Source organism: Triturus cristatus, chromosome 1_1, assembly GCF_964204655.1.
Source record: "Triturus cristatus chromosome 1_1, aTriCri1.1, whole genome shotgun sequence".
In the NCBI taxonomy this organism is placed as follows: domain Eukaryota; kingdom Metazoa; phylum Chordata; class Amphibia; order Caudata; family Salamandridae; genus Triturus; species Triturus cristatus.
Window position 1 is genome coordinate 333569448 of NC_140579.1, and position 134560 is coordinate 333704007.

Here is a 134560-nt window from a genome sequence, read left to right on the forward strand (position 1 = left end):
CCTGGTTCTCTCTCTCTAAAGCAGCTCTACTGACCTGGTTTCTCTGGCTTTACAGCAGCTCTACTGACCTGGTTCTCTCCCTCTAAAGCAGCTCTACTGACCTGGTTCTCTCCCTCTAAAGCAGCTCTGCTGACCTGTTTTCTCTGGCTCTACGGCAGCTCTGCTGACCTGGTTCTCTGGCTCTAGAGCAGCTCTGCTGACCTAGTTCTTAGGCTCTAGAGCAGCTCTGCTGACCTGGTTCTCTGGCTCTACAACAGCTCTGCTGATCTGGTTCTCTTGCTCTAAAGCAGCTCTGCTGGCCTGGTTCTATGGCTCTAAAGCAGTTCTGTTGACCTAGTTCGCTGGCTCTAGAGCAGCTCTGATGATCTGGTCCCTTGGCTCTAAAGCAGACCTGCTGACCTGGTTCTCTCCCTCTAGAGCAGCTCTGCTGACCTGGTTTCTCTGCTCTACAGCAGCTCTGCTGACCTGGTTCTCTCCCTCTAAATCAGATCTGCTGACCTGGTTCTCTGGCTCTTGAGCAGCTCTGCTGACCTGGTTCTCTGCCTCTAGAGCAGCTCTGCTGAACTGGTTCTCAGGCTCAAGAGCAGCTCTGCTGACCTGGTTCTCTGGCTCCAAAGCAGCTCTGCTGACCTGGTTCTATGGCTCTAAAGCAGCTCTGCTGACCTGGTTCTCTTGCTCTAATGCAGCTCTGCTGACCTGGTTCTCTCCCTCTAAATCAGCTCTGCTGACCTGGTTCTCCGGCTCTAGAGCAGCTCTGCTGACTGGGTTCTCTGCCTCTAGAGCAGCTCTGCTGACCTGGTTATCTGGCTCTAGAGCAGCTCTGCTGACCTGGTTCTCTGGCTCTAGAGCAGCTCTGCTGACCTGGTTCTCTGGCTCTAAAGCATCTCTGATGACCTGGTTCTTAGGCTCTAGAGCAGCTCTGCTGACATTTTTCTCTGGCTCCAAAGCAGCTCTGCTGACCTGGTTCTCTTGCTCTAAAGCAGCTCTGCTGACCTGGTTCTCTCCCTCTAAATCAGCTCTGCTGACCTGGTTCTCTGGCTCTAGAGCAGCTCTGCTGACTGGGTTCTCTGCCTCTAGAGCAGCTCTGCTGACCTGGTTCTCTGGCTCTAGAACAGCTCTGCTGACCTGGTTCTCTGGCTCTAGAGCAGCTCTGCTGACCTGGTTCTCTGGCTCTAAAGCAGCTCTGCTGACCTGGTTCTATGGCTCTAAAGCAGTTCTGCTTCCTGGTTCTCTGGCTCTAGAGCAGCTCTGCTGACCTGGTTCTCTGGCTCTAAAGCACCTCTGCTGACCTGGTTCTCTCCCTCTAAAGAGCTCTGCTGACCTGGTTCTTAGGCTCTAGAGCAGCTCTGCTGACATGGTTCTCTGGCTCCAAAGCAGCTCTGCTGACCTTGTTCTCTGGCTCTAAAGCAGCTCTGCTGACCTGGTTCTTAGGCTCTAGAGCAGCTCTGCTGACATGGTTCTCTGGCTCCAAAGCAGCTCTGCTGACCTGGTTCTATGGCTCTAAAGCAGCTCTGCTGACCTGGTTCTCTTGCTCTAAAGCAGCTATGCTGACCTGGTTCTCTGCCTCTAAATCAGCTCTGCTGACCTGGTTCTCTGGCTCTAGAGCAGCTCTGCTGACTGGGTTCTCTGCCTCTAGAGCAGCTCTGCTGACCTGGTTCTCTGGCTCTAGAGCAGCTCTGCTGACCTGGTTCTTAGGCTCTAGAGCAGCTCTGCTGACCTGGTTCTCTGGCTCTACAACAGCTGTGCTGATCTGGTTCTCTGGCTCTAAAGCAGCTCTGCTGACCTGGTTCTATGGCTCGAAAGCAGTTCTGTTGACCTAGTTCGCTGGCTCTAGAGCAGCTCTGATTATCTGGTCCCTTGGCTCTAAAGCAGACCTGCTGACCTGGTTCTCTCCCTCTAAAGCAGCTCTGCTTACCTGGTTCTCTCTCTCTAAAGCAGCTCTACTGACCTGGTTTCTCTGGCTTTACAGCAGCTCTACTGACCTGGTTCTCTCCCTCTAAAGCAGCTCTACTGACCTGGTTCTCTCCCTCTAAAGCAGCTCTGCTGACCTGTTTTCTCTGGCTCTACAGCAGCTCTGCTGACCTGGTTCTCTGGCTCTAGAGCAGCTCTGCTGACCTAGTTCTTAGGCTCTAGAGCAGCTCTGCTGACCTGGTTCTCTGGCTCTACAACAGCTCTGCTGATCTGGTTCTCTTGCTCTAAAGCAGCTCTGCTGGCCTGGTTCTATGGCTCTAAAGCAGTTCTGTTGACCTAGTTCGCTGGCTCTAGAGCAGCTCTGATGATCTGGTCCCTTGGCTCTAAAGCAGACCTGCTGACCTGGTTCTCTCCCTCTAGAGCAGCTCTGCTGACCTGGTTTCTCTGCTCTACAGCAGCTCTGCTGACCTGGTTCTCTCCTTCTAAATCAGATCTGCTGACCTGGTTCTCTGGCTCTTGAGCAGCTCTGCTGACCTGGTTCTCTGCCTCTAGAGCAGCTCTGCTGAACTGGTTCTCAGGCTCAAGAGCAGCTCTGCTGACCTGGTTCTCTGGCTCCAAAGCAGCTCTGCTGACCTGGTTCTATGGCTCTAAAGCAGCTCTGCTGACCTGGTTCTCTTGCTCTAATGCAGCTCTGCTGACCTGGTTCTCTCCCTCTAAATCAGCTCTGCTGACCTGGTTCTCCGGCTCTAGAGCAGCTCTGCTGACTGGGTTCTCTGCCTCTAGAGCAGCTCTGCTGACCTGGTTATCTGGCTCTAGAGCAGCTCTGCTGACCTGGTTCTCTGGCTCTAGAGCAGCTCTGCTGACCTGGTTCTCTGGCTCTAAAGCATCTCTGATGACCTGGTTCTTAGGCTCTAGAGCAGCTCTGCTGACATTTTTCTCTGGCTCCAAAGCAGCTCTGCTGACCTGGTTCTCTTGCTCTAAAGCAGCTCTGCTGACCTGGTTCTCTCCCTCTAAATCAGCTCTGCTGACCTGGTTGTCTGGCTCTAGAGCAGCTCTGCTGACTGGGTTCTCTGCCTCTAGAGCAGCTCTGCTGACCTGGTTCTCTGGCTCTAGAACAGCTCTGCTGACCTGGTTCTCTGGCTCTAGAGCAGCTCTGCTGACCTGGTTCTCTGGCTCTAAAGCAGCTCTGCTGACCTGGTTCTATGGCTCTAAAGCAGTTCTGCTTCCTGGTTCTCTGGCTCTAGAGCAGCTCTGCTGACCTGGTTCTCTGGCTCTAAAGCACCTCTGCTGACCTGGTTCTCTCCCTCTAAAGAGCTCTGCTGACCTGGTTCTCTGGCTCTAAAGCAGCTCTGCTGCCTAGTTCTCTTGCTCTAAAGCAGCTCTACTGACCTGGTTGTCTCCCTCTAAAGCAGCTCTGCTGACCTGGTTCTATGGCTCTAAAGCAGCTCTGCTTCCTGGTTCTCTGGCTCAAAAGCAGCTCTGCTAACTTGGTTCTCTGGCTCTAGAGCAGCTCTGTTGACCTGGTTCTCTGGCTCTAAAGCAGCTCTGCTGACCTGGTTCTCTGGCTCTAAAGCAGCTCTGCTGCCTAATTCTCTGGCTGTAGAGCAGCTCTACTGACCTGGTTCTCTCCCTCTAAAGCAGCTCTGCTGACCTGTTTTCTCTGGCTCTACAGCAGCTCTGCTGACCTGGTTCTCTGGCTCTAGAGCAGCTCTGCTGACCTAGTTCTTAGGCTCTAGAGCAGCTCTGCTGACCTGGTTCTCTGGCTCTACAACAGCTCTGCTGATCTGGTTCTCTGGCTCTAAAGCAGCTCTGCTGACCTGGTTCTATGGCTCTAAAGCATTTCTGTTGACCTAGTTTGCTGGCTCTAGAGCAGCTCTGATGATCTGGTCCCTTGGCTCTAAAGCAGACCTGCTGACCTGGTTCTCTCCCTCTAAAGCAGCTCTGCTTACCTGGTTCTCTCGCTCTAAAGCAGCTCCACTGACCTGGTTTCTCTGGCTCTACAGCAGCTCTACTGACCTGGTTCTCTCCCTCTAAAGCAGCTCTGCTGACCTGTTTTCTCTGGCTCTACAGCAGCTCTGCTGACCTGGTTCTCTGGCTCTAGAGCAGCTCTGCTGACCTAGTTCTTAGGCTCTAGAGCAGCTCTGCTGACCTGGTTTTCTGGCTCTACAACAGCTCTGCTGATCTGGTTCTCTCGCTCTAAAGCAGCTCTGCTGGCCTGGTTCTATGGCTCTAAAGCAGTTCTGTTGACCTAGTTCGCTGGCTCTAGAGCAGCTCTGATGATCTGGTCCCTTGGCTCTAAAGCAGACCTGCTGACCTGGTTCTCTCCCTCTAGAGCAGCTCTGCTGACCTGGTTTCTCTGCTCTACAGCAGCTCTGCTGACCTGGTTCTCTCCCTCTAGAGCAGCTCTGCTGACCTGGTTGTCTTTCTCTAAATCAGCTCTGCTGACCTTGTTCTCTCCCTCTAAAGCAGCTCTACTGTCCTGGTTTCTCTGGCTCTACAGCGGCTCTGCTGACCTGGTTCTCTGGCTCTAGAGCAGCTCTGCTGACCTTGTTCTCTGGCTCTAAAGCAGCTCTGCTGACCTGGTTCTCTCCCTCTAGAGCAGCTCTGCTGACCTGGTTCTTAGGCTCTAGAGCAGCTCTGCTGACCTGGTTCTCTGGCTCCAAAGCAGCTCTGCTGACCTGGTTCTCTCCCTCTAAATCAGATCTGCTGACCTGGTTCTCTGGCTCTTGAGCAGCTCTGCTGACCTGGTTCTCTGCCTCTAGAGCAGCTCTGCTGACCTGGTTCTCAGGCTCTAGAGCAGCTCTGCTGACCTGGTTCTCTGGCTCCTAAGCAGCTCTGCTGACCTGGTTCTATGGCTCTAAAGCAGCTCTGCTGACCTGGTTCTCTTGCTCTAATGCAGCTCTGCTGACCTGGTTCTCTCCCTCTAAATCAGCTCTGCTGACCTGGTTCTCCGGCTCTAGAGCAGCTCTGCCGACTGGGTTCTCTGCCTCTAGAGCAGCTCTGCTGACCTGGTTCTCTGGCTCTAGAGCAGCTCTGCTGACCTGGTTCTCTGGCTATAGAGCAGCTCTGCTGACCTGGTTCTCTGGCTCTAAAGCAGCTCTGCTGACCTGGTTCTTAGGCTCTAGAGCACCTCTGCTGACATGGTTCTCTGGCTCCAAAGCAGCTCTGCTGACCTGGTTCTATGGCTCTAAAGCAGCTCTGCTGACCTGGTTCTCTTGCTCTAAAGCAGCTATGCTGACCTGGTTCTCTCCGTCTAAATCAGCTCTGCTGACCTGGTTCTCTGGCTCTAGAGCAGCTCTGCTGACCTGGTTCTCTGGCTCTAAAGCGGCTCTGCTGACCTGGTTCTCTGGCTCTAAAGCAGCTCTGCTGACCTGGTTCTATGGCTCTAAAGCAGTTCTGCTTCCTGGTTCTCTGGCTCTAGAGCAGCTCTGCTGACCTGGTTCTCTGGCTCTAAAGCACCTCTGCTGACCTGGTTCTCTCCCTCTAATGAGCTCTGCTGACCTGGTTCTCTTGCTCTAAAGCAGCTCTGCTGCCTAGTTTTCTGGCTCTAAAGCAGCTCTACTGACCTGGTTGTCTCCCTCTAAAGCAGCTCTGCTGACCTGGTTCTATGGCTCTAAAGCAGCTCTGCTTCCTGGTTCTCTGGCTCAAAAGCAGCTCTGCTGACTTGGTTCTCTGGCTCTAGAGCAGCTCTGCTGACTTGGTTCTCTGGCTCTAAAGCAGCTCTGCTGACCTGGTTCTCTGGCTCTAAAGCAGCTCTGCTGCCTAGTTCTCTGGCTCTAAAGCAGCTCTACTGACCTGTTTCTCTACCTCTAAAGCAGCTCTGCTGACCTGATTTCTCTGGCTCTACAGCAGCTCTGCTGACCCGGTTCTATGGCTCTAAAGCAGTTCTTCTGACCTAGTTCTCTGGCTCTAGATCAGCTCTGCTGACCCGGTCCCTTGGCTCTACAGCAGATCTGCTGACCTGGTTCTCAGCCTCTAGAGCAGCTCTGCTTACCTGAGTCTCTGATTCTAAAGCAGCTCTGCTGACCTGGTTCTCTGGCTCTAGAGCAGCTCTGCTGACCTGGTTCTCTGGCTCTAAAGCAGCTCTGCTGACCTGGTTCTCTCCCTCTAAATCAGCTCTGCTGACCTGGTTCTCTGGCTCTTGAGCAGCTCTGCTGACCTGGTTCTCTGCCTCTAGAGCAGCTCTGCTGACCTGGTACTCTGGCTCTAAAGCAGCTCTGCTGACCTGGTTCTATGGCTCTAAAGCAGCTCTGCTTCCTGGTTCTCTGGCTCTAGAGCAGCTCTGCTGACCTGGTTCTTAGGCTCTAGAGCAGCTCTGCTGACCTGGTTCTCTGGCTCTACAACAGCTGTGCTGATCTGGCTCTCTGGCTCTAAAGCAGCTCTGCTGACCTGGTTCTATGGCTCTAAAGCAGTTCTGTTGACCTAGTTCGCTGGCTCTAGAGCAGCTCTGATTATCTGGTCCCTTGGCTCTAAAGCAGACCTGCTGACCTGGTTCTCTCCCTCTAAAGCAGCTCTGCTTACCTGGTTCTCTCTCTCTAAAGCAGCTCTACTGACCTGGTTTCTCTGGCTCTACAGCAGCTCTACTGACCTGGTTCTCTCCCTCTAAAGCAGCTCTACTGACCTGGTTCTCTCCCTCTAAAGCAGCTCTGCTGACCTGTTTTCTCTGGCTCTACAGCAGCTCTGCTGACCTGGTTCTCTGGCTCTAGAGCAGCTCTGCTGACCTAGTTTTTAGGCTCTAGAGCAGCTCTGCTGACCTGGTTCTCTGGCTCTACAACAGCTCTGCTGATCTGGTTCCCTTGCTCTAAAGCAGCTCTGCTGGCCTGGTTCTATGGTTCTAAAGCAGTTCTGTTGACCTAGTTCGCTGGCTCTAGAGCAGCTCTGATGATCTGGGCCCTTGGCTCTAAAGCAGACCTGCTGACCTGGTTCTCTCCCTCTAGAGCAGCTCTGCTGACCTGGTTTCTCTGCTCTACAGCAGCTCTGCTGACCTGGTTCTCTCCCTCTAAATCAGATCTGCTGACCTGGTTCTCTGGCTCTTGAGCAGCTCTGCTGACCTGGTTCTCTGCCTCTAGAGCAGCTCTGCTGAACTGGTTCTCAGGCTCTAGAGCAGCTCTGCTGACCTGGTTCTCTGGCTCCAAAGCAGCTCTGCTGACCTGGTTCTATGGCTCTAAAGCAGCTCTGCTGACCTGGTTCTCTTGCTCTAATGCAGCTCTGCTGACCTGGTTCTCTCCCTCTAAATCAGCTCTGCTGACCTGGTTCTCCGGCTCTAGAGCAGCTCTGCTGACTGGGTTCTCTGCCTCTAGAGCAGCTCTGCTGACCTGGTTATCTGGCTCTAGAGCAGCTCTGCTGACCTGGTTCTCTGGCTCTAGAGCAGCTCTGCTGACCTGGTTCTCTGGCTCTAAAGCAGCTCTGCTGACCTGGTTCTTAGGCTCTAGAGCAGCTCTGCTGACATTTTTCTCTGGCTCCAAAGCAGCTCTGCTGACCTGAGCAGCTCTGCTGACCTGGTTCTCTGGCTCTAAAGCACCTCTGCTGACCTGGTTCTCTCCCTCTAAAGAGCTCTGCTGACCTGGTTCTCTGGCTCTAAAGCAGCTCTGCTGCCTAGTTCTCTTGCTCTAAAGCAGCTCTACTGACCTGGTTGTCTCCCTCTAAAGCAGCTCTGCTGACCTGGTTTTATGGCTCTAAAGCAGCTCTGCTTCCTGGTTCTCTGGCTCAAAAGCAGCTCTGCTGACTTGGTTCTCTGGCTCTAGAGCAGCTCTGTTGACCTGGTTCTCTGGCTCTAAAGCAGCTCTGCTGACCTGTTTCTCTGGCTCTAAAGCAGCTCTGCTGCCTAGTTCTCTGGCTGTAGAGCAGCTCTACTGACCTGGTTCTCTCCCTCTAAAGCAGCTCTGCTGACCTGTTTTCTCTGGCTCTACAGCAGCTCTGCTGACCTGGTTCTCTGGCTCTAGAGCAGCTCTGCTGATCTAGTTCTTAGGCTCTAGAGCAGCTCTGCTGACCTGGTTCTCTGGCTCTACAACAGCTCTGCTGATCTGGTTCTCTGGCTCTAAAGCAGCTCTGCTGACCTGGTTCTATGGCTCTAAAGCATTTCTGTTGACCTAGTTCGCTGGCTCTAGAGCAGCTCTGATGATCTGGTCCCTTGGCTCTAAAGCAGACCTGCTGACCTGGTTCTCTCCCTCTAAAGCAGCTCTGCTTACCTGGTTCTCTCGCTCTAAAGCAGCTCCACTGACCTGGTTTCTCTGGCTCTACAGCAGCTCTACTGACCTGGTTCTCTCCCTCTAAAGCAGCTCTGCTGACCTGTTTTCTCTGGCTCTACAGCAGCTCTGCTGACCTGGTTCTCTGGCTCTAGAGCAGCTCTGCTGACCTAGTTCTTAGGCTCTAGAGCAGCTCTGCTGACCTGGTTTTCTGGCTCTACAACAGCTCTGCTGATCTGGTTCTCTCGCTCTAAAGCAGCTCTGCTGGCCTGGTTCTATGGCTCTAAAGCAGTTCTGTTGACCTAGTTCGCTGGCTCTAGAGCAGCTCTGATGATCTGGTCCCTTGGCTCTAAAGCAGACCTGCTGACCTGGTTCTCTCCCTCTAGAGCAGCTCTGCTGACCTGGTTTCTCTGCTCTACAGCAGCTCTGCTGACCTGGTTCTCTCCCTCTAGAGCAGCTCTGCTGACCTGGTTGTCTTTCTCTAAATCAGCTCTGCTGACCTTGTTCTCTCCCTCTGGAGCAGCTCTGCTGACCTGGTTCTCTCCCTCTAAAGCAGCTCTACTGTCCTGGTTGCTCTGGCTCTACAGCGGCTCTGCTGACCTGGTTCTCTGGCTCTAGAGCAGCTCTGCTGACCTGGTTCTCTGGCTCTAAAGCAGCTCTGCTGACCTGGTTCTCTCCCTCTAGAGCAGCTCTGCTGACCTGGTTCTTAGGCTCTAGAGCAGCTCTGCTGACCTGGTTCTCTGGCTTCAAAGCAGCTCTGCTGACCTGGTTCTCTCCCTCTAAATCAGATCTGCTGACCTGGTTCTCTGGCTCTTGAGCAGCTCTGCTGACCTGGTTCTCTGCCTCTAGAGCAGCTCTGCTGACCTGGTTCTCAGGCTCTAGAGCAGCTCTGCTGACCTGGTTCTCTGGCTCCTAAGCAGCTCTGCTGACCTGGTTCTATGGCTCTAAAGCAGCTCTGCTGACCTGGTTCTCTTGCTCTAATGCAGCTCTGCTGACCTGGTTCTCTCCCTCTAAATCAGCTCTGCTGACCTGGTTCTCCGGCTCTAGAGCAGCTCTGCCGACTGGGTTCTCTGCCTCTAGAGCAGCTCTGCTGACCTGGTTCTCTGGCTCTAGAGCAGCTCTGCTGACCTGGTTCTCTGGCTCTAGAGCAGCTCTGCTGACCTGGTTCTCTGGCTCTAAAGCAGCTCTGCCGACCTGGTTCTTAGGCTCTAGAGCACCTCTGCTGACATGGTTCTCTGGCTCCAAAGCAGCTCTGCTGACCTGGTTCTATGGCTCTAAAGCAGCTCTGCTGACCTGGTTCTCTTGCTCTAAAGCAGCTATGCTGACCTGGTTCTCTCCCTCTAAATCAGCTCTGCTGACCTGGTTCTCTGGCTCTAGAGCAGCTCTGCTGACTGGGTTCTCTGCCTCTAGAGCAGCTCTGCTGACCTGGTTCTCTGGCTCTAGAGCAGCTCTGCTGACCTGGTTCTCTGGCTCTAGAGCGGCTCTGCTGACCTGGTTCTCTGGCTCTAAAGCAGCTCTGCTGACCTGGTTCTATGGCTCTAAAGCAGTTCTGCTTCCTGGTTCTCTGGCTCTAGAGCAGCTCTGCTGACCTGGTTCTCTGGCTCTAAAGCACCTCTGCTGACCTGGTTCTCTCCCTCTAAAGAGCTCTGCTGACCTGGTTCTCTTGCTCTAAAGCAGCTCTGCTGCCTAGTTTTCTGGCTCTAAAGCAGCTCTACTGACCTGGTTGTCTCCCTCTAAAGCAGCTCTGCTGACCTGGTTCTATGGCTATAAAGCAGCTCTGCTTCCTGGTTCTCTGGCTCAAAAGCAGCTCTGCTGACTTGGTTCTCTGGCTCTACAGCAGCTCTGCTTCCTGGTTCTCTGGCTCAAAAGCAGCTCTGCTGACTTGGTTCTCTGGCTCTAGAGCAGCTCTGCTGACTTGGTTCTCTGGCTCTAAAGCAGCTCTGCTGACCTGGTTCTCTGGCTCTAAAGCAGCTCTGCTGCCTAGTTCTCTGGCTCTAAAGCAGCTCTACTGACCTGTTTCTCTACCTCTAAAGCAGCTCTGCTGACCTGATTTCTCTGGCTCTACAGCAGCTCTGCTGACCCGGTTCTATGGCTCTACAGCAGTTCTTCTGACCTAGTTCTCTGGCTCTAGAGCAGCTCTGCTGACCCGGTCCCTTGGCTCTACAGCAGATCTGCTGACCTGGTTCTCAGCCTCTAGAGCAGCTCTGCTTACCTGAGTCTCTGATTCTAAAGCAGCTCTGCTGACCTGGTTCTCTGGCTCTAGAGCAGCTCTGCTGACCTGGTTCTCTGGCTCTAAAGCAGCTCTGCTGACCTGGTTCTCTCCCTCTAAATCAGCTCTGCTGACCTGGTTCTCTGGCTCTTGAGCAGCTCTGCTGACCTGGTTCTCTGCCTCTAGAGCAGCTCTGCTGACCTGGTACTCTGGCTCTAAAGCAGCTCTGCTGACCTGGTTCTATGGCTCTAAAGCAGCTCTGCTTCCTGGTTCTCTGGCTCTAGAGCAGCTCTGCTGACCTGGTTCTTAGGCTCTAGAGCAGCTCTGCTGACCTGGTTCTCTGGCTCTACAACAGCTGTGCTGATCTGGTTCTCTGGCTCTAAAGCAGCTCTGCTGACCTGGTTCTATGGCTCTAAAGCAGTTCTGTTGACCTAGTTCGCTGGCTCTAGAGCAGCTCTGATTATCTGGTCCCTTGGCTCTAAAGCAGACCTGCTGACCTGGTTCTCTCCCTCTAAAGCAGCTCTGCTTACCTGGTTCTCTCTCTCTAAAGCAGCTCTACTGACCTGGTTTCTCTGGCTCTACAGCAGCTCTACTGACCTGGTTCTCTCCCTCTAAAGCAGCTCTACTGACCTGGTTCTCTCCCTCTAAAGCAGCTCTGCTGACCTGTTTTCTCTGGCTCTACAGCACCTCTGCTGACCTGGTTCTCTGACTCTAGAGCAGCTCTGCTGACCTAGTTCTTAGGCTCTAGAGCAGCTCTGCTGACCTGGTTCTCTGGCTCTACAACAGCTCTGCTGATCTGGTTCTCTTGCTCTAAAGCAGCTCTGCTGGCCTGGTTCTATGGTTCTAAAGCAGTTCTGTTGACCTAGTTCGCTGGCTCTAGAGCAGCTCTGATGATCTGGTCCCTTGGCTCTAAAGCAGACCTGCTGACCTGGTTCGCTCCCTCTAGAGCAGCTCTGCTGACCTGGTTTCTCTGCTCTACAGCAGCTCTGCTGACCTGGTTCTCTCCCTCTAAATCAGATCTGCTGACCTGGTTCTCTGGCTCTTGAGCAGCTCTGCTGACCTGGTTCTCTGCCTCTAGAGCAGCTCTGCTGAACTGGTTCTCAGGCTCTAGAGCAGCTCTGCTGACCTGGTTCTCTGGCTCCAAAGCAGCTCTGCTGACCTGGTTCTATGGCTCTAAAGCAGCTCTGCTGACCTGGTTCTCTTGCTCTAATGCAGCTCTGCTGACCTGGTTCTCTCCCTCTAAATCAGCTCTGCTGACCTGGTTCTCCGGCTCTAGAGCAGCTCTGCTGACTGGGTTCCCTGCCTCTAGAGCAGCTCTGCTGACCTGGTTATCTGGCTCTAGAGCAGCTCTGCTGACCTGGTTCTCCGGCTCTAGAGCAGCTCTGCCGACTGGGTTCTCTGCCTCTAGAGCAGCTCTGCTGACCTGGTTCTCTGGCTCTAGAGCAGCTCTGCTGACCTGGTTCTCTGGCTCTAGAGCAGCTCTGCTGACCTGGTTCTCTGGCTCTAAAGCAGCTCTGCCGACCTGGTTCTTAGGCTCTAGAGCACCTCTGCTGACATGGTTCTCTGGCTCCAAAGCAGCTCTGCTGACCTGGTTCTATGGCTCTAAAGCAGCTCTGCTGACCTGGTTCTCTTGCTCTAAAGCAGCTATGCTGACCTGGTTCTCTCCCTCTAAATCAGTTCTGCTGACCTGGTTCTCTGGCTCTAGAGCAGCTCTGCTGACTGGGTTCTCTGCCTCTAGAGCAGCTCTGCTGACCTGGTTCTCTGGCTCTAGAGCAGCTCTGCTGACCTGGTTCTCTGGCTCTAGAGCGGCTCTGCTGACCTGGTTCTCTGGCTCTAAAGCAGCTCTGCTGACCTGGTTCTATGGCTCTAAAGCAGTTCTGCTTCCTGGTTCTCTGGCTCTAGAGCAGCTCTGCTGACCTGGTTCTCTGGCTCTAAAGCACCTCTGCTGACCTGGTTCTCTCCCTCTAAAGAGCTCTGCTGACCTGGTTCTCTTGCTCTAAAGCAGCTCTGCTGCCTAGTTTTCTGGCTCTAAAGATGCTCTACTGACCTGGTTGTCTCCCTCTAAAGCAGCTCTGCTGACCTGGTTCTATGGCTCTAAAGCAGCTCTGCTTCCTGGTTCTCTGGCTCAAAAGCAGCTCTGCTGACTTGGTTCTCTGGCTCTAGAGCAGCTCTGCTGACTTGGTTCTCTGGCTCTAAAGCAGCTCTGCTGACCTGGTTCTCTGGCTCTAAAGCAGCTCTGCTGCCTAGTTCTCTGGCTCTAAAGCAGCTCTACTGACCTGTTTCTCTACCTCTAAAGCAGCTCTGCTGACCTGATTTCTCTGGCTCTACAGCAGCTCTGCTGACCCGGTTCTATGGCTCTAAAGCAGTTCTTCTGACCTAGTTCTCTGGCTCTAGAGCAGCTCTGCTGACCCGGTCCCTTGGCTCTACAGCAGATCTGCTGACCTGGTTCTCAGCCTCTAGAGCAGCTCTGCTTAGCTGAGTCTCTGATTCTAAAGCAGCTCTGCTGACCTGGTTCTCTGGCTCTAGAGCAGCTCTGCTGACCTGGTTCTCTGGCTCTAAAGCAGCTCTGCTGACCTGGTTCTCTCCCTCTAAATCAGCTCTGCTGACCTGGTTCTCTGGCTCTTGAGCAGCTCTGCTGACCTGGTTCTCTGCCTCTAGAGCAGCTCTGCTGACCTGGTACTCTGGCTCTAAAGCAGCTCTGCTGACCTGGTTCTATGGCTCTAAAGCAGCTCTGCTTCCTGGTTCTCTGGCTCTAGAGCAGCTCTGCTGACCTGGTTCTTAGGCTCTAGAGCAGCTCTGCTGACCTGGTTCTCTGGCTCTACAACAGCTGTGCTGATCTGGTTCTCTGGCTCTAAAACAGCTCTGCTGACCTGGTTCTATGGCTCTAAAGCAGTTCTGTTGACCTAGTTCGCTGGCTCTAGAGCAGCTCTGATTATCTGGTCCCTTGGCTCTAAAGCAGACCTGCTGACCTGGTTCTCTCCCTCTAAAGCAGCTCTGCTTACCTGGTTCTCTCTCTCTAAAGCAGCTCTACTGACCTGGTTTCTCTGGCTCTACAGCAGCTCTACTGACCTGGTTCTCTCCCTCTAAAGCAGCTCTACTGACCTGGTTCTCTCCCTCTAAAGCAGCTCTGCTGACCTGTTTTCTCTGGCTCTACAGCAGCTCTGCTGACCTGGTTCTCTGACTCTAGAGCAGCTCTGCTGACCTAGTTCTTAGGCTCTAGAGCAGCTCTGCTGACCTGGTTCTCTGGCTCTACAACAGCTCTGCTGACCTGGTTCTCTGCCTCTAGAGCAGCTCTGCTGACCTGGTACTCTGGCTCTAAAGCAGCTCTGCTGACCTGGTTCTATGGCTCTAAAGCAGCTCTGCTTCCTGGTTCTCTGGCTCTAGAGCAGCTCTGCTGACCTGGTTCTTAGGCTCTAGAGCAGCTCTGCTGACCTGGTTCTCTGGCTCTACAACAGCTGTGCTGATCTGGTTCTCTGGCTCTAAAGCAGCTCTGCTGACCTGGTTCTATAGCTCTAAAGCAGTTCTGTTGACCTAGTTCGCTGGCTCTAGAGCAGCTCTGATTATCTGGTCCCTTGGCTCTAAAGCAGACCTGCTGACCTGGTTCTCTCCCTCTAAAGCAGCTCTGCTTACCTGGTTCTCTCTCTCTAAAGCAGCTCTACTGACCTGGTTTCTCTGGCTCTACAGCAGCTCTACTGACCTGGTTCTCTCCCTCTAAAGCAGCTCTACTGACCTGGTTCTCTCCCTCTAAAGCAGCTCTGCTGACCTGTTTTCTCTGGCTCTACAGCAGCTCTGCTGACCTGGTTCTCTGACTCTAGAGCAGCTCTGCTGACCTAGTTCTTAGGCTCTAGAGCAGCTCTGCTGACCTGGTTCTCTGGCTCTACAACAGCTCTGCTGATCTGGTTCTCTTGCTCTAAAGCAGCTCTGCTGGCCTGGTTCTATGGTTCTAAAGCAGTTCTGTTGACCTAGTTCGCTGGCTCTAGAGCAGCTCTGATGATCTGGTCCCTTGGCTCTAAAGCAGACCTGCTGACCTGGTTCGCTCCCTCTAGAGCAGCTCTGCTGACCTGGTTTCTCTGCTCTACAGCAGCTCTGCTGACCTGGTTCTCTCCCTCTAAATCAGATCTGCTGACCTGGTTCTCTGGCTCTTGAGCAGCTCTGCTGACCTGGTTCTCTGCCTCTAGAGCAGCTCTGCTGAACTGGTTCTCAGGCTCTAGAGCAGCTCTGCTGACCTGGTTCTCTAGCTCCAAAGCAGCTCTGCTGACCTGGTTCTATGGCTCTAAAGCAGCTCTGCTGACCTGGTTCTCTTGCTCTAATGCAGCTCTGCTGACCTGGTTCTCTCCCTCTAAATCAGCTCTGCTGACCTGGTTCTCCGGCTCTAGAGCAGCTCTGCTGACTGGGTTCTCTGCCTCTAGAGCAGCTCTGCTGACCTGGTTATCTGGCTCTAGAGCAGCTCTGCTGACCTGGTTCTCTGGCTCTAGAGCAGCTCTGCTGACCTGGTTCTCTGGCTCTAAAGCAGCTCTGCTGACCTGGTTCTTAGGCTCTAGAGCAGCTCTGCTGACATTTTTCTCTGGCTCCAAAGCAGCTCTGCTGACCTGAGCAGCTCTGCTGACCTGGTTCTCTGGCTCTAAAGCACCTCTGCTGACCTGGTTCTCTCCCTCTAAAGAGCTCTGCTGACCTGGTTCTCTGGCTCTAAAGCAGCTCTGCTGCCTAGTTCTCTTGCTCTAAAGCAGCTCTACTGACCTGGTTGTCTCCCTCTAAAGCAGCTCTGCTGACCTGGTTTTATGGCTCTAAAGCAGCTCTGCTTCCTGGTTCTCTGGCTCAAAAGCAGCTCTGCTGACTTGGTTCTCTGGCTCTAGAGCAGCTCTGTTGACCTGGTTCTCTGGCTCTAAAGCAGCTCTGCTGACCTGGTTCTCTGGCTCTAAAGCAGCTCTGCTGCCTAGTTCTCTGGCTGTAGAGCAGCTCTACTGACCTGGTTCTCTCCCTCTAAAGCAGCTGTGCTGACCTGTTTTCTCTGGCTCTACAGCAGCTCTGCTGACCTGGTTCTCTGGCTCTAGAGCAGCTCTGCTGACCTAGTTCTTAGGCTCTAGAGCAGCTCTGCTGACCTGGTTCTCTGGCTCTACAACAGCTCTGCTGATCTGGTTCTCTGGCTCTAAAGCAGCTCTGCTGACCTGGTTCTATGGCTCTAAAGCATTTCTGTTGACCTAGTTCGCTGGCTCTAGAGCAGCTCTGATGATCTGGTCCCTTAACTCTAAAGCAGACCTGCTGACCTGGTTCTCTCCCTCTAAAGCAGCTCTGCTTACCTGGTTCTCTCGCTCTAAAGCAGCTCCACTGACCTGGTTTCTCTGGCTCTACAGCAGCTCTACTGACCTGGTTCTCTCCCTCTAAAGCAGCTCTGCTGACCTGTCTTCTCTGGCTCTACAGCAGCTCTGCTGACCTGGTTCTCTGGCTCTAGAGCAGCTCTGCTGACCTAGTTCTTAGGCTCTAGAGCAGCTCTGCTGACCTGGTTTTCTGGCTCTACAACAGCTCTGCTGATCTGGTTCTCTCGCTCTAAAGCAGCTCTGCTGGCCTGGTTCTATGGCTCTAAAGCAGTTCTGTTGACCTAGTTCGCTGGCTCTAGAGCAGCTCTGATGATCTGGTCCCTTGGCTCTAAAGCAGACCTGCTGACCTGGTTCTCTCCCTCTAGAGCAGCTCTGCTGACCTGGTTTCTCTGCTCTACAGCAGCTCTGCTGACCTGGTTCTCTCCCTCTAGAGCAGCTCTGCTGACCTGGTTGTCTTTCTCTAAATCAGCTCTGCTGACCTTGTTCTCTCCCTCTGGAGCAGCTCTGCTGACCTGGTTCTCTCACTCTAAAGCAGCTCTACTGTCCTGGTTGCTCTGGCTCTACAGCGGCTCTGCTGACCTGGTTCTCTGGCTCTAGAGCAGCTCTGCTGACCTGGTTCTCTGGCTCTAAAGCAGCTCTGCTGACCTGGTTCTCTCCCTCTGGAGCAGCTCTGCTGACCTGGTTCTTAGGCTCTAGAGCAGCTCTGCTGACCTGGTTCTCTGGCTCCAAAGCAGCTCTGCTGACCTGGTTCTCTCCCTCTAAATCAGATCTGCTGACCTGGTTCTCTGGCTCTTGAGCAGCTCTGCTGACCTGGTTCTCTGCCTCTAGAGCAGCTCTGCTGACCTGGTTCTCAGGCTCTAGAGCAGCTCTGCTGACCTGGTTCTCTGGCTCCTAAGCAGCTCTGCTGACCTGGTTCTATGGCTCTAAAGCAGCTCTGCTGACCTGGTTCTCTTGCTCTAATGCAGCTCTGCTGACCTGGTTCTCTCCCTCTAAATCAGCTCTGCTGACCTGGTTCTCCGGCTCTAGAGCAGCTCTGCCGACTGGGTTCTCTGCCTCTAGAGCAGCTCTGCTGACCTGGTTCTCTGGCTCTAGAGCAGCTCTGCTGACCTGGTTCTCTGGCTCTAGAGCAGCTCTGCTGACCTGGTTCTCTGGCTCTAAAGCAGCTCTGCCGACCTGGTTCTTAGGCTCTAGAGCACCTCTGCTGACATGGTTCTCTGGCTCCAAAGCAGCTCTGCTGACCTGGTTCTATGGCTCTAAAGCAGCTCTGCTGACCTGGTTCTCTTGCTCTAAAGCAGCTATGCTGACCTGGTTCTCTCCCTCTAAATCAGCTCTGCTGACCTGGTTCTCTGGCTCTAGAGCAGCTCTGCTGACTGGGTTCTCTGCCTCTAGAGCAGCTCTGCTGACCTGGTTCTCTGGCTCTAGAGCAGCTCTGCTGACCTGGTTCTCTGGCTCTAGAGCGGCTCTGCTGACCTGGTTCTCTGGCTCTAAAGCAGCTCTGCTGACCTGGTTCTATGGCTCTAAAGCAGTTCTGCTTCCTGGTTCTCTGGCTCTAGAGCAGCTCTGCTGACCTGGTTCTCTGGCTCTAAAGCACCTCTGCTGACCTGGTTCTCTCCCTCTAAAGAGCTCTGCTGACCTGGTTCTCTTGCTCTAAAGCAGCTCTGCTGCCTAGTTTTCTGGCTCTAAAGCAGCTCTACTGACCTGGTTGTCTCCCTCTAAAGCAGCTCTGCTGACCTGGTTCTATGGCTATAAAGCAGCTCTGCTTCCTGGTTCTCTGGCTCAAAAGCAGCTCTGCTGACTTGGTTCTCTGGCTCTACAGCAGCTCTGCTTCCTGGTTCTCTGGCTCAAAAGCAGCTCTGCTGACTTGGTTCTCTGGCTCTAGAGCAGCTCTGCTGACTTGGTTCTCTGGCTCTAAAGCAGCTCTGCTGACCTGGTTCTCTGGCTCTAAAGCAGCTCTGCTGCCTAGTTCTCTGGCTCTAAAGCAGCTCTACTGACCTGTTTCTCTACCTCTAAAGCAGCTCTGCTGACCTGATTTCTCTGGCTCTACAGCAGCTCTGCTGACCCGGTTCTATGGCTCTAAAGCAGTTCTTCTGACCTAGTTCTCTGGCTCTAGAGCAGCTCTGCTGACCCGGTCCCTTGGCTCTACAGCAGATCTGCTGACCTGGTTCTCAGCCTCTAGAGCAGCTCTGCTTACCTGAGTCTCTGATTCTAAAGCAGCTCTGCTGACCTGGTTCTCTGGCTCTAGAGCAGCTCTGCTGACCTGGTTCTCTGGCTCTAAAGCAGCTCTGCTGACCTGGTTCTCTCCCTCTAAATCAGCTCTGCTGACCTGGTTCTCTGGCTCTTGAGCAGCTCTGCTGACCTGGTTCTCTGCCTCTAGAGCAGCTCTGCTGACCTGGTACTCTGGCTCTAAAGCAGCTCTGCTGACCTGGTTCTATGGCTCTAAAGCAGCTCTGCTTCCTGGTTCTCTGGCTCTAGAGCAGCTCTGCTGACCTGGTTCTTAGGCTCTAGAGCAGCTCTGCTGACCTGGTTCTCTGGCTCTACAACAGCTGTGCTGATCTGGTTCTCTGGCTCTAAAGCAGCTCTGCTGACCTGGTTCTATGGCTCTAAAGCAGTTCTGTTGACCTAGTTCGCTGGCTCTAGAGCAGCTCTGATTATCTGGTCCCTTGGCTCTAAAGCAGACCTGCTGACCTGGTTCTCTCCCTCTAAAGCAGCTCTGCTTACCTGGTTCTCTCTCTCTAAAGCAGCTCTACTGACCTGGTTTCTCTGGCTCTACAGCAGCTCTACTGACCTGGTTCTCTCCCTCTAAAGCAGCTCTACTGACCTGGTTCTCTCCCTCTAAAGCAGCTCTGCTGACCTGTTTTCTCTGGCTCTACAGCACCTCTGCTGACCTGGTTCTCTGACTCTAGAGCAGCTCTGCTGACCTAGTTCTTAGGCTCTAGAGCAGCTCTGCTGACCTGGTTCTCTGGCTCTACAACAGCTCTGCTGATCTGGTTCTCTTTCTCTAAAGCAGCTCTGCTGGCCTGGTTCTATGGTTCTAAAGCAGTTCTGTTGACCTAGTTCGCTGGCTCTAGAGCAGCTCTGATGATCTGGTCCCTTGGCTCTAAAGCAGACCTGCTGACCTGGTTCGCTCCCTCTAGAGCAGCTCTGCTGACCTGGTTTCTCTGCTCTACAGCAGCTCTGCTGACCTGGTTCTCTCCCTCTAAATCAGATATGCTGACCTGGTTCTCTGGCTCTTGAGCAGCTCTGCTGACCTGGTTCTCTGCCTCTAGAGCAGCTCTGCTGAACTGGTTCTCAGGCTCTAGAGCAGCTCTGCTGACCTGGTTCTCTGGCTCCAAAGCAGCTCTGCTGACCTGGTTCTATGGCTCTAAAGCAGCTCTGCTGACCTGGTTCTCTTGCTCTAATGCAGCTCTGCTGACCTGGTTCTCTCCCTCTAAATCAGCTCTGCTGACCTGGTTCTCCGGCTCTAGAGCAGCTCTGCTGACTGGGTTCCCTGCCTCTAGAGCAGCTCTGCTGACCTGGTTATCTGGCTCTAGAGCAGCTCTGCTGACCTGGTTCTCCGGCTCTAGAGCAGCTCTGCCGACTGGGTTCTCTGCCTCTAGAGCAGCTCTGCTGACCTGGTTCTCTGGCTCTAGAGCAGCTCTGCTGACCTGGTTCTCTGGCTCTAGAGCAGCTCTGCTGACCTGGTTCTCTGGCTCTAAAGCAGCTCTGCCGACCTGGTTCTTAGGCTCTAGAGCACCTCTGCTGACATGGTTCTCTGGCTCCAAAGCAGCTCTGCTGACCTGGTTCTATGGCTCTAAAGCAGCTCTGCTGACCTGGTTCTCTTGCTCTAAAGCAGCTATGCTGACCTGGTTCTCTCCCTCTAAATCAGTTCTGCCGACCTGGTTCTTAGGCTCTAGAGCACCTCTGCTGACATGGTTCTCTGGCTCCAAAGCAGCTCTGCTGACCTGGTTCTCTTGCTCTAATGCAGCTCTGCTGACCTGGTTCTCTCCCTCTAAATCAGCTCTGCTGACCTGGTTCTCCGGCTCTAGAGCAGCTCTGCTGACTGGGTTCCCTGCCTCTAGAGCAGCTCTGCTGACCTGGTTATCTGGCTCTAGAGCAGCTCTGCTGACCTGGTTCTCCGGCTCTAGAGCAGCTCTGCCGACTGGGTTCTCTGCCTCTAGAGCAGCTCTGCTGACCTGGTTCTCTGGCTCTAGAGCAGCTCTGCTGACCTGGTTCTCTGGCTCTAGAGCAGCTCTGCTGACCTGGTTCTCTGGCTCTAAAGCAGCTCTGCCGACCTGGTTCTTAGGCTCTAGAGCACCTCTGCTGACATGGTTCTCTGGCTCCAAAGCAGCTCTGCTGACCTGGTTCTATGGCTCTAAAGCAGCTCTGCTGACCTGGTTCTCTTGCTCTAAAGCAGCTATGCTGACCTGGTTCTCTCCCTCTAAATCAGTTCTGCCGACCTGGTTCTTAGGCTCTAGAGCACCTCTGCTGACATGGTTCTCTGGCTCCAAAGCAGCTCTGCTGACCTGGTTCTATGGCTCTAAAGCAGCTCTGCTGACCTGGTTCTCTTGCTCTAAAGCAGCTATGCTGACCTGGTTCTCTCCCTCTAAATCAGTTCTGCTGACCTGGTTCTCTGGCTCTAGAGCAGCTCTGCTGACTGGGTTCTCTGCCTCTAGAGCAGCTCTGCTGACCTGGTTCTCTGGCTCTAGAGCAGCTCTGCTGACCTGGTTCTCTGGCTCTAGAGCGGCTCTGCTGACCTTTTTCTCTGGCTCTAAAGCAGCTCTGCTGACCTGGTTCTATGGCTCTAAAGCAGTTCTGCTTCCTGGTTCTCTGGCTCTAGAGCAGCTCTGCTGACCTGGTTCTCTGGCTCTAAAGCACCTCTGCTGACCTGGTTCTCTCCCTCTAAAGAGCTCTGCTGACCTGGTTCTCTTGCTCTAAAGCAGCTCTGCTGCCTAGTTTTCTGGCTCTAAAGATGCTCTACTGACCTGGTTGTCTCCCTCTAAAGCAGCTCTGCTGACCTGGTTCTATGGCTCTAAAGCAGCTCTGCTTCCTGGTTCTCTGGCTCAAAAGCAGCTCTGCTGACTTGGTTCTCTGGCTCTAGAGCAGCTCTGCTGACTTGGTTCTCTGGCTCTAAAGCAGCTCTGCTGACCTGGTTCTCTGGCTCTAAAGCAGCTCTGCTGCCTAGTTCTCTGGCTCTAAAGCAGCTCTACTGACCTGTTTCTCTACCTCTAAAGCAGCTCTGCTGACCTGATTTCTCTGGCTCTACAGCAGCTCTGCTGACCCGGTTCTATGGCTCTAAAGCAGTTCTTCTGACCTAGTTCTCTGGCTCTAGAGCAGCTCTGCTGACCCGGTCCCTTGGCTCTACAGCAGATCTGCTGACCTGGTTCTCAGCCTCTAGAGCAGCTCTGCTTAGCTGAGTCTCTGATTCTAAAGCAGCTCTGCTGACCTGGTTCTCTGGCTCTAGAGCAGCTCTGCTGACCTGGTTCTCTGGCTCTAAAGCAGCTCTGCTGACCTGGTTCTCTCCCTCTAAATCAGCTCTGCTGACCTGGTTCTCTGGCTCTTGAGCAGCTCTGCTGACCTGGTTCTCTGCCTCTAGAGCAGCTCTGCTGACCTGGTACTCTGGCTCTAAAGCAGCTCTGCTGACCTGGTTCTATGGCTCTAAAGCAGCTCTGCTTCCTGGTTCTCTGGCTCTAGAGCAGCTCTGCTGACCTGGTTCTTAGGCTCTAGAGCAGCTCTGCTGACCTGGTTGTCTGGCTCTACAACAGCTGTGCTGATCTGGTTCTCTGGCTCTAAAGCAGCTCTGCTGACCTGGTTCTATGGCTCTAAAGCAGTTCTGTTGACCTAGTTCGCTGGCTCTAGAGCAGCTCTGATTATCTGGTCCCTTGGCTCTAAAGCAGACCTGCTGACCTGGTTCTCTCCCTCTAAAGCAGCTCTGCTTACCTGGTTCTCTCTCTCTAAAGCAGCTCTACTGACCTGGTTTCTCTGGCTCTACAGCAGCTCTACTGACCTGGTTCTCTCCCTCTAAAGCAGCTCTACTGACCTGGTTCTCTCCCTCTAAAGCAGCTCTGCTGACCTGTTTTCTCTGGCTCTACAGCAGCTCTGCTGACCTGGTTCTCTGACTCTAGAGCAGCTCTGCTGACCTAGTTCTTAGGCTCTAGAGCAGCTCTGCTGACCTGGTTCTCTGGCTCTACAACAGCTCTGCTGACCTGGTTCTCTGCCTCTAGAGCAGCTCTGCTGACCTGGTACTCTGGCTCTAAAGCAGCTCTGCTGACCTGGTTCTATGGCTCTAAAGCAGCTCTGCTTCCTGGTTCTCTGGCTCTAGAGCAGCTCTGCTGACCTGGTTCTTAGGCTCTAGAGCAGCTCTGCTGACCTGGTTCTCTGGCTCTACAACAGCTGTGCTGATCTGGTTCTCTGGCTCTAAAGCAGCTCTGCTGACCTGGTTCTATGGCTCTAAAGCAGTTCTGTTGACCTAGTTCGCTGGCTCTAGAGCAGCTCTGATTATCTGGTCCCTTGGCTCTAAAGCAGACCTGCTGACCTGGTTCTCTCCCTCTAAAGCAGCTCTGCTTACCTGGTTCTCTCTCTCTAAAGCAGCTCTACTGACCTGGTTTCTCTGGCTCTACAGCAGCTCTACTGACCTGGTTCTCTCCCTCTAAAGCAGCTCTACTGACCTGGTTCTCTCCCTCTAAAGCAGCTCTGCTGACCTGTTTTCTCTGGCTCTACAGCAGCTCTGCTGACCTGGTTCTCTGACTCTAGAGCAGCTCTGCTGACCTAGTTCTTAGGCTCTAGAGCAGCTCTGCTGACCTGGTTCTCTGGCTCTACAACAGCTCTGCTGATCTGGTTCTCTTGCTCTAAAGCAGCTCTGCTGGCCTGGTTCTATGGTTCTAAAGCAGTTCTGTTGACCTAGTTCGCTGGCTCTAGAGCAGCTCTGATGATCTGGTCCCTTGGCTCTAAAGCAGACCTGCTGACCTGGTTCGCTCCCTCTAGAGCAGCTCTGCTGACCTGGTTTCTCTGCTCTACAGCAGCTCTGCTGACCTGGTTCTCTCCCTCTAAATCAGATCTGCTGACCTGGTTCTCTGGCTCTTGAGCAGCTCTGCTGACCTGGTTCTCTGCCTCTAGAGCAGCTCTGCTGAACTGGTTCTCAGGCTCTAGAGCAGCTCTGCTGACCTGGTTCTCTGGCTCCAAAGCAGCTCTGCTGACCTGGTTCTATGGCTCTAAAGCAGCTCTGCTGACCTGGTTCTCTTGCTCTAATGCAGCTCTGCTGACCTGGTTCTCTCCCTCTAAATCAGCTCTGCTGACCTGGTTCTCCGGCTCTAGAGCAGCTCTGCTGACTGGGTTCTCTGCCTCTAGAGCAGCTCTGCTGACCTGGTTATCTGGCTCTAGAGCAGCTCTGCTGACCTGGTTCTCTGGCTCTAGAGCAGCTCTGCTGACCTGGTTCTCTGGCTCTAAAGCAGCTCTGCTGACCTGGTTCTTAGGCTCTAGAGCAGCTCTGCTGACATTTTTCTCTGGCTCCAAAGCAGCTCTGCTGACCTGAGCAGCTCTGCTGACCTGGTTCTCTGGCTCTAAAGCACCTCTGCTGACCTGGTTCTCTCCCTCTAAAGAGCTCTGCTGACCTGGTTCTCTGGCTCTAAAGCAGCTCTGCTGCCTAGTTCTCTTGCTCTAAAGCAGCTCTACTGACCTGGTTGTCTCCCTCTAAAGCAGCTCTGCTGACCTGGTTTTATGGCTCTAAAGCAGCTCTGCTTCCTGGTTCTCTGGCTCAAAAGCAGCTCTGCTGACTTGGTTCTCTGGCTCTAGAGCAGCTCTGTTGACCTGGTTCTCTGGCTCTAAAGCAGCTCTGCTGACCTGGTTCTCTGGCTCTAAAGCAGCTCTGCTGCCTAGTTCTCTGGCTGTAGAGCAGCTCTACTGACCTGGTTCTCTCCCTCTAAAGCAGCTGTGCTGACCTGTTTTCTCTGGCTCTACAGCAGCTCTGCTGACCTGGTTCTCTGGCTCTAGAGCAGCTCTGCTGACCTAGTTCTTAGGCTCTAGAGCAGCTCTGCTGACCTGGTTCTCTGGCTCTACAACAGCTCTGCTGATCTGGTTCTCTGGCTCTAAAGCAGCTCTGCTGACCCGGTTCTATGGCTCTAAAGCATTTCTGTTGACCTAGTTCGCTGGCTCTAGAGCAGCTCTGATGATCTGGTCCCTTAACTCTAAAGCAGACCTGCTGACCTGGTTCTCTCCCTCTAAAGCAGCTCTGCTTACCTGGTTCTCTCGCTCTAAAGCAGCTCTACTGACCTGGTTTCTCTGGCTCTACAGCAGCTCTACTGACCTGGTTCTCTCCCTCTAAAGCAGCTCTGCTGACCTGTTTTCTCTGGCTCTACAGCAGCTCTGCTGACCTGGTTCTCTGGCTCTAGAGCAGCTCTGCTGACCTAGTTCTTAGGCTCTAGAGCAGCTCTGCTGACCTGGTTTTCTGGCTCTACAACAGCTCTGCTGATCTGGTTCTCTCGCTCTAAAGCAGCTCTGCTGGCCTGGTTCTATGGCTCTAAAGCAGTTCTGTTGACCTAGTTCGCTGGCTCTAGAGCAGCTCTGATGATCTGTTCCCTTGGCTCTAAAGCAGACCTGCTGACCTGGTTCTCTCCCTCTAGAGCAGCTCTGCTGACCTGGTTTCTCTGCTCTACAGCAGCTCTGCTGACCTGGTTCTCTCCCTCTAGAGCAGCTCTGCTGACCTGGTTGTCTTTCTCTAAATCAGCTCTGCTGACCTTGTTCTCTCCCTCTGGAGCAGCTCTGCTGACCTGGTTCTCTCCCTCTAAAGCAGCTCTACTGTCCTGGTTGCTCTGGCTCTACAGCGGCTCTGCTGACCTGGTTCTCTGGCTCTAGAGCAGCTCTGCTGACCTGGTTCTCTGGCTCTAAAGCAGCTCTGCTGACCTGGTTCTCTCCCTCTAGAGCAGCTCTGCTGACCTGGTTCTTAGGCTCTAGAGCAGCTCTGCTGACCTGGTTCTCTGGCTCCAAAGCAGCTCTGCTGACCTGGGTCTCTCCCTCTAAATCAGATCTGCTGACCTGGTTCTCTGGCTCTTGAGCAGCTCTGCTGACCTGGTTCTCTGCCTCTAGAGCAGCTCTGCTGACCTGGTTCTCAGGCTCTAGAGCAGCTCTGCTGACCTGGTTCTCTGGCTCCTAAGCAGCTCTGCTGACCTGGTTCTATGGCTCTAAAGCAGCTCTGCTGACCTGGTTCTCTTGCTCTAATGCAGCTCTGCTGACCTGGTTCTCTCCCTCTAAATCAGCTCTGCTGACCTGGTTCTCCGGCTCTAGAGCAGCTCTGCCGACTGGGTTCTCTGCCTCTAGAGCAGCTCTGCTGACCTGGTTCTCTGGCTCTAGAGCAGCTCTGCTGACCTGGTTCTCTGTCTCTAGAGCAGCTCTGCTGACCTGGTTCTCTGGCTCTAAAGCAGCTCTGCTGACCTGGTTCTTAGGCTCTAGAGCACCTCTGCTGACATGGTTCTCTGGCTCCAAAGCAGCTCTGCTGACCTGGTTCTATGGCTCTAAAGCAGCTCTGTTGACCTGGTTCTCTTGCTCTAAAGTAGCTATGCTGACCTGGTTCTCTCCCTCTAAATCAGCTCTGCTGACCTGGTTCTCTGGCTCTAGAGCAGCTCTGCTGACTGGGTTCTCTGCCTCTAGAGCAGCTCTGCTGACCTGGTTCTCTGGCTCTAGAGCAGCTCTGCTGACCTGGTTCTCTGGCTCTAGAGCTGCTCTGCTGACCTGGTTCTCTGGCTCTAAAGCAGCTCTGCTGACCTGGTTCTATGGCTCTAAAGCAGTTCTGCTTCCTGGTTCTCTGGCTCTAGAGCAGCTCTGCTGACCTGGTTCTCTGGCTCTAAAGCACCTCTGCTGACCTGGTTCTCTCCCTCTAAAGAGCTCTGCTGACCTGGTTCTCTTGCTCTAAAGCAGCTCTGCTGCCTAGTTTTCTGGCTCTAAAGCAGCTCTACTGACCTGGTTGTCTCCCTCTAAAGCAGCTCTGCTGACCTGGTTCTATGGCTCTAAAGCAGCTCTGCTTCCTGGTTCTCTGGCTCAAAAGCAGCTCTGCTGACTTGGTTCTCTGGCTCTAGAGCAGCTCTGCTGACTTGGTTCTCTGGCTCTAAAGCAGCTCTGCTGACCTGGTTCTCTGGCTCTAAAGCAGCTCTGCTGCCTAGTTCTCTGGCTCTAAAGCAGCTCTACTGACCTGTTTCTCTCCCTCTAAAGCAGCTCTGCTGACCCGGTCCCTTGGCTCTACAGCAGATCTGCTGACCTGGTTCTCAGCCTCTAGAGCAGCTCTGCTTACCTGAGTCTCTGATTCTAAAGCAGCTCTGCTGACCTGGTTCTCTGGCTCTAGAGCAGCTCTGCTGACCTGGTTCTCTGGCTCTAAAGCAGCTCTGCTGACCTGGTTCTCTCCCTCTAAATCAGCTCTGCTGACCTGGTTCTCTGGCTCTTGAGCAGCTCTGCTGACCTGGTTCTCTGCCTCTAGAGCAGCTCTGCTGACCTGGTACTCTGGCTCTAAAGCAGCTCTGCTGACCTGGTTCTATGGCTCTAAAGCAGCTCTGCTTCCTGGTTCTCTGGCTCTAGAGCAGCTCTGCTGACCTGGTTCTCAGGCTCTAAAGAAGCTCTGCTGACCTGGTTCTCTCCCTCTAAAGAGCTCTGCTTGCCTGGTTCTCTGGCTCTAAAGCAGTTCTGCTGACCTGGTTATCTGCCTCTAGAGCAGCTCTGCTGACCTGGTTCTATGGCTCTAAAGCAGCTCTACTGACTTGGTTCTCTGGCTCTAGAGCTGCTCTGCTGACCTGGTTCTCTGGCTCTAGAGCAGCTCTGCTGTGCTGGTTCTCTGGCTCTAAAGCAGCTCTGCTGACCTGGCTCTATGGCTCTAAAGCAGCTCTGCTTCCTGGTTCTCTGGCTCTAGAGCAGCTCTGCTGACCTGGTTCTCTGGCTCTAAAGTAGCTCTGCTGACCTAGTTCTCTCCCTCTAAAGAGCTCTGCTGACCTGGTTTTCTGGCTCAAAAGCAGCTCTGCTGACCTTGTTCTCTCCCTCTGGATCAGCTCTGCTGACCTGGTTCTCTCCCTCTAAAGCAGCTCTACTGTCCTGGTTGCTCTGGCTCTACAGCGGCTCTGCTGACCTGGTTCTCTGGCTCTAGAGCAGCTCTGCTGACCTGGTTCTCTGGCTCTAAAGCAGCTCTGCTGACCTGGTTCTCTCCCTCTAGAGCAGCTCTGCTGACCTGGTTCTTAGGCTCTAGAGCAGCTCTGCTGACCTGGTTCTCTGGCTCCAAAGCAGCTCTGCTGACCTGGTTCTCTCCCTCTAAATCAGATCTGCTGACCTGGTTCTCTGGCTCTTGAGCAGCTCTGCTGACCTGGTTCTCTGCCTCTAGAGCAGCTCTGCTGACCTGGTTCTCAGGCTCTAGAGCAGCTCTGCTGACCTGGTTCTCTGGCTCCTAAGCAGCTCTGCTGACCTGGTTCTATGGCTCTAAAGCAGCTCTGCTGACCTGGTTCTCTTGCTCTAATGCAGCTCTGCTGACCTGGTTCTCTCCCTCTAAATCAGCTCTGCTGACCTGGTTCTCCGGCTCTAGAGCAGCTCTGCCGACTGGGTTCTCTGCCTCTAGAGCAGCTCTGCTGACCTGGTTCTCTGGCTCTAGAGCAGCTCTGCTGACCTGGTTCTCTGTCTCTAGAGCAGCTCTGCTGACCTGGTTCTCTGGCTCTAAAGCAGCTCTGCTGACCTGGTTCTTAGGCTCTAGAGCACCTCTGCTGACATGGTTCTCTGGCTCCAAAGCAGCTCTGCTGACCTGGTTCTATGGCTCTAAAGCAGCTCTGCTGACCTGGTTCTCTTGCTCTAAAGCAGCTATGCTGACCTGGTTCTCTCCCTCTAAATCAGCTCTGCTGACCTGGTTCTCTGGCTCTAGAGCAGCTCTGCTGACTGGGTTCTCTGCCTCTAGAGCAGCTCTGCTGACCTGGTTCTCTGGCTCTAGAGCAGCTCTGCTGACCTGGTTCTCTGGCTCTAGAGCGGCTCTGCTGACCTGGTTCTCTGGCTCTAAAGCAGCTCTGCTGACCTGGTTCTATGGCTCTAAAGCAGTTCTGCTTCCTGGTTCTCTGGCTCTAGAGCAGCTCTGCTGACCTGGTTCTCTGGCTCTAAAGCACCTCTGCTGACCTGGTTCTCTCCCTCTAAAGAGCTCTGCTGACCTGGTTCTCTTGCTCTAAAGCAGCTCTGCTGCCTAGTTTTCTGGCTCTAAAGCAGCTCTACTGACCTGGTTGTCTCCCTCTAAAGCAGCTCTGCTGACCTGGTTCTATGGCTATAAAGCAGCTCTGCTTCCTGGTTCTCTGGCTCAAAAGCAGCTCTGCTGACTTGGTTCTCTGGCTCTACAGCAGCTCTGCTGACTTGGTTCTCTGGCTCTAAAGCAGCTCTGCTGACCTGGTTCTCTGGCTCTAAAGCAGCTCTGCTGCCTAGTTCTCTGGCTCTAAAGCAGCTCTGCTGACCTGTTTCTCTCCCTCTAAAGCAGCTCTGCTGACCCGGTCCCTTGGCTCTACAGCAGATCTGCTGACCTGGTTCTCAGCCTCTAGAGAAGCTCTGCTTACCTGAGTCTCTGATTCTAAAGCAGCTCTGCTGACCTGGTTCTCTGGCTCTAGAGCAGCTCTGCTGACCTGGTTCTCTGGCTCTAAAGCAGCTCTGCTGACCTGGTTCTCTCCCTCTAAATCAGCTCTGCTGACCTGGTTCTCTGCCTCTAGAGCAGCTCTGCTGACCTGGTACTCTGGCTCTAAAGCAGCTCTGCTGACCTGGTTCTATGGCTCTAAAGCAGCTCTGCTTCCTGGTTCTCTGGCTCTAGAGCAGCTCTGCTGACCTGGTTCTCTGGCTCTAAAGAAGCTCTGCTGACCTGGTTCTCTCCCTCTTAAGAGCTCTGCTTGCCTGGTTCTCTGGCTCTAAAGCAGTTCTGCTGACCTGGTTATCTGCCTCTAGAGCAGCTCTGCGGACCTGGTTCTATGGCTCTAAAGCAGCTCTACTGACTTGGTTCTCTGGCTCTAGAGCTGCTCTGCTGACCTGGTTCTCTGGCTCTAGAGCAGCTCTGCTGTGCTGGTTCTCTGGCTCTAAAGCAGCTCTGCTGACCTGGCTCTATGGCTCTAAAGCAGCTCTGCTTCCTGGTTCTCTGGCTCTAGAGCAGCTCTGCTGACCTGGTTCTCTGGCTCTAAAGTAGCTCTGCTGACCTAGTTCTCTCCCTCTAAAGAGCTCTGCTGACCTGGTTTTCTGGCTCAAAAGCAGCTCTGCTTACTTGGTTCTCTGCCTCTAGAGCAGCTCTGCTCACCTGGTACTCTGGCTCTAAAGCAGCTCTGCTGACCTGGTTCTATGGCTCTAAAGCAGCTCTGCTTCCTGGTTCTCTGGCTCTAGAGCAGCTCTGCTGACCTGGTTCTCTGGCTCTAAAGCAGCTCTGCTGACCTGGTTCTCTCCCTCTAAAGAGATCTGCTGACCTGGTATTCTGGCTCAAAAGCAGCTCTGCTGACTTGGTTCTCTGGCTCTAGAGCAGCTCTGCTGACCTGGTTCTCTGGCTCCAAAGCAGCTCTGCTGGCCTGGTACTCTGGCTCTAAAGCAGCTCTGCTGCCTAGTTCTCTGGCTCTAAAGCAGCTCTACTGACCTGGTTCTCTCCCTCTAAAGCAGCTCTGCTGACCTGGTTTTCTGGCTCAAAAGCAACTCTGCTGACTTGGTTCTCTGGCTCTAGAGCAGCTCTGCTGACCTGGTTCTTAGGCTCTAGAGCAGCTCTGCTGAACTGGTTCTCTGGCTCCAAAGCAGCTCTGCTGACCTGGTTCTATGGCTCTAAAGCAGCTCTGCTGACCTGGTTCTCTCCCTCTAAATCAGCCCTGCTGACCTGGTTCTCTGGCTCTAGAGCAGCTCTGCTGACTGAGTTCTCTGACTCTAGAGCAGCTCTGCTGACCTGGTTCTCTGGCTCTAGAGCAGCTCTGCTGACCTGGTTCTCTGGCTCTAGAGCAGCTCTGCTGAAGGGGTTCTCTGCCTCTAGAGCAGCTCTGCTGACCTGGTTCTCTGGCTCTAGAGCAGCTCTGCTGACCTGGTTCTCTGGCTCTAGAGCAGCTCTGCTGACCTGGTTCTCTGGCTCTAAAGCAGCTCTGCTGACCTGGTTCTTAGGCTCTAGAGCAGCTCTGCTGACATGGTTCTCTGGCTCCAAAGCAGCTCTGCTGACCTGGTTCTATGGCTCTAAAGCAGCTCTGCTGACCTGGTTCTCTTGCTCTAAAGCAGCTATGCTGACCTGGTTCTCTGGCTCTAGAGCAGCTCTGCTGACCTGGTTCTCTGGCTCTAGAGCAGCTCTGCTGACCTGGTTCTCTGGCTCTAAAGCAGCTCTGCTGACCTGGTTCTTAGGCTCTAGAGCAGCTCTGCTGATATGGTTCTCTGGCTCCAAAGCAGCTCTGCTGACCTGGTTCTATGGCTCTAAAGCAGCTCTGCTGACCTGGTTCTCTTGCTCTAAAGTAGCTATGCTGACCTGGTTCTCTCCCTCTAAATCAGCTCTGCTGACCTGGTTCTCTGGCTTTAGAGCAGCTCTGCTGACTGGGTTCTCTGCCTCTAGAGCAGCTCTGCTGACCTGGTTCTCTGGCTCTAGAGCAGCTCTGCTGACCTGGTTCTTAGGCTCTAGAGCAGCTCTGCTGACCTGGTTCTCTGGCTCTACAACAGCTGTGCTGATCTGGTTCTCTGGCTCTAAAGCAGCTCTGCTGACCTGGTTCTATGGCTCTAAAGCAGTTCTGTTGACCTAGTTCGCTGTCTCTAGAGCAGCTCTGATTATCTGGTCCCCTGGCTCTAAAGCAGACCTGCTGACCTGGTTCTCTCCCTCTAAAGCAGCTCTGCTTACCTGGTTCTCTCGCTCTAAAGCAGCTCTACTGACCTGGTTTCTCTGGCTCTACAGCAGCTCTACTGACCTGGTTCTCTCCCTCTAAAGCAGCTCTACTGACCTGGTTCTCTCCCTCTAAAGCAGCTCTGCTGACCTGGTTCTTAGGCTCTAGAGCAGCTCTGCTGACTTGGTTCTCTGGCTCTAGATCAGCTCTGCTGACCTGGTTCTCTGGCTCTAAAGCAGCTTTGCTGCCTAGTTCTCTGGCTGTAGAGCAGCTCTACTGACCGGGTTCTCTCCCTGTAAATCGGATCTGCTGACCTGGTTCTCTGCCTCTAGAGCAGCTCTGCTGACCTGGTTCTCTGGCTCCAAAGCAGCTCTGCTGACCTGGTTCTATGGCTCTAAAGCAGCTCTGCTGACCTGGTTCTCTGGCTCTAGAGCTACTCTGCTGACCTGGTTCTCTGGCTCTAGAGCAGCTCTGCTGTCCTGGTTCTCTGGCTCTAAAGCAGCTCTGCTGACCTGGTTCTATGGCTCTAAAGCAGCTCTGCTTCCTGGTTCTCTGGCTCTAGAGCAGCTCTGCTGACCTGGTTCTCTGGCTCTAAAGCAGCTCTGCTGACCTAGATCTCTCCCTCTAAAGAGCTCTGCTGACCTGGTTTTCTGGCTCAAAAGCAGCTCTGCTGACTTGGTTCTCTGCCTCTAGAGCAGCTCTGCTGACCTGGTACTCTGGCTCTAAAACAGCTCTGCTGACCTGGTTCTTTGGCTCTAAAGCAGCTCTGCTTCCTGGTTCTCTGGCTCTAGAGCAGCTCTGCTGACCTGGTTCTCTGGCTCTAAAGCAGCTCTGCTGACATGGTTCTCTCCCTCTAAAGAGCTCTGCTGACCTGGTTTTCTGGCTCCAAAGCAGCTCTGCTGACTTGGTTCTCTGGCTCTAGAGCAGCTCTGCTGACCTGGTTCTCTGGCTCTAAAGCAGCTCTGCTGACCTGGTACTCTGGCTCTAAAGCAGCTCTGCTGCCTTGTTCTCTGGCTCTAAAGCAGCTCTACTGACCTGGTTCTCTCCCTCTAAAGCAGCTCTGCTGACCTGGTTTTCTGGCTCAAAAGCAGCTCTGCTGACTTGGTTCTCTGGCTCTAGAGCAGCTCTGCTGACCTGGTTCTAAGGCTCTAGAGCAGCTCTGCTGACCTGGTTCTCTGGCTCCAAAGCAGCTCTGCTGACCTGGTTCTATGGCTCTAAAGCAGCTCTGCTGACTTGGTTCTCTGGATCTAGATCAGCTCTGCTGACCTGGTTCTCTGGCTCTAAAGCAGCTTTGCTGCCTAGTTCTCTGGCTGTAGAGCAGCTCTACTGACCTGGTTCTCTCCCTGTAAATCGGATCTGCTGACCTGGTTCTCTGGCTCTTGAGCAGCTCTGCTGACCTGGTTCTCTGCCTCTAGAGCAGCTCTGCTGACCTGGTTCTCAGGCTCTAGAGCAGCTTTGATGATCTGGTCCCTTGGCTCTAAAGCAGACCTGCTGACCTGGTTCTCTCCCTCTAAAGCAGCTCTGCTTACCTGGTTCTCTCGCTCTACAGCAGCTCTACTGACCTGGTTCTCTCCCTCTAAAGCAGCTCTGCTGACCTGTTTTCTCTGGCTCTACAGCAGCTCTGCTGACCTGGATCTCTGGCTCTAGAGCAGCTCTGCTGACCTAGTTCTTAGGCTCTAGAGCAGCTCTGCTGACCTGGTTCTCTGGCTCTACAACAGCTCTGCTGATCTGGTTCTCTTGCTCTAAAGCAGCTCTGCTGGCCTGGTTCTATGGCTCTAAAGCAGTTCTGTTGACCTAGTTCGCTGGCTCTAGAGCAGCTCTGATGATCTGGTCCCTTGGCTCTAAAGCAGACCTGCTGACCTGGTTCTCTCCCTCTAGAGCAGCTCTGCTGACCTGGTTTCTCTGCTCTACAGCAGCTCTGCTGACCTGGTTCTCTCCCTCTAAATCAGATCTGCTGACCTGGTTCTCTGGCTCTTGAGCAGCTCTGCTGACCTGGTTCTCTGCCTCTAGAGCAGCTCTGCTGAACTGGTTCTCAGGCTCTAGAGCAGCTCTGCTGACCTGGTTCTCTGGCTCCAAAGCAGCTCTGCTGACCTGGTTCTATGGCTTTAAAGCAGCTCTGCTGACCTGGTTCTCTTGCTCTAATGCATCTCTGCTGACCTGGTTCTCTCCCTCTAAATCAGCTCTGCTGACCTGGTTCTCCGGCTCTAGAGCAGCTCTGCTGACTGGGTCCTCTGCCTCTAGAGCAGCTCTGCTGACCTGGTTATCTGGCTCTAGAGCAGCTCTGCTGACCTGGTTCTCTGGCTCTAGAGCAGCTCTGCTGACCTGGTTCTCTGGCTCTTAAGCAGCTCTGCTGACCTGGTTCTATGGCTCTAAAGCAGTTCTGCTTCCTGGTTCTCTAGCTCTAGAGCAGCTCTGCTGACCTGGTTCTCTGGCTCTAAAGCACCTCTGCTGACCTGGTTCTCTCCCTCTAAAGAGCTCTGCTGACCTGGTTCTCTGGCTCTAAAGCAGTTCTGCTGCCTAGTTCTCTGGCTCTAAAGCAGCTCTACTGACCTGGTTGTCTCCCTCTAAAGCAGCTCTGCTGACCTGGTTCTATGGCTCTAAAGCAGCTCTGCTTCCTGGTTCTCTGGCTCAAAAGCAGCTCTGCTGACTTGGTTCTCTGGCTCTAGAGCAGCTCTGCTGACCTGGTTCTCTGGCCCTAAAGCAGATCTGCTGACCTGGTTCTCTGGCTCTAAAGCAGCTCTGCTGCCTAGTTCTCTGGCTGTAGAGCAGCTCTACTGACCTGGTTCTCTCCCTCTAAAGCAGATCTGCTGACCTGTTTTCTCTGGCTCTACAGCAGCTCTGCTGACCTGGTTCTCTGGCACTAGAGCAGCTCTGCTGACCTAGTTCTTAGGCTCTAGAGCAGCTCTGCTGACCTGGTTCTCTGGCTCTACAACAGCTCTGCTGATCTGGTTCTCTGGCTCTAAAGCAGCTCTGCTGACCTGGTTCTCTTGCTCTAAAGCACCTCTGCTGACCTGGTTCTCTCCCTCTAAATCAGCTCTGCTGACCTGGTTCTCGAGCAGCTCTGCTGACTGGGTTCTCTGCCTCTAGAGCAGCTCTGCTGACCTGGTTCTCTGGCTCTAGAACCGCTCTGCTGACCTGGTTCTCTGGCGCTAGAGCAGCTCTGCTGACCTGGTTCTCTGGCTCTAAAGCAGCTCTGCTGACCTGGTTCTATGGCTCTAAAGCAGTTCTGCTTCCTGGTTCTCTAGCTCTAGAGCAGCTCTGCTGACCTGGTTCTCTGGCTCTAAAGCACCTCTGCTGACCTGGTTCTCTCCCTCTAAAGAGCTCTGCTGACCTGGTTCTCTGGCTCTAAAGCAGTTCTGCTGCCTAGTTCTCTGGCTCTAAAGCAGCTCTACTGACCTGGTTGTCTCCCTATAAAGCAGCTCTGCTGACCTGGTTCTATGGCTCTAAAGCAGCTCTGCTTCCTGGTTCTCTGGCTCAAAAGCAGCTCTGCTGACTTGGTTCTCTGGCTCTAGAGCAGCTCTGCTGACCTGGTTCTCTGGCTCTAAAGCAGCTCTGCTGCCTAGTTCTCTGGCTGTAGAGCAGCTCTACTGACCTGGTTCTCTCCCTCTAAAGCAGATCTGCTGACCTGTTTTCTCTGGCTCTACAGCAGCTCTGCTGACCTGGTTCTCTGGCACTAGAGCAGCTCTGCTGACCTAGTTCTTAGGCTCTAGAGCAGCTCTGCTGACCTGGTTCTCTGGCTCTACAACAGCTCTGCTGATCTGGTTCTCTGGCTCTAAAGCAGCTCTGCTGACCTGGTTCTATGGCTCTAAAGCAGTTCTGTTGACCTAGTTCGCTGGCTCTAGAGCAGCTCTGATGATCTGGTCCCTTGGCTCTAAAGCAGACCTGCTGACCTGGTTCTCTCCCTCTAAAGCAGCTCTGCTTACCTGGTTCTCTCGCTCTAAAGCAGCTCTACTGACCTGGTTTCTCTGGCTCTACAGCAGCTCTACTGACCTGGTTCTCTCCCTCTAGAGCAGCTCTGCTGACCTGGTTTCTCTGCCCTAGAGCAGCTCTGCTGACCTGGTTCTCTCCCTCTAGAGCAGCTCTGCTAACCTGGTTGTCTTTCTCTAAATCAGCTCTGCTGACCTTGTTCTCTCCCTCTGGAGCAGCTCTGCTGACCTGGTTCTCTCCCTCTAAAGCAGCTCTACTGTCCTGGTTTCTCTGGCTCTACAGCGGCTCTGCTGACCTGGTTCTCTGGCTCTAGAGCAGCTCTGCTGACCTGGTTCTCTTGCTCTAAAGCAGGTCTGCTGACCTGGTTCTCTCCCTCTAGAGCAGCTCTGCTGACCTGGTTCTCTGGCTCCAAAGCAGCTCTGCTGACCTGGTTCTGTCCCTCTAAATCAGATCTGCTGACCTGGTTCTCTGGCTCTTGAGCAGCTCTGCTGACCTGGTTCTCTGCCTCTAGAGCAGCTCTGCTGACCTGATTCTCAGGCTCTAGAGCAGCTCTGCTGACCTGGTTCTATGGCTCCAAAGCAGCTCTGCTGACCTGGTTCTATGGCTCTAAAGCAGCTCTGCTGACCTGGTTCTCTTGCTCTAAATCAGCTCTGCTGACCTGGTTTTCCGGCTTAGAGCAGCTCTGCTGACTGGGTTCTCTGACTCTAGAGCAGCTCTGCTGACCTGGTTCTCTGGTTCTAGAGCAGCTCTGCTGACCTGGTTCTCTGGCTCTAGAGCAGCTCTGCTGACCTGGTTCTCTGGCTCTAAAGCAGCTCTGCTGACCTGGTTCTTAGGCTCTAGAGCAGCTCTGCTGACATGGTTCTCTGGCTCCAAAGCAGCTCTGCTGACCTGGTTCTATGGCTCTAAAGCAGCTCTGCTGACCTGGTTCTCTTGCTCTAAAGCAGCTATGCTGACCTGGTTCTCTCCCTCTAAATCAGCTCTGCTGACCTGGTTCTCTGGCTCTAGAGCAGCTCTGCTGACTGGGTTCTCTGCCTCTAGAGCAGCTCTGCTGACCTGGTTCTCTGGCTCTAGAGCAGCTCTGCTGACCTGGTTCTTAGGCTCTAGAGCAGCTCTGCTGACCTGGTTCTCTGGCTCTACAACAGCTGTGCTGATCTGGTTCTCTGGCTCTAAAGCAGCTCTGCTGACCTGGTTATATGGCTCTAAAGCAGTTCTGTTGACCTAGTTCGCTGGCTCTAGAGCAGCTCTGAATATCTGGTCCCTTGGCTCTAAAGCAGACCTGCTGACCTGGTTCTCTCCCTCTAAAGCAGCTCTGCTTACCTGGTTCTCTCGCTCTAAGGCAGCTCTACTGACCTGGTTTCTCTGGCTCTACAGCAGCTCTACTGACCTGGTTCTCTCCCTCTAAAGCAGCTCTACTGACCTGGTTCTCTCCCTCTAAAGCAGCTCTGCTGACCTGTTTTCTCTGGCTCTACAGCAGCTCTGCTGACCTGGTTCTCTGGCTCTAGAGCAGCTCTGCTGACCTAGTTCTTAGGCTCTAGAGCAGCTCTGCTGACCTGGTTCTCTGGCTCTACAACAGCTCTGCTGATCTGGTTCTATTGCTCTAAAGCAGCTCTGCTGGCCTGGTTCTATGGCTCTAAAGCAGTTCTGTTGACCTAGTTCGCTGGTTCTAGAGCAGCTCTGATGATCTGGTCCCTTGGCTCTAAAGCAGACCTGCTGACCTGGTTCTCCCCCTCTAGAGCAGCTCTGCTGACCTGGTTTCTCTGCTCTACAGCAGCTCTGCTGACCTGGTTCTCTCCCTCTAAATCAGATCTGCTGACCTGGTTCTCTGGCTCTTGAGCAGCTCTGCTGACCTGGTTCTCTGCCTCTAGAGCAGCTCTGCTGAACTGGTTCTCAGGCTCTAGAGCAGCTCTGCTTACCTGTTTCTCTGGCTCCAAAGCAGCTCTGCTGACCTGGTTCTATGGCTCTAAAGCAGCTCTTCTGACCTGGTTCTCTTGCTCTAATGCAGCTCTGCTGACCTGGTTCTCTCCCTCTAAATCAGCTCTGCTGACCTGGTTCTCCGGCTCTAGAGCAGCTCTGCTGACTGGGTTCTCTGCCTCTAGAGCAGCTCTGCTGACCTGGTTATCTGGCTCTAGAGCAGCTCTGCTGACCTGGTTCTCTGGCTCTAGAGCAGCTCTGCTGACCTGGTTCTCTGGCTCTAAAGCAGCTCTGCTGACCTGGTTCTTAGGCTCTAGAGCAGCTCTGCTGACATGTTTCTCTGGCTCCAAAGCAGCTCTGCTGACCTGGTTCTATGGCTCTAAAGCAGCTCTGCTGACCTGGTTCTCTTGCTCTAAAGCATCTCTGCTGACCTGGTTCTCTCCCTCTAAATCAGCTCTGCTGACCTGGTTCTCTGGCTCTAGAGCAGCTCTGCTGACTGGGTTCTCTGCCTCTAGAGCAGCTCTGCTGACCTGGTTCTCTGGCTCTAGAACAGCTCTGCTGACCTGGTTCTCTGGCTCTAGAGCAGCTCTGCTGACCTGGTTCTCTGGCTCTAAAGCAGCTCTGCTGACCTGGTTCTATGGCTCTAAAGCAGTTCTGCTTCCTGGTTCTCTGGCTCTAGAGCAGCTCTGCTGACCTGGTTCTCTGGCTCTAAAGCACCTCTGCTGACCTGGTTCTCTCCCTCTAAAGAGCTCTGCTGACCTGGTTCTCTGGCTCTAAAGCAGCTCTGCTGCCTAGTTCTCTGGCTCTAAAGCAGCTCTACTGACCTGGTTGTCTCCCTCTAAAGCAGCTCTGCTGACCTGGTTCTATGGCTCTAAAGCAGCTCTGCTGACCTAGTTCTTAGGCTCTAGAGCAGCTCTGCTGACCTGGTTCTCTGGCTCTACAACAGCTCTGCTGATCTGGTTCTCTGGCTCTAAAGCAGCTCTGCTGACCTGGTTCTATGGCTCTAAAGCATTTCTGTTGACCTAGTTCGCTGGCTCTAGAGCAGCTCTGATGTTCTGGTCCGTTGGCTCTAAAGCAGACCTGCTGACCTGGTTCTCTCCCTCTAAAGCAGCTCTGCTTACCTGGTTCTCTCGCTCTAAAGCAGCTCCACTGACCTGGTTTCTCTGGCTCTACAGCAGCTCTACTGACCTGGTTCTCTCCCTCTAAAGCAGCTCTGCTGACCTGTTTTCTCTGGCTCTACAGCAGCTCTGCTGACCTGTTTCTCTGGCTCTAGAGCAGCTCTGCTGACCTAGTTCTTAGGCTCTAGAGCAGCTCTGCTGACCTGGTTTTCTGGCTCTACAACAGCTCTGCTGATCTGGTTCTCTTGCTCTAAAGCAGCTCTGCTGGCCTGGTTCTATGGCTCTAAAGCAGTTCTGTTGACCTAGTTCGCTGGCTCTAGAGCAGCTCTGATGATCTGGTCCCTTGGCTCTAAAGCAGACCTGCTGACCTGGTTCTCTCCCTCTAGAGCAGCTCTGCTGACCTGGTTTCTCTGCTCTACAGCAGCTCTGCTGACCTGGTTCTCTCCCTCTAGAGCAGCTCTGCTGACCTGGTTGTCTTTCTCTAAATCAGCTCTGCTGACCTTGTTCTCTCCCTCTGGAGCAGCTCTGCTGACCTGGTTCTCTCCCTCTAAAGCAGCTCTACTGTCCTGGTTTCTCTGGCTCTACAGCGGCTCTGCTGACCTGGTTCTCTGGCTCTAGAGCAGCTCTGCTGACCTGGTTCTCTGGCTCTAAAGCAGCTCTGCTGACCTGGTTCTCTCCCTCTAGAGCAGCTCTGCTGACCTGGTTCTTAGGCTCTAGAGCAGCTCTGCTGACCTGGTTCTTTGGCTCCAAAGCAGATCTGCTGACCTGGTTCTCTCCCTCTAAATCAGATCTGCTGACCTGGTTCTCTGGCTCTTGAGCAGCTCTGCTGACCTGGTTCTCTGCCTCTAGAGCAGCTCTGCTGACCTGGTTCTCAGGCTCTAGAGCAGCTCTGCTGACCTGGTTCTCTGGCTCCAAAGCAGCTCTGCTGACCTGGTTCTCTGGCTCTAGAGCAGCTCTGCTGACCTGGTTCTCTGGCTCTAGAGCAGCTCTGCTGACCTGGTTCTCTGGCTCTAAAGCAGCTCTGCTGACCTGGTTCTTAGGCTCTAGAGCAGCTCTGCTGACATGGTTCTCTGGCTCCAAAGCAGCTCTGCTGACCTGGTTCTATGGCTCTAAAGCAGCTCTGCTGACCTGGTTCTCTTGCTCTAAAGCAGCTATGCTGACCTGGTTCTCTCCCTCTAAATCAGCTCTGCTGACCTGGTTCTCTGGCTCTAGAGCAGCTCTGCTGACTGGGTTCTCTGCCTCTAGAGCAGCTCTGCTGACCTGGTTCTCTGGCTCTAGAGCAGCTCTGCTGACCTGGTTCTCTGGCTCTAGAGCGGCTCTGCTGACCTGGTTCTCTGGCTCTAAAGCAGCTCTGCTGACCTGGTTCTATGGCTCTAAAGCAGTTCTACTATCTGGTTCTCTGGCTCTAGAGTAGCTCTGTTGACCTGGCTCTCTGGCTCTAAAGCACCTCTGCTGACCTGGTTCTCTCCCTCCAAAGAGCTCTGCTGACCTGGTTCTCTGGCTCTAAAGCAGCTCTGCTGCCTAGTTCTCTGGCTCTAAAGCAGCTCTACTGACCTGGTTGTCTCCCTCTAAAGCAGCTCTGCTGACCTGGTTCTATGGCTCTAAAGCAGCTCTGCTTCCTGGTTCTCTGGCTCAAAAGCAGCTCTGCTGACTTGGTTCTCTGGCTCTAGAGCAGCTCTGCTGACCTGGTTCTCTGGCTCTAAAGCAGCTCTGCTGACCTGGTTCTCTGGCTCTCAAGCAGCTCTGCTGCCTAGTTCTCTGGCTCTAAAGCAGCTCTACTGACCTGTTTCTCTCCCTCTAAAGCAGCTCGGCTGACCTGATTTCTCTGGCTCTACAGCAGCTCTGCTGACCTGGTTCTCTGGCTCTAAAGCAGCTCTGCTGCCTAGTTTTCTGGCTCTAAAGCAGCTCTACTGACCTGGTTGTCTCCCTCTAAAGCAGCTCTGCTGACCTGGTTCTATGGCTCTAAAGCAGCTCTGCTTCCTGGTTCTCTGGCTCAAAAGCAGCTCTGCTGACTTGGTTCTCTGGCTCTAGAGCAGCTCTGCTGACCTGGTTCTCTGGCTCTAAAGCAGCTCTGCTGACCTGGTTCTCTGGCTCTAAAGCAGCTTTGCTGCCTAGTTCTCTGGCTCTAAAGCAGCTCTACTGACCTGTTTCTCTCCCTCTAACGCAGCTCTGCTGACCTGATTTCTCTGGCTCTACAGCAGCTCTGCTGACCCGGTTCTATGGCTCTAAAGCAGTTCTTCTGACCTAGTTCTCTGGCTCTAGAGCAGCTCTGCTGACCCGGTCCCTTGGCTCTACAGCAGATCTGCTGACCTGGTTCTCAGCCTCTAGAGCAGCTCTGCTTACCTGAGTCTCTGGTTCTAAAGCAGCTCTGCTGACCTGGTTCTCTGGCTCTAGAGCAGCTCTGCTGACCTGGTTCTCTGGCTCTAAAGCAGCTCTGCTGACCTGGTTCTCTCCCTCTAAATCAGCACTGCTGACCTGGTTCTCTGGCTCTTGAGCAGCTCTGCTGACCTGGTTCTCTGCCTCTAGAGCAGCTCTGCTGACCTGGTACTCTGGCTCTAAAGCAGCTCTGCTGACCTGGTTCTATGGCTCTAAAGCAGCTCTGCTTCCTGGTTCTCTGGCTCTAGAGCAGCTCTGCTGACCTGGTTCTCTGTCTCTAAAGAAGCTCTGCTGACCTGGTTCTCTCCCTCTAAAGAGCTCTGCTTGCCTGGTTCTCTGGCTCTAAAGCAGTTCTGCTGACCTGGTTATCTGCCTCTAGAGCAGCTCTGCTGACCTGGTTCTATGGCTCTAAAGCAGCTCTACTGACCTGGTTCTCTCCCTCTAAAGAGCTCTGCTTGCCTGGTTCTCTGGCTCTAAAGCAGTTCTGCTGACCTGGTTATCTGCCTCTAGAGCAGCTCTGCTGACCTGGTTCTATGGCTCTTATGCAGCTCTACTGACTTGGTTCTCTGGCTCTAGAGCTGCTCTGCTGACCTGGTTCTCTGGCTCTAGAGCAGCTCTGCTGTCCTGGTTCTCTGGCTCTAAAGCAGCTCTGCTGACCTGGCTCTATGGCTCTAAAGCAGCTCTGATTTCTGGTTCTCTGGCTCTAGAGCAGCTCTGCTGACCTGGTTTTCTGGCTCAAAAGCAGCTCTGCTGACTTGGTTCTCTGCCTCTAGAGCAGCTCTGCTCACCTGTTACTCTGGCTCTAAAGCAGCTCTGCTGACCTGGTTCTATGGCTCTAAAGCAGCTCTGCTTCCTGGTTCTCTGGCTCTAGAGCAGCTCTGCTGACTTGGTTCTCTGGCTCTAAAGCAGCTCTGCTGACCTGGTTCTCTCCCTCTAAAGAGCTCTGCTGACCTGGTTTTCTGGCTCAAAAGCACCTCTGCTGATTTGGTTCTCTGGCTCTAGAGCAGCTCTGCTGACCTGGTTCTCTGGCTCTAAAGCAGCTCTGCTGGCCTGGTACTCTGGCTCTAAAGCAGCTTTGCTGCCTAGTTCTCTGGCTCTAACGCAGCTCTACTGACCTGGTTCTCTCCCTCTAAAGCAGCTCTGCTGACCTGGTTTTCTGGCTCAAAAGCAACTCTGCTGACTTGGTTCTCTGGCTCTAGAGCAGCTCTGCTGACCTGGTTCTTAGGCTCTAGAGCAGCTCTGCTGAACTGGTTCTCTGGCTCCAAAGCAGCTCTGCTGACCTGGTTCTATGGCTCTAAAGCAGCTCTGCTGACCTGGTTCTCTCCCTCTAAATCAGCTCTGCTGACCTGGTTCTCTGGCTCTAGAGCAGCTCTGCTGACTGGGTTCTCTGACTCTAGAGCAGCTCTGCTGACCTGGTTCTCTGGCTCTAGAGCAGCTCTGCTGACCTGGTTCTCTGGCTCTAGAGCAGCTCTGCTGACGGGGTTCTCTGCCTCTAGTGCAGCTCTGCTGACCTGGTTCTCTGGCTCTAGAGCAGCTCTGCTGACCTGGTTCTCTGGCTCTAGAGCAGCTCTGCTGACCTGGTTCTCTGGCTCTAAAGCAGCTCTGCTGACCTGGTTCTTAGGCTCTAGAGCAGCTCTGCTGACATGGTTCTCTGGCTCCAAAGCAGCTCTGCTGACCTGGTTCTATGGCTCTAAAGCAGCTCTGCTGACCTAGTTCGCTGGCTCTAGAGCAGCTCTGATGTTCTGGTCCGTTGGCTCTAAAGCAGACCTGCTGACCTGGTTCTCTCCCTCTAAAGCAGCTCTGCTTACCTGGTTCTCTCGCTCTAAAGCAGCTCCACTGACCTGGTTTCTCTGGCTCTACAGCAGCTCTACTGACCTGGTTCTCTCCCTCTAAAGCAGCTCTGCTGACCTGTTTTCTCTGGCTCTACAGCAGCTCTGCTGACCTGTTTCTCTGGCTCTAGAGCAGCTCTGCTGACCTAGTTCTTAGGCTCTAGAGCAGCTCTGCTGACCTGGTTTTCTGGCTCTACAACAGCTCTGCTGATCTGGTTCTCTTGCTCTAAAGCAGCTCTGCTGGCCTGGTTCTATGGCTCTAAAGCAGTTCTGTTGACCTAGTTCGCTGGCTCTAGAGCAGCTCTGATGATCTGGTCCCTTGGCTCTAAAGCAGACCTGCTGACCTGGTTCTCTCCCTCTAGAGCAGCTCTGCTGACCTGGTTTCTCTGCTCTACAGCAGCTCTGCTGACCTGGTTCTCTCCCTCTAGAGCAGCTCTGCTGACCTGGTTGTCTTTCTCTAAATCAGCTCTGCTGACCTTGTTCTCTCCCTCTGGAGCAGCTCTGCTGACCTGGTTCTCTCCCTCTAAAGCAGCTCTACTGTCCTGGTTTCTCTGGCTCTACAGCGGCTCTGCTGACCTGGTTCTCTGGCTCTAGAGCAGCTCTGCTGACCTGGTTCTCTGGCTCTAAAGCAGCTCTGCTGACCTGGTTCTCTCCCTCTAGAGCAGCTCTGCTGACCTGGTTCTTAGGCTCTAGAGCAGCTCTGCTGACCTGGTTCTTTGGCTCCAAAGCAGATCTGCTGACCTGGTTCTCTCCCTCTAAATCAGATCTGCTGACCTGGTTCTCTGGCTCTTGAGCAGCTCTGCTGACCTGGTTCTCTGCCTCTAGAGCAGCTCTGCTGACCTGGTTCTCAGGCTCTAGAGCAGCTCTGCTGACCTGGTTCTCTGGCTCCAAAGCAGCTCTGCTGACCTGGTTCTCTGGCTCTAGAGCAGCTCTGCTGACCTGGTTCTCTGGCTCTAGAGCAGCTCTGCTGACCTGGTTCTCTGGCTCTAAAGCAGCTCTGCTGACCTGGTTCTTAGGCTCTAGAGCAGCTCTGCTGACATGGTTCTCTGGCTCCAAAGCAGCTCTGCTGACCTGGTTCTATGGCTCTAAAGCAGCTCTGCTGACCTGGTTCTCTTGCTCTAAAGCAGCTATGCTGACCTGGTTCTCTCCCTCTAAATCAGCTCTGCTGACCTGGTTCTCTGGCTCTAGAGCAGCTCTGCTGACTGGGTTCTCTGCCTCTAGAGCAGCTCTGCTGACCTGGTTCTCTGGCTCTAGAGCAGCTCTGCTGACCTGGTTCTCTGGCTCTAGAGCGGCTCTGCTGACCTGGTTCTCTGGCTCTAAAGCAGCTCTGCTGACCTGGTTCTATGGCTCTAAAGCAGTTCTGCTATCTGGTTCTCTGGCTCTAGAGTAGCTCTGTTGACCTGGCTCTCTGGCTCTAAAGCACCTCTGCTGACCTGGTTCTCTCCCTCTAAAGAGCTCTGCTGACCTGGTTCTCTGGCTCTAAAGCAGCTCTGCTGCCTAGTTCTCTGGCTCTAAAGCAGCTCTACTGACCTGGTTGTCTCCCTCTAAAGCAGCTCTGCTGACCTGGTTCTATGGCTCTAAAGCAGCTCTGCTTCCTGGTTCTCTGGCTCAAAAGCAGCTCTGCTGACTTGGTTCTCTGGCTCTAGAGCAGCTCTGCTGACCTGGTTCTCTGGCTCTAAAGCAGCTCTGCTGACCTGGTTCTCTGGCTCTCAAGCAGCTCTGCTGCCTAGTTCTCTGGCTCTAAAGCAGCTCTACTGACCTGTTTCTCTCCCTCTAAAGCAGCTCGGCTGACCTGATTTCTCTGGCTCTACAGCAGCTCTGCTGACCTGGTTCTCTGGCTCTAAAGCAGCTCTGCTGCCTAGTTTTCTGGCTCTAAAGCAGCTCTACTGACCTGGTTGTCTCCCTCTAAAGCAGCTCTGCTGACCTGGTTCTATGGCTCTAAAGCAGCTCTGCTTCCTGGTTCTCTGGCTCAAAAGCAGCTCTGCTGACTTGGTTCTCTGGCTCTAGAGCAGCTCTGCTGACCTGGTTCTCTGGCTCTAAAGCAGCTCTGCTGACCTGGTTCTCTGGCTCTAAAGCAGCTTTGCTGCCTAGTTCTCTGGCTCTAAAGCAGCTCTACTGACCTGTTTCTCTCCCTCTAACGCAGCTCTGCTGACCTGATTTCTCTGGCTCTACAGCAGCTCTGCTGACCCGGTTCTATGGCTCTAAAGCAGTTCTTCTGACCTAGTTCTCTGGCTCTAGAGCAGCTCTGCTGACCCGGTCCCTTGGCTCTACAGCAGATCTGCTGACCTGGTTCTCAGCCTCTAGAGCAGCTCTGCTTACCTGAGTCTCTGGTTCTAAAGCAGCTCTGCTGACCTGGTTCTCTGGCTCTAGAGCAGCTCTGCTGACCTGGTTCTCTGGCTCTAAAGCAGCTCTGCTGACCTGGTTCTCTCCCTCTAAATCAGCACTGCTGACCTGGTTCTCTGGCTCTTGAGCAGCTCTGCTGACCTGGTTCTCTGCCTCTAGAGCAGCTCTGCTGACCTGGTACTCTGGCTCTAAAGCAGCTCTGCTGACCTGGTTCTATGGCTCTAAAGCAGCTCTGCTTCCTGGTTCTCTGGCTCTAGAGCAGCTCTGCTGACCTGGTTCTCTGTCTCTAAAGAAGCTCTGCTGACCTGGTTCTCTCCCTCTAAAGAGCTCTGCTTGCCTGGTTCTCTTTCTCTAAAGCAGTTCTGCTGACCTGGTTATCTGCCTCTAGAGCAGCTCTGCTGACCTGGTTCTATGGCTCTAAAGCAGCTCTACTGACCTGGTTCTCTCCCTCTAAAGAGCTCTGCTTGCCTGGTTCTCTGGCTCTAAAGCAGTTCTGCTGACCTGGTTATCTGCCTCTAGAGCAGCTCTGCTGACCTGGTTCTATGGCTCTTATGCAGCTCTACTGACTTGGTTCTCTGGCTCTAGAGCTGCTCTGCTGACCTGGTTCTCTGGCTCTAGAGCAGCTCTGCTGTCCTGGTTCTCTGGCTCTAAAGCAGCTCTGCTGACCTGGCTCTATGGCTCTAAAGCAGCTCTGATTTCTGGTTCTCTGGCTCTAGAGCAGCTCTGCTGACCTGGTTTTCTGGCTCAAAAGCAGCTCTGCTGACTTGGTTCTCTGCCTCTAGAGCAGCTCTGCTCACCTGTTACTCTGGCTCTAAAGCAGCTCTGCTGACCTGGTTCTATGGCTCTAAAGCAGCTCTGCTTCCTGGTTCTCTGGCTCTAGAGCAGCTCTGCTGACTTGGTTCTCTGGCTCTAAAGCAGCTCTGCTGACCTGGTTCTCTCCCTCTAAAGAGCTCTGCTGACCTGGTTTTCTGGCTCAAAAGCACCTCTGCTGATTTGGTTCTCTGGCTCTAGAGCAGCTCTGCTGACCTGGTTCTCTGGCTCTAAAGCAGCTCTGCTGGCCTGGTACTCTGGCTCTAAAGCAGCTTTGCTGCCTAGTTCTCTGGCTCTAAAGCAGCTCTACTGACCTGGTTCTCTCCCTCTAAAGCAGCTCTGCTGACCTGGTTTTCTGGCTCAAAAGCAACTCTGCTGACTTGGTTCTCTGGCTCTAGAGCAGCTCTGCTGACCTGGTTCTTAGGCTCTAGAGCAGCTCTGCTGAACTGGTTCTCTGGCTCCAAAGCAGCTCTGCTGACCTGGTTCTATGGCTCTAAAGCAGCTCTGCTGACCTGGTTCTCTCCCTCTAAATCAGCTCTGCTGACCTGGTTCTCTGGCTCTAGAGCAGCTCTGCTGACTGGGTTCTCTGACTCTAGAGCAGCTCTGCTGACCTGGTTCTCTGGCTCTAGAGCAGCTCTGCTGACCTGGTTCTCTGGCTCTAGAGCAGCTCTGCTGACGGGGTTCTCTGCCTCTAGAGCAGCTCTGCTGACCTGGTTCTCTGGCTCTAGAGCAGCTCTGCTGACCTGGTTCTCTGGCTCTAGAGCAGCTCTGCTGACCTGGTTCTCTGGCTCTAAAGCAGCTCTGCTGACCTGGTTCTTAGGCTCTAGAGCAGCTCTGCTGACATGGTTCTCTGGCTCCAAAGCAGCTCTGCTGACCTGGTTCTATGGCTCTAAAGCAGCTCTGCTGACCTGGTTCTCTTGCTCTAAAGCAGCTATGCTGACCTGGTTCTCTGGCTCTAGAGCAGCTCTGCTGACCTGGTTCTCTGGCTCTAGAGCAGCTCTGCTGACCTGGTTCTCTGGCTCTAAAGCAGCTCTGCTGACCTGGTTCTTAGGCTCTAGAGCAGCTCTGCTGACATGGTTCTCTGGCTCCAAAGCAGCTCTGCTGACCTGGTTCTATGGCTCTAAAGCAGCTCTGCTGACCTGGTTCTCTTGCTCTAAAGCAGCTATGCTGAACTGGTTCTCTCCCTCTAAATCAGCTCTGCTGACCTGGTTCTCTGGCTCTAGAGCAGCTCTGCTGACTGGGTTCTCTGCCTCTAGAGCAGCTCTGCTGACCTGGTTCTATGGCTCTAAAGCAGTTCTGCTATCTGGTTCTCTGGCTCTAGAGTAGCTCTGTTGACCTGGCTCTCTGGCTCTAAAGCACCTCTGCTGACCTGGTTCTCTCCCTCTAAAGAGCTCTGCTGACCTGGTTCTCTGGCTCTAAAGCAGCTCTGCTGCCTAGTTCTCTGGCTCTAAAGCAGCTCTACTGACCTGGTTGTCTCCCTCTAAAGCAGCTCTGCTGACCTGGTTCTATGGCTCTAAAGCAGCTCTGCTTCCTGGTTCTCTGGCTCAAAAGCAGCTCTGCTGACTTGGTTCTCTGGCTCTAGAGCAGCTCTGCTGACCTGGTTCTCTGGCTCTAAAGCAGCTCTGCTGACCTGGTTCTCTGGCTCTCAAGCAGCTCTGCTGCCTAGTTCTCTGGCTCTAAAGCAGCTCTACTGACCTGTTTCTCTCCCTCTAAAGCAGCTCGGCTGACCTGATTTCTCTGGCTCTACAGCAGCTCTGCTGACCTTGTTCTCTGGCTCTAAAGCAGCTCTGCTGCCTAGTTTTCTGGCTCTAAAGCAGCTCTACTGACCTGGTTGTCTCCCTCTAAAGCAGCTCTGCTGACCTGGTTCTATGGCTCTAAAGCAGCTCTGCTTCCTGGTTCTCTGGCTCAAAAGCAGCTCTGCTGACTTGGTTCTCTGGCTCTAGAGCAGCTCTGCTGACCTGGTTCTCTGGCTCTAAAGCAGCTCTGCTGACCTGGTTCTCTGGCTCTAAAGCAGCTTTGCTGCCTAGTTCTCTGGCTCTAAAGCAGCTCTACTGACCTGTTTCTCTCCCTCTAAAGCAGCTCTGCTGACCTGATTTCTCTGGCTCTACAGCAGCTCTGCTGACCCGGTTCTATGGCTCTAAAGCAGTTCTTCTGACCTAGTTCTCTGGCTCTAGAGCAGCTCTGCTGACCCGGTCCCTTGGCTCTACAGCAGATCTGCTGACCTGGTTCTCAGCCTCTAGAGCAGCTCTGCTTACCTGAGTCTCTGGTTCTAAAGCAGCTCTGCTGACCTGGTTCTCTGGCTCTAGAGCAGCTCTGCTGACCTGGTTCTCTGGCTCTAAAGCAGCTCTGCTGACCTGGTTCTCTCCCTCTAAATCAGCACTGCTGACCTGGTTCTCTGGCTCTTGAGCAGCTCTGCTGACCTGGTTCTCTGCCTCTAGAGCAGCTCTGCTGACCTGGTACTCTGGCTCTAAAGCAGCTCTGCTGACCTGGTTCTATGGCTCTAAAGCAGCTCTGCTTCCTGGTTCTCTGGCTCTAGAGCAGCTCTGCTGACCTGGTTCTCTGTCTCTAAAGAAGCTCTGCTGACCTGGTTCTCTCCCTCTAAAGAGCTCTGCTTGCCTGGTTCTCTGGCTCTAAAGCAGTTCTGCTGACCTGGTTATCTGCCTCTAGAGCAGCTCTGCTGACCTGGTTCTATGGCTCTAAAGCAGCTCTACTGACCTGGTTCTCTCCCTCTAAAGAGCTCTGCTTGCCTGGTTCTCTGGCTCTAAAGCAGTTCTGCTGACCTGGTTATCTGCCTCTAGAGCAGCTCTGCTGACCTGGTTCTATGGCTCTTATGCAGCTCTACTGACTTGGTTCTCTGGCTCTAGAGCTGCTCTGCTGACCTGGTTCTCTGGCTCTAGAGCAGCTCTGCTGTCCTGGTTCTCTGGCTCTAAAGCAGCTCTGCTGACCTGGCTCTATGGCTCTAAAGCAGCTCTGATTTCTGGTTCTCTGGCTCTAGAGCAGCTCTGCTGACCTGGTTTTCTGGCTCAAAAGCAGCTCTGCTGACTTGGTTCTCTGCCTCTAGAGCAGCTCTGCTCACCTGTTACTCTGGCTCTAAAGCAGCTCTGCTGACCTGGTTCTATGGCTCTAAAGCAGCTCTGCTTCCTGGTTCTCTGGCTCTAGAGCAGCTCTGCTGACCTGGTTCTCTGGCTCTAAAGCAGCTCTGCTGACCTGGTTCTCTCCCTCTAAAGAGCTCTGCTGACCTGGTTTTCTGGCTCATAAGCACCTCTGCTGATTTGGTTCTCTGGCTCTAGAGCAGCTCTGCTGACCTGGTTCTCTGGCTCTAAAGCAGCTCTGCTGGCCTGGTACTATGGCTCTAAAGCAGCTTTGCTGCCTAGTTCTCTGGCTCTAAAGCAGCTCTACTGACCTGGTTCTCTCCCTCTAAAGCAGCTCTGCTGACCTGGTTTTCTGGCTCAAAAGCAACTCTGCTGACTTGGTTCTCTGGCTCTAGAGCAGCTCTGCTGACCTGGTTCTTAGGCTCTAGAGCAGCTCTGCTGAACTGGTTCTCTGGCTCCAAAGCAGCTCTGCTGACCTGGTTCTATGGCTCTAAAGCAGCTCTGCTGACCTGGTTCTCTCCCTCTAAATCAGCTCTGCTGACCTGGTTCTCTGGCTCTAGAGCAGCTCTGCTGACTGGGTTCTCTGACTCTAGAGCAGCTCTGCTGACCTGGTTCTCTGGCTCTAGAGCAGCTCTGCTGACCTGGTTCTCTGGCTCTAGAGCAGCTCTGCTGACGGGGTTCTCTGCCTCTAGAGCAGCTCTGCTGACCTGGTTCTCTGGCTCTAGAGCAGCTCTGCTGACCTGGTTCTCTGGCTCTAGAGCAGCTCTGCTGACCTGGTTCTCTGGCTCTAAAGCAGCTCTGCTGACCTGGTTCTTAGGCTCTAGAGCAGCTCTGCTGACATGGTTCTCTGGCTCCAAAGCAGCTCTGCTGACCTGGTTCTATGGCTCTAAAGCAGCTCTGCTGACCTGGTTCTCTTGCTCTAAAGCAGCTATGCTGACCTGGTTCTCTGGCTCTAGAGCAGCTCTGCTGACCTGGTTCTCTGGCTCTAGAGCAGCTCTGCTGACCTGGTTCTCTGGCTCTAAAGCAGCTCTGCTGACCTGGTTCTTAGGCTCTAGAGCAGCTCTGCTGACATGGTTCTCTGGCTCCAAAGCAGCTCTGCTGACCTGGTTCTATGGCTCTAAAGCAGCTCTGCTGACCTGGTTCTCTTGCTCTAAAGCAGCTATGCTGAACTGGTTCTCTCCCTCTAAATCAGCTCTGCTGACCTGGTTCTCTGGCTCTAGAGCAGCTCTGCTGACTGGGTTCTCTGCCTCTAGAGCAGCTCTGCTGACCTGGTTCTCTGGCTCTAGAGCAGCTCTGCTGACCTGGTTCTCTGGCTCTAGAGCAGCTCTGCTTCCTGGTTCTCTGGCTCTAGAGCAGCTCTGCTGACCTGGTTCTCTGGCTCTAAAGCACCTCTGCTGATCTGGTTCTCTCCCTCTAAAGAGCTCTGCTGACCTGGTTCTCTGGCTCTAAAGCAGCTCTGCTGTCTAGTTATCTGGCTCTAAAGCAGCTCTACTGACCTGGTTGTCTCCCTCTAAAGCAGCTCTGCAGACCTGGTTCTATGGCTCTAAAGCAGCTCTGCTTCCTGGTTCTCTGGCTCAAAAGCAGCTCTGCTGACTTGGTTCTCTGGCTCTAGAGCAGCTCTGCTGACCTGGTTCTCTGGCTCTAAAGCAGCTCTGCTGCCTAGTTCTCTGGCTCTAAGGCAGCTCTACTGGCCTGTTTCTCTCCCTCTAAAGCGGCTCTGCTGGCCTGGTTTCTCTGGCTCTACAGCAGCTCTGCTGACCCGGTTCTATGGCTCTAAAGCAGTTCTTCTGACCTAGTTCTCTGGCTCTAGAGCAGCTCTGCTGACCCGGTCCCTTGGCTCTACAGCAGATCTGCTGACCTGGTTCTCTGCCTCTAGAGCAGTTCTGCTGACCTGGTACTCTGGCTCTAAAGCAGCTCTGCTGACCTGGTTCTATGGCTCTAAAGCAGCTCTGCTTCCTGGTTCTCTGGCTCTAGAGCAGCTCTGCTGACCTGGTTCTCTGGCTCTAAAGAAGCTCTGCTGACCTGGTTCTCTCCCTCTAAAGAGCTCTGCTTGCCTGGTTCTCTGGCTCTAAAGCAGTTCTGCTGACCTGGTTATCTGCCTCTAGAGCAGCTCTGCTGACCTGGTTCTATGGCTCTAAAGCAGCTCTGCTGACTTGGTTCTCTGGCTCTAGAGCTGCTCTGCTGACATGGTTCTCTGGCTCTAGAGCAGCTCTGCTGTCCTGGTTCTCTGGCTCTAACGCAGCTCTGTTGACCTGGTTCTATGGCTCTAAAGCAGCTCTGCTTCCTGGTTCTCTGGCTCTAGAGCAGCTCTGCTGACCTGGTTCTCTGGCTCTAAAGCAGCTCTGCTGACCTAGTTCTCTCCCTCTAAAGAGCTCTGCTGACCTGGTTTTCTGGCTCAAAAGCAGCTCTGCTGACTTGGTTCTCTGCCTCTAGAGCAGCTCTGCTCACCTGGTACTCTGGCTCTAAAGCAGCTCTGCTGACCTGGTTCTATGGCTCTAAAGCAGCTCTGCTTCCTGGTTCTCTGGCTCCAGAGCAGCTCTGCTGATCTGATTCTCTGGCTCTAAAGCAGCTCTGCTGACCTGGTTCTCTCCCTCTAAAGAGCTCTGCTGACCTGGTTTTCTGGCTCAAAAGCAGCTCTGCTGACTTGGTTCTCTGGCTCTAGAGCAGCTCTGCTTACCTGGTTCTTCGGCTCTAAAGCAGCTCTGCTGACCTGGTACTCTGGCTCTAAAGCAGCTCTGCTGCCTAGTTCTCTGGCTCTAAAGCAGCTCTGCTGACCTGGTTCTTAGGCTCTAGAGCAGCTCTGCTGACCTGGTTCTCTGGCTCCAAAGCAGCACTGCTGACCTGGTTCTATGGCTCTAAAGCAGCTCTGCTGACTTGGTTCTCTGGCTCTATATCAGCTCTGCTGACCTGGTTCTCTGGCTCTAAAGCAGCTTTGCTGCCTAGTTCTCTGGCTGTAGAGCAGCTCTACTGACCTGGTTCTCTCCCTGTAAATCGGATCTGCTGACCTGGTTCTCTGGCTCTTGAGCAGCTCTGCTGACCTGGTTCTATGGCTCTAGAGCAGCTCTGCTGACCTGGTTCTTAGGCTCTAGAGCAGCTCTGCTGACCTGGTTCTCTGGATCCAAAGCAGCTCTGCTGACCTAGTTCTATGGCTCTAAAGCAGCTCTGCTGACTTGGTTCTCTGGCTCTAGAGCAGCTCTGCTGACCTGGTTCTCTGGCTCTAAAGCAGCTCTGCTGCCTAGTTCTCTGGCTGTAGAGCAGCTCTACTGACCTGGTTCTCTCCCTCTAAAGCAACTCTGCTGACCTGTTTTCTCTGGCTCTACAGCAGCTCTGCTGACCTGGTTCTCTGGCTCTAGAGCAGCTCTGCTGACCTATTTCTTAGGCTCTAGAGCAGCTCTGCCGACCTGGTTCTCTGGCTCTACAACAGATCTGCTGATCTGGTTCTCTGGCTCTAAAGCAGCTCTGCTGACCTGGTTCTATGGCTCTAAAGCAGCTATACTGACCTGGTTTCTCTGGCTCTACAGCTGCTCTACTGACCTGGTTGTCTGGCTCTAGAGCAGCTCTGCTGACCTGGTTTCTCTGGCTCTACAGCAGCTCTGCTGACCTGGTTTTCTCCCTCTAGAGCAGCTCTGTTGACCTGGTTGTCTTTCTCTAAATCAGCTATGCTGACCTTGTTCTCTCCCTCTGGAGCAGCTCTGCTGACCTGGTTCTCTCCCTCTAAAGCAGCTCTACTGTCCTGGTTTCTCTGGCTCTACAGCGGCTCTGCTGACCTGGTTCTCTGGCTCTAGAACAGCTCTGCTGACCTGGTTCTCTGGCTCTAAAGCAGCTCTGCTGACCTGGTTCTCTCCCTCTAAATCAGCTCTGCTGACCTGGTTATCTGGCTCTAGAGCAGCTCTGCTGACTGGGTTCTCTGCCTCTAGAGCAGCTCTGCTGACCTGGTTCTCTGGCTCTAGAGCAGCTCTACTGACCTAGTTCTCTGGCTCTAGAGCAGCTCTGCTGACCTGGTTCTCTGGCTCTAAAGCTGCTCTTTGACCTGGTTCATAGGCTCTAGAGCAGCTCTGCTGACCTGGTTCTCTGGCTCCAAAGCAGCTCTGCTGACCTGGTTCTATGGCTCTAAAGCAGCTCTGCTGACCTGGTTCTCTTGCTCTAAAGCAGCACTGCTGACCTGGTTCTCTCCCTCTAAATCAGCTCTGCTGACCTGGTTCTCTGGCTCTAGAGCAGCTCTGCTGACTGGGTTCTCTGCCTATAGAGCAGCTCTGCTGACCTGGTTCTCTGGCTCTAAAGCAGCTCTGCTGACCTGGTTCTATGGCTCTAAAGCAGTTCTGCTTCCTGGTTCTCTGGCTTTGCTGACCTGGTTTCTCTGGCTCTACAGCAGCTCTGCTGACCCGGTTCTATGGCTCTAAAGCAGTTCTTCTGACCTAGTTCTCTGGCTCTAGAGCAGCTCTGCTGACCCGGTCCCTTGGCTCTACAGCAGATCTGCTGACCTGGTTCTCAGCCACTAGAGCAGCTCTGCTGACCTGAGTCTCTGGTTCTAAAGCAGCTCTGCTGACCTGGTTCTCTGGCTCTAGAGCATCTCTGCTGACCTGGTTCTCTGGCTCTAAAGCAGCTCTGCTGACCTGGTTCTCTCCCTCTAAATCAGCTCTGCTGACCTGGTTCTCTGGCTCTTGAGCAGCTCTGCTGACCTGGTTCTCAACCTCTAGAGCAGCTCTGCTGACCTGAGTCTCTGGTTCTAAAGCAGCTCTGCTGACCTGGTTCTCTGACTCTAGAGCAGCTCTGCTGACCTGGTTCTCTGGCTCTAAAGCAGCTCTGCTGACATTGTTCTCTCCCTCTAAATCAGCTCTGCTGACCTGGTTCTCTGGCTCTTGAGCAGCTCTGCTGACCTGGTTCTCTGCCTCTAGAGCAGCTCTGCTGACCTGGTACTCTGGCTCTAAAGCAGCTCTGCTGACCTGGTTCTATGGCTCTAAAGCAGCTCTGCTTCCTGGTTCTCTGGCTCTAGAGCAGCTCTGCTGACCTGGTTCTCTGGCTCTAAAGAAGCTCTGCTGACCTGGTTCTCTCCCTCTAAAGAGCTCTGCTTGCCTGGTTCTCTGGCTCTAAAGCAGTTCTGCTGACCTGGTTATCTGCCTCTAGAGCAGCTCTGCTGACCTGGTTCTATGGCTCTAAAGCAGCTCTGCTGACTTGGTTCTCTGGCTCTAGAGCTGCTCTGCTGACCTGGTTCTCTGGCTCTAGAGCAGCTCTGCTGACCTGGTTCTCTGGCTCTAAAGCAGCTTTGCTGCCTAGTTCTCTGGCTGTAGAGCAGCTCTACTGACCTGGTTCTCTCCCTGTAAATCGGATCTGCTGACCTCGTTCTCTGGCTCTTGAGCAGCTCTGCTGACCTGGTTCTCTGGCTCTAGAGCAGCTCTGCTGACCTGGTTCTTAGGCTCTAGAGCAGCTCTGCTGACCTGGTTCTCTGGCTCCAAAGCAGCTCTGCTGACCTGGTTCTATGGCTCTAAAGCAGCTCTGCTGACTTGGTTCTCTGGCTCTAGAGCAGCTCTGCTGACCTGGTTCTCTGGCTCTAAAGCAGCTCTGCTGCCTAGTTCTCTGGCTGTAGAGCAGCTCTACTGACCTGGTTCTCTCCCTCTAAAGCAACTCTGCTGACCTGTTTTCTCTGGCTCTACAGCAGCTCTGCTGACCTGGTTCTCTGGCTCTAGAGCAGCTCTGCTGACCTAGTTCTTAGGCTCTAGAGCAGCTCTGCTGACCTGGTTCTCTGGCTCTACAACAGCTCTGCTGACCTGGTTCTCTGGCTCTAAAGCAGCTCTGCTGACCTGGTTCTATTGCTCTAAAGCAGCTATACTGACCTGGTTTCTCTGGCTCTACAGCTGCTCTACTGACCTGGTTGTATGGCTCTAGAGCAGCTCTGCTGACCTGGTTTCTCTGGCTCTACAGCAGCTCTGCTGACCTGGTTCTCTCCCTCTAGAGCAGCTCTGCTGACCTGGTTGTCTTTCTCTAAATCAGCTCTGCTGACCTTGTTCTCTCCCTCTGGAGCAGCTCTGCTGACCTGGTTCTCTCCCTCTAAAGCAGCTCTACTGTCCTGGTTTCTCTGGCTCTACAGCGGCTCTGCTGACCTGGTTCTCTGGCTCTAGAGCAGCTCTGCTGACCTGGTACTCTGGCTCTAAAGCAGCTCTGCTGACCTGGTTCTATGGCTCTAAAGCAGCTCTGCTTCCTGGTTCTCTGGCTCTAGAGCAGCTCTGCTGACCTGGTTCTCTGGCTCTAAAACAGCTCTGCTGACCTGGTTCTCTCCCTCTAAAGAGCTCTGCTGACCTGGTTTTCTGGCTCAAAAGCAGCTCTGCTGACTTGGTTCTCTGGCTCTAGAGCAGCTCTGCTGACCTGGTTCTCTGGCTCTAAAGCAGCTCTGCTGACCTGGTACTCTGGCTCTAAAGCAGCTCTGCTGCCTAGTTCTCTGGCTCTAAAGCAGCTCTACTGACCTGGTTCTCTACCTCTAAAGCAGCTCTGCTGACCTGGTTTTCTGGCTCAAAAGCAACTCTGCTGACTTGGTTCTCTGGCTCTAGAGCAGCTCTGCTGACCTGGTTCTTAGGCTCTAGAGCAGCTCTGCTGACCTGGTTCTATGGCTCTAAAGCAGCTCTGCTGACCTGGTTCTCTCCCTCTAAATCAGCTCTGCTGACCTGGTTCTCTAGCTCTAGAGCAGCTCTGCTGACTGGGTTCTCTGACTCTAGAGCAGCTCTGCTGACCTGGTTCTCTGGCTCTAGAGCAGCTCTGCTGACCTGGTTCTCTGGCTCTAGAGCAGCTCTGCTGACTGGGTTCTCTGCCTCTAGAGCAGCTCTGCTGACCTGGTTCTCTGACTCTAGAGCAGCTCTGCTGACCTGGTTCTCTGGCTCTAGAGCAGTTCTGCTGACCTGGTTCTCTGGCTCTAAAGCAGCTCTGCTGACCTGGTTCTTAGGCTGTAGAGCAGCTCTGCTGACATGGTTCTCTGGCTCCAAAGCAGCTCTGCTGACCTGGTTCTATGGCTCTAAAGCAGCTCTGCTGACCTGGTTCTCTTGCTCTAAAGCAGCTATGCTGACCTGGTTCTCTGGCTCTAGAGCAGCTCTGCTGACCTGGTTCTCTGGCTCTAGAGCAGCTCTGCTGACCTGGTTCTCTGGCTCTAAAGCAGCTCTGATGACCTGGTTCTTAGGCTCTAGAGCAGCTCTGCTGACATGGTTCTCTGGCTCCAAAGCAGCTCTGCTGACCTGGTTCTATGGCTCTAAAGCAGCTCTGCTGACCTGGTTCTCTTGCTCTAAAGCAGCTATGCTGACCTGGTTCTCTCCCTCTAAATCAGCTCTGCTGACCTGGTTCTCTGGCTCTAGAGCAGCTCTGCTGACTGGGTTTTCTGCCTCTAGAGCAGCTCTGCTGACCTGGTTCTCTGGCTCTAGAGCAGCTCTGCTGACCTGGTTCTCTGACTCTAGAGCAGCTCTGCTGACCTGGTTCTCTGGCTCTAAAGCAGCTCTGCTGACCTGGTTCTATGGCTCTAAAGCAGTTCTGCTTCCTGGTTCTCTGGCTATAGAGCAGCTCTGCTGACCTGGTTCTCTGGCTCTAAAGCACCTCTGCTGATCTGGTTCTCTCCCTCTAAAGAGCTCTGCTGACCTGGTTCTCTGGCTCTAAAGCAGCTCTGCTGCCTAGTTTTCTGGCTCTAAAGCAGCTCTGCTGCCTAGTTCTCTGGCTCTAAAGCAGCTCTACTGACCTGTTTCTCTCCCTCTAAAGCAGCTCCGCTGACCTGGTTTCTCTGGCTCTACAGCAGCTCTGCTGACCCGGTTCTATGTCTCTAAAGCAGTTCTTCTGACCTAGTTCTCTGGCTCTAGAGCAACTCTGCTGACCCGGTCCCTTGGCTCTACAGCAGATCTGCTGACCTGGTTCTCAGCCTCTAGAGCAGCTCTGCTGACCTGGTTCTCTGGCTCTAAAGCAGCTCTGCTGACGTGGTTCTCTGCCTCTAAATCAGCTCTGCTGACCTGGTTCTCTGGCTCTTGAGCAGCTCTGCTGACCTGGTTCTCTGCCTCTAGAGCAGCTCTGCTGACATGGTACTCTGGCTCTAAACCAGCTCTGCTGACCTGGTTCTATGGCTCTAAAGCAGCTCTGCTTCCTGGTTCTCTGGCTCTAGAGCAGCTCTACTGACCTGGTTCTCTGGCTCTAAAGAAGCTCTGCTGACCTGGTTCTCTCCCTCTAAAGAGCTCTGCTTGCCTGGTTCTCTGGCTCTAAAGCAGTTCTGCTGACCTGGTTATCTGCCTCTAGAGCAGCTCTGCTGACCTGGTTCTATGGCTCTAAAGCAGCTCTGCTGACTTGGTTCCCTGGCTCTAGAGCTGCTCTGCTGACCTGGTTCTCTGGCTCTAGAGCAGCTCTGCTGTCCTGGTTCTCTGGCTCTAAAGCAGCTCTGCTGACCTGGTTCTATGGCTCTAAAGCAGCTCTGCTTCCTGGCTCTCTGGCTCTAGAGCAGCTCTGCTGACCTGGTTCTCTGGCTCTAAAGCAGCTTTGCTGACCTAGTTCTCTCCCTCTAAAGAGCTCTGCTGACCTGGTTTTCTGGCTCAAAAGCAGCTCTGCTGACTTGGTTCTCTGCCTCTAGAGCAGCTCTGCTCACCTGGTACTCTGGCTCTTAAGCAGCTCTGCTGACCTGCTTCTATGGCTCTAAAGCAGCTCTGCTTCCTGGTTCTCTGGCTCTAGAGCAGCTCTGCTGACCTGGTTCTCTGGCTCTAAAGCAGCTCTGCTGACCTGGTTCTATGGCTCTAAAGCAGCTCTGCTGACCTGGTTCTCTTGCTCTAAAGCAGCTATGCTGACCTGGTTCTCTGGCTCTAGAGCAGCTCTGCTGACCTGGTTCTCTCCCTCTAAAGCAGCTCTGTTGACCTGGTTCTCTGGCTCTAGATCAGCTCTGCTGACCTGGTTCTCTGGCTCTAAAGCAGCTTTGCTGCCTAGTTCTCTGGCTGTAGAGCAGCTCTACTGACCTGGTTGTCTCCCTCTAAAGCAGCTCTGCTGACCTGGTTCTATGGCTCTAAAGCAGCTCTGCTTCCTGGTTCTCTGGCTCAAAAGCAGCTCTGCTGACTTGGTTCTCTGGCTCTAGAGCAGCTCTGCTGTCCTGGTTCTCTGGCTCTAAAGCAGCTCTGCTGACCTGGTTCTCTGGCTCTAAAGCAGCTCTGCTGCCTAGTTCTCTGGCTCTAAAGCAGCTCTACTGACCTGTTTCTCTCCCTCTACAGCAGCTCTGCTGACCTGAGTCTCTGGTTCAAAAACAGCTCTGCTGACCTGGTTCTCTGGCTCTAGAGCAGCTCTGCTGACCTGGTTCTCTGGCTCTAAAGCAGCTCTGCTGACCTGGTTCTCTCCCTCTAAATCAGCTCTGCTGACCTGGTTCTCTGGCTCTTGAGCAGCTCTGCTGACCTGGTTCTCTGCCTCTAGAGCAGTTCTGCTGACCTGGTACTCTGGCTCTAAAGCAGCTCTGCTGACCTGGTTCTATGGCTCTAAAGCAGCTCTGCTTCCTGGTTCTCTGGCTCTAGAGCAGCTCTGCTGACCTGGTTCTATGGCTCTAAAGCAGCTCTGCTTCCTGGTTCTCTGGCTCTAGAGCAGCTCTGCTGGCCTGGTTCTCTGGCTCTAAAGAGCTCTGCTTGCCTGGTTCTCTGGCTCTAAAGCAGTTCTGCTGACCTGGTTATCTGCCTCTAGAGCAGCTCTGCTGACCTGGTTCTATGTCTCTAAAGCAGCTCTGCTGACTTGGTTCTCTGGCTCTAGAGCTGCTCTGCTGACCTGGTTCTCTGGCTCTAGAGCAGCTCTGCTGTCCTGGTTCTCTGGCTCTATAGCAGCTCTGCTGACCTGGTTCTATGGCTCTAAAGCAGCTCTGCTTCCTGGTTCTCTGGCTCTAGAGCAGCTCTGCTGACCTGGTTCTCTGGCTCTAAAGCAGCTCTGCTGACCTAGTTCTGTCCCTCTAAAGAGCTCTGCTGACCTGGTTTTCTGGCTCTAAAGCAGCTCTGCTGACTTGGTTCTCTGCCTCTAGAGCAGCTCTGCTCACCTGGTACTCTGGCTCTAAAGCAGCTCTGCTGACCTGGTTCTATGGCTCTAAAGCAGCTCTGCTTCCTGGTTCTCTGGCTCCAGAGCAGCTCTGCGGATCTGGTTCTCTGGCTCTAAAGCAGCTCTGCTGACCTGGTTCTCTCCCTCTAAAGAGCTCTGCTGACCTGGTTTTCTGGCTCAAAAGCAGCTCTGCTGACTTGGTTCTCTGGCTCTAGAGCAGCTCTGCTTACCTGGTTCTTCGGCTCTAAAGCAGCTCTGCTGACCTGGTACTCTGGCTCTAAAGCAGCTCTGCTGACTGGGTTCTCTGCCTATAGAGCAGCTCTGCTGACCTGGTTCTCTGGCTCTAAAGCAGCTCTGCTGACCTGGTTCTATGGCTCTAAAGCAGTTCTGCTTCCTGGTTCTCTGGCTTTGCTGACCTGGTTTCTCTGGCTCTACAGCAGCTCTGCTGACCCGGTTCTATGGCTCTAAAGCAGTTCTTCTGACCTAGTTCTCTGGCTCTAGAGCAGCTCTGCTGACCCGGTCCCTTGGCTCTACAGCAGATCTGCTGACCTGGTTCTCAGCCACTAGAGCAGCTCTGCTGACCTGAGTCTCTGGTTCTAAAGCAGCTCTGCTGACCTGGTGCTCTGGCTCTAGAGCATCTCTGCTGACCTGGTTCTCTGGCTCTAAAGCAGCTCTGCTGACCTGGTTCTCTCCCTCTAAATCAGCTCTGCTGACCTGGTTCTCTGGCTCTTGAGCAGCTCTGCTGACCTGGTTCTCAACCTCTAGAGCAGCTCTGCTGACCTGAGTCTCTGGTTCTAAAGCAGCTCTGCTGACCTGGTTCTCTGACTCTAGAGCAGCTCTGCTGACCTGGTTCTCTGGCTCTAAAGCAGCTCTGCTGACATTGTTCTCCCCCTCTAAATCAGCTCTGCTGACCTGGTTCTCTGGCTCTTGAGCAGCTCTGCTGACCTGGTTCTCTGCCTCTAGAGCAGCTCTGCTGACCTGGTACTCTGGCTCTAAAGCAGCTCTGCTGACCTGGTTCTATGGCTCTAAAGCAGCTCTGCTTCCTGGTTCTCTGGCTCTAGAGCAGCTCTGCTGACCTGGTTCTCTGGCTCTAAAGAAGCTCTGCTGACCTGGTTCTCTCCCTCTAAAGAGCTCTGCTTGCCTGGTTCTCTGGCTCTAAAGCAGTTCTGCTGACCTGGTTATCTGCCTCTAGAGCAGCTCTGCTGACCTGGTTCTATGGCTCTAAAGCAGCTCTGCTGACTTGGTTCTCTGGCTCTAGAGCTGCTCTGCTGACCTGGTTCTCTGGCTCTAGAGCAGCTCTGCTGACCTGGTTCTCTGGCTCTAAAGCAGCTTTGCTGCCTAGTTCTCTGGCTGTAGAGCAGCTCTACTGACCTGGTTCTCTCCCTGTAAATCGGATCTGCTGACCTGGTTCTCTGGCTCTTGAGCAGCTCTGCTGACCTGGTTCTCTGGCTCTAGAGCAGCTCTGCTGACCTGGTTCTTAGGCTCTAGAGCAGCTCTGCTGACCTGGTTCTCTGGCTCCAAAGCAGCTCTGCTGACCTGGTTCTATGGCTCTAAAGCAGCTCTGCTGACTTGGTTCTCTGGCTCTAGAGCAGCTCTGCTGACCTGGTTCTCTGGCTCTAAAGCAGCTCTGCTGCCTAGTTCTCTGGCTGTAGAGCAGCTCTACTGACCTGGTTCTCTCCCTCTAAAGCAACTCTGCTGACCTGTTTTCTCTGGCTCTACAGCAGCTCTGCTGACCTGGTTCTCTGGCTCTAGAGCAGCTCTGCTGACCTAGTTCTTAGGCTCTAGAGCAGCTCTGCTGACCTGGTTCTCTGGCTCTAAAGCAGCTCTGCTGACCTGGTTCTATTGCTCTAAAGCAGCTATACTGACCTGGTTTCTCTGGCTCTACAGCTGCTCTACTGACCTGGTTGTATGGCTCTAGAGCAGCTCTGCTGACCTGGTTTCTCTGGCTCTACAGCAGCTCTGCTGACCTGGTTCTCTCCCTCTAGAGCAGCTCTGCTGACCTGGTTGTCTTTCTCTAAATCAGCTCTGCTGACCTTGTTCTCTCCCTCTGGAGCAGCTCTGCTGACCTGGTTCTCTCCCTCTAAAGCAGCTCTACTGTCCTGGTTTCTCTGGCTCTACAGCGGCTCTGCTGACCTGGTTCTCTGGCTCTAGAGCAGCTCTGCTGACCTGGTACTCTGGCTCTAAAGCAGCTCTGCTGACCTGGTTCTATGGCTCTAAAGCAGCTCTGCTTCCTGGTTCTCTGGCTCTAGAGCAGCTCTGCTGACCTGGTTCTCTGGCTCTAAAACAGCTCTGCTGACCTGGTTCTCTCCCTCTAAAGAGCTCTGCTGACCTGGTTTTCTGGCTCAAAAGCAGCTCTGCTGACTTGGTTCTCTGGCTCTAGAGCAGCTCTGCTGACCTGGTTCTCTGGCTCTAAAGCAGCTCTGCTGACCTGGTACTCTGGCTCTAAAGCAGCTCTGCTGCCTAGTTCTCTGGCTCTAAAGCAGCTCTACTGACCTGGTTCTCTACCTCTAAAGCAGCTCTGCTGACCTGGTTTTCTGGCTCAAAAGCAACTCTGCTGACTTGGTTCTCTGGCTCTAGAGCAGCTCTGCTGACCTGGTTCTTAGGCTCTAGAGCAGCTCTGCTGACCTGGTTCTATGGCTCTAAAGCAGCTCTGCTGACCTGGTTCTCTCCCTCTAAATCAGCTCTGCTGACCTGGTTCTCTAGCTCTAGAGCAGCTCTGCTGACTGGGTTCTCTGACTCTAGAGCAGCTCTGCTGACCTGGTTCTCTGGCTCTAGAGCAGCTCTGCTGACCTGGTTCTCTGGCTCTAGAGCAGCTCTGCTGACTGGGTTCTCTGCCTCTAGAGCAGCTCTGCTGACCTGGTTCTCTGACTCTAGAGCAGCTTTGCTGACCTGGTTCTCTGGCTCTAGAGCAGCTCTGCTGACCTGGTTCTCTGGCTCTAAAGCAGCTCTGCTGACCTGGTTCTTAGGCTGTAGAGCAGCTCTGCTGACATGGTTCTCTGGCTCCAAAGCAGCTCTGCTGACCTGGTTCTATGGCTCTAAAGCAGCTCTGCTGACCTGGTTCTCTTGCTCTAAAGCAGCTATGCTGACCTGGTTCTCTGGCTCTAGAGCAGCTCTGCTGACCTGGTACTCTGGCTCTAAAGCAGCTCTGCTGACCTGGTTCTATGGCTCTAAAGCAGCTCTGCTTCCTGGTTCTCTGGCTCCAGAGCAGCTCTGCGGATCTGGTTCTCTGGCTCTAAAGCAGCTCTGCTGACCTGGTTCTCTCCCTCTAAAGAGCTCTGCTGACCTGGTTTTCTGGCTCAAAAGCAGCTCTGCTGACTTGGTTCTCTGGCTCTAGAGCAGCTCTGCTTACCTGGTTCTTCGGCTCTAAAGCAGCTCTGCTGACCTGGTACTCTGGCTCTAAAGCAGCTCTGCTGACTGGGTTCTCTGCCTATAGAGCAGCTCTGCTGACCTGGTTCTCTGGCTCTAAAGCAGCTCTGCTGACCTGGTTCTATGGCTCTAAAGCAGTTCTGCTTCCTGGTTCTCTGGCTTTGCTGACCTGGTTTCTCTGGCTCTACAGCAGCTCTGCTGACCCGGTTCTATGGCTCTAAAGCAGTTCTTCTGACCTAGTTCTCTGGCTCTAGAGCAGCTCTGCTGACCCGGTCCCTTGGCTCTACAGCAGATCTGCTGACCTGGTTCTCAGCCACTAGAGCAGCTCTGCTGACCTGAGTCTCTGGTTCTAAAGCAGCTCTGCTGACCTGGTGCTCTGGCTCTAGAGCATCTCTGCTGACCTGGTTCTCTGGCTCTAAAGCAGCTCTGCTGACCTGGTTCTCTCCCTCTAAATCAGCTCTGCTGACCTGGTTCTCTGGCTCTTGAGCAGCTCTGCTGACCTGGTTCTCAACCTCTAGAGCAGCTCTGCTGACCTGAGTCTCTGGTTCTAAAGCAGCTCTGCTGACCTGGTTCTCTGACTCTAGAGCAGCTCTGCTGACCTGGTTCTCTGGCTCTAAAGCAGCTCTGCTGACATTGTTCTCCCCCTCTAAATCAGCTCTGCTGACCTGGTTCTCTGGCTCTTGAGCAGCTCTGCTGACCTGGTTCTCTGCCTCTAGAGCAGCTCTGCTGACCTGGTACTCTGGCTCTAAAGCAGCTCTGCTGACCTGGTTCTATGGCTCTAAAGCAGCTCTGCTTCCTGGTTCTCTGGCTCTAGAGCAGCTCTGCTGACCTGGTTCTCTGGCTCTAAAGAAGCTCTGCTGACCTGGTTCTCTCCCTCTAAAGAGCTCTGCTTGCCTGGTTCTCTGGCTCTAAAGCAGTTCTGCTGACCTGGTTATCTGCCTCTAGAGCAGCTCTGCTGACCTGGTTCTATGGCTCTAAAGCAGCTCTGCTGACTTGGTTCTCTGGCTCTAGAGCTGCTCTGCTGACCTGGTTCTCTGGCTCTAGAGCAGCTCTGCTGACCTGGTTCTCTGGCTCTAAAGCAGCTTTGCTGCCTAGTTCTCTGGCTGTAGAGCAGCTCTACTGACCTGGTTCTCTCCCTGTAAATCGGATCTGCTGACCTGGTTCTCTGGCTCTTGAGCAGCTCTGCTGACCTGGTTCTCTGGCTCTAGAGCAGCTCTGCTGACCTGGTTCTTAGGCTCTAGAGCAGCTCTGCTGACCTGGTTCTCTGGCTCCAAAGCAGCTCTGCTGACCTGGTTCTATGGCTCTAAAGCAGCTCTGCTGACTTGGTTCTCTGGCTCTAGAGCAGCTCTGCTGACCTGGTTCTCTGGCTCTAAAGCAGCTCTGCTGCCTAGTTCTCTGGCTGTAGAGCAGCTCTACTGACCTGGTTCTCTCCCTCTAAAGCAACTCTGCTGACCTGTTTTCTCTGGCTCTACAGCAGCTCTGCTGACCTGGTTCTCTGGCTCTAGAGCAGCTCTGCTGACCTAGTTCTTAGGCTCTAGAGCAGCTCTGCTGACCTGGTTCTCTGGCTCTAAAGCAGCTCTGCTGACCTGGTTCTATTGCTCTAAAGCAGCTATACTGACCTGGTTTCTCTGGCTCTACAGCTGCTCTACTGACCTGGTTGTATGGCTCTAGAGCAGCTCTGCTGACCTGGTTTCTCTGGCTCTACAGCAGCTCTGCTGACCTGGTTCTCTCCCTCTAGAGCAGCTCTGCTGACCTGGTTGTCTTTCTCTAAATCAGCTCTGCTGACCTTGTTCTCTCCCTCTGGAGCAGCTCTGCTGACCTGGTTCTCTCCCTCTAAAGCAGCTCTACTGTCCTGGTTTCTCTGGCTCTACAGCGGCTCTGCTGACCTGGTTCTCTGGCTCTAGAGCAGCTCTGCTGACCTGGTACTCTGGCTCTAAAGCAGCTCTGCTGACCTGGTTCTATGGCTCTAAAGCAGCTCTGCTTCCTGGTTCTCTGGCTCTAGAGCAGCTCTGCTGACCTGGTTCTCTGGCTCTAAAACAGCTCTGCTGACCTGGTTCTCTCCCTCTAAAGAGCTCTGCTGACCTGGTTTTCTGGCTCAAAAGCAGCTCTGCTGACTTGGTTCTCTGGCTCTAGAGCAGCTCTGCTGACCTGGTTCTCTGGCTCTAAAGCAGCTCTGCTGACCTGGTACTCTGGCTCTAAAGCAGCTCTGCTGCCTAGTTCTCTGGCTCTAAAGCAGCTCTACTGACCTGGTTCTCTACCTCTAAAGCAGCTCTGCTGACCTGGTTTTCTGGCTCAAAAGCAACTCTGCTGACTTGGTTCTCTGGCTCTAGAGCAGCTCTGCTGACCTGGTTCTTAGGCTCTAGAGCAGCTCTGCTGACCTGGTTCTATGGCTCTAAAGCAGCTCTGCTGACCTGGTTCTCTCCCTCTAAATCAGCTCTGCTGACCTGGTTCTCTAGCTCTAGAGCAGCTCTGCTGACTGGGTTCTCTGACTCTAGAGCAGCTCTGCTGACCTGGTTCTCTGGCTCTAGAGCAGCTCTGCTGACCTGGTTCTCTGGCTCTAGAGCAGCTCTGCTGACTGGGTTCTCGGCCTCTAGAGCAGCTCTGCTGACCTGGTTCTCTGACTCTAGAGCAGCTTTGCTGACCTGGTTCTCTGGCTCTAGAGCAGCTCTGCTGACCTGGTTCTCTGGCTCTAAAGCAGCTCTGCTGACCTGGTTCTTAGGCTGTAGAGCAGCTCTGCTGACATGGTTCTCTGGCTCCAAAGCAGCTCTGCTGACCTGGTTCTATGGCTCTAAAGCAGCTCTGCTGACCTGGTTCTCTTGCTCTAAAGCAGCTATGCTGACCTGGTTCTCTGGCTCTAGAGCAGCTCTGCTGACCTGGTTCTCTGGCTCTAGAGCAGCTCTGCTGACCTGGTTCTCTGGCTCTAAAGCAGCTCTGCTGACCTGGTTCTTAGGCTCTAGAGCAGCTCTGCTGACATGGTTCTCTGGCTCCAAAGCAGCTCTGCTGACCTGGTTCTATGGCTCTAAAGCAGCTCTGCTGACCTGGTTCTCTTGCTCTAAAGCAGCTATGCTGACCTGGTTCTCTCCCTCTAAATCAGCTCTGCTGACCTGGTTCTCTGGCTCTAGAGCAGCTCTGCTGACTGGGTTCTCTGCCTCTAGAGCAGCTCTGCTGACCTGGTTCTCTGGCTCTAGAGCAGCTCTGCTGACCTGGTTCTCTGGCTCTAGAGCAGCTCTGCTGACCTGGTTCTCTGCCTCTAAAGCAGCTCTGCTGACCTGGTTCTATGGCTCTAAAGCAGTTCTGCTTCCTGGTTCTCTGGCTCTAGAGCAGCTCTGCTGACCTGGTTCTCTGGCTCTAAAGCACCTCTGCTGATCTGGTTCTCTCCCTCTAAAGAGCTCTGCTGACCTGGTTCTCTGGCTCTAAAGCAGCTCTGCTGCCTAGTTTTCTGGCTCTAAAGCAGCTCTACTGACCTGGTTGTCTCCCTCTAAAGCAGCTCTGCTGACCTGGTTCTATGGCTCTAAAGCAGCTCTGCTTCCTGGTTCTCTGGCTCAAAAGCAGCTCTGCTGACTTGGTTCTCTGGCTCTAAAGCAGCTCTGCTGACCTGGTTCTCTGGCTCTAAAGCAGCTCTGCTGCCTAGTTCTCTGGCTCTAAAGCAGCTCTACTGACCTGTTTCTCTCCCTCTAAAGCAGCTCCGCTGACCTGGTTTCTCTGGCTCTACAGCAGCTCTGCTGACCCGGTTCTATGTCTCTAAAGCAGTTCTTCTGACCTAGTTCTCTGGCTCTAGAGCAACTCTGCTGACCCGGTCCCTTGGCTCTACAGCAGATCTGCTGACCTGGTTCTCAGCCTCTAGAGCAGCTCTGCTGACCTGGTTCTCTGGCTCTAAAGCAGCTCTGCTGACGTGGTTCTCTCCCTCTAAATCAGCTCTGCTGACCTGGTTCTCTGGCTCTTGAGCAGCTCTGCTGACCTGGTTCTCTGCCTCTAGAGCAGCTCTGCTGACATGGTACTCTGGCTCTAAAGCAGCTCTGCTGACCTGGTTCTATGGCTCTAAAGCAGCTCTGCTTCCTGGTTCTCTGGCTCTAGAGCAGCTCTACTGACCTGGTTCTCTGGCTCTAAAGAAGCTCTGCTGACCTGGTTCTCTCCCTCTAAAGAGCTCTGCTTGCCTGGTTCTCTGGCTCTAAAGCAGTTCTGCTGACCTGGTTATCTGCCTCTAGAGCAGCTCTGCTGACCTGGTTCTATGGCTCTAAAACAGCTCTGCTGACCTGGTTCTCTTGCTCTAAAGCAGCTATGCTGACCTGGTTCTCTGGCTCTAGAGCAGCTCTGCTGACCTGGTTCTCTCCCTCTAAAGAGCTCTGCTGACCTGGTTTTCTGGCTCAAAAGCAGCTCTGCTGACCTGGTTCTATGGCTCTAAAGCAGCTCTGCTGACTTGGTTCCCTGGCTCTAGAGCTGCTCTGCTGACCTGGTTCTCTGGCTCTAGAGCAGCTCTGCTGTCCTGGTTCTCTGGCTCTAAAGCAGCTCTGCTGACCTGGTTCTATGGCTCTAAAGCAGCTCTGCTTCCTGGCTCTCTGGCTCTAGAGCAGCTCTGCTGACCTGGTTCTCTGGCTCTAAAGCAGCTTTGCTGACCTAGTTCTCTCCCTCTAAAGAGCTCTGCTGACCTGGTTTTCTGGCTCAAAAGCAGCTCTGCTGACTTGGTTCTCTGCCTCTAGAGCAGCTCTGCTCACCTGGTACTCTGGCTCTTAAGCAGCTCTGCTGACCTGCTTCTATGGCTCTAAAGCAGCTCTGCTTCCTGGTTCTCTGGCTCTAGAGCAGCTCTGCTGACCTGGTTCTCTGGCTCTAAAGCAGCTCTGCTGACCTGGTTCTATGGCTCTAAAACAGCTCTGCTGACCTGGTTCTCTTGCTCTAAAGCAGCTATGCTGACCTGGTTCTCTGGCTCTAGAGCAGCTCTGCTGACCTGGTTCTCTCCCTCTAAAGAGCTCTGCTGACCTGGTTTTCTGGCTCAAAAGCAGCTCTGCTGAGTTGGTTCTCTGGCTCTAGAGCAGCTCTGCTGACCTGGTTCTCTGGCTCTAGAGCAGCTCTGCTGACCTGGTTCTCTGGCTCTAAAGCAGCTCTGCTGACCTGGTTCTCTGGCTCTAAAGCAGCTCTGCTGACCTGGTTCTCTCCCTCTAAATAGCTCTGCTGACCTGGTATTCTGGCTCTAAAGCAGCTCTGCTGCCTACTTCTCTGGCTCTAAAGCAGCTCTACTGACCTGGTTCTCTCCCTCTAAAGCAGCTCTGCTGACCTGGTTTTCTGGCTCAAAAGCAGCTCTGCTGACTTGGTTCTCTGGCTCTAGAGCAGCTCTGCTGACCTAGTTCTTAGGATCTAGAGCAGCTCTGCTGAACTGCTTCTCTGGCTCCAAAGCAGCTCTGCTGAACTGGTTCTATGGCTCTAAAGCAGCTCTGCTGACTTGGTTATCTGGCTCTAGATCAGCTCTGCTGACCTGGTTCTCTGGCTCTAAAGCAGCTTTGCTGCCTAGTTCTCTGGCTGTAGAGCAGCTCTACTGACCTGGTTGTCTCCCTCTAAAGCAGCTCTGCTGACCTGGTTCTATGGCTCTAAAGCAGCTCTGCTTCCTGGTTCTCTGGCTCAAAAGCAGCTCTGCTGACTTGGTTCTCTGGCTCTAGAGCAGCTCTGCTGTCCTGGTTCTCTGGCTCTAAAGCAGCTCTGCTGACCTGGTTCTCTGGCTCTAAAGCAGCTCTGCTGCCTAGTTCTCTGGCTCTAAAGCAGCTCTACTGACCTGTTTCTCTCCCTCTACAGCAGCTCTGCTGACCTGAGTCTCTGGTTCAAAAACAGCTCTGCTGACCTGGTTCTCTGGCTCTAGAGCAGCTCTGCTGACCTGGTTCTCTGGCTCTAAAGCAGCTCTGCTGACCTGGTTCTCTCCCTCTAAATCAGCTCTGCTGACCTGGTTCTCTGGCTCTTGAGCAGCTCTGCTGACCTGGTTCTCTGCCTCTAGAGCAGTTCTGCTGACCTGGTACTCTGGCTCTAAAGCAGCTCTGCTGACCTGGTTCTATGGCTCTAAAGCAGCTCTGCTTCCTGGTTCTCTGGCTCTAGAGCAGCTCTGCTGACCTGGTTCTATGGCTCTAAAGCAGCTCTGCTTCCTGGTTCTCTGGCTCTAGAGCAGCTCTGCTGGCCTGGTTCTCTGGCTCTAAAGAGCTCTGCTTGCCTGGTTCTCTGGCTCTAAAGCAGTTCTGCTGACCTGGTTATCTGCCTCTAGAGCAGCTCTGCTGACCTGGTTCTATGTCTCTAAAGCAGCTCTGCTGACTTGGTTCTCTGGCTCTAGAGCTGCTCTGCTGACCTGGTTCTCTGGCTCTAGAGCAGCTCTGCTGTCCTGGTTCTCTGGCTCTATAGCAGCTCTGCTGACCTGGTTCTATGGCTCTAAAGCAGCTCTGCTTCCTGGTTCTCTGGCTCTAGAGCAGCTCTGCTGACCTGGTTCTCTGGCTCTAAAGCAGCTCTGCTGACCTAGTTCTCTCCCTCTAAAGAGCTCTGCTGACCTGGTTTTCTGGCTCAAAAGCAGCTCTGCTGACTTGGTTCTCTGCCTCTAGAGCAGCTCTGCTCACCTGGTACTCTGGCTCTAAAGCAGCTCTGCTGACCTGGTTCTATGGCTCTAAAGCAGCTCTGCTTCCTGGTTCTCTGGCTCCAGAGCAGCTCTGCTGACCTGGTTCTCTCCCTCTAAAGAGCTCTGCTGACCTGGTTTTCTGGCTCAAAAGCAGCTCTGCTGACCTGGTTCTCTCCCTCTAAAGAGCTCTGCTGACCTGGTTTTCTGGCTCAAAAGCAGCTCTGCTGACTTGGTTCTCTGGCTCTAGAGCAGCTCTGCTTACCTGGTTCTTCGGCTCTAAAGCAGCTCTGCTGACCTGGTACTCTGGCTCTAAAGCAGCTCTGCTGCCTAGTTCTCTGGCTCTAAAGCAGCTCTACTGACCTGGTTCTCTCCCTCTAAAGCAGCTCTGCTGACCTGGTTTTCTGGCTCAAAAGCAGCTCTGCTGACCTGGTTCTTAGGCTCTAGAGCAGCTCTGCTGACCTGGTTCTCTGGCTCCAAAGCAGCTCTGCTGACCTGGTTCTATGGCTCTAAAGCAGCTCTGCTGACTTGGTTCTCTGGCTCTAGATCAGCTCTGCTGACCTGGTTCTCTGGCTCTAAAGCAGCTTTGCTGCCTAGTTCTCTGGCTGTAGAGCAGCTCTACTGACCTGGTTCTCTCCCTGTAAATCGGATCTGCTGACCTGGTTCTCTGGCTCTTGAGCAGCTCTGCTGACCTGGTTCTCTGGCTCTAGAGCAGATCTGCTGACCTGGTTCTTAGGCTCTAGAGCAGCTCTGCTGACCTGGTTCTCTGGCTCCAAAGCAGCTCTGCTGACCTGGTTCTATGGCTCTAAAGCAGCTCTGCTGACTTGGTTCTCTGGCTCTAGAGCAGCTCTGCTGACCTGGTTCTCTGGCTCTAAAGCAGCTCTGCTGCCTAGTTCTCTGGCTGTAGAGCAGCTCTACTGACCTGGTTCTCTCCCTCTAAAGCAACTCTGCTGACCTGTTTTCTCTGGCTCTACAGCAGCTCTGCTGACCTGGTTCTCTGGCTCTAGAGCAGCTCTGCTGACCTAGTTCTTAGGCTCTAGAGCAGCTCTGCTGACCTGGTTCTCTGGCTCTACAACAGCTCTGCTGACCTGGTTCTCTCCCTCTAAATAGCTCTGCTGACCTGGTATTCTGGCTCTAAAGCAGCTCTGCTGCCTAGTTCTCTGGCTCTAAAGCAGCTCTACTGACCTGGTTCTCTCCCTCTAAAGCAGCTCTGCTGACCTGGTTTTCTGGCTCAAAAGCAGCTCTGCTGACTTGGTTCTCTGGCTCTAGAGCAGCTCTGCTGACCTAGTTCTTAGGATCTAGAGCAGCTCTGCTGAACTGCTTCTCTGGCTCCAAAGCAGCTCTGCTGAACTGGTTCTATGGCTCTAAAGCAGCTCTGCTGATTTGGTTCTCTGGCTCTAGATCAGCTCTGCTGACCTGGTTCTCTGGCTCTAAAGCAGCTTTGCTGCCTAGTTCTCTGGCTGTAGAGCAGCTCTACTGACCTGGTTGTCTCTCTCTAAAGCAGCTCTGCTGACCTGGTTCTATGGCTCTAAAGCAGCTCTGCTTCCTGGTTCTCTGGCTCAAAAGCAGCTCTGCTGACTTGGTTCTCTGGCTCTAGAGCAGCTCTGCTGTCCTGGTTCTCTGGCTCTAAAGCAGCTCTGCTGACCTGGTTCTCTGGCTCTAAAGCAGCTCTGCTGCCTAGTTCTCTGGCTCTAAAGCAGCTCTACTGACCTGTTTCTCTCCCTCTACAGCAGCTCTGCTGACCTGAGTCTCTGGTTCAAAAACAGCTCTGCTGACCTGGTTCTCTGGCTCTAGAGCAGCTCTGCTGACCTGGTTCTCTGGCTCTAAAGCAGCTCTGCTGACCTGGTTCTCTCCCTCTAAATCAGCTCTGCTGACCTGGTTCTCTGGCTCTTGAGCAGCTCTGCTGACCTGGTTCTCTGCCTCTAGAGCAGTTCTGCTGACCTGGTTCTATGGCTCTAAAGCAGCTCTGCTTCCTGGTTCTCTGGCTCTAGAGCAGCTCTGCTGACCTGGTTCTATGGCTCTAAAGCAGCTCTGCTTCCTGGTTCTCTGGCTCTAGAGCAGCTCTGCTGGCCTGGTTCTCTGGCTCTAAAGAGCTCTGCTTGCCTGGTTCTCTGGCTCTAAAGCAGTTCTGCTGACCTGGTTATCTGCCTCTAGAGCAGCTCTGCTGACCTGGTTCTATGTCTCTAAAGCAGCTCTGCTGACTTGGTTCTCTGGCTCTAGAGCTGCTCTGCTGACCTGGTTCTCTGGCTCTAGAGCAGCTCTGCTGTCCTGGTTCTCTGGCTCTATAGCAGCTCTGCTGACCTGGTTCTATGGCTCTAAAGCAGCTCTGCTTCCTGGTTCTCTGGCTCTAGAGCAGCTCTGCTGACCTGGTTCTCTGGCTCTAAAGCAGCTCTGCTGACCTAGTTCTCTCCCTCTAAAGAGCTCTGCTGACCTGGTTTTCTGGCTCAAAAGCAGCTCTGCTGACTTGGTTCTCTGCCTCTAGAGCAGCTCTGCTCACCTGGTACTCTGGCTCTAAAGCAGCTCTGCTGACCTGGTTCTATGGCTCTAAAGCAGCTCTGCTTCCTGGTTCTCTGGCTCCAGAGCAGCTCTGCGGATCTGGTTCTCTGGCTCTAAAGCAGCTCTGCTGACCTGGTTCTCTCCCTCTAAAGAGCTCTGCTGACCTGGTTTTCTGGCTCAAAAGCAGCTCTGCTGACTTGGTTCTCTGGCTCTAGAGCAGCTCTGCTTACCTGGTTCTTCGGCTCTAAAGCAGCTCTGCTGACCTGGTACTCTGGCTCTAAAGCAGCTCTGCTGCCTAGTTCTCTGGCTCTAAAGCAGCTCTACTGACCTGGTTCCCTCCCTCTAAAGCAGCTCTGCTGACCTGGTTTTCTGGCTCAAAAGCAGCTCTGCTGACCTGGTTCTTAGGCTCTAGAGCAGCTCTGCTGACCTGGTTCTCTGGCTCCAAAGCAGCTCTGCTGACCTGGTTCTATGGCTCTAAAGCAGCTCTGCTGACTTGGTTCTCTGGCTCTAGATCAGCTCTGCTGACCTGGTTCTCTGGCTCTAAAGCAGCTTTGCTGCCTAGTTCTCTGGCTGTAGAGCAGCTCTACTGACCTGGTTCTCTCCCTGTAAATCGGATCTGCTGACCTGGTTCTCTGGCTCTTGAGCAGCTCTGCTGACCTGGTTCTCTGGCTCTAGAGCAGATCTGCTGACCTGGTTCTTAGGCTCTAGAGCAGCTCTGCTGACCTGGTTCTCTGGCTCCAAAGCAGCTCTGCTGACCTGGTTCTATGGCTCTAAAGCAGCTCTGCTGACTTGGTTCTCTGGCTCTAGAGCAGCTCTGCTGACCTGGTTCTCTGGCTCTAAAGCAGCTCTGCTGCCTAGTTCTCTGGCTGTAGAGCAGCTCTACTGACCTGGTTCTCTCCCTCTAAAGCAACTCTGCTGACCTGTTTTCTCTGGCTCTACAGCAGCTCTGCTGACCTGGTTCTCTGGCTCTAGAGCAGCTCTGCTGACCTAGTTCTTAGGCTCTAGAGCAGCTCTGCTGACCTGGTTCTCTGGCTCTACAACAGCTCTGCTGACCTGGTTCTCTCCCTCTAAATAGCTCTGCTGACCTGGTATTCTGGCTCTAAAGCAGCTCTGCTGCCTAGTTCTCTGGCTCTAAAGCAGCTCTACTGACCTGGTTCTCTCCCTCTAAAGCAGCTCTGCTGACCTGGTTTTCTGGCTCAAAAGCAGCTCTGCTGACTTGGTTCTCTGGCTCTAGAGCAGCTCTGCTGACCTAGTTCTTAGGACCTAGAGCAGCTCTGCTGAACTGCTTCTCTGGCTCCAAAGCAGGTCTGCTGAACTGGTTCTATGGCTCTAAAGCAGCTCTGCTGATTTGGTTCTCTGGCTCTAGATCAGCTCTGCTGACCTGGTTCTCTGGCTCTAAAGCAGCTTTGCTGCCTAGTTCTCTGGCTGTAGAGCAGCTCTACTGACCTGGTTGTCTCTCTCTAAAGCAGCTCTGCTGACCTGGTTCTATGGCTCTAAAGCAGCTCTGCTTCCTGGTTCTCTGGCTCAAAAGCAGCTCTGCTGACTTGGTTCTCTGGCTCTAGAGCAGCTCTGCTGTCCTGGTTCTCTGGCTCTAAAGCAGCTCTGCTGACCTGGTTCTCTGGCTCTAAAGCAGCTCTGCTGCCTAGTTCTCTGGCTCTAAAGCAGCTCTACTGACCTGTTTCTCTCCCTCTACAGCAGCTCTGCTGACCTGAGTCTCTGGTTCAAAAACAGCTCTGCTGACCTGGTTCTCTGGCTCTAGAGCAGCTCTGCTGACCTGGTTCTCTGGCTCTAAAGCAGCTCTGCTGACCTGGTTCTCTCCCTCTAAATCAGCTCTGCTGACCTGGTTCTCTGGCTCTTGAGCAGCTCTGCTGACCTGGTTCTCTGCCTCTAGAGCAGTTCTGCTGACCTGGTACTCTGGCTCTAAAGCAGCTCTGCTGACCTGGTTCTATGGCTCTAAAGCAGCTCTGCTTCCTGGTTCTCTGGCTCTAGAGCAGCTCTGCTGACCTGGTTCTATGGCTCTAAAGCAGCTCTGCTTCCTGGTTCTCTGGCTCTAGAGCAGCTCTGCTGGCCTGGTTCTCTGGCTCTAAAGAGCTCTGCTTGCCTGGTTCTCTGGCTCTAAAGCAGTTCTGCTGACCTGGTTATCTGCCTCTAGAGCAGCTCTGCTGACCTGGTTCTATGTCTCTAAAGCAGCTCTGCTGACTTGGTTCTCTGGCTCTAGAGCTGCTCTGCTGACCTGGTTCTCTGGCTCTAGAGCAGCTCTGCTGTCCTGGTTCTCTGGCTCTATAGCAGCTCTGCTGACCTGGTTCTATGGCTCTAAAGCAGCTCTGCTTCCTGGTTCTCTGGCTCTAGAGCAGCTCTGCTGACCTGGTTCTCTGGCTCTAAAGCAGCTCTGCTGACCTAGTTCTCTCCCTCTAAAGAGCTCTGCTGACCTGGTTTTCTGGCTCAAAAGCAGCTCTGCTGACTTGGTTCTCTGCCTCTAGAGCAGCTCTGCTCACCTGGTACTCTGGCTCTAAAGCAGCTCTGCTGACCTGGTTCTATGGCTCTAAAGCAGCTCTGCTTCCTGGTTCTCTGGCTCCAGAGCAGCTCTGCGGATCTGGTTCTCTGGCTCTAAAGCAGCTCTGCTGACCTGGTTCTCTCCCTCTAAAGAGCTCTGCTGACCTGGTTTTCTGGCTCAAAAGCAGCTCTGCTGACTTGGTTCTCTGGCTCTAGAGCAGCTCTGCTTACCTGGTTCTTCGGCTCTAAAGCAGCTCTGCTGACCTGGTACTCTGGCTCTAAAGCAGCTCTGCTGCCTAGTTCTCTGGCTCTAAAGCAGCTCTACTGACCTGGTTCTCTCCCTCTAAAGCAGCTCTGCTGACCTGGTTTTCTGGCTCAAAAGCAGCTCTGCTGACCTGGTTCTTAGGCTCTAGAGCAGCTCTGCTGACCTGGTTCTCTGGCTCCAAAGCAGCTCTGCTGACCTGGTTCTATGGCTCTAAAGCAGCTCTGCTGACTTGGTTCTCTGGCTCTAGATCAGCTCTGCTGACCTGGTTCTCTGGCTCTAAAGCAGCTTTGCTGCCTAGTTCTCTGGCTGTAGAGCAGCTCTACTGACCTGGTTCTCTCCCTGTAAATCGGATCTGCTGACCTGGTTCTCTGGCTCTTGAGCAGCTCTGCTGACCTGGTTCTCTGGCTCTAGAGCAGATCTGCTGACCTGGTTCTTAGGCTCTAGAGCAGCTCTGCTGACCTGGTTCTCTGGCTCCAAAGCAGCTCTGCTGACCTGGTTCTATGGCTCTAAAGCAGCTCTGCTGACTTGGTTCTCTGGCTCTAGAGCAGCTCTGCTGACCTGGTTCTCTGGCTCTAAAGCAGCTCTGCTGCCTAGTTCTCTGGCTGTAGAGCAGCTCTACTGACCTGGTTCTCTCCCTCTAAAGCAACTCTGCTGACCTGTTTTCTCTGGCTCTACAGCAGCTCTGCTGACCTGGTTCTCTGGCTCTAGAGCAGCTCTGCTGACCTAGTTCTTAGGCTCTAGAGCAGCTCTGCTGACCTGGTTCTCTGGCTCTACAACAGCTCTGCTGATCTGCTTCTCTGGCTCTAAAGCAGCTCTGCTGACCTGGTTCTATGGCTCTAAAGCAGCTATACTGACCTGGTTTCTCTGGCTCTACAGCTGCTCTACTGACCTGGTTGTCTGGCTCTAGAGCAGCTCTGCTGACCTGGTTTCTCTGGCTCTACAGCAGCTCTGCTGACCTGGTTCTCTCCCTCTAGAGCAGCTCTGCTGACCTGGTTGTCTTTCTCTAAATCAGCTCTGCTGACCTTGTTCTCTCCCTCTGGAGCAGCTCTGCTGACCTGGTTCTCTCCCTTTAAAGCAGCTCTACTGTCCTGGTTTCTCTGGCTCTACAGCGGCTCTGCTGACCTGGTTCTCTGGCTCTAGAGCAGCTCTGCTGACCTGGTTCTCTGGCTCTAAAGCAGCTCTGCTAACCTGGTTCTCTCCCTCTAAATCAGCTCTGCTGACCTGGTTATCTGGCTCTAGAGCAGCTCTGCTGACTGGGTTCTCTGCCTCTAGAGCAGCTCTGCTGACCTGGTTCTCTGGCTCTAGAGCAGCTCTACTGACCTAGATCTCTGGCTCTAGAGCAGCTCTGCTGACCTGGTTCTCTGGCTCTAAAGCTGCTCTTTGACCTGGTTCATAGGCTCTAGAGCAGCTCTGCTGACCTGGTTCTCTGGCTCCAAAGCAGCTCTGCTGACCTGGTTCTATGGCTCTAAAGCAGCTCTGCTGACCTGGTTCTCTTGCTCTAAAGCAGCTCTGCTGACCTGGTTCTCTCCCTCTAAATCAGCTCTGCTGACCTGGTTCTCTGGCTCTAGAGCAGCTCTGCTGACTGGGTTCTCTGCCTATAGAGCAGCTCTGCTGACCTGGTTCTCTGGCTCTAGAGCAGCTCAGCTGACCTGGTTCTCTGGCTCTAGAGCAGCTCTGCTGACCTGGTTCTCTGGCTCTAAAGCAGCTCTGCTGACCTGGTTCTATGGCTCTAAAGCAGTTCTGCTTCCTGGTTCTCTGGCTCTGCTGACCTGGTTTCTCTGGCTCTACAGCAGCTCTGCTGACCCGGTTATATGGCTCTAAAGCAGTTCTTCTGACCTAGTTCTCTGGCTCTAGAGCAGCTCTGCTGACCCGGTCCCTTGGCTCTACAGCAGATCTGCTGACCTGGTTCTCAGCCTCTAGAGCAGCTCTGCTGACCTAAGTCTCTGGTTCTAAAGCAGCTCTGCTGACCTGGTTCTCTGGCTCTAGAGCATCTCTGCTGACCTGGTTCTCTGGCTCTAAAGCAGCTCTGCTGACCTGGTTCTATCCCTCTAAATCAGCTCTGCTAAACTGGTTCTCTGGCTCTTGAGCAGCTCTGCTGACCTGGTTCTCAGCCTCTAGAGCAGCTCTGCTGACCTGAGTCTCTGGTTCTAAAGCAGCTCTGCTGACCTGGTTCTCTGGCTCTAGAGCAGCTCTGCTGACCTGGTTCTCTGGCTCTAAAGCAGCTCTGCTGACATTGTTCTCTCCCTCTAAATCAGCTCTGCTGACCTGGTTCTCTGGCTCTTGAGCAGCTCTGCTGACCTGGTTCTCTGCCTCTAGAGCAGCTCTGCTGGCCTGGTACTCTGGCTCAAAAGCAGCTCTGCTGACCTGGTTATCTGCCTCTAGAGCAGCTCTGCTGACCTGGTTCTATGGCTCTAAAGCAGCTCTGCTGACTTGGTTCCCTGGCTCTAGAGCTGCGCTGCTGACCTGATTCTCTGGCTCTAGAGCAGCTCTGCTGTCCTGGTTCTCTGGCTCTAAAGCAGCTCTGCTGACCTGGTTCTATGGCTCTAAAGCAGCTCTGCTTCCTGGTTCTCTGGCTCTAGAGCAGCTCTGCTGACCTGGTTCTCTGGCTCTAAAGCAGCTCTGCTGACCTAGTTCTCTCCCTCTAAAGAGCTCTGCTGACCTGGTTTTCTGGCTCAAAAGCAGCTCTGCTGACTTGGTTCTCTGCCTCTAGAGCAGCTCTGCTCACCTGGTACTCTGGCTCTTAAGCAGCTCTGCTGACCTGGTTCTATGGCTCTAAAGCAGCTCTGCTTCCTGGTTCTCTGGCTCTAGAGCAGCTCTGCTGGCCTGGTTCTCTGGCTCTAAAGCAGCTCTGCTGACCTGGTTCTCTCCCTCTAAAGAGCTCTGCTGGCCTGGTTTTCTGGCTCAAAAGCAGCTCTGCTGACTTGGTTCTCTGGCTCTAGATCAGCTCTGCTCACCTGGTTCTCTGGCTCTAAAGCAGCTCTGCTGACCTGGTACTCTGGCTCCAAAGCAGCTCTGCTGCCTAGTTCTCTGGCTCTAAAGCAGCTCTACTGACCTGGTTCTCTCCCTCTAAAGCAGCTCTGCTGACCTGGTTTTCTGGCTCAAAAGCAGTTCTGCTGACTTGGTTCTCTGGCTCTAGAGCAGCTCTGCTGACCTGGTTCTTAGGATCTAGAGCAGCTCTGCTGAACTGGTTCTATGGCTCTAAAGCAGCTCTGCTGACTTGGTTCTCTGGCTCTAGATCAGCTCTGCTGACCTGGTTCTCTGGCTCTAAAGCAGCTTTGCTGCCTAGTTCTCTGGCTGTAGAGCAGCTCTACTGACCTGGTTGTCTCCCTCTAAAGCAGCTCTGCTGACCTGGTTCTATGGCTCTAAAGCAGCTCTGCTTCCTGGTTCTCTGGCTCAAAAGCAGCTCTGCTGACTTGGTTCTCTGGCTCTAGAGCAGCTCTGCTGACCTGGTTCTCTGGCTCTAAAGCAGCTCTGCTGACCTGGTTCTCTGGCTCTAAAGCAGCTCTGCTGCCTAGTTCTCTGGCTCTAAAGCAGCTCTACTGACCTGTTTCTCTCCCTCTACAGCAGCTCTGCTGACCCGGTTCTATGGCTCTAAAGCAGTTCTTCTGACCTAGTTCTCTGGCTCTAGAGCAGCTCTGCTGACCTGGTCCCTTAGGTCTACAGCAGATCTGCGGACCTGGTTCTCAGCCTCTAGAGCAGCTCTGCTGACCTGAGTCTCTGGTTCTAAAACAGCTCTGCTGACCTGGTTCTCTGGCTCTAGAGCAGCTCTGCTGACCTGGTTCACTGGCTCTAAAGCAGCTCTGCTGACCTGGTTCTCTCCCTCTAAATCAGCTCTGCTGACCTGGTTCTCTGGCTCTTGAGCAGATCTGCTGACCTGGTTCTCTGCCTCTAGAGCAGTTCTGCTGACCTGGTACTCTGGCTCTAAAGCAGCTCTGCTGACCTGGTTCTATGGCTCTAAAGCAGCTCTGCTTCCTGGTTCTCTGGCTCTAGAGCAGCTCTGCTGACCTGGTTCTCTGGCTCTAAAGAAGCTCTGCTGACCTGGTTCTCTCCCTCTAAAGAGCTCTGCTTGCCTGGTTCTCTGGCTCTAAAGCAGTTCTGCTGACCTGGTTATCTGCCTCTAGAGCAGCTCTACTGACCTGGTTCTATGGCTCTAAAGCAGCTCTGCTGACCTGGTTCTCTCCCTCTAAAGAGCTCTGCTGACCTGGTTTTCTGGCTCAAAAGCAGCTCTGCTGACCTGGTACTCTGGCTCTAAAGCAGCTCTGCTGCCTAGTTCTCTGGCTCTAAAGCAGCTCTACTGACCTCGTTCTCTCCCTCTAAAGCAGCTCTGCTGACCTGGTTTTCTGGCTCAAAAGCAGCTCTGCTGACCTGGTTCTTAGGCTCTAGAGCAGCTCTGCTGACCTGGTTCTCTGGCTCCAAAGCAGCTCTGCTGACCTGGTTCTATGGCTCTAAAGCAGCTCTGCTGACTTGGTTCTCTGGCTCTAGATCAGCTCTGCTGACCTGGTTCTCTGGCTCTAAAGCAGCTTTGCTGCCTAGTTCTCTGGCTGTAGAGCAGCTCTACTGACCTGGTTCTCTCCCTGTAAATCGGATCTGCTGACCTGGTTCTCTGGCTCTTGAGCAGCTCTGCTGACCTGGTTCTCTGGCTCTAGAGCAGCTCTGCTGACCTGGTTCTATGGCTCTAAAGCAGCTCTGCTGACTTGGTTCTCTGGCTCTAGAGCAGCTCTTCTGACCTGGTTCTCTGGCTCTAAAGCAGCTCTGCTGCTTAGTTCTCTGGCTGTAGAGCAGCTCTACTGACCTGGTTCTCTCCCTCTAAAGCAACTCTGCTGACCTGTTTTCTCTGGCTCTACAGCAGCTCTGCTGACTTGGTTCTCTGGCTCTAGAGCAGCTCTGCTGACCTAGTTCTTAGGCTCTAGAGCAGCTCTGCTGACCTGGTTCTCTGGCTCTACAACAGCTCTGCTGATCTGGTTCTCTGGCTCTAAAGCAGCTCTGCTGACCTGGTTCTATGGCTCTAAAGCAGCTATACTGGTTTCACTGGCTCTACAGCTGCTCTACTGACCTGGTTGTCTGACTCTAGAGCAGCTCTGCTGACCTGGTTTCTCTGGCTCTACAGCAGCTCTGCTGACCTGGTTCTCTCCCTCTAGAGCAGCTCTGCTGACCTGGTTGTCTTTCTCTAAATCAGCTCTGCTGACTTTGTTCTCTCCCTCTGGAGCAGCTCTGCTGACCTGGTTCTCTCCCTCTAAAGCAGCTCTACTGTCCTGGTTTCTCTGGCTCTACAGCGGCTCTGCTGACCTGGTTCTCTGGCTCTAGAGCAGCTCTGCTGACCTAGTTCTCTGGCTCTAAAGCAGCTCTGCTGACCTGGTTCTCTCCCTCTAAATCAGCTCTGCTGACCTGGTTATCTGGCTCTAGAGCAGCTCTGCTGACTGGGTTCTCTGCCTCTAGAGCAGCTCTGCTGACCTGGTTCTCTGGCTCTAGAGCAGCTCTACTGACCTAGTTCTCTGGCTCTAGAGCAGCTCTGCTGACCTGGTTCTCTGGCTCTAAAGCTTCTCTTTGACCTGGTTCATAGGCTCTAGAGCAGCTCTGCTGACCTGGTTCTCTGGCTCCAAAGCAGCTCTGCTGACCTGGTTCTATGGCTCTAAAGCAGCTCTGCTGACCTGGTTCTCTTGCTCTAAAGCAGCTCTGCTGACCTGGTTCTCTCCCTCTAAATCAGCTCTGCTGACCTGGTTCTCTGGCTCTAGAGCAGCTCTGCTGACTGGGTTCTCTTCCTATAGAGCAGCTCTGCTGACCTGGTTCTCTGGCTCTAGAGCAGCTCTGCTGACCTGGTTCTCTGGCTCTAGAGCAGCTCTGCTGACCTGGTTCTCTGGCTCTAAAGCAGCTCTGCTGACCTGGTTCTATGGCTCTAGAGCAGTTCTGCTTCCTGGTTCTCTGGCTCTGCTGACCTGGTTTCTCTGGCTCTACAGCAGCTCTGCTGACCCGGTTCTATGGCTCTAAAGCAGTTCTTCTGACCTAGTTCTCTGGCTCTAGAGCAGCTCTGCTGACCCGGTCCCTTGGCTCTACAGCAGATCTGCTGACCTGGTTCTCAGCCTCTAGAGCAGCTCTGCTGACCTGAGTCTCTGGTTCTAAAGCAGCTCTGCTGACCTGGTTCTCTGGCTCTAGAGCATCTCTGCTGACCTGGTTCTCTGGCTCTAAAGCAGCTCTGCTGACCTGGTTCTCTCCCTCTAAATCAGCTCTGCTGACCTGGTTCTCTGGCTCTTGAGCAGCTCTGCTGACCTGGTTCTCAGCCTCTAGAGCAGCTCTGCTGACCTGAGTCTCTGGTTCTAAAGCAGCTCTGCTGACCTGGTTCTCTGGCTCTAGAGCAGCTCTGCTGACCTGGTTCTCTGGCTCTAAAGCAGCTCTGCTGACATTGTTCTCTCCCTCTAAATCAGCTCTGCTGACCTGGTTCTCTGGCTCTTGAGCAGCTCTGCTGACCTGGTTCTCTGCCTCAAGAGCAGCTCTGCTGACCTGGTACTCTGGCTCTAAAGCAGCTCTGCTGACCTGGTTCTATGGCTCTAAAGCAGCTCTGCTTCCTGGTTCTCTGGCTCTAGAGCAGCTCTGCTGACCTGGTTCTCTGGCTCTAAAGAAGCTCTGCTGACCTGGTTCTCTCCCTCTAAAGAGCTCTGCTTGCCTGGTTCTCTGGCTCTAAAGCAGCTCTGCTGACCTGGTTCTCTCCCTCTAAAGAGCTCTGCTGACCTGGTTTTCTGGCTCAAAAGCAGCTCTGCTGACTTGGTTCTCTGGCTCTAGAGCAGCTCTGCTTACCTGGTTCTTCGGCTCTAAAGCAGCTCTGCTGACCTGGTACTCTGGCTCTAAAGCAGCTCTGCTGCCTAGTTCTCTGGCTCTAAAGCAGCTCTACTGACCTGGTTCTCTCCCTCTAAAGCAGCTCTGCTGACCTGGTTTTCTGGCTCAAAAGCAGCTCTGCTGACCTGGTTCTTAGGCTCTAGAGCAGCTCTGCTGACCTGGTTCTCTGGCTCCAAAGCAGCTCTGCTGACCTGGTTCTATGGCTCTAAAGCAGCTCTGCTGACTTGGTTCTCTGGCTCTAGATCAGCTCTGCTGACCTGGTTCTCTGGCTCTAAAGCAGCTCTGCTGCCTAGTTCTCTGGCTGTAGAGCAGCTCTACTGACCTGGTTCTCTCCCTCTAAAGCAACTCTGCTGACCTGTTTTCTCTGGCTCTACAGCAGCTCTGCTGACCTGGTTTTCTGGCTCTAGAGCAGCTCTGCTGACCTAGTTCTTAGGCTCTAGAGCAGCTCTGCTGACCTGGTTCTCTGGCTCTACAACAGCTCTGCTGATCTGGTTCTCTGGCTCTAAAGCAGCTCTGCTGACCTGGTTCTATGGCTCTAAAGCAGCTATACTGACCTTTTTTCTCTGGCTCTACAGCTGCTCTACTGACCTGGTTGTCTGGCTCTAGAGCAGCTCTGCTGACCTGGTTTCTCTGGCTCTACTGCAGCTCTGCTGACCTGGTTCTCTCCCTCTAGAGCAGCTCTGCTGACCTGGTTGTCTTTCTCTAAATCAGCTCTGCTGACCTTGTTCTCTCCCTCTGGAGCAGCTCTGCTGACCTGGTTCTCTCCCTCTAAAGCAGCTCTACTGTCCTGGTTTCTCTGGCTCTACAGCGGCTCTGCTGACCTGGTTCTCTGGCTCTAGAGCAGCTCTGCTGACCTGGTTCTCTGGCTCTAAAGCAGCTCTGCTGACCTGGTTCTCTCCCTCTAAATCAGCTCTGCTGACCTGGTTATCTAGCTCTAGAGCAGCTCTGCTGACTGGGTTCTCTGCCTCTAGAGCAGCTCTGCTGACCTGGTTCTCTGGCTCTAGAGCAGCTCTACTGACCTAGTTCTCTGGCTCTAGAGCAGCTCTGCTGATCTGGTTCTCTGGCTCTAAAGCTGCTCTTTGACCTGGTTCATAGGCTCTAGAGCAGCTCTGCTGACCTGGTTCTCTGGCTCCAAAGCAGCTCTGCTGACCTGGTTCTATGGCTCTAAAGCAGCTCTGCTGACCTGGTTCTCTTGCTCTAAAGCAGCTCTGCTGACCTGGTTCTCTCCCTCTAAATCAGCTCTGCTGACCTGGTTCTCTGGCTCTAGAGCAGCTCTGCTGACTGGGTTCTCTGCCTATAGAGCAGCTCTGCTGACCTGGTTCTCTGGCTCTAGAGCAGCTCTGCTGACCTGGTTCTCTGGCTCTAGAGCAGCTCTGCTGACCTGGTTCTCTGGCTCTAAAGCAGCTCTGCTGACCTGGTTCTATGGCTCTAGAGCAGTTCTGCTTCCTGGTTCTCTGGCTCTGCTGACCTGGTTTCTCTGGCTCTACAGCAGCTCTGCTGACCCGGTTCTATGGCTCTAAAGCAGTTCTTCTGACCTAGTTCTCTGGCTCTAGAGCAGCTCTGCTGACCCGGTCCCTTGGCTCTACTGCAGATCTGCTGACCTGGTTCTCAGCCTCTAGAGCAGCTCTGCTGACCTGAGTCTCTGGTTCTAAAGCAGCTCTGCTGACCTGGTTCTCTGGCTCTAGAGCATCTCTGCTGACCTGGTTCTCTGGCTCTAAAGCAGCTCTGCTGACCTGGTTCTCTCCCTCTAAATCAGCTCTGCTGACCTGGTTCTCTGGCTCTTGAGCAGCTCTGCTGACCTGGTTCTCAGCCTCTAGAGCAGCTCTGCTGACCTGAGTCTCTGGTTCTAAAGCAGCTCTGCTGACCTGGTTCTCTGGCTATAGAGCTGCTCTGCTGACCTGGTACTCTGGCTCTAAAGCAGCTCTGCTGACATTGTTCTCTCCCTCTAAATCAGCTCTGCTGACCTGGTTCTCTGGCTCTTGAGCAGCTCTGCTGACCTGGTTCTCTGCCTCTAGAGCAGCTCTGATGACCTGGTACTCTGGCTCTAAAGCAGCTCTGCTGACCTGGTTCTATGGCTCTAAAGCAGCTCTGCTTCCTGGTTCTCTGGCTCTAGAGCAGCTCTGCTGACCTGGTTCTCTGGCTCTAAAGAAGCTCTGCTGACCTGGTTCTCTCCCTCTAAAGAGCTCTGCTTGCCTGGTTCTCTGGCTCTAAAGCAGTTCTGCTGACCTGGTTATCTGCCTCTAGAGCAGCTCTGCTGACCTGGTTCTATGGCTCTAAAGCAGCTCTGCTGACTTGGTTCTCTGGCTCTAGAGCTCCTCTGCTGACGTGGTTCTCTGGCTCTAGAGCAGCTCTGCTGACCTGGTTCTCTGGCTCTAAAGCAGCTTTGCTGCCTAGTTCTCTGGCTGTAGGGCAGCTCTACTGACCTGGTTCTCTCCCTGTAAATTGGATCTGCTGACCTGGTTCTCTGGCTCTTGAGCAGCTCTGCTGACCTGGTTCTCTGCCTCTAGAGCAGCTCTGATGACCTGGTACTCTGGCTCTAAAGCAGCTCTGCTGACCTGGTTCTATGGCTCTAAAGCAGCTCTGCTTCCTGGTTCTCTGGCTCTAGAGCAGCTCTGCTTCCTGGTTCTCTGGCTCTAAAGAAGCTCTGCGGACCTGGATCTCTCCCTCTAAAGAGCTCTGCTTGCCTGGTTCTCTGGCTCTAAAGCAGTTCTGCTGACCTACTTATCTGCCTCTAGAGCGTCTCTGCTGACCTGGTTCTCTGGCTCTAAAGCAGCTCTGCTGACCTGGTTCTATGGCTCTAAAGCAGCTCTGCTTCTTGGTTCTCTGGCTCTAGAGCAGCTCTGCTGACCTGAGTCTCTGGTTCTAAACCAGCTCTGCTGACCTGGTTCTCTGGCTCTAGAGCAGCTCTGCTGACCTAGTTCTTAGGCTCTAGAGCAGCTCTGCTGACCTGGTTCTCTGGCTCTACAACAGCTCTGCTGATCTGGTTCTCTGGCTCTAAAGCAGCTCTGCTGACCTGGTTCTCTGGCTCTAAAGCAGCTCTGCTGACCTGGTTCTCTCCCTCTAAATCAGCTCTGCTGACCTGGTTCTCTGGCTCTTGAGCAGATCTGCTGACCTGGTTCTCTGCCTCTAGAGCAGTTCTGCTGACCTGGTACTCTGGCTCTAAAGCAGCTCTGCTGACCTGGTTCTATGGCTCTAAAGCAGCTCTGCTTCCTGGTTCTCTGGCTCTGGAGCAGCTCTGCTGACCTGGTTCTCTGGCTCTAAAGAAGCTCTGCTGACCTGTTTCTCTCCCTCTAAAGAGCTCTGCTTGCCTGGTTCTCTGGCTCTAAAGCAGTTCTGCTGACCTGGTTATCTGCCTCTAGAGCAGCTCTGCTGACCTGGTTCTATGGCTCTAAAGCAGCTCTGCTGACCTGGTTCTCTCCCTCTAAAGAGCTCTGCTGACCTGGTTTTCTGGCTCAAAAGCAGCTCTGCTGACTTGGTTCTCTGGCTCTAGAGCAGCTCTGCTTACCTGGTTCTTCGGCTCTAAAGCAGCTCTGCTGACCTGGTACTCTGGCTCTAAAGCAGCTCTGCTGCCTAGTTCTCTGGCTCTAAAGCAGCTCTACTGACCTCGTTCTCTCCCTCTAAAGCAGCTCTGCTGACCTGGTTTTCTGGCTCAAAAGCAGCTCTGCTGACCTAGGCTCTAGAGCAGCTCTGCTGACCTGGTTCTCTGGCTCCAAAGCAGCTCTGCTGACCTGGTTCTATGGCTCTAAAGCAGCTCTGCTGACTTGGTTCTCTGGCTCTAGATCAGCTCTGCTGACCTGGTTCTCTGGCTCTAAAGCAGCTTTGCTGCCTAGTTCTCTGGCTGTAGAGCAGCTCTACTGACCTGGTTCTCTCCCTGTAAATCGGATCTGCTGACCTGGTTCTCTGGCCCTTGAGCAGCTCTGCTGACCTGGTTCTCTGGCTCTAGAGCAGCTCTGCTGACCTGGTTCTTAGGCTCTAGAGCAGCTCTGCTGACCTGGTTCTCTGGCTCCAAAGCAGCTCTGCTGACCTGGTTCTATGGCTCTAAAGCAGCTCTGCTGACTTGGTTCTCTGGCTCTAGAGCAGCTCTGCTGACCTGGTTCTCTGGCTCTAAAGCAGCTCTGCTGCCTATTTCTCTGGCTGTAGAGCAGCTCTACTGACCTGGTTCTCTCCCTCTAAAGCAACTCTGCTGACCTGTTTTCTCTGGCTCTACAGCAGCTCTGCTGACCTGGTTCTCTGGCTCTAGAGCAGCTCTGCTGACCTAGTTCTTAGGCTCTAGAGCAGCTCTGCTGACCTGGTTCTCTGGCTCTACAACAGCTCTGCTGATCTGGTTCTCTGGCTCTAAAGCAGCTCTGCTGACCTGGTTCTATGGCTCTAAAGCAGCTATACTGACCTGGTTTCTCTGGCTCTACAGCTGCTCTACTGACCTGGTTGTCTGGCTCTAGAGCAGCTCTGCTGACCTGGTTTCTCTGGCTCTACAGCAGCTCTGCTGACCTGGTTCTCTCCCTCTAGAGCAGCTCTGCTGACCTGGTTGTCTTTCTCTAAATCAGCTCTGCTGACCTTGTTCTCTCCCTCTGGAGCAGCTCTGCTGACCTGGTTCTCTCCCTCTAAAGCAGCTCTACTGTCCTGGTTTCTCTGGCTCTACAGCTGCTCTGCTGACCTGGTTCTCTGGCTCTAGAGCAGCTCTGCTGACCTGGTTCTCTGGCTCTAAAGCATCTCTGCTGACCTGGTTCTCTCCCTCTAAATCAGCTCTGCTGACCTGGTTATCTGGCTCTAGAGCAGCTCTGCTGACTGGGTTCTCTGCCTCTAGAGCAGCTCTGCTGACCTGGTTCTCTGGCTCTAGAGCAGCTCTACTGACCTAGTTCTCTGGCTCTAGAGCAGCTCTGCTGACCTGGTTCTCTGGCTCTAAAGCTGATCTTTGACCTGGTTCATAGGCTCTAGAGCAGCTCTGCTGACCTGGTTCTCTGGCTCCAAAGCAGCTCTGCTGACCTGGTTCTATGGTTTTAAAGCAGCTCTGCTGACCTGGTTCTCTTGCTCTAAAGCAGCTCTGCTGACCTGGTTCTCTCCCTCTAAATCAGCTCTGCTGACCTGGTTCTCTGGCTCTAGAGCAGCTCTGCTGACTGGGTTCTCTGCCTATAGAGCAGCTCTGCTGACCTGGTTCTCTGGCTCTAGAGCAGCTCTGCTGACCTGGTTCTCTGGCTCTACAGCAGCTCTGCTGACCTGGTTCTCTGGCTCTGAAGCAGCTCTGCTGACCTGGTTCTATGGCTCTAGAGCAGTTCTGCTTCCTGGTTCTCTGGCTCTGCTGACCTGGTTTCTCTGGCTCTACAGCAGCTCTGCTGACCCGGTTCTATGGCTCTAAAGCAGTTCTTCTGACCTAGTTCTCTGGCTCTAGAGCAGCTCTGCTGACCCGGTCCCTTGGCTCTACAGCAGAACTGCTGACCTGGTTCTCAGCCTCTAGAGCAGCTCTGCTGACCTGGTACTCTGGCTCTAAAGCAGCTCTGCTGACCTGGTTCTATGGCTCTAAAGCAGCTCTGCTTCCTGGTTCTCTGGCTCTAGAGCAGCTCTGCTGACCCGGTTCTATGGCTCTAAAGCAGTTCTTCTGACCTAGTTCTCTGGCTCTAGAGCAGCTCTGCTGACCCGGTCCCTTGGCTCTACAGCAGATCTGCTGACCTGGTTCTCAGCCTCTAGAGCAGCTCTGCTGACCTGAGTCTCTGGTTCTAAAGCAGCTCTGCTGACCTGGTTCTCTGGCTCTAGAGCATCTCTGCTGACCTGGTTCTCTGGCTCTAAAGCAGCTCTGCTGACCTGGTTCTCTCCCTCTAAATCAGCTCTGCTGACCTGGTTCTCTGGCTCTTGAGCAGCTCTGCTGACCTGGTTCTCAGCCTCTAGAGCAGCTCTGCTGACCTGAGTCTCTGGTTCTAAAGCAGCTCTGCTGACCTGGTTCTCTGGCTCTAGAGCAGCTCTGCTGACCTGGTTCTCTGGCTCTAAAGCAGCTCTGCTGACATTGTTCTCTCCCTCTAAATCAGCTCTGCTGACCTGGTTCTCTGGCTCTTGAGCAGCTCTGCTGACCTGGTTCTCTGCCTCTAGAGCAGCTCTGCTGACCTGGTACTCTGGCTCTAAAGCAGCTCTGCTGACCTGGTTCTATGGCTCTAAAGCAGCTCTGCTTCCTGGTTCTCTGGCTCTAGAGCAGCTCTGTTGACCTGGTTCTCTGGCTCTAAAGAAGCTCTGCTGACCTGGTTCTCTCCCTCTAAAGAGCTCTGCTTGCCTGGTTCTCTGGCTCTAAAGCAGCTCTGCTGACTTGGTTCTCTGCCTCTAGAGCAGCTCTGCTCACCTGGTACTCTGGCTCTAAAGCAGCTCTGCTGACCTGGTTCTATGGCTCTAAAGCATCTCTGCTTCCTGGTTCTCTGGCTCCAGAGCAGCTCTGCTGATCTGGTTCTCTGGCTCTAAAGCAGCTCTGCTGACCTGGTTCTATGGCTCTAAAGCAGCTATACTGACCTGGTTTCTCTGGCTCTACAGCTGCTCTACTGACCTGGTTGTCTGGCTCTAGAGCAGCTCTGCTGACCTGGTTTCTCTGGCTCTACAGCAGCTCTGCTGACCTGGTTCTCTCCCTCTAGAGCAGCTCTGCTGACCTGGTTGTCTTTCTCTAAATCAGCTCTGCTGACCTTGTTCTCTCCCTCTGGAGCAGCTCTGCTGACCTGGTTCTCTCCCTCTAAAGCAGCTCTACTGTCCTGGTTTCTCTGGCTCTACAGCTGCTCTGCTGACCTGGTTCTCTGGCTCTAGAGCAGCTCTGCTGACCTGGTTCTCTGGCTCTAAAGCAGCTCTGCTGACCTGGTTCTCTCCCTCTAAATCAGCTCTGCTGACCTGGTTATCTGGCTCTAGAGCAGCTCTGCTGACTGGGTTCTCTGCCTCTAGAGCAGCTCTGCTGACCTGGTTCTCTGGCTCTAGAGCAGCTCTACTGACCTAGTTCTCTGGCTCTGGAGCAGCTCTGCTGACCTGGTTCTCTGGCTCTAAAGCTGCTCTTTGACCTGGTTCATAGGCTCTAGAGCAGCTCTGCTGACCTGGTTCTCTGGCTCCAAAGCAGCTCTGCTGACCTGGTTCTATGGCTCTAAAGCAGCTCTGCTGACCTGGTTCTCTTGCTCTAAAGCAGCTCTGCTGACCTGGTTCTCTCCCTCTAAATCAGCTCTGCTGACCTGGTTCTCTGGCTCTAGAGCAGCTCTGCTGACTGGGTTCTCTGCCTATAGAGCAGCTCTGCTGACCTGGTTCTCTGGCTCTAGAGCAGCTCTGCTGACCTGGTTCTCTGGCTCTAGAGCAGCTCTGCTGACCTGGTTCTCTGGCTCTAAAGCAGCTCTGCTGACCTGGTTCTCTGGCTCTAGAGCAGCTCTGCTGACCCGGTCCCTTGGCTCTACAGCAGATCTGCTGACCTGGTTCTCAGCCTCTAGAGCAGCTCTGCTGACCTGAGTCTCTGGTTCCAAAGCAGCTCTGCTGACCTGGTTCTCTGGCTCTAGAGCATCTCTGCTGACCTGGTTCTCTGGCTCTAAAGCAGCTCTGCTGACCTGGTTCTCTGGCTCTTGAGCAGCTCTGCTGACCTGGTTCTCAGCCTCTAGAGCAGCTCTGCTGACCTGAGTCTCTGGTTCTAAAGTAGCTCTGCTGACCTGGTTCTCTGGCTCTAGAGCAGCTCTGCTGACCTGGTTCTCTGGCTCTAAAGCAGCTCTGCTGACATTGTTCTCTCCCTCTAAATCAGCTCTGCTGACCTGGTTCTCTGGCTCTTGAGCAGCTCTGCTGACCTGGTTCTCTGCCTCTAGAGCAGCTCTGCTGACCTGGTACTCTGGCTCTAAAGCAGCTCTGCTGACCTGGTTCTATGGCTCTAAAGCAGCTCTGCTTCCTGGTTCTCTGGCTCTAGAGCAGCTCTGCTGACCTGGTTCTCTGGCTCTAAAGAAGCTCTGCTGACCTGGTTCTCTCCCTCTAAAGAGCTCTGCTGACCTGGTTCTCTCCCTCTAAATCAGCTCTGCTGACCTGGTTCTCTGGCTCTTGAGCAGCTCTGCTGACCTGGTTCTCAGCCTCTAAAGCAGCTCTGCTGACCTGGTTCTATGGCTCTAAAGCATCTCTGCTTCCTGGTTCTCTGGCTCCAGAGCAGCTCTGCTGATCTGGTTCTCTGGCTCTAAAGCAGCTCTGCTGACCTGGTTCTATGGCTCTAAAGCAGCTATACTGACCTGGTTTCTCTGGCTCTACAGCTGCTCTACTGACCTGGTTGTCTGGCTCTAGAGCAGCTCTGCTGACCTGGTTTCTCTGGCTCTACAGCAGCTCTGCTGACCTGGTTCTCTCCCTCTAGAGCAGCTCTGCTGACCTGGTTGTCTTTCTCTAAATCAGCTCTGCTGACCTTGTTCTCTCCCTCTGGAGCAGCTCTGCTGACCTGGTTCTCTCCCTCTAAAGCAGCTCTACTGTCCTGGTTTCTCTGGCTCTACAGCTGCTCTGCTGACCTGGTTCTCTGGCTCTAGAGCAGCTCTGCTGACCTGGTTCTCTGGCTCTAAAGCAGCTCTGCTGACCTGGTTCTCTCCCTCTAAATCAGCTCTGCTGACCTGGTTATCTGGCTCTAGAGCAGCTCTGCTGACTGGGTTCTCTGCCTCTAGAGCAGCTCTGCTGACCTGGTTCTCTGGCTCTAGAGCAGCTCTACTGACCTAGTTCTCTGGCTCTAGAGCAGCTCTGCTGACCTGGTTCTCTGGCTCTAAAGCTGCTCTTTGACCTGGTTCATAGGCTCTAGAGCAGCTCTGCTGACCTGGTTCTCTGGCTCCAAAGCAGCTCTGCTGACCTGGTTCTATGGCTCTAAAGCAGCTCTGCTGACCTGGTTCTCTTGCTCTAAAGCAGCTCTGCTGACCTGGTTCTCTCCCTCTAAATCAGCTCTGCTGACCTGGTTCTCTGGCTCTAGAGCAGCTCTGCTGACTGGGTTCTCTGCCTATAGAGCAGCTCTGCTGACCTGGTTCTCTGGCTCTAGAGCAGCTCTGCTGACCTGGTTCTCTGGCTCTAGAGCAGCTCTGCTGACCTGGTTCTCTGGCTCTAAAGCAGCTCTGCTGACCTGGTTCTATGGCTCTAGAGCAGTTCTGCTTCCTGGTTCTCTGGCTCTGCTGACCTGGTTTCTCTGGCTCTACAGCAGCTCTGCTGACCCGGTTCTATGGCTCTAAAGCAGTTCTTCTGACCTAGTTCTCTGGCTCTAGAGCAGCTCTGCTGACCCGGTCCCTTGGCTCTACAGCAGATCTGCTGACCTGGTTCTCAGCCTCTAGAGCAGCTCTGCTGACCTGAGTCTCTGGTTCTAAAGCAGCTCTGCTGACCTGGTTCTCTGGCTCTAGAGCATCTCTGCTGACCTGGTTCTCTGGCTCTAAAGCAGCTCTGCTGACCTGGTTCTCTCCCTCTAAATCAGCTCTGCTGACCTGGTTCTCTGGCTCTTGAGCAGCTCTGCTGACCTGGTTCTCAGCCTCTAAAGCAGCTCTGCTGACCTGGTTCTCTGGCTCTAAAGCAGCTCTGCTGCCTAGTTCTCTGGCTGTAGAGCAGCTCTACTGACCTGGTTCTCTCCCTCTAAAGCAACTCTGCTGACCTGTTTTCTCTGGCTCTACAGCAGCTCTGCTGACCTGGTTTTCTGGCTCTAGAGCAGCTCTGCTGACCTAGTTCTTAGGCTCTAGAGCAGCTCTGCTGACCTGGTTCTCTGGCTCTACAACAGCTCTGCTGATCTGGTTCTCTGGCTCTAAAGCAGCTCTGCTGACCTGGTTCTATGGCTCTAAAGCAGCTATACTGACCTTTTTTCTCTGGCTCTACAGCTGCTCTACTGACCTGGTTGTCTGGCTCTAGAGCAGCTCTGCTGACCTGGTTTCTCTGGCTCTACTGCAGCTCTGCTGACCTGGTTCTCTCCCTCTAGAGCAGCTCTGCTGACCTGGTTGTCTTTCTCTAAATCAGCTCTGCTGACCTTGTTCTCTCCCTCTGGAGCAGCTCTGCTGACCTGGTTCTCTCCCTCTAAAGCAGCTCTACTGTCCTGGTTTCTCTGGCTCTACAGCGGCTCTGCTGACCTGGTTCTCTGGCTCTAGAGCAGCTCTGCTGACCTGGTTCTCTGGCTCTAAAGCAGCTCTGCTGACCTGGTTCTCTCCCTCTAAATCAGCTCTGCTGACCTGGTTATCTAGCTCTAGAGCAGCTCTGCTGACTGGGTTCTCTGCCTCTAGAGCAGCTCTGCTGACCTGGTTCTCTGGCTCTAGAGCAGCTCTACTGACCTAGTTCTCTGGCTCTAGAGCAGCTCTGCTGATCTGGTTCTCTGGCTCTAAAGCTGCTCTTTGACCTGGTTCATAGGCTCTAGAGCAGCTCTGCTGACCTGGTTCTCTGGCTCCAAAGCAGCTCTGCTGACCTGGTTCTATGGCTCTAAAGCAGCTCTGCTGACCTGGTTCTCTTGCTCTAAAGCAGCTCTGCTGACCTGGTTCTCTCCCTCTAAATCAGCTCTGCTGACCTGGTTCTCTGGCTCTAGAGCAGCTCTGCTGACTGGGTTCTCTGCCTATAGAGCAGCTCTGCTGACCTGGTTCTCTGGCTCTAGAGCAGCTCTGCTGACCTGGTTCTCTGGCTCTAGAGCAGCTCTGCTGACCTGGTTCTCTGGCTCTAAAGCAGCTCTGCTGACCTGGTTCTATGGCTCTAGAGCAGTTCTGCTTCCTGGTTCTCTGGCTCTGCTGACCTGGTTTCTCTGGCTCTACAGCAGCTCTGCTGACCCAGTTCTATGGCTCTAAAGCAGTTCTTCTGACCTAGTTCTCTGGCTCTAGAGCAGCTCTGCTGACCCGGTCCCTTGGCTCTACAGCAGATCTGCTGACCTGGTTCTCAGCCTCTAGAGCAGCTCTGCTGACCTGAGTCTCTGGTTCTAAAGCAGCTCTGCTGACCTGGTTCTCTGGCTCTAGAGCATCTCTGCTGACCTGGTTCTCTGGCTCTAAAGCAGCTCTGCTGACCTGGTTCTCTCCCTCTAAATCAGCTCTGCTGACCTGGTTCTCTGGCTCTTGAGCAGCTCTGCTGACCTGGTTCTCAGCCTCTAGAGCAGCTCTGCTGACCTGAGTCTCTGGTTCTAAAGCAGCTCTGCTGACCTGGTTCTCTGGCTATAGAGCTGCTCTGCTGACCTGGTACTCTGGCTCTAAAGCAGCTCTGCTGACATTGTTCTCTCCCTCTAAATCAGCTCTGCTGACCTGGTTCTCTGGCTCTTGAGCAGCTCTGCTGACCTGGTTCTCTGCCTCTAGAGCAGCTCTGATGACCTGGTACTCTGGCTCTAAAGCAGCTCTGCTGACCTGGTTCTATGGCTCTAAAGCAGCTCTGCTTCCTGGTTCTCTGGCTCTAGAGCAGCTCTGCTGACCTGGTTCTCTGGCTCTAAAGAAGCTCTGCTGACCTGGTTCTCTCCCTCTAAAGAGCTCTGCTTGCCTGGTTCTCTGGCTCTAAAGCAGTTCTGCTGACCTGGTTATCTGCCTCTAGAGCAGCTCTGCTGACCTGGTTCTATGGCTCTAAAGCAGCTCTGCTGACTTGGTTCTCTGGCTCTAGAGCTCCTCTGCTGACGTGGTTCTCTGGCTCTAGAGCAGCTCTGCTGACCTGGTTCTCTGGCTCTAAAGCAGCTTTGCTGCCTAGTTCTCTGGCTGTAGGGCAGCTCTACTGACCTGGTTCTCTCCCTGTAAATTGGATCTGCTGACCTGGTTCTCTGGCTCTTGAGCAGCTCTGCTGACCTGGTTCTCTGGCTCTAGAGCAGCTCTACTGACCTGGTTCTTAGGCTCTAGAGCAGCTCTGCTGACCTGGTTCTCTGGCTCCAAAGCAGCTCTGCTGACCTGGTTCTATGGCTCTAAAGCAGCTCTGCCTACTTGGTTCTCTGGCTCTAGAGCAGCTCTGCTGACCTGGTTCTCTGGCTCTAAAGCAGCTCTGCTGCCTAGTTCTCTGGCTGTAGAGCAGCTCTACTGACCTGGTTCTCTCCCTCTAAAGCAACTCTGCTGACCTGTTTTCTCTGGCTCTACAGCAGCTCTGCTGACCTGGTTCTCTGGCTCTAGAGCAGCTCTGCTGACCTAGTTCTTAGGCTCTAGAGCAGCTCTGCTGACCTGGTTCTCTGGCTCTACAACAGCTCTGCTGATCTGGTTCTCTGGCTCTAAAGCAGCTCTGCTGACCTGGTTCTCTGGCTCTAAAGCAGCTCTGCTGACCTGGTTCTCTCCCTCTAAATCAGCTCTGCTGACCTGGTTCTCTGGCTCTTGAGCAGATCTGCTGACCTGGTTCTCTGCCTCTAGAGCAGTTCTGCTGACCTGGTACTCTGGCTCTAAAGCAGCTCTGCTGACCTGGTTCTATGGCTCTAAAGCAGCTCTGCTTCCTGGTTCTCTGGCTCTGGAGCAGCTCTGCTGACCTGGTTCTCTGGCTCTAAAGAAGCTCTGCTGACCTGTTTCTCTCCCTCTAAAGAGCTCTGCTTGCCTGGTTCTCTGGCTCTAAAGCAGTTCTGCTGACCTGGTTATCTGCCTCTAGAGCAGCTCTGCTGACCTGGTTCTATGGCTCTAAAGCAGCTCTGCTGACCTGGTTCTCTCCCTCTAAAGAGCTCTGCTGACCTGGTTTTCTGGCTCAAAAGCAGCTCTGCTGACTTGGTTCTCTGGCTCTAGAGCAGCTCTGCTTACCTGGTTCTTCGGCTCTAAAGCAGCTCTGCTGACCTGGTACTCTGGCTCTAAAGCAGCTCTGCTGCCTAGTTCTCTGGCTCTAAAGCAGCTCTACTGACCTCGTTCTCTCCCTCTAAAGCAGCTCTGCTGACCTGGTTTTCTGGCTCAAAAGCAGCTCTGCTGACCTAGGCTCTAGAGCAGCTCTGCTGACCTGGTTCTCTGGCTCCAAAGCAGCTCTGCTGACCTGGTTCTATGGCTCTAAAGCAGCTCTGCTGACTTGGTTCTCTGGCTCTAGATCAGCTCTGCTGACCTGGTTCTCTGGCTCTAAAGCAGCTTTGCTGCCTAGTTCTCTGGCTGTAGAGCAGCTCTACTGACCTGGTTCTCTCCCTGTAAATCGGATCTGCTGACCTGGTTCTCTGGCCCTTGAGCAGCTCTGCTGACCTGGTTCTCTGGCTCTAGAGCAGCTCTGCTGACCTGGTTCTTAGGCTCTAGAGCAGCTCTGCTGACCTGGTTCTCTGGCTCCAAAGCAGCTCTGCTGACCTGGTTCTATGGCTCTAAAGCAGCTCTGCTGACTTGGTTCTCTGGCTCTAGAGCAGCTCTGCTGACCTGGTTCTCTGGCTCTAAAGCAGCTCTGCTGCCTATTTCTCTGGCTGTAGAGCAGCTCTACTGACCTGGTTCTCTCCCTCTAAAGCAACTCTGCTGACCTGTTTTCTCTGGCTCTACAGCAGCTCTGCTGACCTGGTTCTCTGGCTCTAGAGCAGCTCTGCTGACCTAGTTCTTAGGCTCTAGAGCAGCTCTGCTGACCTGGTTCTCTGGCTCTACAACAGCTCTGCTGATCTGGTTCTCTGGCTCTAAAGCAGCTCTGCTGACCTGGTTCTATGGCTCTAAAGCAGCTATACTGACCTGGTTTCTCTGGCTCTACAGCTGCTCTACTGACCTGGTTGTCTGGCTCTAGAGCAGCTCTGCTGACCTGGTTTCTCTGGCTCTACAGCAGCTCTGCTGACCTGGTTCTCTCCCTCTAGAGCAGCTCTGCTGACCTGGTTGTCTTTCTCTAAATCAGCTCTGCTGACCTTGTTCTCTCCCTCTGGAGCAGCTCTGCTGACCTGGTTCTCTCCCTCTAAAGCAGCTCTACTGTCCTGGTTTCTCTGGCTCTACAGCTGCTCTGCTGACCTGGTTCTCTGGCTCTAGAGCAGCTCTGCTGACCTGGTTCTCTGGCTCTAAAGCATCTCTGCTGACCTGGTTCTCTCCCTCTAAATCAGCTCTGCTGACCTGGTTATCTGGCTCTAGAGCAGCTCTGCTGACTGGGTTCTCTGCCTCTAGAGCAGCTCTGCTGACCTGGTTCTCTGGCTCTAGAGCAGCTCTACTGACCTAGTTCTCTGGCTCTAGAGCAGCTCTGCTGACCTGGTTCTCTGGCTCTAAAGCTGATCTTTGACCTGGTTCATAGGCTCTAGAGCAGCTCTGCTGACCTGGTTCTATGGTTTTAAAGCAGCTCTGCTGACCTGGTTCTCTTGCTCTAAAGCAGCTCTGCTGACCTGGTTCTCTCCCTCTAAATCAGCTCTGCTGACCTGGTTCTCTGGCTCTAGAGCAGCTCTGCTGACTGGGTTCTCTGCCTATAGAGCAGCTCTGCTGACCTGGTTCTCTGGCTCTAGAGCAGCTCTGCTGACCTGGTTCTCTGGCTCTACAGCAGCTCTGCTGACCTGGTTCTCTGGCTCTGAAGCAGCTCTGCTGACCTGGTTCTATGGCTCTAGAGCAGTTCTGCTTCCTGGTTCTCTGGCTCTGCTGACCTGGTTTCTCTGGCTCTACAGCAGCTCTGCTGACCCGGTTCTATGGCTCTAAAGCAGTTCTTCTGACCTAGTTCTCTGGCTCTAGAGCAGCTCTGCTGACCCGGTCCCTTGGCTCTACAGCAGAACTGCTGACCTGGTTCTCAGCCTCTAGAGCAGCTCTGCTGACCTGGTACTCTGGCTCTAAAGCAGCTCTGCTGACCTGGTTCTATGGCTCTAAAGCAGCTCTGCTTCCTGGTTCTCTGGCTCTAGAGCAGCTCTGCTGACCCGGTTCTATGGCTCTAAAGCAGTTCTTCTGACCTAGTTCTCTGGCTCTAGAGCAGCTCTGCTGACCCGGTCCCTTGGCTCTACAGCATATCTGCTGACCTGGTTCTCAGCCTCTAGAGCAGCTCTGCTGACCTGAGTCTCTGGTTCTAAAGCAGCTCTGCTGACCTGGTTCTCTGGCTCTAGAGCATCTCTGCTGACCTGGTTCTCTGGCTCTAAAGCAGCTCTGCTGACCTGGTTCTCTCCCTCTAAATCAGCTCTGCTGACCTGGTTCTCTGGCTCTTGAGCAGCTCTGCTGACCTGGTTCTCAGCCTCTAGAGCAGCTCTGCTGACCTGAGTCTCTGGTTCTAAAGCAGCTCTGCTGACCTGGTTCTCTGGCTCTAGAGCAGCTCTGCTGACCTGGTTCTCTGGCTCTAAAGCAGCTCTGCTGACATTGTTCTCTCCCTCTAAATCAGCTCTGCTGACCTGGTTCTCTGGCTCTTGAGCAGCTCTGCTGACCTGGTTCTCTGCCTCTAGAGCAGCTCTGCTGACCTGGTACTCTGGCTCTAAAGCAGCTCTGCTGACCTGGTTCTATGGCTCTAAAGCAGCTCTGCTTCCTGGTTCTCTGGCTCTAGAGCAGCTCTGTTGACCTGGTTCTCTGGCTCTAAAGAAGCTCTGCTGACCTGGTTCTCTCCCTCTAAAGAGCTCTGCTTGCCTGGTTCTCTGGCTCTAAAGCAGCTCTGCTGACTTGGTTCTCTGCCTCTAGAGCAGCTCTGCTCACCTGGTACTCTGGCTCTAAAGCAGCTCTGCTGACCTGGTTCTATGGCTCTAAAGCATCTCTGCTTCCTGGTTCTCTGGCTCCAGAGCAGCTCTGCTGATCTGGTTCTCTGGCTCTAAAGCAGCTCTGCTGACCTGGTTCTATGGCTCTAAAGCAGCTATACTGACCTGGTTTCTCTGGCTCTACAGCTGCTCTACTGACCTGGTTGTCTGGCTCTAGAGCAGCTCTGCTGACCTGGTTTCTCTGGCTCTACAGCAGCTCTGCTGACCTGGTTCTCTCCCTCTAGAGCAGCTCTGCTGACCTGGTTGTCTTTCTCTAAATCAGCTCTGCTGACCTTGTTCTCTCCCTCTGGAGCAGCTCTGCTGACCTGGTTCTCTCCCTCTAAAGCAGCTCTACTGTCCTGGTTTCTCTGGCTCTACAGCTGCTCTGCTGACCTGGTTCTCTGGCTCTAGAGCAGCTCTGCTGACCTGGTTCTCTGGCTCTAAAGCAGCTCTGCTGACCTGGTTCTCTCCCTCTAAATCAGCTCTGCTGACCTGGTTATCTGGCTCTAGAGCAGCTCTGCTGACTGGGTTCTCTGCCTCTAGAGCAGCTCTGCTGACCTGGTTCTCTGGCTCTAGAGCAGCTCTACTGACCTAGTTCTCTGGCTCTGGAGCAGCTCTGCTGACCTGGTTCTCTGGCTCTAAAGCTGCTCTTTGACCTGGTTCATAGGCTCTAGAGCAGCTCTGCTGACCTGGTTCTCTGGCTCCAAAGCAGCTCTGCTGACCTGGTTCTATGGCTCTAAAGCAGCTCTGCTGACCTGGTTCTCTTGCTCTAAAGCAGCTCTGCTGACCTGGTTCTCTCCCTCTAAATCAGCTCTGCTGACCTGGTTCTCTGGCTCTAGAGCAGCTCTGCTGACTGGGTTCTCTGCCTATAGAGCAGCTCTGCTGACCTGGTTCTCTGGCTCTAGAGCAGCTCTGCTGACCTGGTTCTCTGGCTCTAGAGCAGCTCTGCTGACCTGGTTCTCTGGCTCTAAAGCAGCTCTGCTGACCTGGTTCTCTGGCTCTAGAGCAGCTCTGCTGACCCGGTCCCTTGGCTCTACAGCAGATCTGCTGACCTGGTTCTCAGCCTCTAGAGCAGCTCTGCTGACCTGAGTCTCTGGTTCTAAAGCAGCTCTGCTGACCTGGTTCTCTGGCTCTAGAGCATCTCTGCTGACCTGGTTCTCTGGCTCTAAAGCAGCTCTGCTGACCTGGTTCTCTGGCTCTTGAGCAGCTCTGCTGACCTGGTTCTCAGCCTCTAGAGCAGCTCTGCTGACCTGAGTCTCTGGTTCTAAAGTAGCTCTGCTGACCTGGTTCTCTGGCTCTAGAGCAGCTCTGCTGACCTGGTTCTCTGGCTCTAAAGCAGCTCTGCTGACATTGTTCTCTCCCTCTAAATCAGCTCTGCTGACCTGGTTCTCTGGCTCTTGAGCAGCTCTGCTGACCTGGTTCTCTGCCTCTAGAGCAGCTCTGCTGACCTGGTACTCTGGCTCTAAAGCAGCTCTGCTGACCTGGTTCTATGGCTCTAAAGCAGCTCTGCTTCCTGGTTCTCTGGCTCTAGAGCAGCTCTGCTGACCTGGTTCTCTGGCTCTAAAGAAGCTCTGCTGACCTGGTTCTCTCCCTCTAAAGAGCTCTGCTTGCCTGGTTCTCTGGCTCTAAAGCAGCTCTGCTGACTTGGTTCTCTGCCTCTAGAGCAGCTCTGCTCACCTGGTACTCTGGCTCTAAAGCAGCTCTGCTGACCTGGTTCTATGGCTCTAAAGCATCTCTGCTTCCTGGTTCTCTGGCTCCAGAGCAGCTCTGCTGATCTGGTTCTCTGGCTCTAAAGCAGCTCTGCTGACCTGGTTCTATGGCTCTAAAGCAGCTATACTGACCTGGTTTCTCTGGCTCTACAGCTGCTCTACTGACCTGGTTGTCTGGCTCTAGAGCAGCTCTGCTGACCTGGTTTCTCTGGCTCTACAGCAGCTCTGCTGACCTGGTTCTCTCCCTCTAGAGCAGCTCTGCTGACCTGGTTGTCTTTCTCTAAATCAGCTCTGCTGACCTTGTTCTCTCCCTCTGGAGCAGCTCTGCTGACCTGGTTCTCTCCCTCTAAAGCAGCTCTACTGTCCTGGTTTCTCTGGCTCTACAGCTGCTCTGCTGACCTGGTTCTCTGGCTCTAGAGCAGCTCTGCTGACCTGGTTCTCTGGCTCTAAAGCAGCTCTGCTGACCTGGTTCTCTCCCTCTAAATCAGCTCTGCTGACCTGGTTATCTGGCTCTAGAGCAGCTCTGCTGACTGGGTTCTCTGCCTCTAGAGCAGCTCTGCTGACCTGGTTCTCTGGCTCTAGAGCAGCTCTACTGACCTAGTTCTCTGGCTCTAGAGCAGCTCTGCTGACCTGGTTCTCTGGCTCTAAAGCTGCTCTTTGACCTGGTTCATAGGCTCTAGAGCAGCTCTGCTGACCTGGTTCTCTGGCTCCAAAGCAGCTCTGCTGACCTGGTTCTATGGCTCTAAAGCAGCTCTGCTGACCTGGTTCTCTTGCTCTAAAGCAGCTCTGCTGACCTGGTTCTCTCCCTCTAAATCAGCTCTGCTGACCTGGTTCTCTGGCTCTAGAGCAGCTCTGCTGACTGGGTTCTCTGCCTATAGAGCAGCTCTGCTGACCTGGTTCTCTGGCTCTAGAGCAGCTCTGCTGACCTGGTTCTCTGGCTCTAGAGCAGCTCTGCTGACCTGGTTCTCTGGCTCTAAAGCAGCTCTGCTGACCTGGTTCTATGGCTCTAGAGCAGTTCTGCTTCCTGGTTCTCTGGCTCTGCTGACCTGGTTTCTCTGGCTCTACAGCAGCTCTGCTGACCCGGTTCTATGGCTCTAAAGCAGTTCTTCTGACCTAGTTCTCTGGCTCTAGAGCAGCTCTGCTGACCCGGTCCCTTGGCTCTACAGCAGATCTGCTGACCTGGTTCTCAGCCTCTAGAGCAGCTCTGCTGACCTGAGTCTCTGGTTCTAAAGCAGCTCTGCTGACCTGGTTCTCTGGCTCTAGAGCATCTCTGCTGACCTGGTTCTCTGGCTCTAAAGCAGCTCTGCTGACCTGGTTCTCTCCCTCTAAATCAGCTCTGCTGACCTGGTTCTCTGGCTCTTGAGCAGCTCTGCTGACCTGGTTCTCAGCCTCTAGAGCAGCTCTGCTGACCTGAGTCTCTGGTTCTAAAGCAGCTCTACTGACCTGGTTCTCTGGCTCTAGAGCAGCTCTGCTGACCTGGTTCTCTGGCTCTAAAGCAGCTCTGCTGACATTGTTCTCTCCCTCTAAATCAGCTCTGCTGACCTGGTTCTCTGGCTCTTGAGCAGCTCTGCTGACCTGGTTCTCTGCCTCTAGAGCAGCTCTGCTGACCTGGTACTCTGGCTCTAAAGCAGCTCTGCTGACCTGGTTCTATGGCTCTAAAGCAGCTCTGCTTCCTGGTTCTCTGGCTCTAGAGCAGCTCTGCTGACCTGGTTCTCTGGCTCTAAAGAAGCTCTGCTGACCTGGTTCTCTCCCTCTAAAGAGCTCTGCTTGCCTGGTTCTCTGGCTCTAAAGCAGCTCTGCTGACTTGGTTCTGTGCCTCTAGAGCAGCTCTGCTCACCTGGTACTCTGGCTCTAAAGCAGCTCTGCTGACCTGGTTCTATGGCTCTAAAGCATCTCTGCTTCCTGGTTCTCTGGCTCCAGAGCAGCTCTGCTGATCTGGTTCTCTGGCTCTAAAGCAGCTCTGCTGACCTGGTTCTCTCCCTCTAAAGAGCTCTGCTGACCTGGTTTTCTGGCTCAAAAGCAGCTCTGCTGACTTGGTTCTCTGGCTCTAGAGCAGCTCTGCTTACCTGGTTCTTCGGCTCTAAAGCAGCTCTGCTGACCTGGTACTCTGGCTCTAAAGCAGCTCTGCTGCCTAGTTCTCTGGCTCTAAAGCAGCTCTACTGACCTGGTTCTCTCCCTCTAAAGCAGCTCTGCTGACCTGGTTTTCTGGCTCAAAAGCAGCTCTGCTGACCTGGTTCTTAGGCTCTAGAGCAGCTCTGCTGACCTGGTTCTCTGGCTCCAAAGCAGCTCTGCTGACCTGGTTCTATGGCTCTAAAGCAGCTCTGCTGACTTGGTTCTCTGGCTCTAGATCAGCTCTGCTGACCTGGTTCTCTGGCTCTAAAGCAGCTCTGCTGCCTAGTTCTCTGGCTGTAGAGCAGCTCTACTGACCTGGTTCTCTCCCTCTAAAGCAACTCTGCTGACCTGTTTTCTCTGGCTCTACAGCAGCTCTGCTGACCTGGTTCTCTGGCTCTAGAGCAGCTCTGCTGACCTAGTTCTTAGGCTCTAGAGCAGCTCTGCTGACCTGGTTCTCTGGCTCTACAACAGCTCTGCTGATCTGGTTCTCTGGCTCTAAAGCAGCTCTGCTGACCTGGTTCTATGGCTCTAAAGCAGCTATACTGACCTGGTTTCTCTGGCTCTACAGCTGCTCTACTGACCTGGTTGTCTGGCTCTAGAGCAGCTCTGCTGACCTGGTTTCTCTGGCTCTACAGCAGCTCTGCTGACCTGGTTCTCTCCCTCTAGAGCAGCTCTGCTGACCTGGTTGTCTTTCTCTAAATCAGCTCTGCTGACCTTGTTCTCTCCCTCTGGAGCAGCTCTGCTGACCTGGTTCTCTCCCTCTAAAGCAGCTCTACTGTCCTGGTTTCTCTGGCTCTACAGCGGCTCTGCTGACCTGGTTCTCTGGCTCTAGAGCAGCTCTGCTGACCTGGTTCTCTGGCTCTAAAGCAGCTCTGCTGACCTGGTTCTCTCCCTCTAAATCAGCTCTGCTGACCTGGTTATCTAGCTCTAGAGCAGCTCTGCTGACTGGGTTCTCTGCCTCTAGAGCAGCTCTGCTGACCTGGTTCTCTGGCTCTAGAGCAGCTCTACTGACCTAGTTCTCTGGCTCTAGAGCAGCTCTGCTGATCTGGTTCTCTGGCTCTAAAGCTGCTCTTTGACCTGGTTCATAGGCTCTAGAGCAGCTCTGCTGACCTGGTTCTCTGGCTCCAAAGCAGCTCTGCTGACCTGGTTCTATGGCTCTAAAGCAGCTCTGCTGACCTGGTTCTCTTGCTCTAAAGCAGCTCTGCTGACCTGGTTCTCTCCCTCTAAATCAGCTCTGCTGTCCTGGTTCTCTGGCTCTAGAGCAGCTCTGCTGACTGGGTTCTCTGCCTATAGAGCAGCTCTGCTGACCTGGTTCTCTGGCTCTAGAGCAGCTCTGCTGACCTGGTTCTCTGGCTCTAGAGCAGCTCTGCTGACCTGGTTCTCTGGCTCTAAAGCAGCTCTGCTGACCTGGTTCTATGGCTCTAGAGCAGTTCTGCTTCCTGGTTCTCTGGCACTTCTGACCTGGTTTCTCTGGCTCTACAGCAGCTCTGCTGACCCGGTTCTATGGCTCTAAAGCAGTTCTTCTGACCTAGTTCTCTGGCTCTAGAGCAGCTCTGCTGACCCGGTCCCTTGGCTCTACAGCAGATCTGCTGACCTGGTTCTCAGCCTCTAGAGCAGCTCTGCTGACCTTAGTCTCTGGTTCTAAAGCAGCTCTGCTGACCTGGTTCTCTGGCTCTAGAGCATCTCTGCTGACCTGGTTCTCTGGCTCTAAAGCAGCTCTGCTGACCTGGTTCTCTCCCTCTAAATCAGCTCTGCTGACCTGGTTCTCTGGCTCTTGAGCAGCTCTGCTGACCTGGTTCTCAGCCTCTAGAGCAGCTCTGCTGACCTGAGTCTCTGGTTCTAAAGCAGCTCTGCTGACCTTGTTCTCTGGCTCTAGAGCAGCTCTGCTGACCTGGTTCTCTGGCTCTAAAGCAGCTCTGCTGACATTGTTCTCTCCCTCTAAATCAGCTCTGCTGACCTGGTTCTCTGGCTCTTGAGCAGCTCTGCTGACCTGGTTCTCTGCCTCTAGACCAGCTCTGCTGACCTGGTACTCTGGCTCTAAAGCAGCTCTGCTGACCTGGTTCTATGGCTCTAAAGCAGCTCTGCTTCCTGGTTCTCTGGCTCTAGAGCAGCTCTGCTGACCTGGTTCTCTGGCTCTAAAGAAGCTCTGCTGACCTGGTTCTCTCCCTCTAAAGAGCTCTGCTTGCCTGGTTCTCTGGCTCTAAAGCAGCTCTGCTGACCTGGTTCTATGGCTCTAAAGCAGCTCTGCTGACTTGGTTCTCTGGCTCTAGAGCTGCTCTGCTGACGTGGTTCTCTGGCTCTAGAGCAGCTCTGCTGACCTGGTTCTCTGGCTCTAAAGCAGCTTTGCTGCCTAGTTCTCTGGCTGTAGAGCAGCTCTACTGACCTGGTTCTCTCCCTGTAAATCGGATCTGCTGACCTGGTTCTCTGGCTCTTGAGCAGCTCTGCTGACCTGGTTCTCTGGCTCTACAGCAGCTCTACTGACCTGGTTCTTAGGCCCTAGAGCAGCTCTGCTGACCTGGTTCTCTGGCTCCAAAGCAGCTCTGCTGACCTGGTTCTATGGCTCTAAAGCAGCTCTGCTGACTTGGTTCTCTGGCTCTAGAGCAGCTCTGCTGACCTGGTTCTCTGGCTATAAAGCAGCTCTGCTGCCTAGTTCTCTGGCTGTAGAGCAGCTCTACTGACCTGGTTCTCTCCCTCTAAAGCAACTCTGCTGACCTGTTTTCTCTGGCTCTACAGCAGCTCTGCTGACCTGGTTCTCTGGCTCTAGAGCAGCTCTGCTGACCTAGTTCTTAGGCTCTAGAGCAGCTCTGCTGACCTGGTTCTCTGGCTCTACAACAGCTCTGCTGATCTGGTTCTCTGGCTCTAAAGCAGCTCTGCTGACCTGGTTCTATGGCTCTAAAGCAGCTATACTGACCTGGTTTCTCTGGCTCTACAGCTGCTCTACTGACCTGGTTGTCCGGCTCTAGAGCAGCTCTGCTGACCTGGTTTCTCTGGCTCTACAGCAGCTCTGCTGACCTGGTTCTCTCCCTCTAGAGCAGCTCTGCTGACCTGGTTGTCTTTCTCTAAATCAGCTCTGCTGACCTTGTTCTCTCCCTCTGGAGCAGCTCTGCTGACCTGGTTCTCTCCCTCTAAAGCAGCTCTACTGTCCTGGTTTCTCTGGCTCTACAGCGGCTCTGCTGACCTGGTTCTCTGGCTCTAGAGCAGCTCTGCTGACCTGGTTCTCTGGCTCTAAAGCAGCTCTGCTGACCTGGTTCTCTCCCTCTAAATCAGCTCTGCTGACCTGGTTATCTGGCTCTAGAGCAGCTCTGCTGACTGGGTTCTCTGCCTCTAGAGCAGCTCTGCTGACCTGGTTCTCTGGCTCTAGAGCAGCTCTGCTGACCTAGTTCTATGGCTCTAGAGCAGCTCTGCTGACCTGGTTCTCTGGCTCTAAAGCTGCTCTTTGACCTGGTTCTTGGGCTCTAGAGCAGCTCTGCTGACCTGGTTCTCTGGCTCTAAAGCAGCTCTGCTGACCTGGTTCTCTTGCTCTAAAGCAGCTCTGCTGACCTGGTTCTCTCCCTCTAAATCAGCTCTGCTGACCTGGTTCTCTGGCTCTAGAGCAGCTCTGCTGACTGGGTTCTCTGCCTATAGAGCAGCTCTGCTGACCTGGTTCTCTGGCTCTAAAGCAGCTCTGCTGACCTGGTTCTCTGGCTCTAGAGCAGCTCTGCTGACCTGGTTTTCTGGCTCTAAAGCAGTTCTGCTTCCTGGTTCTCTGGCTCTGCTGACCTGGTTTCTCTGGCTCTACAACAGCTCTGCTGACCCGGTTCTATGGCTCTAAAGCAGTTCTTCTGACCTAGTTCTCTGGCTCTAGAGCAGCTCTGCTGACCCGGTCCCTTGGCTCTACAGCAGATCTGCTGACCTGGTTATCAGCCTTAGAGCAGCTCTGCTGACCTGAGTCTCTGGTTCTAAAGCAGCTCTGCTGACCTGGTTCTCTGGCTCTAGAGCATCTCTGCTGACCTGGTTCTCTGGCTCTAAAGCAGCTCTGCTGACCTGGTTGTCTCCCTCTAAATCAGCTCTGCTGACCTGGTTTTCTGGCTCTTGAGCAGCTCTGCTGACCTGGTTCTCAGCCTCTAGAGCAGCTCTGCTGACCTGAGTCTCTGGTTCTAAAGCAGCTCTGCTGACCTGGTTCTCTGGCTCTAGAGCAGCTCTGCTGACCTGGTTCTCTGGCTCTAAAGCAGCTCTGCTGACATTGTTCTCTGCCTCTAGAGCAGCTCTGCTGACCTGGTACTCTGGCTCTAAAGCAGCTCTGCTGACCTGGGTCTATGGCTCTAAAGCAGCTCTGCTTCCTGGTTCTCTGGCTCTAGAGCAGCTCTGCTGACCTGGTTCTCTGGCTCTAAAGAAGCTCTGCTGACCTGGTTCTCTCCCTCTAAAGAGCTCTGCTTGCCTGGTTCTCTGGCTCTAAAGCAGTTCTGCTGACCTGGTTATCTGCCTCTAAAGCAGCTCTGCTGACCTGGTTCTATGGCTCTAAAGCAGCTCTGCTGACTTGGTTCTCTGGCTCTAGAGCTGCTCTGCTGACCTGGTTCTCTGGCTCTGGAGCAGCTCTGCTGTCCTGGTTCTCTGGCTCTAAAGCAGCTCTGCTGACCTGGTTCTATGGCTCTAAAGCAGCTCTGCTTCCTGGTTCTCTGGCTCTAGAGCAGCTCTGCTGACCTGGTTCTCTGGCTCTAAAGCAGCTCTGCTCACCTAGTTCTCTCCCTCTAAAGAGCTCTGCTGACCTGGTTTTCTGGCTCAAAAGCAGCTCTGCTGACTTGGGTCTCTGCCTCTAGAGCAGCTCTGCTCACCTGGTACTCTGGCTCTAAAGCAGCTCTGCTGACCTGGTTCTATGGCTCTAAAGCAGCTCTGCTTCCTGGTTCTCTGGCTCTAGATCAGCTCTGCTGACCTGGTTCTCTGGCTCTAAAGCAGCTCTGCTGACCTGGTACTCTCTCTCTAAAGAGCTCTGCTGACCTGGTTTTCTGGCTCAAAAGCTGCTCTGCTGTCTTGGTTCTCTGGCTCTAGAGCAGCTCTGCTGACCTTTTTCTGTGGCTCTAAAGCAGCTCTGCTGACCTGGTACTCTGGCTCTAAAGCAGCTCTTCTGCCTAGTTCTCTGGCTCTAAAGCAGCTCTACTGACCTGATTCTCTCCCTCTAAAGCAGCTCTGCTGTCCTGGTTTTCTGGCTCAAAAGCAGCTCTGCTGACTTGGTTCTCTGTCTCTAGAGCAGCTCTGCTGACCTGGTTCTTAGGCTCTAGAGCAGCTCTGCTGACCTGGTTCTCTGGATCCAAAGCAGCTCTGCTATCCTGGTTCTATGGCTCTAAAGCAGCTCTGCTGACTTGGTTCTCTGGCTCTAGATCAGCTCTGCTGACCTGCTTCTCTGGCTGTAGAGCAGCTCTACTGACCTGGTTGTCTCCCTCTAAAGCAGCTCTGCTGACCTGGTTCTATGGCTCTAAAGCAGCTCTGCTTCCTGGTTCTCTGGCTCAAAAGCAGCTCTGCTGACTTGGTTCTCTGGCTCTAGAGCAGCTTTGCTGCCTAGTTCTCTGGCTGTAGAGCAGCTCTACTGACCTGGTTGTCTCCCTCTAAAGCAGCTCTGCTGACCTGGTTCTATGGCTCTAAAGCAGCTCTGCTTCCTGGTTCTCTGGCTCAAAAGCAGCTCTGCTGACTTGGTTCTCTGGCTCTAGAGCAGCTCTGCTGACCTGGTTCTCTGGCTCTAAAGCAGCTCTGCTGACCTGGTTCTCTGGCTCTAAAGCAGCTCTGCTGCCTAGTTCTCTGGCTCTAAAGCAGCTCTACTGACCTGTTTCTCTCCCTCTAAAGCAGCTCTGCTGACCTGGTTTCTCTGGCTCTACAGCAGCTCTGCTGACCCGGTTCTATGGCTCTAAAGCAGTTCTTCTGACCTAGTTCTCTGGCTCTAGAGCAGCTCTGCTGACCCGGTCCCTTGGCTCTACAGCAGATCTGCTGACCTGGTTCTCAGCCTCTAGAGCAGCTCTGCTGACCTGAGTCTCTGGTTCTAAAGCAGCTCTGCTGACCTGGTTCTCTGGCTCTAGAGCAGCTCTGCTGACCTGGTTCTCTGGCTCTAAAGCAGCTCTGCTGACCTGGTTCTCTCCCTCTAAATCAGCTCTGCTGACCTGGTTCTCTGGCTCTTGAGCAGCTCTGCTGACCTGGTTCTCTGCCTCTAGAGCAGTTCTGCTGACCTGGTACTCTGGCTCTAAAGCAGCTCTGCTGACCTGGTTCTATGGCTCTAAAGCAGCTCTGCTTCCTGGTTCTCTGGCTCTAGAGCAGCTCTGCTGACCTGGTTCTCTGGCTCTAAAGAAGCTCTGCTGACCTGGTTCTCTCCCTCTAAAGAGCTCTGCTTGCCTGGTTCTCTGGCTCTAAAGCAGTTCTGCTGACCTGGTTATCTGCCTCTAGAGCAGCTCTGCTGACCTGGTTCTATGGCTCTAAAGCAGCTCTGCTGACTTGGTTCTCTGGCTCTAGAGCTGCTCTGCTGACCTGGTTCTCTGGCTCTAGAGCAGCTCTGCTGTCCTGGTTCTCTGGCTCTAAAGCAGCTCTGCTGACCTGGTTCTATGGCTCTAAAGCAGCTCTGCTTCCTGGTTCTCTGGCTCTAGAGCAGCTCTGCTGGCCTGGTTCTCTGGCTCTAAAGCAGCTCTGCTGACCTAGTTCTCTCCCTCTAAAGAGCTCTGCTGACCTGGTTTTCTGGCTCAAAAGCAGCTCTGCTGACTTGGTTCTCTGCCTCTAGAGCAGCTCTGCTCACCTGGTACTCTGGCTCTAAAGCAGCTCTGCTGACCTGGTTCTATGGCTCTAAAGCAGCTCTGCTTCCTGGTTCTCTGGCTCTAGAGCAGCTCTGCTGATCTGGTTCTCTGGCTCTAAAGCAGCTCTGTTGACCTGGTTCTCTCCCTCTAAAGAGCTCTGCTGACCTGGTTTTCTGGCTCAAAAGCAGCTCTGCTGACTTGGTTCTCTGGCTCTAGAGCAGCTCTGCTGACCTGGTTCTCTGGCTCTAAAGCAGCTCTGCTGACCTGGTATTCTGGCTCTAAAGCAGCTCTGCTGCCTAGTTCTCTGGCTCTAAAGCAGCTCTACTGACCTGGTTCTCTCCCTCTAAAGCAGCTCTGCTGACCTGGTTTTCTGGCTCAAAAGCAGCTCTGCTGACTTGGTTCTCTGGCTCTAGAGCAGCTCTGCTGACCTGGTTCTTAGGCTCTAGAGCAGCTCTGCTGACCTGGTTCTCTGGCTCCAAAGCAGCTCTGCTGACCTGGTTCTCTCCCTCTAAAGCAGCTCTGCTGACCTGGTTATCTGGCTCTAGAGCAGCTCTGCTGACTGGGTTCTCTGCCTCTAGAGCAGCTCTGCTGACCTGGTTCTCTGGCTCTAGAGCAGGTCTGCTGACCTAGTTCTCCGGCTCTAGAGCAGCTCTGCTGACCTGGTTCTCTGGCTCTAAAGCTGCTCTTTGACCTGGTTCTTTGGCTCAAGAGCAGCTCTGCTGACCTGGTTCTCTGGCTCCAAAGCAGCTCTGCTGACCTGGTTCTATGGCTCTAAAGCAGCTCTGCAGACCTGGTTCTCTTGCTCTAAAGCAGCTCTGCTGACCTGGTTCTCTCCCTCTAAATCAGCTCTGCTGACCTGGTTCTCTGGCTCTAGAGCAGCTCTGCTGACTGGGTTCTCTGCCTATAGAGCAGCTCTGCTGACCTGGTTCTCTGGCTCTAGAGCAGCTCTGCTGACCTGGTTCTCTGGCTCTAGAGCAGCTCTGCTGACCTGGTTCTCTGGCTCTAAAGCAGCTCTGCTGACCTGGTTCTATGGCTCTAAAGCAGTTCTGCTTCCTGGTTTTCTGGCTCTGCTGGCCTGGTTTCTCTGGCTCTACAGCAGCTCTGCTGACCCGGTTCTATGGCTCTAAAGCAGTTCTTCTGACCTAGTTCTCTGGCTTTAGAGCAGCTCTGCTGACCCGGTCCCTTGGCTCTACAGCAGATCTGCTGACCTGGTTCTCAGCCTCTAGAGCAGCTCTGCTGACCTGAGTCTCTGGTTCTAAAGCAGCTCTGCTGACCTGGTTCTCTGGCTCTAGAGCAGCTCTGCTGACCTGGTTCTCTGGCTCTAAAGCTGCTCTTTGACCTGGTTCTTTGGCTCTAGAGCAGCTCTGCTGACCTGGTTCTCTGGCTCCAAAGCAGCTCTGCTGACCTGGTTCTATGGCTCTAAAGCAGCTCTGCTGACCTGGTTCTCTTGCTCTAAAGCAGCTCTGCTGACCTGGTTCTCTCCCTCTAAATCAGCTCTGCTGACCTGGTTCTCTGGCTCTAGAGCAGCTCTGCTGACTGGGTTCTCTGCCTATAGAGCAGCTCTGCTGACCTGGTTCTCTGGCTCTAGAGCAGCTCTGCTGACCTGGTTCTCTGGCTCTAGAGCAGCTCTGCTGACCTGGTTCTCTGGCTCTAAAGCAGCTCTGCTGACCTGGTTCTATGGCTCTAAAGCAGTTCTGCTTCCTGGTTCTCTTGCTCTGCTGACCTGGTTTCTCTGGCTCTACAGCAGCTCTGCTGACCCGGTTCTATGGCTCTAAAGCAGTTCTTCTGACCTAGTTCTCTGGCTCTAGAGCAGCTCTGCTGACCCGGTCCCTTGGCTCTACAGCAGATCTGCTGACCTGGTTCTCAGCCTCTAGAGCAGCTCTGCTGACCTGAGTCTCTGGTTCTAAAGCAGCTCTGCTGACCTGGTTCTCTGGCTCTAGAGCATCTCTGCTGACCTGGTTCTCTGGCTCTAAAGCAGCTCTGCTGACCTGGTTCTCTCCCTCTAAATCAGCTCTGCTGACCCGGTTCTCTGGCTCTTGAGCAGCTCTGCTGACCTGGTTCTCAGCCTCTAGAGCAGCTCTGCTGACCTGAGTCTCTGGTTCTAAAGCAGCTCTGATGACCTGGTTCTCTGGCTCTAGAGCAGCTCTGCTGTCCTGGTTCTCTGGCTCTAAAGCAGCTCTGCTGACCTGGTTCTATGGCTCTAAAGCAGCTCTGCTTCCTGGTTCTCTGGCTCTAAAGAAGCTCTGCTGACCTGGTTCTCTCCCTCTAAAGAGCTCTGCTTGCCTGGTTCTCTGGCTCTAAAGCAGTTCTGCTGACCTGGTTATCTGCCTCTAAAGCAGCTCTGCTGACCTGGTTCTATGGCTCTAAAGCAGCTCTGCTGACTTGGTTCTCTGGCTCTAGAGCTGCTCTGCTGACCTGGTTCTCTGGCTCTAGAGCAGCTCTGCTGTCCTGGTTCTCTGGCTCTAAAGCAGCTCTGCTGACCTGGTTCTATGGCTCTAAAGCAGCTCTGCTTCCTGGTTCTCTGGCTCTAGAGCAGCTCTACTGACCTGGTTCTCTGGCTCTAAAGCAGCTCTGCTCACCTAGTTCTCTCCCTCTAAAGAGCTCTGCTGACCTGGTTTTCTGGCTCAAAAGCAGCTCTGCTGACTTGGGTCTCTGCCTCTAGAGCAGCTCTGCTGACCTGGTTCTCTGGCTCTAAAGCAGCTCTGCTGACCTGGTTCTCTGGCTCTAAAGCAGCTCTGCTGCCTAGTTCTCTGGCTCTAAAGCAGCTCTACTGACCTGTTTCTATCCCTCTAAAGCAGCTCTGCTGACCTGGTTTCTCTGGCTCTACAGCAGCTCTGCTGACCCGGTTCTATGGCTCTAAAGCAGTTCTTCTGACCGAGTTCTCTGGCTCTAGAGCAGCTCTGCTGACCCGGTCCCTTGGCTCTACAGCAGATCTGCTGACCTGGTTCTCAGCCTCTAGAGCAGCTCTGCTGACCTGAGTCTCTGGTTCTAAATCAGCTCTGCTGACCTGGTTCTCTGGCTCTAGAGCAGCTCTGCTGACCTGGTTCTCTGGCTCTAAAGCAGCTCTGCTGACCTGGTTCTCTCCCTCTAAATCAGCTCTGCTGACCTGGTTCTCTGGCTCTTGAGCAGCTCTGCTGACCTGGTTCTCTGCCTCTAGAGCAGTTCTGCTGACCTGGTACTCTGGCTCTAAAGCAGCTCTGCTGACCTGGTTCTATGGCTCTAAAGCAGCTCTGCTTCCTGGTTCTCTGGCTCTAGAGCAGCTCTGCTGACCTGGTTCTCTGGCTCTAAAGAAGCTCTGCTGACCTGGTTCTCTCCCTCTAAAGAGCTCTGCTTGCCTGGTTCTCTGGCTCTAAAGCAGTTCTGCTGACCTGGTTATCTGCCTCTAGAGCAGCTCTGCTGACCTGGTTCTATGGCTCTAAAGCAGCTCTGCTGACTTGGTTCTCTGGCTCTAGAGCTGCTCTGCTGACCTGGTTCTCTGGCTCTAGAGCAGCTCTGCTGTCCTGGTTCTCTGGCTCTAAAGCAGCTCTGCTGACCTGGTTCTATGGCTCTAAAGCAGCTCTGCTGCCTGGTTCTCTGGCTCTAGAGCAGCTCTGCTGACCTGGTTCTCTGGCTCTAAAGCAGCTTTGCTGACCTGGTTCTCTGCCTCTAGAGCAGCTCTGCTGACCTGGTACTCTGGCTCTAAAGCAGCTCTGCTGACCTGGTTCTATGGCTCTAAAGCAGCTCTGCTTCCTGGTTCTCTGGCTCTAGAGCAGCTCTGCTGACCTGGTTCTCTGGCTCTAAAGAAGCTCTGCTGACCTGGTTCTCTCCCTCTAAAGAGCTCTGCTTGCCTGGTTCTCTGGCTCTAAAGCAGCTCTACTGACCACTTTCTCTCCCTGTAAAGCAGCTCTGCTGACCTGGTTTCTCTGGCTCTACAGCTGCTCTGCTGACCCGGTTCTATGGCTCTAAAGCAGTTCTTCTGACCTAGTTCTCTGGCTCTAGAGAAGCTCTGCTGACCCGGTCCCTTGGCTCTACAGCAGATCTGCTGACCTGGTTCTCAGCCTCTAGAGCAGCTCTGCTGACCTGAGTCTCTGGTTCTAAAGCAGCTCTGCTGACCTGGTTCTCTGGCTCTAGAGCAGCTCTGCTGACCTGGTTCTCTGGCTCTAAAGCAGCTCTGCTGACCTGGTTCTCTCCCTCTAAATCAGCTTTGCTGACCTGGTTCTCTGGCTCTTGAGCAGCTCTGCTGACCTGGTTCTCTGCCTCTAGAGCAGCTCTGCTGACCTGGTACTCTGGCTCTAAAGCAGCTCTGCTGACCTGGTTCTATGGCTCTAAAGCAGCTCTGCTTCCTGGTTCTCTGGCTCTAGAGCAGCTCTGCTGACCTGGTTCTCTGGCTCTAAAGAAGCTCTGCTGACCTGGTTCTCTCCCTCTAAAGAGCTCTGCTTGCCTGGTTCTCTGGCTCTAAAGCAGTTCTGCTGACCTGGTTATCTGCCTCTAGAGCAGCTCTGCTGACCTGGTTCTATGGCTCTAAAGCAACTCTGCTGACTTGGTTCTCTGCCTCTAGAGCTGCTCTGCTGACCTGGTTCTCTGGCTCAAGAGCAGCTCTGCTTCCTGGTTCTCTGGCTCTAGAGCAGCTCTGCTGACCTAGTTCTCTGGCTCTAAAGCAGCTCTGCTGACCTAGTTCTCTCCCTCTGAAGAGCTCTGCTGACCTGGTTTTCTGGCTCAAAAGCAGCTCTGCTGACTTGGTTCTCTACTTCTAGAGCAGCTCTGCTCACCTGGTACTCTGGCTCTAAAGCAGCTCTGCTGACCTAGTTCTATGGCTCTAAAGCAGCTCTGCTTCCTGGTTCTCTGGCTCTAGAGCAGCTCTGCTGACCTGGTTCTCTGGCTCTAAAGCAGCTCTGCTGACCTGGTTCTCTCCCTCTAAAGAGCTCTGCTGACCTGGTTTTCAGGCTCAAAAGCAGCTCTGCTGACTTGGTTCTCTGGCTCTAGAGCAGCTCTGCTGACCTGGTTCTCTGGCTCTAAAGCAGCTCTGCTGACCTGGTACTCTGGCTCTAAAGCAGCTCTGCTGCCTAGTTCTCTGGCTCTAAAGCAGCTCTACTGACATGGTTCTCTCCCTCTAAAGCAGCTCTGCTGACCTGGTTTTCTGGCTCAAATGCAGCTCTGCTGACTTGGTTCTCTGGCTCTAGAGCAGCTCTGCTGACCTGGTTCTTAGGCTCTAGAGCAGCTCTGCTGACCTGGTTCTCTGGCTCCATAGCAGCTCTGCTGACCTGGTTCTATGGCTCTAAAGCAGCTCTGCTGACTTGGTTCTCTGGCTCTAGATCAGCTCTGCTGACCTGGTTCTCTGGCTCTAAAGCAGCGTTGCTGCCTAGTTCTCTGGCTGTAGAGCAGCTCTACTGACCTGGTTGTCTCCCTCTAAAGCAGCTCTGCTGACCTGGTTCTATGGCTCTAAAGCAGCTCTGCTTCCTGGTTCTCTGGCTCAAAAGCAGCTCTGCTGACTTGGTACTCTGGGTCTAGAGCAGCTCTGCTGACCTGGTTCTCTGGCTCTAAAGCAGCTCTGCTGACCAGGTTCTCTGGCTCTAAAGCAGCTCTACTGACCTGGTTCTCTCCCTCTAAAGCAGCTCTGCTGACCTGGTTTTCTGGCTCAAAAGCAGCTCTGCTGACTTGGTTCTCTGGCTCTAGAGCAGCTCTGCTGACCTGGTTCTTAGGCTCTAGAGCAGCTCTGCTGACCTGGTTCTCTGGCTCCAAAGCAGCTCTGCTGACCTGGTTCTCTCCCTCTAAAGCAGCTCTGCTGACCTGGTTATCTGGCTCTAGAGCAGCTCTGCTGACTGGGTTCTCTGCCTCTAGAGCAGCTCTGCTGACCTGGTTCTCTGGCTCTAGAGCAGGTCTGCTGACCTAGTTCTCCGGCTCTAGAGCAGCTCTGCTGACCTGGTTCTCTGGCTCTAAAGCTGCTCTTTGACCTGGTTCTTTGGCTCAAGAGCAGCTCTGCTGACCTGGTTCTCTGGCTCCAAAGCAGCTCTGCTGACCTGGTTCTATGGCTCTAAAGCAGCTCTGCAGACCTGGTTCTCTTGCTCTAAAGCAGCTCTGCTGACCTGGTTCTCTCCCTCTAAATCAGCTCTGCTGACCTGGTTCTCTGGCTCTAGAGCAGCTCTGCTGACTGGGTTCTCTGCCTATAGAGCAGCTCTGCTGACCTGGTTCTCTGGCTCTAGAGCAGCTCTGCTGACCTGGTTCTCTGGCTCTAGAGCAGCTCTGCTGACCTGGTTCTCTGGCTCTAAAGCAGCTCTGCTGACCTGGTTCTATGGCTCTAAAGCAGTTCTGCTTCCTGGTTTTCTGGCTCTGCTGGCCTGGTTTCTCTGGCTCTACAGCAGCTCTGCTGACCCGGTTCTATGGCTCTAAAGCAGTTCTTCTGACCTAGTTCTCTGGCTTTAGAGCAGCTCTGCTGACCCGGTCCCTTGGCTCTACAGCAGATCTGCTGACCTGGTTCTCAGCCTCTAGAGCAGCTCTGCTGACCTGAGTCTCTGGTTCTAAAGCAGCTCTGCTGACCTGGTTCTCTGGCTCTAGAGCAGCTCTGCTGACCTGGTTCTCTGGCTCTAAAGCTGCTCTTTGACCTGGTTCTTTGGCTCTAGAGCAGCTCTGCTGACCTGGTTCTCTGGCTCCAAAGCAGCTCTGCTGACCTGGTTCTATGGCTCTAAAGCAGCTCTGCTGACCTGGTTCTCTTGCTCTAAAGCAGCTCTGCTGACCTGGTTCTCTCCCTCTAAATCAGCTCTGCTGACCTGGTTCTCTGGCTCTAGAGCAGCTCTGCTGACTGGGTTCTCTGCCTATAGAGCAGCTCTGCTGACCTGGTTCTCTGGCTCTAGAGCAGCTCTGCTGACCTGGTTCTCTGGCTCTAGAGCAGCTCTGCTGACCTGGTTCTCTGGCTCTAAAGCAGCTCTGCTGACCTGGTTCTATGGCTCTAAAGCAGTTCTGCTTCCTGGTTCTCTTGCTCTGCTGACCTGGTTTCTCTGGCTCTACAGCAGCTCTGCTGACCCGGTTCTATGGCTCTAAAGCAGTTCTTCTGACCTAGTTCTCTGGCTCTAGAGCAGCTCTGCTGACCCGGTCCCTTGGCTCTACAGCAGATCTGCTGACCTGGTTCTCAGCCTCTAGAGCAGCTCTGCTGACCTGAGTCTCTGGTTCTAAAGCAGCTCTGCTGACCTGGTTCTCTGGCTCTAGAGCATCTCTGCTGACCTGGTTCTCTGGCTCTAAAGCAGCTCTGCTGACCTGGTTCTCTCCCTCTAAATCAGCTCTGCTGACCCGGTTCTCTGGCTCTTGAGCAGCTCTGCTGACCTGGTTCTCAGCCTCTAGAGCAGCTCTGCTGACCTGAGTCTCTGGTTCTAAAGCAGCTCTGATGACCTGGTTCTCTGGCTCTAGAGCAGCTCTGCTGTCCTGGTTCTCTGGCTCTAAAGCAGCTCTGCTGACCTGGTTCTATGGCTCTAAAGCAGCTCTGCTTCCTGGTTCTCTGGCTCTAAAGAAGCTCTGCTGACCTGGTTCTCTCCCTCTAAAGAGCTCTGCTTGCCTGGTTCTCTGGCTCTAAAGCAGTTCTGCTGACCTGGTTATCTGCCTCTAAAGCAGCTCTGCTGACCTGGTTCTATGGCTCTAAAGCAGCTCTGCTGACTTGGTTCTCTGGCTCTAGAGCTGCTCTGCTGACCTGGTTCTCTGGCTCTAGAGCAGCTCTGCTGTCCTGGTTCTCTGGCTCTAAAGCAGCTCTGCTGACCTGGTTCCATGGCTCTAAAGCAGCTCTGCTTCCTGGTTCTCTGGCTCTAGAGCAGCTCTACTGACCTGGTTCTCTGGCTCTAAAGCAGCTCTGCTCACCTAGTTCTCTCCCTCTAAAGAGCTCTGCTGACCTGGTTTTCTGGCTCAAAAGCAGCTCTGCTGACTTGGGTCTCTGCCTCTAGAGCAGCTCTGCTGACCTGGTTCTCTGGCTCTAAAGCAGCTCTGCTGACCTGGTTCTCTGGCTCTAAAGCAGCTCTGCTGCCTAGTTCTCTGGCTCTAAAGCAGCTCTACTGACCTGTTTCTATCCCTCTAAAGCAGCTCTGCTGACCTGGTTTCTCTGGCTCTACAGCAGCTCTGATGACCCGGTTCTATGGCTCTAAAGCAGTTCTTCTGACCGAGTTCTCTGGCTCTAGAGCAGCTCTGCTGACCCGGTCCCTTGGCTCTACAGCAGATCTGCTGACCTGGTTCTCAGCCTGTAGAGCAGCTCTGCTGACCTGAGTCTCTGGTTCTAAATCAGCTCTGCTGACCTGGTTCTCTGGCTCTAGAGCAGCTCTGCTGACCTGGTTCTCTGGCTCTAAAGCAGCTCTGCTGACCTGGTTCTCTCCCTCTAAATCAGCTCTGCTGACCTGGTTCTCTGGCTCTTGAGCAGCTCTGCTGACCTGGTTCTCTGCCTCTAGAGCAGTTCTGCTGACCTGGTACTCTGGCTCTAAAGCAGCTCTGCTGACCTGGTTCTATGGCTCTAAAGCAGCTCTGCTTCCTGGTTCTCTGGCTCTAGAGCAGCTCTGCTGACCTGGTTCTCTGGCTCTAAAGAAGCTCTGCTGACCTGGTTCTCTCCCTCTAAAGAGCTCTGCTTGCCTGGTTCTCTGGCTCTAAAGCAGTTCTGCTGACCTGGTTATCTGCCTCTAGAGCAGCTCTGCTGACCTGGTTCTATGGCTCTAAAGCAGCTCTGCTGACTTGGTTCTCTGGCTCTAGAGCTGCTCTGCTGACCTGGTTCTCTGGCTCTAGAGCAGCTCTGCTGTCCTGGTTCTCTGGCTCTAAAGCAGCTCTGCTGACCTGGTTCTATGGCTCTAAAGCAGCTCTGCTGCCTGGTTCTCTGGCTCTAGAGCAGCTCTGCTGACCTGGTTCTCTGGCTCTAAAGCAGCTTTGCTGACCTGGTTCTCTGCCTCTAGAGCAGCTCTGCTGACCTGGTACTCTGGCTCTAAAGCAGCTCTGCTGACCTGGTTCTATGGCTCTAAAGCAGCTCTGCTTCCTGGTTCTCTGGCTCTAGAGCAGCTCTGCTGACCTGGTTCTCTGGCTCTAAAGAAGCTCTGCTGACCTGGTTCTCTCCCTCTAAAGAGCTCTGCTTGCCTGGTTCTCTGGCTCTAAAGCAGCTCTACTGACCACTTTCTCTCCCTGTAAAGCAGCTCTGCTGACCTGGTTTCTCTGGCTCTACAGCTGCTCTGCTGACCCGGTTCTATGGCTCTAAAGCAGTTCTTCTGACCTAGTTCTCTGGCTCTAGAGAAGCTCTGCTGACCCGGTCCCTTGGCTCTACAGCAGATCTGCTGACCTGGTTCTCAGCCTCTAGAGCAGCTCTGCTGACCTGAGTCTCTGGTTCTAAAGCAGCTCTGCTGACCTGGTTCTCTGGCTCTAGAGCAGCTCTGCTGACCTGGTTCTCTGGCTCTAAAGCAGCTCTGCTGACCTGGTTCTCTCCCTCTAAATCAGCTCTGCTGACCTGGTTCTCTGGCTCTTGAGCAGCTCTGCTGACCTGGTTCTCTGCCTCTAGAGCAGCTCTGCTGACCTGGTACTCTGGCTCTAAAGCAGCTCTGCTGACCTGGTTCTATGGCTCTAAAGCAGCTCTGCTTCCTGGTTCTCTGGCTCTAGAGCAGCTCTGCTGACCTGGTTCTCTGGCTCTAAAGAAGCTCTGCTGACCTGGTTCTCTCCCTCTAAAGAGCTCTGCTTGCCTGGTTCTCTGGCTCTAAAGCAGTTCTGCTGACCTGGTTATCTGCCTCTAGAGCAGCTCTGCTGACCTGGTTCTATGGCTCTAAAGCAACTCTGCTGACTTGGTTCTCTGCCTCTAGAGCTGCTCTGCTGACCTGGTTCTCTGGCTCAAGAGCAGCTCTGCTTCCTGGTTCTCTGGCTCTAGAGCAGCTCTGCTGACCTAGTTCTCTGGCTCTAAAGCAGCTCTGCTGACCTAGTTCTCTCCCTCTGAAGAGCTCTGCTGACCTGGTTTTCTGGCTCAAAAGCAGCTCTGCTGACTTGGTTCTCTACTTCTAGAGCAGCTCTGCTCACCTGGTACTCTGGCTCTAAAGCAGCTCTGCTGACCTGGTTCTATGGCTCTAAAGCAGCTCTGCTTCCTGGTTCTCTGGCTCTAGAGCAGCTCTGCTGACCTGGTTCTCTGGCTCTAAAGCAGCTCTGCTGACCTGGTTCTCTCCCTCTAAAGAGCTCTGCTGACCTGGTTTTCAGGCTCAAAAGCAGCTCTGCTGACTTGGTTCTCTGGCTCTAGAGCAGCTCTGCTGACCTGGTTCTCTGGCTCTAAAGCAGCTCTGCTGACCTGGTACTCTGGCTCTAAAGCAGCTCTGCTGCCTAGTTCTCTGGCTCTAAAGCAGCTCTACTGACATGGTTCTCTCCCTCTAAAGCAGCTCTGCTGACCTGGTTTTCTGGCTCAAATGCAGCTCTGCTGACTTGGTTCTCTGGCTCTAGAGCAGCTCTGCTGACCTGGTTCTTAGGCTCTAGAGCAGCTCTGCTGACCTGGTTCTCTGGCTCCATAGCAGCTCTGCTGACCTGGTTCTATGGCTCTAAAGCAGCTCTGCTGACTTGGTTCTCTGGCTCTAGATCAGCTCTGCTGACCTGGTTCTCTGGCTCTAAAGCAGCGTTGCTGCCTAGTTCTCTGGCTGTAGAGCAGCTCTACTGACCTGGTTGTCTCCCTCTAAAGCAGCTCTGCTGACCTGGTTCTATGGCTCTAAAGCAGCTCTGCTTCCTGGTTCTCTGGCTCAAAAGCAGCTCTGCTGACTTGGTTCTCTGGGTCTAGAGCAGCTCTGCTGACCTGGTTCTCTGGCTCTAAAGCAGCTCTGCTGACCAGGTTCTCTGGCTCTAAAGCAGCTCTGCTGCCTAGTTCTCTGGCTCTAAAGCAGCTCTACTGACCTGTTTCTCTCCCTCTAAAGCAGCTCTGCTGACCTGGTTTCTCTGGCTCTACATCAGCTCTACTGACCTGGTTCTATGGCTCTAAAGCAGTTCTTCTGACCTAGTTCTCTGGCTCTAGAGCAGCTCTGCTGACCCGGTCCCTTGGCTCTACAGCAGATCTGCTGACCTGGTTCTCAGCCTCTAGAGCAGCTCTGCTGACCTGAGTCTCTGGTTCTAAAGCAGCTCTGCTGACCTGGTTCTCTGGCTCTAGAGCAGCTCTGCTGACCTGGTTCTCTGGCTCTAAAGCAGCTCTGCTGACCTGGTTCTCTCCCTCTAAATTAGCTCTGCTGACCTGGTTCTCTGGCTCTTGAGCAGCTCTGCTGACCTGATTCTCTGCCTCTAGAGCAGTTCTGCTGATCTGGTACTCTGGCTCTAAAGCAGCTCTGCTGACCTGGTTCTATGGCTCTAAAGCAGCTCTGCTTCCTGGTTCTCTGGCTCTAGAGCAGCTCTGCTGACCTGGTTCTCTGGCTCTAAAGAAGCTCTGCTGAACTGGTTCTCTCCCTCTAAAGAGCTCTGCTTGCCTGGTTCTCTGGCTCTAAAGCAGTTCTGCTGACCTGGTTATCTGCCTCTAGAGCAGCTCTGCTGACCTGGTTCAATGGCTCTAAAGCAGCTCTGCTGACTTGGTTCTCTGGCTCTAGAGCTGCTCTGCTGACCTGGTTCTCTGGCTCTAGAGCAGCTCTGCCGTCCTGGTTCTCTGGCTCTAAAGCAGCTCTGCTTCCTGGTTCTCTGGCTCCAGAGCAGCTCTGCTGATCTGGTTCTATGGCTCTAAAGCAGCTCTGCTGACCTGGTTCTCTCCCTCTAAAGAGCTCTGCTGACCTGGTTTTCTGGCTCAAAAGCAGCTCTGCTGACTTGGTTCTCTGGCTCTAGAGCAGCTCTGCTTACCTGGTTCTCCGGCTCTAAAGCAGCTCTGCTGACCTGGTACTCTGGCTCTAAAGCAGCTCTGCTGCCTAGTTCTCTGGCTCTAAAGCAGCTCTACTGACCTGGTTCTCTCCCTCTAAAGCAGCTCTGCTGACCTGGTTTTCTGGCTCAAAAGCAGCTCTGCTGACCTGGTTCTTAGGCTCTAGAGCAGCTCTGCTGACCTGGTTCTCTGGCTCCAAAGCAGCTCTGCTGACCTGGTTCTATGGCTCTAAAGCAGCTCTGCTGCCTAGTTCTCTGGCTGTAGAGCAGCTCTGCTGACCTGGTTCTCTCCCTGTAAATCGGATCTGCTGACCTGGTTGTCTGGCTCTTGAGCAGCTCTGCTGACCTGGTTCTCTGGCTCTAGAGCAGCTCTGCTGACCTGGTTCTTAGGCTCTAGAGCAGCTCTGCTGACCTGGTTCTCTGGCTCCAAAGCAGCTCTGCTGACCTGGTTCTATGGCTCTAAAGCAGCTCTGCTGACTTGGTTCTCTGGCTCTAGAGCAGCTCTGCTGACCTGATTCTCTGGCTCTAAAGCAGCTCTGCTGCCTAGTTCTCTGGCTGTAGAGCAGCTCTACTGACCTGGTTCTCTCCCTCTAAAGCAGCTCTGCTGACCTGGTTCTCTGGCTCTAGAGCAGCTCTGCTGACCTAGTTCTTAGGCTCTAGAGCAGCTCTGCTGACCTGGTTCTCTGGCTCTACAACAGCTCTGCTGATCTGGTTCTCTGGCTCTAAAGCAGCTCTGCTGACCTGGTTCTATGGCTCTAAAGCAGTTCTGTTGACCTAGTTTGCTGGCTCTTGAGCAGCTCTGATGATCTGGTCCCTTGGCTTTAAAGCAGACCTGCTGACCTGGTTCTCTCCCTCTAAAGCAGCTCTGCTTACCTGGTTCTCTCGCTCTAAAGCAGCTATACTGACCTGGTTTCTCTGGCTCTACAGCTGCTCTACTGACCTGGTTGTCTGGCTCTAGAGCAGCTCTGCTGACCTGGTTTCTCTGGCTCTACAGCAGCTCTGCTGACCTGGTTCTCTCCCTCTAGAGCAGCTCTGCTGACCTGGTTGTCTTTCTCTAAATCAGCTCTGCTGACCTTGTTCTCTCCCTCTGGAGCAGCTCTGCTGACCTGGTTCTCTACCTCTAAAGCAGCTCTACTGTCCTGGTTTCTCTGGCTCTACAGCGGCTCTGCTGACCTGGTTCTCTGGCTCTAGAGCAGCTCTGCTGACCTAGTTCTCTGGCTCTAGAGCAGCTCTGCTGACCTGGTTCTCTGGCTCTAAAGCTGCTCTTTGACCTGGTTCTTAGGCTCTAGAGCAGCTCTGCTGACCTGGTTCTCTGGCTCCAAAGCAGCTCTGCTGACCTGGTTCTCTGCCTCTAGAGCAGCTCTGCTGACCTGGTTCTCTGGCTCTAGAGCAGCTCTGCTGACCTGGTTCTCTGGCTCTAGAGCAGCTCTGCTGACCTGGTTCTCTGGCTCTAAAGCAGCTCTGCTGACCTGGTTCTATGGCTCTAAAGCAGTTCTGCTTCCTCGTTCTCTGGCTCTGCTGACCTGGTTTCTCTGGCTCTACAGCAGCTCTGCTGACCCGGTTCTATGGCTCTAAAGCAGTTCTTCTGACCTTGTTCTCTGGCTCTAGAGCAGCTCTGCTGACCCGGTCCCTTGGCTCTACAGCAGATCTGCTGACCTGGTTCTCAGCCTCTAGAGCAGCTCTGCTGACCTGAGTCTCTGGTTCTCAAGCAGCCCTGCTGACCTGGTTCTCTGGCTCTAGAGCATCTCTGCTGACCTGGTTCTCTGGCTCTAAAGCAGCTCTGCTGACCTGGTTCTCTCCCTCTAAATCAGCTCTGCTGACCTGGTTCTCAGCCTCTAGAGCAGCTCTGCTGACCTGAGTCTCTGCTTCTAAAGCAGCTCTGCTGACCTGGTTCTCTGGCTCTAGAGCAGCTCTGCTGACCTGGTTCTCTGGCTCTAAAGCAGCTCTGCTGACATTGTTCTCTCCCTCTAAATCAGCTCTGCTGACCTGGTTCTCTGGCTCTTGAGCAGCTCTGCTGACCTGGTTCTCTGCCTCTAGAGCAGTTCTGCTGACCTGGTACTCTGGCTCTAAAGCAGCTCTGCTGACCTGGTTCTATGGCTCTAAAGCAGCTCTGCTTCCTGGTTCTCTGGCTCTAGAGCAGCTCTGCTGACCTGGTTCTCTGGCTCTAAAGAAGCTCTGCTCACCTGGTTCTCTCCCTCTAAAGAGCTCTGCTTGCCTTGTTCTCTGGCTCTAAAGCAGTTCTGCTGACCTGGTTATCTGCCTCTAGAGCAGCTCTGCTGACCTGGTTCTATGGCTCTGAAGCAGCTCTGCTGACTTGGTTCTCTGGCTCTAGAGCTGCTCTGCTGACCTGGTTCTCTGGCTCTAGAGCAGCTCTGCTGTCCTGGTTCTCTGGCTCTAAAGCAGCTCTGCTGACCTGGTTCTATGGCTCTAAAGCAGCTCTGCTTCCTGGTTCTCTGGCTCTAGAGCAGCTCTGCTGACCTGGTTCTCTGGCTCTAAAGCAGCTCTGCTCACCTAGTTCTCTCCCTCTAAAGAGCTCTGCTGACCTGGTTTTCTGGCTCAAAAGCAGCTCTGCTGACTTGGTTCTCTGCCTCTAGAGCAGCTCTGCTCACCTGGTACTCTGGCTCTAAAGCAGCTCTGCTGACCTGGTACTATGGCTCTAAAGCAGCTCTGCTTCCTGGTTCTCTGGCTCTAGATCAGCTCTGCTGACCTGGTGCTCTGGCTCTAAAGCAGCTCTGCTGACCTGGTACTCTCCCTCTAAAGAGCTCTGCTGACCTGGTTTTCTGGCTCAAAAGCAGCTCTGCTGACTTGGTTCTCTGGCTCTAGAGCAGCTCTGCTGACCTGGTTCTCTGGCTCTAAAGCAGCTCTGCTGACCTGGTACTCTGGCTCTAAAGCAGCTCTGCTGCCTAGTTCTCTGGCTCTAAAGCAGCTCTACTGACCTGATTCTCTCCCTCTAAAGCAGCTCTGCTGTCCTGGTTTTCTGGCTCAAAAGCAGCTCTGCTGACTTGGTTCTCTGTCTCTAGAGCAGCTCTGCTGACCTGGTTCTTAGGCTCTAGAGCAGCTATGCTGACCTGGTTCTCTGGATCCAAAGCAGCTCTGCTGACCTGGTTCTATGGCTCTGAAGAAGCTCTGCTGACCTGGTTCTCTTGCTCTAAAGCAGCTCTGCTGACCTGGTTCTCTCCCTCTAAATCAGCTCTGCTGTCCTGGTTTTCTGGCTCTAGAGCAGCTCTGCTGACTGGGTTCTCTGCCTATAGAGCAGCTCTGCTGACCTGGTTCTCTGGCTCTAGAGCAGCTCAGCTGACCTGGTTCTCTGGCTCTAGAGCAGCTCTGCTGACCTGGTTCTCTGGCTCTGCTGACCTGGTTTCTCTGGCTCTACAGCAGCTCTGCTGACCCGGTTCTATGGCTCTAAAGCAGTTCTTCTGACCTAGTTCTCTGGCTCTAGAGCAGCTCTGCTGACCCGGTCCCTTGGCTCTACAGCAGATCTGCTGACCTGGTTCTCAGCCTCTAGAGCAGCTCTGCTGACCTGAGTCTCTGGTTCTAAAGCAGCTCTGCTGACCTGGTTCTCTGGCTCTAGAGCATCTCTGCTGACCTGGTTCTCTGGCTCTAAAGCAGCTCTGCTGACCTGGTTCTCTCCCTCTAAATCAGCTCTGCTGAACTGGTTCTCTGGCTCTTGAGCAGCTCTGCTGACCTGGTTCTCAGCCTCTAGAGCAGCTCTGCTGACCTGAGTCTCTGGTTCTAAAGCAGCTCTGCTGACCTGGTTCTCTGGCTCTAGAGCAGCTCTGCTGACCTGGTTCTCTGGCTCTTGAGCAGCTCTGCTGACCTGGTTCTCCGCCTCTAGAGCAGCTCTGCTGGCCTGGTACTCTGGCTCAAAAGCAGCTCTGCTGACCTGGTTATCTGCCTCTAGAGCAGCTCTGCTGACCTGGTTCTATGGCTCTAGAGCAGCTCTGCTGTCCTGGTTCTCTGGCTCTAAAGCAGCTCTGCTGACCTGGTTCTATGGCTCTAAAGCAGCTCTGCTTCCTGGTTCTCTGGCTCTAGAGCAGCTCTGCTGACCTGGTTCTCTGGCTCTAAAGCAGCTCTGCTGACCTAGTTCTCTCCCTCTAAAGAGCTCTGCTGACCTGGTTTTCTGGCTCAAAAGCAGCTCTGCTGACTTGGTTCTCTGCCTCTAGAGCAGCTCTGCTCACCTGGTACTCTGGCTCTTAAGCAGCTCTGCTGACCTGGTTCTATGGCTCTAAAGCAGCTCTGCTTCCTGGTTCTCTGGCTCTAGAGCAGCTCTGCTGACCTGGTTCTCTGGCTCTAAAGCAGCTCTGCTGACCTGGTTCTCTCCCTCTAAAGAGCTCTGCTGGCCTGGTTTTCTGGCTCAAAAGCAGCTCTGCTAACTTGGTTCTCTGGCTCTAGAGCAGCTCTGCTCACCTGGTTCTCTGGCTCTAAAGCAGCTCTGCTGACCTGGTACTCTGGCTCTAAAGCAGCTCTACTGCCTAGTTCTCTGGCTCTAAAGCAGCTCTACTGACCTGGTTCTTTCCCTCTAAAGCAGCTCTGCTGACCTGGTTTTCTGGCTCAAAAGCAGCTCTGCTGACTTGGTTCTCTGGCTCTAGAGCAGCTCTGCTGACCTGGTTCTTAGGATCTAGAGCAGCTCTGCTGAACTGGTTCTCTGGCTCCAAAGCAGCTCTGCTGACCTGGTTCTATGGCTCTAAAGCAGCTCTGCTGACTTGGTTCTCTGGCTCTAGATCAGCTCTGCTGACCTGGTTCTCTGGCTCTAAAGCAGCTTTGCTGCCTAGTTCTCTGGCTGTAGAGCAGCTCTACTGAGCTGGTTGTCTCCCTCTAAAGCAGCTCTGCTGACCTGGTTCTATGGCTCTAAAGCAGCTCTGCTTCCTGGTTCTCTGGCTCAAAAGCAGCTCTGCTGACTTGGTTCTCTGGCTCTAGAGCAGCTCTGCTGACCTGGTTCTCTGGCTCTAAAGCAGCTCTGCTGACCTGGTTCTCTGGCTCTAAAGCAGCTCTGCTGCCTAGTTCTTTGGCTCTAAAGCAGCTCTACTGACCTGTTTCTCTCCCTCTACAGCAGCTCTGCTGACCCGGTTCTATGGCTCTAAAGCAGTTCTTCTGACCTAGTTCTCTGGCTCTAGAGCAGCTCTGCTGACCTGGTCCCTTGGGTCTACAGCAGATCTGCTGACCTGGTTCTCAGCCTCTAGAGCAGCTCTGCTGACCTGAGTCTCTGGTTCTAAAACAGCTCTGCTGACCTGGTTCTCTGGCTCTAGAGCAGCTCTGCTGACCTGGTTCTCTGGCTCTAGAGCAGCTTTGCTGACCTGGTTCTCTGGCTCCAAAGCAGCTCTGCTGACCTGGTTCTATGGCTCTAAAGCAGCTCTGCTGACTTGGTTCTCTGGCTCTAGATCAGCTCTGCTGACCTGGTTCTCTGGCTCTAAAGCAGCTTTGCTGCCTAGTTCTCTGGCTGTAGAGCAGCTCTACTGACCTGGTTCTCTCCCTGTAAATCGGATCTGCTGACCTGGTTCTCTGGCTCTTGAGCAGCTCTGCTGACCTGGTTCTCTGGCTCTAGAGCAGCTCTGCTGACCTGGTTCTTAGGCTCTAGAGCAGCTCTGCTGACCTGGTTCTCTGGCTCCAAAGCAGCTCTGCTGACCTGGTTCTATGGCTCTAAAGCAGCTCTGCTGACTTGGTTCTCTGGCTCTAGAGCAGCTCTGCTGACCTGGTTCTCTGGCTCTAAAGCAGCTCTGCTGCCTAGTTCTCTGGCTGTAGAGCAGCTCTACTGACCTGGTTCTCTCCCTCTAAAGCAACTCTGCTGACCTGTTTTCTCTGGCTCTACAGCAGCTCTGCTGACCTGGTTCTCTGGCTCTAGAGCAGCTCTGCTGACCTAGTTCTTAGGCTCTAGAGCAGCTCTGCTGACCTGGTTCTCTGGCTCTACAACAGCTCTGCTGATCTGGTTCTCTGGCTCTAAAGCAGCTCTGCTGACCTGGTTCTATGGCTCTAAAGCAGCTATACTGACCTGGTTTCTCTGGCTCTATAGCTGCTCTACTGACCTGGTTGTCTGGCTCTAGAGCAGCTCTGCTGACCTGGTTTCTCTGGCTCTACAGCAGCTCTGCTGACCTGGTTCTCTCCCTCTAGAGCAGCTCTGCTGACCTGGTTGTCTTTCTCTAAATCAGCTCTGCTGACCTTGTTCTCTCCCTCTGGAGCAGCTCTGCTGACCTGGTTCTCTCCCTCTAAAGCAGCTCTACTGTCCTGGTTTCTCTGGCTCTACAGCGGCTCTGCTGACCTGGTTCTCTGGCTCTAGAGCAGCTCTGCTGACCTGGTTCTCTGGCTCTAAAGCAGCTCTGCTGACCTGGTTCTCTCCCTCTAAATCAGCTCTGCTGACCTGGTTATCTGGCTCTAGAGCAGCTCTGCTGACTGGGTTCTCTGCCTCTAGAGCAGCTCTGCTGACCTGGTTCTCTGGCTCTAGAGCAGCTCTACTGACCTAGTTCTCTGGCTCTAGAGCAGCTCTGCAGACCTGGTTCTCTGGCTCTAAAGCTGCTCTTTGACCTGGTTCATAGGCTCTAGAGCAGCTCTGCTGACCTGGTTCTCTGGCTCCAAAGCAGCTCTGCTGACCTGGTTCTATGGCTCTAAAGCAGCTCTGCTGACCTGGTTCTCTTGCTCTAAAGCAGCTCTGCTGACCTGGTTCTCTCCCTCTAAATCAGCTCTGCTGACCTGGTTCTCTGGCTCTAGAGCAACTCTGCTGACTGGGTTCTCTGCCTATAGAGCAGCTCTGCTGACCTGGTTCTCTGGCTCTAGAGCAGCTCTGCTGACCTGGTTCTCTGGCTCTAGAGCAGCTATGCTGACCTGGTTCTCTGGCTCTAAAGCAGCTCTGCTGACCTGGTTCTATGGCTCTAGAGCAGTTCTGCTTCCTGGTTCTCTGGCTCTGCTGACCTGGTTTCTCTGGCTCTACAGCAGCTCTGCTGACCCGGTTCTATGGCTCTAAAGCAGTTCTTCTGACCTAGTTCTCTGGCTCTAGAGCAGCTCTGCTGACCCGGTCCCTTGGCTCTACAGCAGATCTGCTGACCTGGTTCTCAGCCTCTAGAGCAGCTCTGCTGACCTGAGTCTCTGGTTCTAAAGCAGCTCTGCTGACCTGGTTCTCTGGCTCTAGAGCATCTCTGCTGACCTGGTTCTCTGGCTCTAAAGCAGCTCTGCTGACCTGGTTCTCTGGCTCTAGAGCAGCTCTGCTGACCCGGTCCCTTGGCTCTACAGCAGATCTGCTGACCTGGTTCTCAGCCTCTAGAGCAGCTCTGCTGACCTGAGTCTCTGGTTCTAAAGCAGCTCTGCTGACCTGGTTCTCTGGCTCTAGAGCATCTCTGCTGACCTGGTTCTCTGGCTCTTGAGCAGCTCTGCTGACCTGGTTCTCAGCCTCTAGAGCAGCTCTGCTGACCTGAGTCTCTGGTTCTAAAGCAGCTCTGCTGACCTGGTTCTCTGGCTCTAGAGCAGCTCTGCTGACCTGGTTCTCTGGCTCTAAAGCAGCTCTGCTGACATTGTTCTCTCCCTCTAAATCAGCTCTGCTGACCTGGTTCCCTGGCTCTTGAGCAGCTCTGCTGACCTGGTTCTCTGCCTCTAGAGCAGCTATGCTGACCTGGTACTCTGGCTCTAAAGCAGCTCTGCTGACCTGGTTCTATGGCTCTAAAGCAGCTCTGCTTCCTGGTTCTCTGGCTCTAGAGCAGCTCTGCTGACCTGGTTCTCTGGCTCTAAAGAAGCTCTGCTGACCTGGTTCTCTCCCTCTAAAGAGCTCTGCTTGCCTGGTTCTCTGGCTCTAAAGCAGCTCTGCTGACTTGGTTCTCTGCCTCTAGAGCAGCTCTGCTCAACTGGTACTCTGGCTCTAAAGCAGCTCTGCTGACCTGGTTCTATGGCTCTAAAGCATCTCTGCTTCCTGGTTCTCTGGCTCCAGAGCAGCTCTGCTGATCTGGTTCTCTGGCTCTAAAGCAGCTCTGCTGACCTGGTTCTCTCCCTCTAAAGAGCTCTGCTGACCTGGTTTTCTGGCTCAAAAGCAGCTCTGCTGACTTGGTTCTCTGGCTCTAGAGCAGCTCTGCTTACCTGGTTCTTCGGCTCTAAAGCAGCTCTGCTGACCTGGTACTCTGGCTCTAAGGCAGCTCTGCTGCCTAGTTCTCTGGCTCTAAAGCAGCTCTACTGACCTGGTTCTCTCCCTCTAAAGCAGCTCTGCTGACCTGGTTTTCTGGCTCAAAAGCAGCTCTGCTGACCTGGTTCTTAGGCTCTAGAGCAGCTCTGCTGACCTGGTTCTCTGGCTCCAAAGCAGCTCTGCTGACCTGGTTCTATGGCTCTAAAGCAGCTCTGCTGACTTGGTTCTCTGGCTCTAGATCAGCTCTGCTGACCTGGTTCTCTGGCTCTAAAGCAGCTCTGCTGCCTAGTTCTCTGGCTGTAGAGCAGCTCTACTGACCTGGTTCTCTCCCTCTAAAGCATCTCTGCTGACCTGTTTTCTCTGGCTCTACAGCAGCTCTGCTGACCTGGTTCTCTGGCTCTAGAGCAGCTCTGCTGACCTAGTTCTTAGGCTCTAGAGCAGCTCTGCTGACCTGGTTCTCTGGCTCTACAACAGCTCTGCTGATCTGGTTCTCTGGCTCTAAAGCAGCTCTGCTGACCTGGTTCTATGGCTCTAAAGCAGCTATACTGACCTGGTTTCTCTGGCTCTACAGCTGCTCTACTGACCTGGTTGTCTGGCTCTAGAGCAGCTCTGCTGACCTGGTTTCTCTGGCTCTACAGCAGCTCTGCTGACCTGGTTCTCTCCCTCTAGAGCAGCTCTGCTGACCTGGTTGTCTTTCTCTAAATCAGCTCTGCTGACCTTGTTCTCTCCCTCTGGAGCAGCTCTGCTGACCTGGTTCTCTCCCTCTAAAGCAGCTCTACTGTCCTGGTTTCTCTGGCTCTACAGCGGCTCTGCTGACCTGGTTCTCTGGCTCTAGAGCAGCTCTGCTGACCTGGTTCTCTGGCTCTAAAGCAGCTCTGCTGACCTGGTTCTCTCCCTCTAAATCAGCTCTGCTGACCTGGTTATCTAGCTCTAGAGCAGCTCTGCTGACTGGGTTCTCTGCCTCTAGAGCAGCTCTGCTGACCTGGTTCTCTGGCTCTAGAGCAGCTCTACTGACCTAGTTCTCTGGCTCTAGAGCAGCTCTGCTGACCTGGTTCTCTGGCTCTAAAGCTGCTCTTTGACCTGGTTCATAGGCTCTAGAGCAGCTCTGCTGACCTGGTTCTCTGGCTCCAAAGCAGCTCTGCTGACCTGGTTCTATGGCTCTAAAGCAGCTCTGCTGACCTGGTTCTCTTGCTCTAAAGCAGCTCTGCTGACCTGGTTCTCTCCCTCTAAATCAGCTCTGCTGACCTGGTTCTCTTGCTCTAGAGCAGCTCTGCTGACTGGGTTCTCTGCCTATAGAGCAGCTCTGCTGACCTGGTTCTCTGGCTCTAGAGCAGCTCTGCTGACCTGGTTCTCTGGCTCTAGAGCAGCTCTGCTGACCTGGTTCTCTGGCTCTAAAGCAGCTCTGCTGACCTGGTTCTATGGCTCTAGAGCAGTTCTGCTTCCTGGTTCTCTGGCTCTGCTGACCTGGTTTCTCTGGCTCTACAGCAGCTCTGCTGACCCGGTTCTATGACTCTAAATCAGTTCTTCTGACCTAGTTCTCTGGCTCTAGAGCAGCTCTGCTGACCCGGTCCCTTGGCTCTACAGCAGATCTGCTGACCTGGTTCTCAGCCTCTAGAGCAGCTCTGCTGACCTGAGTCTCTGGTTCTAAAGCAGCTCTGCTGACCTGGTTCTCTGGCTCTAGAGAATCTCTGCTGACCTGGTTCTCTGGCTCTAAAGCAGCTCTGCTGACCTGGTTCTCTCCCTCTAAATCAGCTCTGCTGACCTGGTTCTCTGGCTCTTGAGCAGCTCTGCTGACCTGGTTCTCAGCCTCTAGAGCAGCTCTGCTGACCTGAGTCTCTGGTTCTAAAGCAGCTCTGCTGACCTGGTTCTCTGGCTCTAGAGCAGCTCTGCTGACCTGGTTCTCTGGCTCTAAAGCAGCTCTGCTGACATTGTTCTCTCCCTCTAAATCAGCTCTGCTGACCTGGTTCTCTGGCTCTTGAGCAGCTCTGCTGACCTGGTTCTCTGCCTCTAGAGCAGCTCTGCTGACCTGGTACTCTGGCTCTAAAGCAGCTCTGCTGACCTGGTTCTATGGCTCTAAAGCAGCTCTGCTTCCTGGTTCTCTGGCTCTAGAGCAGCTCTGCTGACCTGGTTCTCTGGCTCTAAAGAAGCTCTGCTGACCTGGTTCTCTCCCTCTAAAGAGCTCTGCTTGCCTGGTTCTCTGGCTCTAAAGCAGTTCTACTGACCTGGTTATCTGCCTCTAGAGCAGCTCTGCTGACCTGGTTCTATGGCTCTAAAGCAGCTCTGCTGACTTGGTTCTCTGGCTCTAGAGCTGCTCTGCTGACGTGGTTCTCTGGCTCTAGAGCAGCTCTGCTGACCTGGTTCTCTGGCTCTAAAGCAGCTTTGCTGCCTAGTTTTCTGGCTGTAGAGCAGCTCTACTGACCTGGTTCTCTCCCTGTAAATCGGATCTGCTGACCTGGTTCTCTGGCTCTTGAGCAGCTCTGCTGACCTGGTTCTCTGGCTCTAGAGCAGCTCTACTGACCTGGTTCTTAGGCTCTAGAGCAGCTCTGCTGACCTGGTTCTCTGGCTCCAAAGCAGCTCTGCTGACCTGGTTCTATGGCTCTAAAGCAGCTCTGCTGACTTGGTTCTCTGGCTCTAGAGCAGCTCTGCTGACCTGGTTCTCTGGCTCTAAAGCAGCTCTGCTGCCTAGTTCTCTGGCTCTAGAGCAGCTCTGCTGACCTGGTTCTCTGGCTCCAAAGTAGCTCTGCTGACCTGGTTCTATGGCTCTAAAGCAGCTCTGCTGACCTGGTTCTCTGGCTCCAAAGCAGCTCTGCTGACCTGGTTCTCTGGCTCTACAACAGCTCTGCTGATCTGGTTCTCTGGCTCTAAAGCAGCTCTGCTGACCTGGTTCTATGGCTCTAAAGCAGCTATACTGACCTGGTTTCTCTGGCTCTACAGCTGCTCTACTGACCTGGTTGTCTGGCTCTAGAGCAGCTCTGCTGACCTGGTTTCTCTGGCTCTACAGCAGCTCTGCTGACCTGGTTCTCTCCCTCTAGAGCAGCTCTGCTGACCTGGTTGTCTTTCTCTAAATCAGCTCTGCTGACCTTGTTCTCTCCCTCTGGAGCAGCTCTGCTGACCTGGTTCTCTCCCTCTAAAGCAGCTCTACTGTCCTGGTTTCTCTGGCTCTACAGCGGCTCTGCTGACCTGGTTCTCTGGCTCTAGAGCAGCTCTGCTGACCTGGTTCTCTGGCTCTAAAGCAGCTCTGCTGACCTGGTTCTCTCCCTCTAAATCAGCTCTGCTGACCTGGTTATCTGGCTCTAGAGCAGCTCTGCTGACTGGGTTCTCTGCCTCTAGAGCAGCTCTGCTGACCTGGTTCTCTGGCTCTAGAGCAGCTCTGCTGACCTAGTTCTATGGCTCTAGAGCAGCTCTGCTGACCTGGTTCTCTGGCTCTAAAGCTGCTCTTTGACCTGGTTCTTTGGCTCTAGAGCAGCTCTGCTGACCTGGTTCTCTGGCTCCAAAGCAGCTCTGCTGACCTGGTTCTCTGGCTCTAAAGCAGCTCTGCTGACCTGGTTCTCTTGCTCTAAAGCAGCTCTGCTGACCTGGTTCTCTCCCTCTAAATCAGCTCTGCTGACCTGGTTCTCTGGCTCTAGAGCAGCTCTGCTGACTGGGTTCTCTGCCTATAGAGCAGCTCTGCTGACCTGGTTCTCTGGCTCTAAAGCAGCTCTGCTGACCTGGTTCTCTGGCTCTAGAGCAGCTCTGCTGACCTGGTTTTCTGGCTCTAAAGCAGCTCTGCTGACCTGGTTCTATGGCTCTAAAGCAGTTCTGCTTCCTGGTTCTCTGGCTCTGCTGACCTGGTTTCTCTGGCTCTACAACAGCTCTGCTGACCCGGTTCTATGGCTCTAAAGCAGTTCTTCTGACCTAGTTCTCTGGCTCTAGAGCTGCTCTGCTGACCCGGTCCCTTGGCTCTACAGCAGATCTGCTGACCTGGTTCTCAGCCTCTAGAGCAGCTCTGCTGACCTGAGTCTCTGGTTCTAAAGCAGCTCTGCTGACCTGGTTCTCTGGCTCTAGAGCATCTCTGCTGACCTGGTTCTCTGGCTCTAAAGCAGCTCTGCTGACCTGGTTGTCTCCCTCTAAATCAGCTCTGCTGACCTGGTTCTCTGGCTCTTGAGCAGCTCTGCTGACCTGGTTCTCAGCCTCTAGAGCAGCTCTGCTGACCTGAGTCTCTGGTTCTAAAGCAGCTCTGCTGACCTGGTTCTCTGGCTCTAGAGCAGCTCTGCTGACCTGGTTCTCTGGCTCTAAAGCAGCTCTGCTGACATTGTTCTCTCCCTCTAAATCAGCTCTGCTGACGTGGTTCTCTGGCTCTTGAGCAGCTCTGCTGACCTGGTTCTCTGCCTCTAGAGCAGCTCTGCTGACCTGGTACTCTGGCTCTAAAGCAGCTCTGCTGACCTGGTTCTATGGCTCTAAAGCAGCTCTGCTTCCCGGTTCTCTGGCTCTAGAGCAGCTCTGCTGACCTGGTTCTCTGGCTCTAAAGAAGCTCTGCTGACCTGGTTCTCTCCCTCTAAAGAGCTCTGCTTGCCTGGTTCTCTGGCTCTAAAGCAGTTCTGCTGACCTGGTTATCTGCCTCTAAAGCAGCTCTGCTGACCTGGTTCTATGGCTCTAAAGCAGCTCTGCTGACTTGGTTCTCTGGCTCTAGAGCTGCTCTGCTGACCTGGTTCTCTGGCTCTAGAGCAGCTCTGCTGTCCTGGTTCTCTGGCTCTAAAGCAGCTCTGCTGACCTGGTTCTATGGCTCTAAAGCAGCTCTGCTTCCTGGTTTTCTGGCTCTAGAGCAGCTCTGCTGACCTGGTTCTCTGGCTCTAAAGCAGCTCTGCTCACCTAGTTCTCTCCCTCTAAAGAGCTCTGCTGACCTGGTTTTCTGGCTCAAAAGCAGCTCTGCTGACTTGGGTCTCTGCCTCTAGAGCAGCTCTGCTCACCTGGTACTCTGGCTCTAAAGCAGCTCTGCTGACCTGGTTCTATGGCTCTAAAGCAGCTCTGCTTCCTGGTTCTCTGGCTCTAGATCAGCTCTGCTGACCTGGTTCTCTGGCTCTAAAGCAGCTCTGCTGACCTGGTACTCTCCCTCTAAAGAGCTCTGCTGACCTGGTTTTCTGGCTCAAAAGCTGCTCTGCTGACTTGGTTCTCTGGCTCTAGAGCAGCTCTGCTGACCTGGTTCTCTGGCTCTAAAGCAGCTCTGCTGACCTGGTACTCTGGCTCTAAAGCAGCTCTGCTGCCTAGTTCTCTGGCTCTAAAGCAGCTCTACTGACCTAATTCTCTCCCTCTAAAGCAGCTCTGCTGTCCTGGTTTTCTGGCTCAAAAGCAGCTCTGCTGACTTGATTCTCTGTCTCTAGAGCAGCTCTGCTGACCTGGTTCTTAGGCTCTAGAGCAGCTCTGCTGACCTGGTTCTCTGGATCCAAAGCAGCTCTGCTATCCTGGTTCTATTACTCTAAAGCAGCTCTGCTGACTTGGTTCTCTGGCTCTAGATCAGCTCTGCTGACCTGCTTCTCTGGCTGTAGAGCAGCTCTACTGACCTGGTTGTCTCCCTCTAAAGCAGCTCTGCTGACCTGGTTCTATGGCTCTAAAGCAGCTCTGCTTCCTGGTTCTCTGGCTCAAAAGCAGCTCTGCTGACTTGGTTCTCTGGCTCTAGAGCAGCTTTGCTGCCTAGTTCTCTGGCTGTAGAGCAGCTCTACTGACCTGGTTGTCTCCCTCTAAAGCAGCTCTGCTGACCTGGTTCTATGGCTCTAAAGCAGCTCTGCTTCCTGGTTCTCTGGCTCAAAAGCTGCTCTGCTGACTTGGTTCTCTGGCTCTAGAGCAGCTCTGCTGACCTGGTTCTCTGGATCTAAAGCAGCTCTGCTGACCTGGTTCTCTGGCTCTAAAGCAGCTCTGCTGCCTAGTTCTCTGGCTCTAAAGCAGCTCTACTGACCTGTTTCTCTCCCTCTAAAGCAGCTCTGCTGACCTGGTTTCTCTGGCTCTACAGCAGCTCTGCTGACCCGGTTCTATGGCTCTAAAGCAGTTCTTCTGACCTAGTTCTCTGGCTCTAGAGCAGCTCTGCTGACCCGGTCCCTTGGCTCTACAGCAGATCTGCTGACCTGGTTCTCAGCCTCTAGAGCAGCTCTGCTGACCTGAGTCTCTGGTTCTAAAGCAGCTCTGCTGACCTGGTTCTCTGGCTCTAGAGCAGCTCTGCTGACCTGGTTCTCTGGCTCTAAAGCAGCTCTGCTGACCTGGTTCTCTCCCTCTAAATCAGCTCTGCTGACCTGGTTCTCTGGCTCTTGAGCAGCTCTGCTGACCTGGTTCTCTGCCTCTAGAGTAGTTCTGCTGACCTGGTACTCTGGCTCTAAAGCAGCTCTGCTGACCTGGTTCTATGGCTCTAAAGCAGCTCTGCTTCCTGGTTCTCTGGCTCTAGAGCAGCTCTGCTGACCTGGTTCTCTGGCTCTAAAGAAGCTCTGCTGACCTGGTTCTCTCCCTCTAAAGAGCTCTGCTTGCCTGGTTCTCTGGCTCTAAAGCAGTTCTGCTGACCTGGTTATCTGCCTCTAGAGCAGCTCTGCTGACCTGGTTCTATGGCTCTAAAGCAGCTCTGCTGACTTGGTTCTCTGGCTCTAGAGCTGCTCTGCTGACCTGGTTCTCTGGCTCTTTAGCAGCTCTGCTGTCCTGGTTCTCTGGCTCTAAAGCAGCTCTGCTGACCTGGTTCTCTTGCTCTAAAGCAGCTCTGCTTCCTGGTTCTCTGGCTCTAGAGCAGCTCTGCTGGCCTGGTTCTCTGGCTCTAAAGCAGCTCTGCTGACCTAGTTCTCTCCCTCTAAAGAGCTCTGCTGACCTGGTTTTCTGGCTCAAAAGCAGCTCTGCTGACTTGGTTCTCTGCCTCTAGAGCAGCTCTGCTCACCTGGTACTCTGGCTCTAAAGCAGCTCTGCTGACCCGGTTCTATGGCTCTAAAGCAGCTCTGCTTCCTGGTTCTCTGGCTCTAGAGCAGCTCTGCTGATCTGGTTCTCTGGCTCTAAAGCAGCTCTGTTGACCTGGTTCTCTCCCTCTAAAGAGCTCTGCTGACCTGGTTTTCTGGCTCAAAAGCAGCTCTGCTGACTTGGTTCTCTGGCTCTAGAGCAGCTCTGCTGACCTGGTTCTCTGGCTCTAAAGCAGCTCTGCTGACCTGGTATTCTGGCTCTAAAGCAGCTCTGCTGCCTAGTTCTCTGGCTCTAAAGCAGCTCTACTGACCTGGTTCTCTCCCTCTAAAGCAGCTCTGCTGACCTGGTTTTCTGGCTCAAAAGCAGCTCTGCTGACTTGGTTCTCTGGCTCTAGAGCAGCTCTGCTGACCTGGTTCTTAGGCTCTAGAGCAGCTCTGCTGACCTGGTTCTCTGGCTCCAAAGCAGCTCTGCTGACCTGGTTCTCTCCCTCTAAATCAGCTCTGCTGACCTGGTTATCTGGCTCTAGAGCAGCTCTGCTGACTGGGTTCTCTGCCTCTAGAGCAGCTCTGCTGACCTGGTTCTCTGGCTCTAGAGCAGCTCTGCTGACCTAGTTCTCTGGCTCTAGAGCAGCTCTGCTGACCTGGTTCTCTGGCTCTAAAGCTGCTCTTTGACCTGGTTCTTTGGCTCAAGAGCAGCTCTGCTGACCTGGTTCTCTGGCTCCAAAGCAGCTCTGCTGACCTGGTTCTATGGCTCTAAAGCAGCTCTGCTGACCTGGTTCTCTTGCTCTAAAGCAGCTCTGCTGACCTGGTTCTCTCCCTCTAAATCAGCTCTGCTGACCTGGTTCTCTGGCTCTAGAGCAGCTCTGCTGACTGGGTTCTCTGCCTATAGAGCAGCTCTGCTGACCTGGTTCTCTGGCTCTAGAGCAGCTCTGCTGACCTGGTTCTCTGGCTCTAGAGCAGCTCTGCTGACCTGGTTCTCTGGCTCTAAAGCAGCTCTGCTGACCTGGTTCTATGGCTCTAAAGCAGTTCTGCTTCCTGGTTCTCTGGCTCTGCTGACCTGGTTTCTCTGGCTCTACAGCAGCTCTGCTGACCCGGTTCTATGGCTCTAAAGCAGTTCTTCTGACCTAGTTCTCTGGCTCTAGAGCAGCTCTGCTGACACGGGCCCTTGGCTCTACAGCAGATCTGCTGACCTGGTTCTCAGCCTCTAGAGCAGCTCTGCTGACCTGAGTCTCTGGTTCTAAAGCAGCTCTGCTGACCTGGTTCTCTGGCTCTAGAGCAGCTCTGCTGACCTGGTTCTCTGGCTCTAAAGCTGCTCTTTGACCTGGTTCTTTGGCTCTAGAGCAGCTCTGCTGACCTGGTTCTCTGGCTCCAAAGCAGCTCTGCTGACCTGGTTCTATGGCTCTAAAGCAGCTCTGCTGACCTGGTTATCTTGTTCTAAAGCAGCTCTGCTGACCTGGTTCTCTCCCTCTAAATCAGCTCTGCTGACCTGGTTCTCTGGCTCTAGAGCAGCTCTGCTGACTGGGTTCTCTGCCTATAGAGCAGCTCTGCTGACCTGGTTCTCTGGCTCTAGAGCAGCTCTGCTGACCTGGTTCTCTGGCTCTAAAGCAGCTCTGCTGACCTGGTTCTATGGCTCTAAAGCAGTTCTGCTTCCTGGTTCTCTGGCTCTGCTGACCTGGTTCCTCTGGCTCTACAGCAGCTCTGCTGACCCGGTTCTATGGCTCTAAAGCAGTTCTTCTGACCTAGTTCTCTGGCTCTAGAGCAGCTCTGCTGACCCGGTCCCTTGGCTCTACAGCAGATCTGCTGACCTGGTTCTCAGCCTCTAGAGCAGCTCTGCTGACCTGAGTCTCTGGTTCTAAAGCAGCTCTGCTGACCTGGTTCTCTGGCTCTAGAGCATCTCTGCTGACCTGGTTCTCTGGCTCTAAAGCAGCTCTGCTGAC